This window comes from Symphalangus syndactylus, chromosome X, assembly GCF_028878055.3.
Source record: "Symphalangus syndactylus isolate Jambi chromosome X, NHGRI_mSymSyn1-v2.1_pri, whole genome shotgun sequence".
NCBI lineage: Eukaryota > Metazoa > Chordata > Mammalia > Primates > Hylobatidae > Symphalangus > Symphalangus syndactylus.
In genome coordinates this window covers 6,952,823-7,097,001 of record NC_072447.2, presented here as the reverse complement: position 1 = coordinate 7,097,001, position 144,179 = coordinate 6,952,823, and positions in this window count along the sequence as shown.

Genomic DNA, 144,179 nt, shown 5'->3' with positions numbered 1-144,179 from the left:
AAGGAATATATTCAAATATAAACTACACAGTAGCATTCTGTGAAAATTCTTTCTGTTCTGTGCATTCAACTAACAGAGTTGAACCTTACTTTTGTTTGAGCCGTTCTGAAACACTCTTTCTGTAGAAACTGCAATTGGACATGCTAAGCGCTAAGAGGCCTACATTGGGAAAAAGAATATCTTCAAATAAAAACTACAAGGATGCATTCTGTGAAACTTATTTCTGATCTGTAAATTCAGTTAACAGAGATAAAACATATTTTTGATTGAGCAGTTATGAAACACTCTTTTTGTAGAAAATGCAAGTGGAGATTCGGAGCGCTAAGAGGGTAATAGTGGAAAAAGGAATGTCTTCAAATATAAACTACACAGAATCATTCGGTGAAACTTCTTTCTGATCTGTGCATTCAGCTAACAGAGTTAAACCATACTTTTGATTGAGCAGATCTGAACACTCTTTCTGTAGAAAATGCAACTGGACATTTGGAGCGCTAAGAGCGTAGTAGTGGAAAAAGGAATATATTCAAATATAAACTACACAGAAGCATTCTGTGAAACTTCTTTCTGATCCGAGCATTCAGCTAACAGAGGTAAACCATACTTTTGATTGAGCAGTTTTGAAACACTCTGTCTGTAGAAAATGCAACTGGACATTCGTAGCGTTAAGTGGGTAATAGTGGAAAAAAGAATATGTTCAAATATAAACTACACAGAAGCATTGTATGAAACTTCTTTCTGTTCTGTGCATTCAACTAACAGAGTTGAACCTTACTTTTGATTGAGCCGTTCTGAAACACTCTTTCTGTAGAAACTGCAATTGGACATTCTGAGCGCTAAGAGGCCTATATTGGGAAAAAGAATATCTACAAATAAAAACTACACAGAAGAATTGTGTGAAACATCTTTCTGTTCTGTTTGTTCATCTAAAAGAGTTGAACCTTAGTTTTGATTGAGCCGTTCTGAAACACTCTTTCTGTAGAAAATGCAAGTGGAGATTCGGAGCGCTAAGAGGTTAATAGTGGAAAAAGGAATGTCTCCAAATATAAACTACACAGAATCATTCTGTGAAACTTCTTTCTGATCTGTGCATTCAGCTAACAGAGTTAAACCATACTTTTGATTGAGCAGATCTGAACACTCTTTCTGTAGAAAGTGCAACTGGACATTTGGAGCGCCTAGAGCGTAGTAGTGGAAAAAGGAATATATTCAAATATAAACTACACAGAAGCATTCTGTGAATCTTCTTTCTGATCTGAGCATTCAGCTAACAGAGTTAAACCATACTTTTGATTGAGCAGTTTTGAAACACTCTGTCTGTAGAAAATGCAACTGGACATTCGTAGCGCTAAGTGGGTAATAGTGGAAAAAAGAATATGTTCAAATATAAACTACACAGAATCATTGTATGAAACTACTTTCTGTTCTGTGCATTCAACTAACAGAGTTGAACCTTACTTTTGATTGAGCCTTTCTGAAACACTGTTTCTGTAGAAACTGCAATTGGACATTCTGAGCGCTAAGAGGCCTATATTGGGAAAAAGAATGTCTACAAATAAAAACTACACAGAAGAATTGTGTGAAACTTCTTTCTGTTCTGTTTGTTCAACTAAAAGAGTTGAACCTTAGTTTTGATTGAGCCGTTCTGAAACAATCTTTCTGTAGAAAATGCAAGTGGAGATTCGGAGCGCTAAGAGGGTAATAGTGGAAAAACGAATGTCTCCAAATATAAACTACACAGAATCATTCTGTGAAACTTCTTTCTGATCTGTGCATTCAGCTAACAGAGTTAAACCATACTTTTGATTGAGCAGATCTGAACACTCTTTCTGTAGAAAATGCAACTGGACATTTGGAGCGCTAAGAGAGTAGTAGTGGAAAAAGGAATATAGTCAAATATAAACTACACAGAAGCATTCTGTGAAACTTCTTTCTGATCTGAGCATTCAGCTAACCGAGTTAAACCATACTTTTGATTGAGCAGTTTTGAAACACTCTGTCTGTAGAAAATGCAACTGGACATTCGTAGCGCTAAGTGGGTAATAGTGGAAAAAAGAATAGGTTCAAATATAAACTACACAGAAGCATTGTATGAAACTTCTTTCTGTTCTGTGCATTCAACTAACAGAGTTGAACCTTACTTTTGATTGAGCCTTTCTGAATCACTCTTTCTGTAGAAACTGCAATTGGACATTCTGAGCGCTAAGAGGCCTCTATTGGGAAAAATAATATCTTCAAATAAAAACTACACAGAAGCATTGTGTGAAACTTATTTCTGATATGTTCATTAAGCTAACAGAGTTAAACCATACTTTTGATTGCGCAGTTCTGAACACTCTTTCTGTAGAAAATGCAAGTGGACATTCGGAGCGCTAAGAGGGTAATAGTGGAAAAAGGAATATATTCAAATATAAACTACACAGTACCATTCTGTGAAAATTCTTTCTGTTCTGTGCATTCAACTAACAGAGTTGAACCTTACTTTTGATTGAGCCGTTCTGAAACACTCTTTCTGTAGAAACTGCAATTGGACATGCTAAGCGCTAAGAGGCCTACATTGGGAAAAAGAATATCTTCAAATAAAAACTACACAGATGCATTCTGTGAAACTTATTTCTGATCTGTAAATTCAGTTAACAGAGATAAAACATATTTTTGATTGAGCAGTTATGAAACACTCTTTTTGTAGAAAATGCAAGTGGAGATTCGGAGCGCTAAGAGGGTAATAGTGGAAAAAGGAATGTCTTCAAATATAAACTACACGGAATCATTCGGTGAAACTTCTTTCTGATCTGTGCATTCAGCTAACAGAGTTAAACCATACTTTTGATTGAGCAGATCTGAACACTCTTTCTGTAGAAAATTCAACTGGGCATTTGGAGCGCTAAGAGCGTAGTAGTGGAAAAAGGAATATATTCAAATATAAACTACACAGAAGCATTCTGTGAAATGTCTTTCTGATCTGAGCATTCAGCTAACAGAGTTAAACCATACTTTTGATTGAGCAGTTTTGAAACACTCTGTCTGTAGAAAATGCAACTGGACATTCGTAGCGCTAAGTGGGTAATAGTGGAAAAAAGAATATGTTCAAATATAAACTACACAGAAGCATTGTATGAAACTTCTTTCTGTTCTGTGCATTCAACTAACAGTGTTGAACCTTACTTTTGATTGAGCCGTTCTGAAACACTCTTTCTGTAGAAACTGCAATTGGAGATTCGGAGCGCTAAGAGGGTAATAGTGGAAAAAGGAATGTCTCCAAATATAAACTACACAGAATAATTCTGTGAAACGTCTTTCTGATCTGTGCATTCAGCTAACAGATTTAAACCATACTTTTGATTTAGCAGATCTGAACACTCTTTCTCTAGAGAATGCAACTGGACATTTGGAGCGCTAAGAGAGTAGTAGTGGAAAAAGGAATATATTCAAATATAAACTACACAGAAGCATTCTGTGAAACTTCTTTCTGATCTGAGCATTCAGCTAACAGAGTTAAACCATACTTTTGATTGAGCAGTTTTGAAACACTCTGTCTGTAGAAAATGCAACTGGACATTCGTAGCGCTAAGTGGGTAATAGTGGAAAAAAGAATATGTTCAAATATAAACTACAGAGAAACATTGTATGAAACTACTTTCTGTTCTGTGCATTCAACTAACAGAGTTGAACCTTACTTTTGATTGAGCCGTTCTGAAACACTCTTTCTGTAGTAACTGTATTTGGACATTCTGAGCGCTAAGAGGCCTATATTGGGAAAAAGAAAGTCTACAAATAAAAACTACACAGAAGAATTGTTTGAAACTTCTGTTCTGTTTGTTCAACTAAAAGAGTTGAACCTTAGTTTTGATTGAGCCGTTCTGAAACACTCTTTCTGTAGAAACTGCAATTGGACATTCTGAGCGCTAAGAGGCCTATATTGGGAAAAAGAATGTCTACAAATAAAAACTACACAGAAGAATTGTGTGAAACTTCTTTCTGTTCTGTTCGTTCAACTAAAAGAGTTGAACCTTAGTTTTGATTGAGCCGTTCTGAAACACTCTTTCTGTAGAAAATGCAAGTGGAGTTTCGGAGCGCTAAGAGGGTAATAGTGGAAAAAGGAATGTCTCCAAATATAAACTACACAGAATCATTCTGTGAAACTTCTTTCTGATCTGTGCATTCAGCTAACAGATTTAAACCATACTTTTGATTGAGCAGATCTGAACACCCTTTCTGTAGAAAATGCAACTGGACATTTGGAGCGCTAAGAGAGTAGTAGTGGAAAAAGGAATATATTCAAATATAAACTACACAGAAGCATTCTGTGAAACTTCTTTCTGATCTGAGCATTCAGCTAACAGAGTTAAACCATACTTTTGATTGAGCGGTTATGAAACACTCTGTCTGTAGTAAATGCAACTGGACATTCGTAGCGCTATGTGGGTAATAGTGGAAAAAAGAATATGTTCAAATATAAACTACACAGAAGCATTGTATGAAACTACTTTCTGTTCTGTGCATTCAACTAACAGAGTTGAACCTTACTTTTGATTGAGCCTTTCTGAAACACTCTTTCTGTAGAAACTGCAATTGGACATTCTGAGCGCTAAGAGGCCTATATTGGGAAAAATAATATCTTCAAATAAAAACTACACAGAAGCATTGTGTGAAACTTATTTCTGATATGTTCATTAAGCTAACAGAGTTAAACCATACTTTTGATTGCGCAGTTCTGAGCACTCTTTCTGTAGAAAATGCAAGTGGACATTCGGAGCGCTAAGAGGGTAATAGTGGAAAAAGGAATATATTCAAATATAAACTACACAGTGGCATTCTGTGAAAATTATTTCTGTTCTGTGCATTCAACTAACAGAGTTGAACCTTACTTTTGATTGAGCCGTTCTGAAACACCCTTTCTGTAGAAACTGCAATTGGACATGCTAAGCGCTAAGAGGCCTACATTGGGAAAAAGAATATCTTCAAATAAAAACTACACAGATGCATTCTGTGAAACTTATTTCTGATCTGTAAATTCAGTTAACAGAGATAAAACATATTTTTGATTGAGCAGTTATGAAACACTCTTTTTGTAGAAATTGCAAGTGGAGATTCGGAGCGCTAAGAGGGTAATAGTGGAAAAAGGATTGTCTCCAAATATAAACTACACAGCATCATTCTGTGAAACTTCTTTCTGATCTGTGCATTCAGCTAACAGAGTTAAAACATACTTTTGATTCAGCAGATCTGAACACTCTTTCTGTAGAAAATGCAACTGGACATTTGGAGCGCTAAGAGAGTAGTAGTGGAAAAAGGAATATATTCAAATATAAACTACACAGAAGCATTCTGTGAAACTCCTTTCTGATCTGAGCATTCAGCTAACAGAGTTAAACCATACTTTTGATTGAGCAGTTTTGAAACACTCTGTCTGTAGAAAATGCAACTGGACATTCGTAGCGCTAAGTGGGAAATAGTGGAAAAAAGAATATGTTCAAATATAAACTACACAGAAGCATTGTATGAAACTTCTTCCTGTTCTGTGCATTCAACTAACAGAGTTGAACCTTACTTTTGATTGAGCCTTTCTGAAACACTCTTTCTGTAGAAACTGCAATTGGACATTCTGAGCGCTAAGAGACCTCTATTGGGAAAAATAATATCTTCAAATAAAAACTACACAGAAGCATTGTGTGAAACTTATTTCTGATATGTTCATTAAGCTAAGAGAGTTAAACCATACTTTTGATTGCGCAGTTCTGAACACTCTTTCTGTAGAAAATGCAAGTGGACATTCGGAGCGCTAAGAGGGTAATAGTGGAAAAAGGAATATATTCAAATATAAACTACACAGTAGCATTCTGTGAAAATTCTTTCTGTTCTGTGCATTCAACTAACAGAGTTGAACCTTACTTTTGATTGAGCCGTTCTGAAACACTCTTTCTGTAGAAACTGCAATTGGACATGCTAAGCGCTAAGAGGCCTACATTGGGAAAAAGAATATCTTCAAATAAAAACTACACAGATGCATTCTGTGAAACTTATTTCTGATCTGTAAATTAAGTTAACAGAGATAAAACATATTTTTGATTGAGCAGTTATGAAACACTCTTTTTGTAGAAAATGCAAGTGGAGATTCGGAGCGCTAAGAGGGTAATAGTGGAAAAAGGAATGTCTTCAAATATAAACTACACAGAATCATTCGGTGAAACTTCTTTCTGATCTGTGCATTCAGCTAACAGAGTTAAACCATACTTTTGATTGAGCAGATCTGAACATTCTTTCTGTAGAAAATACAACTGGACATTTGGAGCGCTAAGAGCTTAGTAGTGGAAAAAGGAATATATTCAAATATAAACTACACAGAAGCATTCTGTGAAACTTCTTTCTGATCTGAGCATTCAGCTAACAGAGTTAAACCATACTTTTGATTGAGCAGTTTTGAAACACTCTGTCTGTAGAAAATGCAACTGGACATTCGTAGCGCTAAGTGGGTAATAGTGGAAAAAAGAATATGTTCAAATATGAACTACACAGAAGCATTGTATGAAACTTCTTTCTGTTCTGTGCATTCAACTAACAGAGTTGAACCTTACTTTTGATTGAGCCGTTCTGAAACACTCTTTCTGTAGAAACTGCAATTGGACATTCTGAGCGCTAAGAGGCCTATATTGGGAAAAAGAATGTCTACAAATAAAAGCTACACAGAAGAATTGTGTGAAACTTCTTTCTGTTCTGTTTGTTCAACTAAAAGAGTTGAACCTTAGTTTTGATTGAGCCGTTCTGAAACACTCTTTCTGTAGAAAATGCAAGTGGAGATTCGGAGCGCTAAGAGGGTAATAGTGGAAAAAGGAATGTCTCCAAATATAAACTACACAGAATCATTCTGTGAAACTTCTTTCTGATCTGTGCATTCAGCTAACAGAGTTAAACCATACTTTTGATTGAGCAGATCTGAACACTCTTTCTGTAGAAAATGCAACTGGACATTTGGAGCCCTAAGAAAGTAGTAGTGGAAAAAGGAATATATTCAAATATAAACTACACAGAAGCATTCTGTGAAACTTCTTTCTGATCTGGGCATTCAGCTAACAGAGTTAAACCATACTTTTGATTGAGCAGTTTTGAAACACTCTGTCTGTAGAAAATGCAACTGGACATTCGTAGCGCTAAGTGGGTAATAGTGGAAAAAAGAATATGTTCAAATATAAACTACACAGAAGCATTGTATGAAACTTCTTTCTGTTCTGTGCATTCAACTAACAGAGTTGAACCTTACTTTTGATTGAGCCTTTCTGAAACACTCTTTCTGTAGAAACTGCAATTGGACATTCTGAGCGCTAAGAGACCTCTATTGGGAAAAATAATATCTTCTAATAAAAACTACACAGAAGCATTTTGTGAAACTTATTTCTGATATGTTCATTATGCTAACAGAGTTAAACCATACTTTTGATTGCGCAGTTTTGAACACTCTTTCTGTAGAAAAGGCAAGTGGACATTCGGAGCGCTAAGAGGGTAATAGTGGAAAAAGGAATATATTCAAATATAAACTACACAGTAGCATTCTGTGAAAATTCTTTCTGTTCTGTGCATTCAACTAACAGAGTTGAACTTTACTTTTGATTGAGCCGTTCTGAAACACTCTTTCTGTAGAAACTGCAATTGGACATGCTAAGCGCTAAGAGGCCTACATTGGGACAAAGAATATCTTCAAATAAAAACTACACAGATGCATTCTGTGAAACTTAGTTCTGATCTGTAAATTCAGTTAACAGAGATAAAACATATTTTTGATTGAGCAGTTATGAAACACTCTTTTTGTAGAAAATGCAAGTGGAGATTCGGAGCGCTAAGAGGGTAATAGTGGAAAAAGGAATGTCTTCAAATATAAACTACACAGAATCATTCGGTGAAACTTCTTTCTGATCTGTGCATTCAGCTAACAGAGTTAAACCATACTTTTGATTGAGCAGATCTGAACACTCTTTCTGTAGAAAATGCAACTGGACATTTGGAGCGCTAAGAGCGTAGTAGTGGTAAAAGGAATATATTCAAATATAAACTACACAGAAGCATTCTGTGAAACTTCTTTCTGATCTGAGCATTCAGCTAACAGAGTTAAACCATACTTTTGATTGAGCAGTTTTGAAACACTCTGTCTGTAGAAAATGCAACTGGACATTCGTAGCGCTAAGGGGTAATAGTGGAAAAAAGGATATGTTCAAATATGAACTACACAGAAGCATTGTATGAAACTTCTTTCTGTTCTGTGCATTCAACTAACAGAGTTGAACCTTACTTTTGATTGAGCCGTTCTGAAACACTCTTTCTGTAGAAACTGCAATTGGACATTCTGAGCGCTAAGAGGCCTATATTGGGAAAAAGAATGTCTACAAATAAAAGCTACACAGAAGAATTGTGTGAAACTTCTTTCTGTTCTGTTTGTTCAACTAAAAGAGTTGAACCTTAGTTTTGATTGAGCCGTTCTGAAACACTCTTTCTGTAGAAAATGCAAGTGGAGATTCGGAGTGCTAAGAGGGTAATAGTGGAAAAAGGAATGTCTCCAATTATAAACTAAACAGAATCATTCTGTGAAACTTCTTTCTGATCTGTGCATTCAGCTAACAGAGTTATACCATACTTTTGATTGAGCAGATCTGAACACTCTTTCTGTAGAAAATGCAACTGGACATTTGGAGCGCTAAGAGAGTAGTAGTGGAAAGAGGAATATATTCAAATATAAACTACACAGAAGCATTCTGTGAAACTTCTTTCTGATCTGAGCATTCAGCTAACAGAGTTAAACCATACTTTTGATTGAGCAGTTTTGAAATATTCTGTCTGTAGAAAATGCAACTGGACATTCGTAGCGCTAAGTGGGTAACAGTGGAAAAAAGAATATGTTCAAATATAAACTACACAGAAGCATTGTATGAAACTTCTTTCTGTTCTGTGCATTCAACTAACAGAGTTGAACCTTACTTTTGATTGAGCCTTTCTGAAACACTCTTTCTGTAGAAACTGCAATTGGACATTCTGAGCGCTAAGAGGCCTCTATTGGGAAAAATAATATCTTCAAATAAAAACTACACAGAAGCATTGTGTGAAACTTATTTCTGTTATGTTCATTAAGCTAACAGAGTTAAACCATACTTTTGATTGCGCAGTTCTGAACACTCTTTCTGTAGAAAATGCAAGTGGACATTCGGAGCGCTAAGAGGGTAATAGTGGAACAAGGAATATATTCAAATATAAACTACACAATAGCATTCTGTGAAAATTCTTTCTGTTCTGTGCATTCAACTAACAGAGTTGAACCTTACTTTTGATTGAGCCGTTCTGAAACACTCTTTCTGTAGAAACTGCAATTGGACATGCTAAGCGCTAAGAGGCCTACATTGGGAAAAAGAATATCTTGAAATAAAAACTACACAGATGCATTCTGTGAAACTTATTTCTGATCTGTAATTTCAGTTAACAGAGATAAAACTTATTTTTGATTGAGCAGTTATGAAACACTCTTTTTGTAGAAAATGCAAGTGGAGATTCGGAGTGCTAAGAGGGTAATAGTGGAAAAAGGAATGTCTTCAAATATAAACTACACAGAATCATTCGGTGAAACTTCTTTCTGATCTGTGCATTCAGCTAACAGAGTTAAACCATACTTTTGATTGAGCAGACCTGAACACTCTTTCTGTAGAAAATGCAACTGGACATTTGGAGCGCTAAGAGCGTAGTAGTGGAAAAAGGAATATATTCAAATATAAACTACACAGAAGCATTCTGTGAAACTTCTTTCTGTTCTGAGCATTCAGCTAACAGAGTTAAACCATACTTTTGATTGAGCAGATCTGAACACTCTTTCTGTAGAAAATGCAAGTGGACATTTGGAGCGCTAAGAGCGTAGTAGTGGAAAAAGGAATATATTCAAATATAAACTACACAGAAGCATTCTGTGAAACTTCTTTCTGATCTGTGCATTCAGCTAACAGATTTAAACCATACTTTTGATTGAGCAGATCTGAACACCCTTTCTGTAGAAAATGCAACTGGACATTTGGAGCGCTAAGAGAGTAGTAGTGGAAAAAGGAATATATTCAAATATAAACTACACAGAAGCATTCTGTGAAACTTCTTTCTGATCTGAGCATTCAGCTAACAGAGTTAAACCATACTTTTGATTGAGCGGTTATGAAACACTCTGTCTGTAGTAAATGCAACTGGACATTCGTAGCGCTATGTGGGTAATAGTGGAAAAAAGAATATGTTCAAATATAAACTACACAGAAGCATTGTATGAAACTACTTTCTGTTCTGTGCATTCAACTAACAGAGTTGAACCTTACTTTTGATTGAGCCTTTCTGAAACACTCTTTCTGTAGAAACTGCAATTGGACATTCTGAGCGCTAAGAGGCCTATATTGGGAAAAATAATATCTTCAAATAAAAACTACACAGAAGCATTGTGTGAAACTTATTTCTGATATGTTCATTAAGCTAACAGAGTTAAACCATACTTTTGATTGCGCAGTTCGAAACACTCTTTCTGTAGAAAATGCAAGTGGACATTCGGAGCGCTAAGAGGGTAATAGTGGAAAAAGGAATATATTCAAATATAAACTACACAGTAGCATTCTGTGAAAATTATTTCTGTTCTGTGCATTCAACTAACAGAGTTGCACCTTACTTTTGATTGAGCCGTTCTGAAACACACTTTCTGTAGAAACTGCAATTGGACATGCTAAGCGCTAAGAGGCCTACATTGGGAAAAAGAATATCTTCAAATAAAAACTACACAGATGCATTCTGTGAAACTTATTTCTGATCTGTAAATTCAGTTAACAGAGATAAAACATATTTTTGATTGAGCAGTTATGAAACACTCTTTTTGTAGAAATTGCAAGTGGAGATTCGGAGCGCTAAGAGGGTAATAGTGGAAAAAGGATTGTCTCCAAATATAAACTACACAGCATCATTCTGTGAAACTTCTTTCTGATCTGTGCATTCAGCTAACAGAGTTAAACCATACTTTTGATTCAGCAGATCTGAACACTCTTTCTGTAGAAAATGCAACTGGACATTTGGAGCGCTAAGAGAGTAGTAGTGGAAAAAGGAATATATTCAAATATAAACTACACAGAAGCATTCTGTGAAACTTCTTTCTGATCTGAGCATTCAGCTAACAGAGTTAAACCATACTTTTGATTGAGCAGTTTTGAAACACTCTGTCTGTAGAAAATGCAACTGGACATTCGTAGCGCTAAGTGGGAAATAGTGGAAAAAAGAATATGTTCAAATATAAACTACACAGAAGCATTGTATGAAACTTCTTTCTGTTCTGTGCATTCAACTAACAGAGTTGAACCTTACTTTTGATTGAGCCTTTCTGAAACACTCTTTCTGTAGAAACTGCAATTGGACATTCTGAGCGCTAAGAGACCTCTATTGGGAAAAATAATATCTTCAAATAAAAACTACACAGAAGCATTGTGTGAAACTTATTTCTGATATGTTCATTAAGCTAAGAGAGTTAAACCATACTTTTGATTGCGCAGTTCTGAACACTCTTTCTGTAGAAAATGCAAGTGGACATTCGGAGCGCTAAGAGGGTAATAGTGGAAAAAGGAATATATTCAAATATAAACTACACAGTAGCATTCTGTGAAAATTCTTTCTGTTCTGTGCATTCAACTAACAGAGTTGAACCTTACTTTTGATTGAGCCGTTCTGAAACACTCTTTCTGTAGAAACTGCAATTGGACATGCTAAGCGCTAAGAGGCCTACATTGGGAAAAAGAATATCTTCAAGTAAAAACTACACAGATGCATTCTGTGAAACTTATTTCTGATCTGTAAATTAAGTTAACAGAGATAAAACATATTTTTGATTGAGCAGTTATGAAACACTCTTTTTGTAGAAAATGCAAGTGGAGATTCGGAGCGCTAAGAGGGTAATAGTGGAAAAAGGAATGTCTTCAAATATAAACTACACAGAATCATTCGGTGAAACTTCTTTCTGATCTGTGCATTCAGCTAACAGAGTTAAACCATACTTTTGATTGAGCAGATCTGAACATTCTTTCTGTAGAAAATACAACTGGACATTTGGAGCGCTAAGAGCGTAGTAGTGGAAAAAGGAATATATTCAAATATAAACTACACAGAAGCATTCTGTGAAACTTCTTTCTGATCTGAGCATTCAGCTAACAGAGTTAAACCATACTTTTGATTGAGCAGTTTTGAAACACTCTGTCTGTAGAAAATGCAACTGGACATTCGTAGCGCTAAGTGGGTAATAGTGGAAAAAAGAATATGTTCAAATATGAACTACACAGAAGCATTGTATGAAACTTCTTTCTGTTCTGTGCATTCAACTAACAGAGTTGAACCTTACTTTTGATTGAGCCGTTCTGAAACACTCTTTCTGTAGAAACTGCAATTGGACATTCTGAGCGCTAAGAGGCCTATATTGGGAAAAAGAATGTCTACAAATAAAAGCTACACAGAAGAATTGTGTGAAACTTCTTTCTGTTCTGTTTGTTCAACTAAAAGAGTTGAACCTTAGTTTTGATTGAGCCGTTCTGAAACACTCTTTCTGTAGAAAATGCAAGTGGAGATTCGGAGCGCTAAGAGGGTAATAGTGGAAAAAGGAATGTCTCCAAATATAAACTACACAGAATCATTCTGTGAAACTTCTTTCTGATCTGTGCATTCAGCTAACAGAGTTAAACCATACTTTTGATTGAGCAGATCTGAACACTCTTTCTGTAGAAAATGCAACTGGACATTTGGAGCCCTAAGAAAGTAGTAGTGGAAAAAGGAATATATTCAAATATAAACTACACAGAAGCATTCTGTGAAACTTCTTTCTGATCTGGGCATTCAGCTAACAGAGTTAAACCATACTTTTGATTGAGCAGTTTTGAAACACTCTGTCTGTAGAAAATGCAACTGGACATTCGTAGCGCTAAGTGGGTAATAGTGGAAAAAAGAATATGTTCAAATATAAACTACACAGAAGCATTGTATGAAACTTCTTTCTGTTCTGTGCATTCAACTAACAGAGTTGAACCTTACTTTTGATTGAGCCTTTCTGAAACACTCTTTCTGTAGAAACTGCAATTGGACATTCTGAGCGCTAAGAGACCTCTATTGGGAAAAATAATATCTTCTAATAAAAACTACACAGAAGCATTTTGTGAAACTTATTTCTGATATGTTCATTATGCTAACAGAGTTAAACCATACTTTTGATTGCGCAGTTTTGAACACTCTTTCTGTAGAAAATGCAAGTGGACATTCGGAGCGCTAAGAGGGTAATAGTGGAAAAAGGAATATATTCAAATATAAACTACACAGTAGCATTCTGTGAAAATTATTTCTGTTCTGTGCATTCAACTAACAGAGTTGAACCTTACTTTTGATTGAGCCGTTCTGAAACACTCTTTCTGTAGAAACTGCAATTGGACATGCTAAGCGCTAAGAGGCCTACATTGGGACAAAGAATATCTTCAAATAAAAACTACACAGATGCATTCTGTGAAACTTATTTCTGATCTGTAAATTCAGTTAACAGAGATAAAACATATTTTTGGTTGAGCAGTTATGAAACACTCTTTTTGTAGAAAATGCAAGTGGAGATTCGGAGCGCTAAGGGGGTAATAGTGGAAAAAGGAATGTCTTCAAATATAAACTACACAGAATCATTCGGTGAAACTTCTTTCTGATCTGTGCATTCAGCTAACAGAGTTAAACCATACTTTTGATTGAGCAGATCTGAACACTCTTTCTGTAGAAAATGCAACTGGACATTTGGAGCGCTAAGAGCGTAGTAGTGGAAAAAGGAATATATTCAAATATAAACTACACAGAAGCATTCTGTGAAACTTCTTTCTGATCTGAGCATTCAGCTAACAGAGTTAAACCATACTTTTGATTGAGCAGTTTTGAAACACTCTGTCTGTAGAAAATGCAACTGGACATTCGTAGCGCTAAGGGGGTAATAGTGGAAAAAAGGATATGTTCAAATATGAACTACACAGAAGCATTGTATGAAACTTCTTTCTGTTCTGTGCATTCAACTAACAGAGTTGAACCTTACTTTTGATTGAGCCGTTCTGAAACACTCTTTCTGTAGAAACTGCAATTGGACATTCTGAGCGCTAAGAGGCCTATATTGGGAAAAAGAATGTCTACAAATAAAAGCTACACAGAAGAATTGTGTGAAACTTCTTTCTGTTCTGTTTGTTCAACTAAAAGAGTTGAACCTTAGTTTTGATTGAGCCGTTCTGAAACACTCTTTCTGTAGAAAATGCAAGTGGAGATTCGGAGTGCTAAGAGGGTAATAGTGGAAAAAGGAATGTCTCCAATTATAAACTAAACAGAATCATTCTGTGAAACTTCTTTCTGATCTGTGCATTCAGCTAACAATGTTATACCATACTTTTGATTGAGCAGATCTGAACACTCTTTCTGTAGAAAATGCAACTGGACATTTGGAGCGCTAAGAGAGTAGTAGTGGAAAGAGGAATATATTCAAATATAAACTACACAGAAGCATTCTGTGAAACTTCTTTCTGATCTGAGCATTCAGCTAACAGAGTTAAACCATACTTTTGATTGAGCAATTTTGAAATATTCTGTCTGTAGAAAATGCAACTGGACATTCGTAGCGCTAAGTGGGTAATAGTGGAAAAAAGAATATGTTCAAATATAAACTACACAGAAGCATTGTATGAAACTTCTTTCTGTTCTGTGCATTCAACTAACAGAGTTGAACCTTACTTTTGATTGAGCCTTTCTGAAACACTCTTTCTGTAGAAACTGCAATTGGACCTTCTGAGCGCTAAGAGGCCTCTATTGGGAAAAATAATATCTTCAAATAAAAACTACACAGAAGCATTGTGTGAAACTTATTTCTGTTATGTTCATTAAGCTAACAGAGTTAAACCATACTTTTGATTGCGCAGTTCTGAACACTCTTTCTGTAGAAAATGCAAGTGGACATTCGGAGCGCTAAGAGGGTAATAGTGGAACAAGGAATATATTCAAATATAAACTACACAATAGCATTCTGTGAAAATTCTTTCTGTTCTGTGCATTCAACTAACAGAGTTGAACCTTACTTTTGATTGAGCCGTTCTGAAACACTCTTTCTGTAGAAACTGCAATTGGACATGCTAAGCGCTAAGAGGCCTACATTGGGAAAAAGAATATCTTGAAATAAAAACTACACAGATGCATTCTGTGAAACTTTTTCTGATCTGTAAATTCAGTTAACAGAGATAAAACTTATTTTTGATTGAGCAGTTATGAAACACTCTTTTTGTAGAAAATGCAAGTGGAGATTCGGAGTGCTAAGAGGGTAATAGTGGAAAAAGGAATGTCTTCAAATATAAACTACACAGAATCATTCGGTGAAACTTCTTTCTGATCTGTGCATTCAGCTAACAGAGTTAAACCATACTTTTGATTGAGCAGACCTGAACACTCTTTCTGTAGAAAATGCAACTGGACATTTGGAGCGCTAAGAGCGTAGTAGTGGAAAAAGGAATATATTCAAATATAAACTACACAGAAGCATTCTGTGAAACTTCTTTCTTTTCTGAGCATTCAGCTAACAGAGTTAAACCATACTTTTGATTGAGCAGATCTGAACACTCTTTCTGTAGAAAATGCAACTGGACATTTGGAGCGCTAAGAGCGTAGTAGTGGAAAAAGGAATATATTCAAATATAAACTACACAGAAGCATTCTGTGAAACTTCTTTCTGATCTGTGCATTCAGCTAACAGATTTAAACCATACTTTTGATTGAGCAGATCTGAACACCCTTTCTGTAGAAAATGCAACTGGACATTTGGAGCGCTAAGAGAGTAGTAGTGGAAAAAGGAATATATTCAAATATAAACTACACAGAAGCATTCTGTGAAACTTCTTTCTGATCTGAGCATTCAGCTAACAGAGTTAAACCATACTTTTGATTGAGCGGTTATGAAACACTCTGTCTGTAGTAAATGCAACTGGACATTCGTAGCGCTATGTGGGTAATAGTGGAAAAAAGAATGTGTTCAAATATAAACTAAACAGAAGCATTGTATGAAACTACTTTCTGTTCTGTGCATTCAACTAACAGAGTTGAACCTTACTTTTGATTGAGCCTTTCTGAAACACTCTTTCTGTAGAAACTGCAATTGGACATTCTGAGCGCTAAGAGGCCTATATTGGGAAAAATAATATCTTCAAATAAAAACTACACAGAAGCATTGTGTGAAACTTATTTCTGATATGTTCATTAAGCTAACAGAGTTAAACCATACTTTTGATTGCGCAGTTCTGAATACTCTTTCTGTAGAAAATGCAAGTGGACATTCGGAGCGCTAAGAGGGTAATAGTGGAAAAAGGAATATATTCAAATATAAACTACACAGTAGCATTCTGTGAAAATTATTTCTGTTCTGTGCATTCAACTAACAGAGTTGAACCTTACTTTTGATTGAGCCGTTCTGAAACACTCTTTCTGTAGAAACTGCAATTGGACATGCTAAGCGCTAAGAGGCCTACATTGGGAAAAAGAATATCTTCAAATAAAAACTACACAGATGCATTCTGTGAAACTTATTTCTGATCTGTAAATTCAGTTAACAGAGATAAAACATATTTTTGATTGAGCAGTTATGAAACACTCTTTTTGTAGAAATTGCAAGTGGAGATTCGGAGCGCTAAGAGGGTAATAGTGGAAAAAGGAATGTCTCCAAATATAAACTACACAGCATCATTCTGTGAAACTTCTTTCTGATCTGTGCATTCAGCTAACAGAGTTAAACCATACTTTTGATTCAGCAGATCTGAACACTCTTTCTGTAGAAAATGCAACTGGACATTTGGAGCCCTAAGAGAGTAGTAGTGGAAAAAGGAATATATTCAAATATAAACTACACAGAAGCATTCTGTGAAACTTCTTTCTGATCTGAGCATTCAGCTAACAGAGTTAAACCATACTTTTGATTGAGCAGTTTTGAAACACTCTGTCTGTAGAAAATGCAACTGGACATACGTAGCGCTAAGTGGGAAATAGTGGAAAAAAGAATATGTTCAAATATAAACTACACAGAAGCATTGTATGAAACTTCTTTCTGTTCTGTGCATTCAACTAACAGAGTTGAACCTTACTTTTGATTGAGCCTTTCTGAAACACTCTTTCTGTAGAAACTGCAATTGGACATTCTGAGCGCTAAGAGACCTCTATTGGGAAAAATAATATCTTCAAATAAAAACTACACAGAAGCATTGTGTGAAACTTATTTCTGATATGTTCATTAAGCTAAGAGAGTTAAACCATACTTTTGATTGCGCAGTTCTGAACACTCTTTCTGTAGAAAATGCAAGTGGACATTCGGAGCGCTAAGAGGGTAATAGTGGAAAAAGGAATATATTCAAATATAAACTACACAGTAGCATTCTGTGAAAATTATTTCTGTTCTGGGCATTCAACTAACAGAGTTGAACCTTACTTTTGATTGAGCCGTTCTGAAACACTCTTTCTGTAGAAACTGCAATTGGACATGCTAAGCGCTAAGAGGCCTACATTGGGAAAAAGAATATCTTCAAATAAAAACGACACAGATGCATTCTGTGAAACTTATTTCTGATCTGTAAATTCAGTTAACAGAGATAAAACATATTTTTGATTGAGCAGTTATGAAACACTCTTTTTGTAGAAATTGCAAGTGGAGATTCGGAGCGCTAAGAGGGTAATAGTGGAAAAAGGAATGTCTCCAAATATAAACTACACAGCATCATTCTGTGAAACTTCTTTCTGATCTGTGCATTCAGCTAACAGAGTTAAACCATACTTTTGATTCAGCAGATCTGAACACTCTTTCTGTAGAAAATGCAACTGGACATTTGGAGCCCTAAGAGAGTAGTAGTGGAAAAAGGAATATATTCAAATATAAACTACACAGAAGCATTCTGTGAAACTTCTTTCTGATCTGAGCATTCAGCTAACAGAGTTAAACCATACTTTTGATTGAGCAGTTTTGAAACACTCTGTCTGTAGAAAATGCAACTGGACATACGTAGCGCTAAGTGGGAAATAGTGGAAAAAAGAATATGTTCAAATATAAACTACACAGAAGCATTGTATGAAACTTCTTTCTGTTCTGTGCATTCAACTAACAGAGTTGAACCTTACTTTTGATTGAGCCTTTCTGAAACACTCTTTCTGTAGAAACTGCAATTGGACATTCTGAGCGCTAAGAGACCTCTATTGGGAAAAATAATATCTTCAAATAAAAACTACACAGAAGCATTGTGTGAAACTTATTTCTGATATGTTCATTAAGCTAAGAGAGTTAAACCATACTTTTGATTGCGCAGTTCTGAACACTCTTTCTGTAGAAAATGCAAGTGGACATTCGGAGCGCTAAGAGGGTAATAGTGGAAAAAGGAATATATTCAAATATAAACTACACAGTAGCATTCTGTGAAAATTCTTTCTGTTCTGTGCATTCAACTAACAGAGTTGAACCTTACTTTTGATTGAGCCGTTCTGAAACACTCTTTCTGTAGAAACTGCAATTGGACATGCTAAGCGCTAAGAGGCCTACATTGGGAAAAAGAATATCTTGAAATAAAAACTACACAGATGCATTCTGTGAAACTTATTTCTGATCTGTAAATTCAGTTAACAGAGATAAAACTTATTTTTGATTGAGCAGTTATGAAACACTCTTTTTGTAGAAAATGCAAGTGGAGATTCGGAGTGCTAAGAGGGTAATAGTGGAAAAAGGAATGTCTTCAAATATAAACTACACAGAATCATTCGGTGAAACTTCTTTCTGATCTGTGCATTCAGCTAACAGAGTTAAACCATACTTTTGATTGAGCAGACCTGAACACTCTTTCTGTAGAAAATGCAACTGGACATTTGGAGCGCTAAGAGCGTAGTAGTGGAAAAAGGAATATATTCAAATATAAACTACACAGAAGCATTCTGTGAAACTTCTTTCTGTTCTGAGCATTCAGCTAACAGAGTTAAACCATACTTTTGATTGAGCAGATCTGAACACTCTTTCTGTAGAAAATGCAAGTGGACATTTGGAGCGCTAAGAGCGTAGTAGTGGAAAAAGGAATATATTCAAATATAAACTACACAGAAGCATTCTGTGAAACTTCTTTCTGATCTGTGCATTCAGCTAACAGATTTAAACCATACTTTTGATTGAGCAGATCTGAACACCCTTTCTGTAGAAAATGCAACTGGACATTTGGAGCGCTAAGAGAGTAGTAGTGGAAAAAGGAATATATTCACATATAAACTACACAGAAGCATTCTGTGAAACTTCTTTCTGATCTGTGCATTCAGCTAACAGAGTTAAACCATACTTTTGATTGAGCAGATCTGAACACTCTTTCTGTAGAAAATGCAACTGGACATTTGGAGCGCTAAGAGAGTAGTAGTGGAAAGAGGAATATATTCAAATATAAACTACACAGAAGCATTCTGTGAAACTTCTTTCTGATCTGAGCATTCAGCTAACAGAGTTAAACCATACTTTTGATTGAGCAGTTTTGAAACATTCTGTCTGTAGAAAATGCAACTGGACATTCGTAGCGCTAAGTGGGTAATAGTGGAAAAAAGAATATGTTCAAATATAAACTACACAGAAGGCATTGTATGAAACTTCTTTCTGTTCTGTGCATTCAACTAACAGAGTTGAACCTTACTTTTGATTGAGCCTTTCTGAAACACTCTTTCTGTAGAAACTGCAATTGGACATTCTGAGCGCTAAGAGGCCTCTATTGGGAAAAATAATATCTTCAAATAAAAACTACACAGAAGCATTGTGTGAAACTTATTTCTGATATGTTCATTAAGCTAACAGAGTTAAACCATACTTTTGATTGCGCAGTTCTGAACACTCTTTCTGTAGAAAATGCAAGTGGACATTCGGAGCGCTAAGAGGGTAATAGTGGAACAAGGAATATATTCAAATATAAACTACACAATAGCATTCTGTGAAAATTCTTTCTGTTCTGTGCATTCAACTAACAGAGTTGAACCTTACTTTTGATTGAGCCGTTCTGAAACACTCTTTCTGTAGAAACTGCAATTGGACATGCTAAGCGCTAAGAGACCTACATTGGGAAAAAGAATATCTTGAAATAAAAACTGCACAGATGCATTCTGTGAAACTTATTTCTGATCTGTAAATTCAGTTAACAGAGATAAAACATATTTTTGATTGAGCAGTTATGAAACACTCTTTTTGTAGAAAATGCAAGTGGAGATTCGGAGTGCTAAAAGGGTAATAGTGGAAAAAGGAATGTCTTCAAATATAAACTACACAGAATCATTCGGTGAAACTTCTTTCTGATCTGTGCATTCAGCTAACAGAGTTAAACCATACTTTTGATTGAGCAGACCTGAACACTCTTTCTGTAGAAAATGCAACTGGACATTTGGAGCGCTAAGAGCGTAGTAGTGGAAAAAGGAATATATTCAAATATAAACTACACAGAAGCATTCTGTGAAACTTCTTTCTGTTCTGAGCATTCAGCTAACAGAGTTAAACCATACTTTTGATTGAGCAGATCTGAACACTCTTTCTGTAGAAAATGCAACTGGACATTTGGAGCGCTAAGAGCGTAGTAGTGGAAAAACGAATATATTCAAATATAAACTACACAGAAGCATTCTGTGAAACTTCTTTCTGATCTGAGCATTCAGCTAACAGAGTTAAACCATACTTTTGATTGAGCAGTTTTGAAACACTCTGTCTGTAGAAAATGCAACTGGACATTCGTAGCGCTAAGTGGGTAATAGTGGAAAAAAGAATATGTTCAAATATGAACTACACAGAAGTATTGTATGAAACTTCTTTCTGTTCTGTGCATTCAACTAACAGATTTGAACCTTACTTTTGATTGAGCCGTTCTGAAACACTCTTTCTGTAGAAACTGCAATTGGACATTCAGAGCGCTAAGAGGCCTCTATTGGGAAAAATAATATCTTCAAATAAAAACTACACAGAAGCATTGTGTGAAACTTATTTCTGATATGTTCATTAAGCTAACAGAGTTAAACCATACTTTTGATTGCGCAGTTCTGAACACTCTTTCTGTAGAAAATGCAAGTGGACATTCGGAGCGCTAAGAGGGTAATAGTGGAAAAAGGAATATATTCAAATATAAACTACACAGTAGCATTCTGTGAAAATTCTTTCTGTTCTGTGCATTCAACTAACAGAGTTGAACCTTACTTTTGATTGAGCCGTTCTGAAACACTCTTTCTGTAGAAACTGCAATTGGACATGCTAAGCGATAAGAGGCCTACATTGGGAAAAAGAATATCTTCAAATAAAAACTACACAGATGCATTCTGTGAAACTTATTTCTGATCTGTAAATTCAGTTAACAGAGATAAAACATATTTTTGATTGAGCAGTTATGAAACACTCTTTTTGTAGAAAATGCAAGTGGAGATTCGGAGCGCTAAGAGGGTAATAGTGGAAAAAGTAATGTCTTCAAATATAAACTACACAGAATCATTCCGTGAAACTTCTTTCTGATCTGTGCATTCAGCTAACAGAATTAAACCATACTTTTGCTTGAGCAGATCTGAACACTCTTTCTGTAGAAAATGCAACTGGACATTTGGAGCGCTAAGAGAGTAGTAGTGGAAAAAGGAATATATTCAAATATAAACTACACAGAAGCATTCTGTGAAACTTCTTTCTGATCTGAGCATTCAGCTAACAGAGTTAAACCATACTTTTGATTGAGCAGTTTTGAAACCCTCTGTCTGTAGAAAATGCAACTGGACATTCGTAGCGCTAAGTGGGTAATATTGGAAAAAAGAATATGTTCAAATATAAACTACACAGAAGCATTGTATGAAACTTCTTTCTGTTCTGTGCATTCAACTAACAGAGTTGAACCTTACTTTTGATTGAGCCTTTCTGAAACACTCTTTCTGTAGAAACTGCAATTGGACATTCTGAGCGCTAAGAGGCCTCTATTGGGAAAAATAATATCTTCCAATAAAAACTACACAGAAGCATTGTGTGAGACTTATTTCTGATATGTTCATTAAGCTAAGAGAGTTAAACCATACTTTTGATTGCGCAGTTCTGAACACTCTTTCTGTAGAAAATGCAAGTGGACATTTGGAGCGCTAAGAAGGTAATAGTGGAAAAAGGAATATATTCAAATATAAACTACACAGTAGCATTCTTTGAAAATTCTTTCTGTTCTGTGCATTCAACTAACAGAGTTGAACCTTAATTTTGATTGAGCCGTTCTGAAACACTGTTTCTGTAGAAACTGCAATTGGACATACTAAGCGCTAAGAGGCCTACATTGGGAAAAAGAATATCTTCAAATAAAAACTACACAGATGCATTCTGTGAAACTTATTTCTGATCTGTAAATTCAGTTAACAGAGATAAAACATATTTTTGATTGAGCAGTTATGAAACACTCTTTTTGTAGAAAATGCAAGTGGAGATTCGGAGCGCTAAGAGGGTAATAGTGGAAAAAGGAATGTCTTCAAATATAAACTACACAGAATCATTCGGTGAAACTTCTTTCTGATCTGTGCATTCAGCTAACAGAGTTAAACCATACTTTTGATTGAGCAGATCTGAACACTCTTTCTGTAGAAAATGCAACTGGACATTTGGAGCGCTAAGAGCGTAGTAGTGGAAAAAGGAATATATTCAAATATAAACTACACAGAAGCATTCTGTGAAACTTCTTTCTGATCTGAGCATTCAGCTAACAGAGTTAAACCATACTTTTGATTGAGCAGTTATGAAACACTCTGTCTGTAGAAAATGCAACTGGACATTCGTAGCGCTAAGTGGGTAATAGTGGAAAAAAGAATATGTTCAAATATGAACTACACAGAAGCATTGTATGAAACTTCTTTCTGTTCTGTGCATTCAACTAACAGAGTTGAGCCTTACTTTTGATTGAGCCGTTCTGAAACACTCTTTCTGTAGAAACTGCAATTGTACATTCTGAGCGCTAATAGGCCTATATTGGGAAAAAGAAAGTCTACAATAAAAGCTACACAGAAGAATTGTGTGAAACTTCTTTCTGTTCTGTTTGTTCAACTAAAAGAGTTGAACCTTAGTTTTGATTGAGCCGTTCTGAAACACTCTTTCTGTAGAAAATGCAAGTGGAGATTCGGAGCGATAAGAGGTTAATAGTGGAAAAAGGAATGTCTCCAAATATAAACTACACAGAATCATTCTGTGAAACTTCTTTCTGATCTGTGCATTCAGCTAACACAGTTAAACCATACTTTTGATTGTGCAGATCTGAACACTCTTTCTGTAGAAAATGCAACTGGACATTTGGAGCGCGAAGAGAGTAGTAGTGGAAAAAGGAATATATTCAAATATAAACTACACAGAAGCATTCTGTGAAACTTCTTTCTGATCTGAGCATTCAGCTAACAGAGTTAAACCATACTTTTGATTGAGCAGTTTTGAAACACTCTGTCTGTAGAAAATGCAACTGGACATTCGTAGCGCTAAGTGGGTAATAGTGGAAAAATAATATGTTCAAATATAAACTACACAGAAGCATTGTATGAAACTTCTTTCTGTTCTGTGCATTCAACTAACAGAGTTGAACCTTACTTTTGATTGAGCCTTTCTGAAAAACTCTTTCTGTAGAAACTTCAATTGGACATTCTGAGCGCTAAGAGGCCTCTATTGGGAAAAATAATATCTTCAAATAAAAACTACACAGAAGCATTGTGTGAAACTTATTTCTGATATGTTCATTAAGCTAACAGAGTTAAACCATACTTTTGATTGCGCAGTTCTGAACACTCTTTCTGTAGAAAATGCAAGTGGACATTCGGAGCGCTAAGAGGGTAATAGTGGAAAAAGGAATATATTCAAATATAAACTACACAGTAGCATTCTGTGAAAATTCTTTCTGTTCTGTGCATTCAACTAACAGAGTTGAACCTTACTTTTGATTGAGCCGTTCTGAAACACTCTTTCTGTAGAGACTGCAATTGGACATGCTAAGCGCTAAGAGGCCTACATTGTGAAAAAGAATATCTTGAAATAAAAACTACACAGATGCATTCTGTGAAACTTATTTCTGATCTGTAAATTCAGTTAACAGAGATAAAACATATTTTTGATTGAGCAGTTATGAAACACTCTTTTTGTAGAAAATGCAAGTGGAGATTCGGAGCGCTAAGAGGGTAATAGTGGAAAAAGGAATGTCTTCAAATATAAACTACACAGAATCATTCGGTGAAACTTCTTCCTGATCTGTGCATTCAGCTAACAGAGTTAAACCATACTTTTGAGTGAGCAGATCTGAACATTCTTTCTGTAGAAAATGCAACTGGACATTTGGAGCGCTAAGAGCGTAGTAGTGGAAAAAGGAATATATTCAAATATAAACTACACAGAAGCATTCTGCGAAACTTCTTTCTGATCTGAGCATTCAGCTAACAGAGTTAAACCATACTTTTGATTGAGCAGTTTTGAAACACTCTGTCTGTAGAAAATGCAACTGGACATTCGTAGCGCTAAGTGGGTAATAGTGGAAAAAAGAATATGTTCAAATATGAACTACACAGAAGCATTGTATGAAACTTCTTTCTGTTCTGTGCATTCAACTAACAGAGTTGAACCTTACTTTTGATTGAGCCGTTCTGAAACACTCTTTCTGTAGAAACTGCAATTGGACATTTTGAGCGCTAAGAGGCCTATATTGGGAAAAAGAATGTCTACAAATAAAAGCTACACAGAAGAATTGTGTGAAACTTCTTTCTGTTCTGTTTGTTCAACTAAAGGAGTTGAACCTTAGTTTTGATTGAGCCGTTCTGAAACACTCTTTCTGTAGAAAATGCAAGTGGAGATTCGGAGCGCTAAGAGGGTAATAGTGGAAAAAGGAATGTCTCCAAATATAAACTACACAGAATCATTCTGTGAAACTTCTTTCTGATCTGAGCATTCAGCTAACAGAGTTAAACCATACTTTTGATTGAGCAGTTTTGAAACACTCTGTCTGTAGAAAATGCAACTGGACATTCGTAGCGCTAAGTGGGTAATAGTGGAAAAAATAATATGTTCAAATATAAACTACACAGAAGCATTGTATGAAACTTCTTTCTGTTCTGTGCATTCAACTAACAGAGTTGAACCTTACTTTTGATTGGGCCTTTCTGAAACACTCTTTCTGTAGAAACTGCAATTGGACATTCTGAGCGCTAAGAGGCCTATATTGGGAAAAAGAATGTCTACAAATAAAAGCTACACAGAAGAATTGTGTGAAACTTCTTTCTGTTCTGTTTGTTCAACTAAAAGAGTTGAACCTTAGTTTTGATTGAGCCGTTCTGAAACACTCTTTCTGTAGAAAATGCAAGTGGAGATTCGGAGCGCTAAGAGGGTAATAGTGGAAAAAGGAATGTCTCCAAATATAAACTACACAGAATCATTCTGTGAAACTTCTTTCTGATCTGTGCATTCAGCTAACAGAGTTAAACCATACTTTTGATTGAGCAGATCTGAACACTCTTTCTGTAGAAAATGCAACTGGACATTTGGAGCGCTAAGAGCGTAGTAGTGGAAAAAGGAATATATTCAAATATAAACTACACAGAAGCATTCTGTGAAACTTCTTTCTGATCTGTGCATTCAGCTAACAGATTTAAACCATACTTTTGATTGAGCAGATCTGAACACCCTTTCTGTAGAAAATGCAACTGGACATTTGGAGCGCTAAGAGAGTAGTAGTGGAAAAAGTAATATATTCAAATATAAACTACACAGAAGCATTCTGTGAAACTTCTTTCTGATCTGAGCATTCAGCTAACAGAGTTAAACCATACTTTTGATTGAGCGGTTATGAAACACTCTGTCTGTAGTAAATGCAACTGGACATTCGTAGCGCTATGTGGGTAATAGTGGAAAAAAGAATATGTTCAAATATAAACTAAACAGAAGCATTGTATGAAACTACTTTCTGTTCTGTGCATTCAACTAACGGAGTTGAACCTTACTTTTGATTGAGCCTTTCTGAAACACTCTTTCTGTAGAAACTGCAATTGGACATTCTGAGCGCTAAGAGGCCTATATTGGGAAAAATAATATCTTCAAATAAAAACTACACAGAAGCATTGTGTGAAACTTATTTCTGATATGTTCATTAAGCTAACAGAGTTAAACCATACTTTTGATTGCGCAGTTCTGAATACTCTTTCTGTAGAAAATGCAAGTGGACATTCGGAGCGCTAAGAGGGTAATAGTGGAAAAAGGAATATATTCAAATATAAACTACACAGTAGCATTCTGTGAAAATTATTTCTGTTCTGTGCATTCAACTAACAGAGTTGAACCTTACTTTTGATTGAGCCGTTCTGAAACACTCTTTCTGTAGAAACTGCAATTGGACATGCTAAGCGCTAAGAGGCCTACATTGGGAAAAAGAATATCTTCAAATAAAAACTACACAGATGCATTCTGTGAAACTTATTTCTGATCTGTAAATTCAGTTAACAGAGATAAAACATATTTTTGATTGAGCAGTTATGAAACACTCTTTTTGTAGAAATTGCAAGTGGAGATTCGGAGCGCTAAGAGGGTAATAGTGGAAAAAGGAATGTCTCCAAATATAAACTACACAGCATCATTCTGTGAAACTTCTTTCTGATCTGTGCATTCAGCTAACAGAGTTAAATCATACTTTTGATTCAGCAGATCTGAACACTCTTTCTGTAGAAAATGCAACTGGACATTTGGAGCGCTAAGAGAGTAGTAGTGGAAAAAGGAATATATTCAAATATAAACTACACAGAAGCATTCTGTGAAACTTCTTTCTGATCTGAGCATTCAGCTAACAGAGTTAAACCATACTTTTGATTGAGCAGTTTTGAAACACTCTGTCTGTAGAAAATGCAACTGGACATACGTAGCGCTAAGTGGGAAATAGTGGAAAAAAGAATATGTTCAAATATAAACTACACAGAAGCATTGTATGAAACTTCTTTCTGTTCTGTGCATTCAACTAACAGAGTTGAACCTTACTTTTGATTGAGCCTTTCTGAAACACTCTTTCTGTAGAAACTGCAATTGGACATTCTGAGCGCTAAGAGACCTCTATTGGGAAAAATAATATCTTCAAATAAAAACTACACAGAAGCATTGTGTGAAACTTATTTCTGATATGTTCATTAAGCTAAGAGAGTTAAACCATACTTTTGATTGCGCAGTTCTGAACACTCTTTCTGTAGAAAATGCAAGTGGACATTCGGAGCGCTAAGAGGGTAATAGTGGAAAAAGGAATATATTCAAATATAAACTACACAGTAGCATTCTGTGAAAATTCTTTCTGTTCTGTGCATTCAACTAACAGAGTTGAACCTTACTTTTGATTGAGAAGTTCTGAAACACTCTTTCTGTAGAAACTGCAATTGGACATGCTAAGCGCTAAGAGGCCTACATTGGGAAAAAGAATATCTTGAAATAAAAACTACACAGATGCATTCTGTGAAACTTATTTCTGATCTGTAAATTCAGTTAACAGAGATAAAACTTATTTTTGATTGAGCAGTTATGAAACACTCTTTTTGTAGAAAATGCAAGTGGAGATTCGGAGTGCTAAGAGGGTAATAGTGGAAAAAGGAATGTCTTCAACTATAAACTACACAGAATCATTCGTTGAAACTTCTTTCTGATCTGTGCATTCAGCTAACAGAGTTAAACCATACTTTTGATTGAGCAGACCTGAACACTCTTTCTGTAGAAAATGCAACTGGAAATTTGGAGCGCTAAGAGCGTAGTAGTGGAAAAAGGAATATATTCAAATATAAACTACACAGAAGCATTCTGTGAAACTTCTTTCTGTTCTGAGCATTCAGCTAACAGAGTTAAACCATACTTTTGATTGAGCAGATCTGAACACTCTTTCTGTAGAAAATGCAAGTGGACATTTGGAGCGCTAAGAGCGTAGTAGTGGAAAAAGGAATATATTCAAATATAAACTACACAGAAGCATTCTGTGAAACTTCTTTCTGATCTGTGCATTCAGCTAACAGATTTAAACCATACTTTTGATTGAGCAGATCTGAACACCCTTTCTGTAGAAAATGCAACTGGACATTTGGAGCGCTAAGAGAGTAGTAGTGGAAAAAGGAATATATTCAAATATAAACTACACAGAAGCATTCTGTGAAACTTCTTTCTGATCTGTGCATTCAGCTAACAGAGTTAAACCATACTTTTGATTGAGCAGATCTGAACACTCTTTCTGTAGAAAATGCAACTGGACATTTGGAGCGCTAAGAGAGTAGTAGTGGAAAGAGGAATATATTCAAATATAAACTACACAGAAGCATTCTGAAACTTCTTTCTGATCTGAGCATTCAGCTAACAGAGTTAAACCATACTTTTGATTGAGCAGTTTTGAAACATTCTGTCTGTAGAAAATGCAACTGGACATTCGTAGCGCTAAGTGGGTAATAGTGGAAAAAAGAATATGTTCAAATATAAACTACACAGAAGCATTGTATGAAACTTCTTTCTGTTCTGTGCATTCAACTAACAGAGTTGAACCTTACTTTTGATTGAGCCTTTCTGAAACACTCTTTCTGTAGAAACTGCAATTGGACATTCTGAGCGCTAAGAGGCCTCTATTGGGAAAAATAATATCTTCAAATAAAAACTACACAGAAGCATTGTGTGAAACTTATTTCTGATATGTTCATTAAGCTAACAGAGTTAAACCATACTTTTGATTGCGCAGTTCTGAACACTCTTTCTGTAGAAAATGCAAGTGGACATTCGGAGCGCTAAGAGGGTAATAGTGGAACAAGGAATATATTCAAATATAAACTACACAATAGCATTCTGTGAAAATTCTTTCTGTTCTGTGCATTCAACTAACAGAGTTGAACCTTACTTTTGATTGAGCCGTTCTGAAACACTCTTTCTGTAGAAACTGCAATTGGACATGCTAAGCGCTAAGAGGCCTACATTGGGACAAAGAATATCTTCAAATAAAAACTACACAGATGCATTCTGTGAAACTTATTTCTGATCTGTAAATTCAGTTAACAGAGATAAAACATATTTTTGATTGAGCAGTTATGAAACACTCTTTTTGTAGAAAATGCAAGTGGAGATTCGGAGCGCTAAGAGGGTAATAGTGGAAAAAGGAATGTCTTCAAATATAAACTACACAGAATCATTCGGTGAAACTTCTTTCTGATCTGTGCATTCAGCTAACAGAGTTAAACCATACTTTTGATTGAGCAGATCTGAACACTCTTTCTGTAGAAAATGCAACTGGACATTTGGAGCGCTAAGAGCGTAGTAGTGGAAAAAGGAATATATTCAAATATAAACTACACAGAAGCATTCTGTGAAACTTCTTTCTGATCTGAGCATTCAGCTAACAGAGTTAAACCATACTTTTGATTGAGCAGTTTTGAAACACTCTGTCTGTAGAAAATGCAACTGGACATTCGTAGCGCTAAGGGGGTAATAGTGGAAAAAAGGATATGTTCAAATATGAACTACACAGAAGCATTGTATGAAACTTCTTTCTGTTCTGTGCATTCAACTAACAGAGTTGAACCTTACTTTTGATTGAGCCGTTCTGAAACACTCTTTCTGTAGAAACTGCAATTGGACATTCTGAGCGCTAAGAGGCCTATATTGGGAAAAAGAATGTCTACAAATAAAAGCTACACAGAAGAATTGTGTGAAACTTCTTTCTGTTCTGTTTGTTCAACTAAAAGAGTTGAACCTTAGTTTTGATTGAGCCGTTCTGAAACACTCTTTCTGTAGAAAATGCAAGTGGAGATTCGGAGTGCTAAGAGGGTAATAGTGGAAAAAGGAATGTCTCCAATTATAAACTAAACAGAATCATTCTGTGAAACTTCTTTCTGATCTGTGCATTCAGCTAACAGTGTTATACCATACTTTTGATTGAGCAGATCTGAACACTCTTTCTGTAGAAAATGCAACTGGACATTTGGAGCGCTAAGAGAGTAGTAGTGGAAAGAGGAATATATTCAAATATAAACTACACAGAAGCATTCTGTGAAACTTCTTTCTGATCTGAGCATTCAGCTAACAGAGTTAAACCATACTTTTGATTGAGCAGTTTTGAAATATTCTGTCTGTAGAAAATGCAACTGGACATTCGTAGCGCTAAGTGGGTAATAGTGGAAAAAAGAATATGTTCAAATATAAACTACACAGAAGCATTGTATGAAACTTCTTTCTGTTCTGTGCATTCAACTAACAGAGTTGAACCTTACTTTTGATTGAGCTTTTCTGAAACACTCTTTCTGTAGAAACTGCAATTGGACATTCTGAGCGCTAAGAGGCCTCTATTGGGAAAAATAATATCTTCAAATAAAAACTACACAGAAGCATTGTGTGAAACTTATTTCTGTTATGTTCATTAAGCTAACAGAGTTAAACCATACTTTTGATTGCGCAGTTCTGAACACTCTTTCTGTAGAAAATGCAAGTGGACATTCGGAGCGCTAAGAGGGTAATAGTGGAACAAGGAATATATTCAAATATAAACTACACAATAGCATTCTGTGAAAATTCTTTCTGTTCTGTGCATTCAACTAACAGAGTTGAACCTTACTTTTGATTGAGCCGTTCTGAAACACTCTTTCTGTAGAAACTGCAATTGGACATGCTAAGCGCTAAGAGGCCTACATTGGGAAAAAGAATATCTTGAAATAAAAACTACACAGATGCATTCTGTGAAACTTATTTCTGATCTGTAAATTCAGTTAACAGAGATAAAACTTATTTTTGATTGAGCAGTTATGAAACACTCTTTTTGTAGAAAATGCAAGTGGAGATTCGGAGTGCTAAGAGGGTAATAGTGGAAAAAGGAATGTCTTCAAATATAAACTACACAGAATCATTCGGTGAAACTTCTTTCTGATCTGTGCATTCAGCTAACAGAGTTAAACCATACTTTTGATTGAGCAGACCTGAACACTCTTTCTGCAGAAAATGCAACTGGACATTTGGAGCGCTAAGAGCGTAGTAGTGGAAAAAGGAATATATTCAAATATAAACTACACAGAAGCATTCTGTGAAACTTCTTTCTGTTCTGAGCATTCAGCTAACAGAGTTAAACCATACTTTTGATTGAGCAGATCTGAACACTCTTTCTGTAGAAAATGCAACTGGACATTTGGAGCGCTAAGAGCGTAGTAGTGGAAAAAGGAATATATTCAAATATAAACTACACAGAAGCATTCTGTGAAACTTCTTTCTGATCTGTGCATTCAGCTAACAGATTTAAACCATACTTTTGATTGAGCAGATCTGAACACCCTTTCTGTAGAAAATGCAACTGGACATTTGGAGCGCTAAGAGAGTAGTAGTGGAAAAAGGAATATATTCAAATATAAACTACACAGAAGCATTCTGTGAAACTTCTTTCTGATCTGAGCATTCAGCTAACAGAGTTAAACCATACTTTTGATTGAGCGGTTATGAAACACTCTGTCTGTAGTAAATGCAACTGGACATTCGTAGCGCTATGTGGGTAATAGTGGAAAAAAGAATATGTTCAAATATAAACAAAACAGAAGCATTGTATGAAACTACTTTCTGTTCTGTGCATTCAACTAACAGAGTTGAACCTTACTTTTGATTGAGCCTTTCTGAAACACTCTTTCTGTAGAAACTGCAATTGGACATTCTGAGCGCTAAGAGGCCTATATTGGGAAAAATAATATCTTCAAATAAAAACTACACAGAAGCATTGTGTGAAACTTATTTCTGATATGTTCATTAAGCTAACAGAGTTAAACCATACTTTTGATTGCGCAGTTCTGAATACTCTTTCTGTAGAAAATGCAAGTGGACATTCGGAGCGCTAAGAGGGTAATAGTGGAAAAAGGAATATATTCAAATATAAACTACACAGTAGCATTCTGTGAAAATTATTTCTGTTCTGTGCATTCAACTAACAGAGTTGAACCTTACTTTTGATTGAGCCGTTCTGAAACACTCTTTCTGTAGAAACTGCAATTGGACATGCTAAGCGCTAAGAGGCCTACATTGGGAAAAAGAATATCTTCAAATAAAAACTACACAGATGCATTCTGTGAAACTTATTTCTGATCTGTAAATTCAGTTAACAGAGATAAAACATATTTTTGATTGAGCAGTTATGAAACACTCTTTTTGTAGAAAATGCAAGTGGAGATTCGGAGTGCTAAAAGGGTAATAGTGGAAAAAGGAATGTCTTCAAATATAAACTACACAGAATCATTCGGTGAAACTTCTTTCTGATCTGTGCATTCAGCTAACAGAGTTAAACCATACTTTTGATTGAGCAGACCTGAACACTCTTTCTGTAGAAAATGCAACTGGACATTTGGAGCGCTAAGAGCGTAGTAGTGGAAAAAGGAATATATTCAAATATAAACTACACAGAAGCATTCTGTGAAACTTCTTTCTGTTCTGAGCATTCAGCTAACAGAGTTAAACCATACTTTTGATTGAGCAGATCTGAACACTCTTTCTGTAGAAAATGCAACTGGACATTTGGAGCGCTAAGAGCGTAGTAGTGGAAAAACGAATATATTCAAATATAAACTACACAGAAGCATTCTGTGAAACTTCTTTCTGATCTGAGCATTCAGCTAACAGAGTTAAACCATACTTTTGATTGAGCAGTTTTGAAACACTCTGTCTGTAGAAAATGCAACTGGACATTCGTAGCGCTAAGTGGGTAATAGTGGAAAAAAGAATATGTTCAAATATGAACTACACAGAAGTATTGTATGAAACTTCTTTCTGTTCTGTGCATTCAACTAACAGAGTTGAACCTTACTTTTGATTGAGCCGTTCTGAAACACTCTTTCTGTAGAAACTGCAATTGGACATTCAGAGCGCTAAGAGGCCTCTATTGGGAAAAATAATATCTTCAAATAAAAACTACACAGAAGCATTGTGTGAAACTTATTTCTGATATGTTCATTAAGCTAACAGAGTTAAACCATACTTTTGATTGCGCAGTTCTGAACACTCTTTCTGTAGAAAATGCAAGTGGACATTCGGAGCGCTAAGAGGGTAATAGTGGAAAAAGGAATATATTCAAATATAAACTACACAGTAGCATTCTGTGAAAATTCTTTCTGTTCTGTGCATTCAACTAACAGAGTTGAACCTTACTTTTGATTGAGCCGTTCTGAAACACTCTTTCTGTAGAAACTGCAATTGGACATGCTAAGCGCTAAGAGGCCTACATTGGGAAAAAGAATATCTTCAAATAAAAACTACACAGATGCATTCTGTGAAACTTATTTCTGATCTGTAAATTCAGTTAACAGAGATAAAACATATTTTTGATTGAGCAGTTATGAAACACTCTTTTTGTAGAAAATGCAAGTGGAGATTCGGAGCGCTAAGAGGGTAATAGTGGAAAAAGTAATGTCTTCAAATATAAACTACACAGAATCATTCCGTGAAACTTCTTTCTGATCTGTGCATTCAGCTAACAGAATTAAACCATACTTTTGCTTGAGCAGATCTGAACACTCTTTCTGTAGAAAATGCAACTGGACATTTGGAGCGCTAAGAGAGTAGTAGTGGAAAAAGGAATATATTCAAATATAAACTACACAGAAGCATTCTGTGAAACTTCTTTCTGATCTGAGCATTCAGCTAACAGAGTTAAACCATACTTTTGATTGAGCAGTTTTGAAACCCTCTGTCTGTAGAAAATGCAACTGGACATTCGTAGCGCTAAGTGGGTAATAGTGGAAAAAAAATATGTTCAAATATAAACTACACAGAAGCATTGTATGAATCTTCTTTCTGTTCTGTGCATTCAACTAACAGAGTTGAACCTTACTTTTGATTGAGCCTTTCTGAAACACTCTTTCTGTAGAAACTGCAATTGGACATTCTGAGCGCTAAGAGGCCTCTATTGGGAAAAATAATATCTTCCAATAAAAACTACACAGAAGCATTGTGTGAGACTTATTTCTGATATGTTCATTAAGCTAAGAGAGTTAAACCATACTTTTGATTGCGCAGTTCTGAACACTCTTTCTGTAGAAAATGCAAGTGGACATTCGGAGCGCTAAGAAGGTAATAGTGGAAAAAGGAATATATTCAAATATAAACTACACAGTAGCATTCTTTGAAAATTCTTTCTGTTCTGTGCATTCAACTAACAGAGTTGAACCTTAATTTTGATTGAGCCGTTCTGAAACACTGTTTCTGTAGAAACTGCAATTGGACATACTAAGCGCTAAGAGGCCTACATTGGGAAAAAGAATATCTTCAAATAAAAACTACACAGATGCATTCTGTGTAACTTATTTCTGATCTGTAAATTCAGTTAACAGAGATAAAACATATTTTTGATTGAGCAGTTATGAAACACTCTTTTTGTAGAAAATGCAAGTGGAGATTCGGAGCGCTAAGAGGGTAATAGTGGAAAAAGGAATGTCTTCAAATATAAACTACACAGAATCATTCGGTGAAACTTCTTTCTGATCTGTGCATTCAGCTAACAGAGTTAAACCATACTTTTGATTGAGCAGATCTGAACACTCTTTCTGTAGAAAATGCAACTGGACATTTGGAGCGCTAAGAGCGTAGTAGTGGAAAAAGGAATATATTCAAATATAAACTACACAGAAGCATTCTGTGAAACTTCTTTCTGATCTGAGCATTCAGCTAACAGAGTTAAACCATACTTTTGATTGAGCAGTTATGAAACACTCTGTCTGTAGAAAATGCAACTGGACATTCGTAGCGCTAAGTGGGTAATAGTGGAAAAAAGAATATGTTCAAATATGAACTACACAGAAGCATTGTATGAAACTTCTTTCTGTTCTGTGCATTCAACTAACAGAGTTGAGCCTTACTTTTGATTGAGCCGTTCTGAAACACTCTTTCTGTAGAAACTGCAATTGTACATTCTGAGCGCTAATAGGCCTATATTGGGAAAAAGAAAGTCTACAATAAAAGCTACACAGAAGAATTGTGTGAAACTTCTTTCTGTTCTGTTTGTTCAACTAAAAGAGTTGAACCTTAGTTTTGATTGAGCCGTTCTGAAACACTCTTTCTGTAGAAAATGCAAGTGGAGATTCGGAGCGATAAGAGGTTAATAGTGGAAAAAGGAATGTCTCCAAATATAAACTACACAGAATCATTCTGTGAAACTTCTTTCTGATCTGTGCATTCAGCTAACACAGTTAAACCATACTTTTGATTGTGCAGATCTGAACACTCTTTCTGTAGAAAATGCAACTGGACATTTGGAGCGCGAAGAGAGTAGTAGTGGAAAAAGGAATATATTCAAATATAAACTACACAGAAGCATTCTGTGAAACTTCTTTCTGATCTGAGCATTCAGCTAACAGAGTTAAACCATACTTTTGATTGAGCAGTTTTGAAACACTCTGTCTGTAGAAAATGCAACTGGACATTCGTAGCGCTAAGTGGGTAATAGTGGAAAAATAATATGTTCAAATATAAACTACACAGAAGCATTGTATGAAACTTCTTTCTGTTCTGTGCATTCAACTAACAGAGTTGAACCTTACTTTTGATTGAGCCTTTCTGAAAAACTCTTTCTGTAGAAACTGCAATTGGACATTCTGAGCGCTAAGAGGCCTCTATTGGGAAAAATAATATCTTCAAATAAAAACTACACAGAAGCATTGTGTGAAACTTATTTCTGATATGTTCATTAAGCTAACAGAGTTAAACCATACTTTTGATTGCGCAGTTCTGAACACTCTTTCTGTAGAAAATGCAAGTGGACATTCGGAGCGCTAAGAGGGTAATAGTGGAAAAAGGAATATATTCAAATATAAACTACACAGTAGCATTCTGTGAAAATTCTTTCTGTTCTGTGCATTCAACTAACAGAGTTGAACCTTACTTTTGATTGAGCCGTTCTGAAACACTCTTTCTGTAGAGACTGCAATTGGACATGCTAAGCGCTAAGAGGCCTACATTGTGAAAAAGAATATCTTGAAATAAAAACTACACAGATGCATTCTGTGAAACTTATTTCTGATCTGTAAATTCAGTTAACAGAGATAAAACATATTTTTGATTGAGCAGTTATGAAACACTCTTTTTGTAGAAAATGCAAGTGGAGATTCGGAGCGCTAAGAGGGTAATAGTGGAAAAAGGAATGTCTTCAAATATAAACAACACAGAATCATTCGGTGAAACTTCTTCCTGATCTGTGCATTCAGCTAACAGAGTTAAACCATACTTTTGAGTGAGCAGATCTGAACATTCTTTCTGTAGAAAATGCAACTGGACATTTGGAGCGCTAAGAGCGTAGTAGTGGAAAAAGGAATATATTCAAATATAAACTACACAGAAGCATTCTGTGAAACTTCTTTCTGATCTGAGCATTCAGCTAACAGAGTTAAACCATACTTTTGATTGAGCAGTTTTGAAACACTCTGTCTGTAGAAAATGCAACTGGACATTCGTAGCGCTAAGTGGGTAATAGTGGAAAAAAGAATATGTTCAAATATGAACTACACAGAAGCATTGTATGAAACTTCTTTCTGTTCTGTGCATTCAACTAACAGAGTTGAACCTTACTTTTGATTGAGCCGTTCTGAAACACTCTTTCTGTAGAAACTGCAATTGGACATTCTGAGCGCTAAGAGGCCTATATTGGGAAAAAGAATGTCTACAAATAAAAGCTACACAGAAGAATTGTGTGAAACTTCTTTCTGTTCTGTTTGTTCAACTAAAGGAGTTGAACCTTAGTTTTGATTGAGCCGTTCTGAAACACTCTTTCTGTAGAAAATGCAAGTGGAGATTCGGAGCGCTAAGAGGGTAATAGTGGAAAAAGGAATGTCTCCAAATATAAACTACACAGAATCATTCTGTGAAACTTCTTTCTGATCTGAGCATTCAGCTAACAGAGTTAAACCATACTTTTGATTGAGCAGTTTTGAAACACTCTGTCTGTAGAAAATGCAACTGGACATTCGTAGCGCTAAGTGGGTAATAGTGGAAAAAATAATATGTTCAAATATAAACTACACAGAAGCATTGTATGAAACTTCTTTCTGTTCTGTGCATTCAACTAACAGAGTTGAACCTTACTTTTGATTGGGCCTTTCTGAAACACTCTTTCTGTAGAAACTGCAATTGGACATTCTGAGCGCTAAGAGGCCTATATTGGGAAAAAGAATGTCTACAAATAAAAGCTACACAGAAGAATTGTGTGAAACTTCTTTCTGTTCTGTTTGTTCAACTAAAAGAGTTGAACCTTAGTTTTGATTGAGCCGTTCTGAAACACTCTTTCTGTAGAAAATGCAAGTGGAGATTCGGAGCGCTAAGAGGGTAATAGTGGAAAAAGGAATGTCTCCAAATATAAACTACACAGAATCATTCTGTGAAACTTCTTTCTGATCTGTGCATTCAGCTAACAGAGTTAAACCATACTTTTGATTGAGCAGATCTGAACACTCTTTCTGTAGAAAATGCAACTGGACATTTGGAGCGCTAAGAGCGTAGTAGTGGAAAAAGGAATATATTCAAATATAAACTACACAGAAGCATTCTGTGAAACTTCTTTCTGATCTGTGCATTCAGCTAACAGATTTAAACCATACTTTTGATTGAGCAGATCTGAACACCCTTTCTGTAGAAAATGCAACTGGACATTTGGAGCGCTAAGAGAGTAGTAGTGGAAAAAGGAATATATTCAAATATAAACTACACAGAAGCATTCTGTGAAACTTCTTTCTGATCTGAGCATTCAGCTAACAGAGTTAAACCATACTTTTGATTGAGCGGTTATGAAACACTCTGTCTGTAGTAAATGCAACTGGACATTCGTAGCGCTATGTGGGTAATAGTGGAAAAAAGAATATGTTCAAATATAAACTAAACAGAAGCATTGTATGAAACTACTTTCTGTTCTGTGCATTCAACTAACCGAGTTGAACCTTACTTTTGATTGAGCCTTTCTGAAACACTCTTTCTGTAGAAACTGCAATTGGACATTCTGAGCGCTAAGAGGCCTATATTGGGAAAAATAATATCTTCAAATAAAAACTACACAGAAGCATTGTGTGAAACTTATTTCTGATATGTTCATTAAGCTAACAGAGTTAAACCATACTTTTGATTGCGCAGTTCTGAATACTCTTTCTGTAGAAAATGCAAGTGGACATTCGGAGCGCTAAGAGGGTAATAGTGGAAAAAGGAATATATTCAAATATAAACTACACAGTAGCATTCTGTGAAAATTATTTCTGTTCTGTGCATTCAACTAACAGAGTTGAACCTTACTTTTGATTGAGCCGTTCTGAAACACTCTTTCTGTAGAAACTGCAATTGGACATGCTAAGCGCTAAGAGGCCTACATTGGGAAAAAGAATATCTTCAAATAAAAACTACACAGATGCATTCTGTGAAACGTATTTCTGATCTGTAAATTCAGTTAACAGAGATAAAACATATTTTTGATTGAGCAGTTATGAAACACTCTTTTTGTAGAAATTGCAAGTGGAGATTCGGAGCGCTAAGAGGGTAATAGTGGAAAAAGGAATGTCTCCAAATATAAACTACACAGCATCATTCTGTGAAACTTCTTTCTGATCTGTGCATTCAGCTAACAGAGTTAAACCATACTTTTGAGTGAGCAGATCTGAACATTCTTTCTGTAGAAAATGCAACTGGACATTTGGAGCGCTAAGAGCGTAGTAGTGGAAAAAGGAATATATTCAAATATAAACTACACAGAAGCATTCTGTGAAACTTCTTTCTGATCTGAGCATTCAGCTAACAGAGTTAAACCATACTTTTGATTGAGCAGTTTTGAAACACTCTGTCTGTAGAAAATGCAACTGGACATTCGTAGCGCTAAGTGGGTAATAGTGGAAAAAAGAATATGTTCAAATATGAACTACACAGAAGCATTGTATGAAACTTCTTTCTGTTCTGTGCATTCAACTAACAGAGTTGAACCTTACTTTTGATTGAGCCGTTCTGAAACACTCTTTCTGTAGAAACTGCAATTGGACATTCTGAGCGCTAAGAGGCCTATATTGGGAAAAAGAATGTCTACAAATAAAAGCTACACAGAAGAATTGTGTGAAACTTCTTTCTGTTCTGTTTGTTCAACTAAAAGAGTTGAACCTTAGTTTTGATTGAGCCGTTCTGAAACACTCTTTCTGTAGAAAATGCAAGTGGAGATTCGGAGCGCTAAGAGGGTAATAGTGGAAAAAGGAATGTCTCCAAATATAAACTACACAGAATCATTCTGTGAAACTTCTTTCTGATCTGAGCATTCAGCTAACAGAGTTAAACCATACTTTTGATTGAGCAGTTTTGAAACACTCTGTCTGTAGAAAATGCAACTGGACATTCGTAGCGCTAAGTGGGTAATAGTGGAAAAAATAATATGTTCAAATATAAACTACACAGAACATTGTATGAAACTTCTTTCTGTTCTGTGCATTCAACTAACAGAGTTGAACCTTACTATTGATTGGGCCTTTCTGAAACACTCTTTCTGTAGAAACTGCAATTGGACATTCTGAGCGCTAAGAGACCTCTATTGGGAAAAATAATATCTTCAAATAAAAACTACACAGAAGCATTGTGTGAAACTTATTTCTGATATGTTCATTAAGCTAACAGAGTTAAACCATACTTTTGATTGCGCAGTTTTGAACACTCTTTCTGTAGAAAATGCAAGTGGACATTCGGAGCGCTAAGAGGGTAATAGTGGAAAAAGGAATATATTCAAATATAAACTACACAGTAGCATTCTGTGAAAATTCTTTCTGTTCTGTGCATTCAACTAACTGAGTTGAACCTTACTTTTGATGCAGCCGTTCTGAAACACTCTTTCTGTAGAAACTGCAATTGGACATTCTGAGCGCTAAGAGGCCTATATTGGGAAAAATAATATCTTCAAATAAAAACAACACAGAAGCATTCTGTGAAACTTATTTCTGATATGGGCATTCAACTAATAGAGTAAAACCATACTTTTGATTGAGCCGTTCTGAACACTCTTTCTGTAGAAAATGCAAGTGGACATTCGGAGCGCTAAGAGGGTAATACTAGAAAAAGTAATATCTTCAAATATAAACTACACAGAATCATTCTGTGAAACTTCTTTCTGATCTGTGCATTCAGCTAACAGAATTAAACCATACTTTTCATTGAGCAGTTCTGAACACTCTTTCTGTAGAAAATGCAACTGGACATTTGGAGCGCTAAGAGGGTAGTAGTGGAAAAAGGATTATATTCAAATATAAACTACACAGTAGCATTCTGTGAAAATTCTTTCTGTTCTGTGCATTCAACTAACAGAGTTGAACCTTACTTTGATTGAGCCGTTCTGAAACACTCTTTCTGTAGAAACTGCAATTGGACATTCAGAGCGCTAAGAGGCCTATATTGGGAAAAAGAATGTCTACAAATAAAAGCTACACAGAAGAATTGTGTGAAACTTCTTTCTGTTCTGTTTGTTCAACTAAAAGAGTTGAACCTTAGTTTTGATTGAGCCGTTCTGAAACACTCTTTCTGTAGAAAATGCAAGTGGAGATTCGGAGCGCTAAGAGGGTAATAGTGGAAAAAGGAATGTCTCCAAATATAAACTACACAGAATCATTCTGTGAAACTTCTTTCTGATCTGTGCATTCAGCTAACAGAGTTAAACCATACTTTTGATTGAGCAGATCTGAACACTCTTTCTGTAGAAAATGCAACTGGACATTTTGAGCGCTAAGAGAGTAGTAGTGGAAAAAGGAATATATTCAAATATAAACTACACAGAAGCATTCTGTGAAACTTCTTTCTGATCTGAGCATTCAGCTAACAGAGTTAAACCATACTTTTGATTGAGCAGTTTTGAAACACTGTGTCTGTAGAAAATGCAACTGGACATTCGTAGCGCTAAGTGGGTAATAGTGGAAAAAAGAATATGTTCAAATATAAACTACACAGAAGCATTGTATGAAACTACTTTCTGTTCTGTGCATTCAACTAACAGAGTTGAACCTTACTTTTGATTGAGCCTTTCTGAAACACTCTTTCTGTAGAAACTGCAATTGGACATTGTGAGCGCTAAGAGGCCTCTATTGGGAAAAATAATATCTTCAAATAAAAACTACACAGAAGCATTGTGTGAAACTTATTTCTGATATGTTCATTAAGCTAAGAGAGTTAAACCATACTTTTCATTGCGCAGTTCTGAACACTCTTTCTGTAGAAAATGCAAGTGGACATTCGGAGCGCTAAGAGGGTAATAGTGGAAAAAGGAATATATTCATATATAAACTACACAGTAGCATTCTGTGAAAATTCTTTCTGTTCTGTGCATTCAACTAACAGAGTTGAACCTTACTTTTGATTGAGCCGTTCTGAAACACTCTTTCTGTAGTAACTGCAATTGGACATGCTAAGCGCTAAGAGGCCTACATTGGGAAAAAGAATATCTTCAAATAAAAACTACACAGATGCATTCTGTGAAACTTATTTCTGATCTGTAAATTCAGTTAACAGAGATAAAACATATTTTTGATTGAGCAGTTATGAAACACTCTTTTTGTAGAAAATGCAAGTGGAGATTCGGAGCGCTAAGAGGGTAATAGTGGAAAAAGGAATGTCTTCAAATATAAACTACACAGAATCATTCGGTGAAACTTCTTTCTGATCTGTGCATTCAGCTAACAGAGTTAAACCATACTTTTGAGTGAGCAGATCTGAACATTCTTTCTGTAGAAAATGCAACTGGACATTTGGAGCGCTAAGAGCGTAGTAGTGGAAAAAGGAATATATTCAAATATAAACTACACAGAAGCATTCTGTGAAACTTCTTTCTGATCTGAGCATTCAGCTAACAGAGTTAAACCATACTTTTGATTGAGCAGTTTTGAAACACTCTGTCTGTAGAAAATGCAACTGGACATTCGTAGCGCTAAGTGGGTAATAGTGGAAAAAAGAATATGTTCAAATATGAACTACACAGAAGCATTGTATGAAACTTCTTTCTGTTCTGTGCATTCAACTAACAGAGTTGAAGCTTACTTTTGATTGAGCCGTTCTGAAACACTCTTTCTGTAGAAACTGCAATTGGACATTCTGAGCGCTAAGAGGCCAATATTGGGAAAAAGAATATCTACAAATAAAAGCTACACAGAAGAATTGTGTGAAACTTCTTTCTGTTCTGTTTGTTGAACTAAAAGAGTTGAACCTTAGTTTTGATTGAGCCGTTCTGAAACACTCTTTCTGTAGAAAATGCAAGTGGAGATTCGGAGCGCTAAGAGGGTAATAGTGGAAAAAGGAATGTCTCCAAATATAAACTACACAGAATCATTCTGTGAAACTTCTTTCTGATCTGAGCATTCAGCTAACAGAGTTAAACCATACTTTTGATTGAGCAGTTTTGAAACACTCTGTCTGTAGAAAATGCAACTGGACATTCGTAGCGCTAAGTGGGTAATAGTGGAAAAAATAATATGTTCAAATATAAACTACACAGAAGCATTGTATGAAACTTCTTTCTGTTCTGTGCATTCAACTAACAGAGTTGAACCTTACTTTTGATTGGGCCTTTCTGAAACACTCTTTCTGTAGAAACTGCAATTGGACATTCTGAGCGCTAAGAGACCTCTATTTGGAAAAATAATATCTTCAAATAAAAACTACACAGAAGCATTGTGTGAAACTTATTTCTGATATGTTCATTAAGCTAACAGAGTTAAACCATACTTTTGATTGCGCAGTTTTGAACACTCTTTCTGTAGAAAATGCAAGTGGACATTCGGAGCGCTAAGAGGGTAATAGTGGAAAAAGGAATATATTCAAATATAAACTACACAGTAGAATTCTGTGAAAATTCTTTCTGTTCTGTGCATTCAACTAACAGAGTTGAACCTTACTTTTGATTGAGCCGTTCTGAAACACTCTTTCTGTAGAAACTGCAATTGGACATGCTAAGCGCTAAGAGGCCTACATTGGGAAAAAGAATATCTTGAAATAAAAACTACACAGATGCATTCTGTGAAACTTATTTCTGATCTGTAAATTCAGTTAACAGAGATAAAACATATTTTTGATTGAGCAGTTATGAAACACTCTTTTTGTAGAAAATGCAAGTGGAGATTCGGAGTGCTAAGAGGGTAATAGTGGAAAAAGGAATGTCTTCAAATATAAACTACACAGAATCATTCGGTGAAACTTCTTTCTGATCTGTGCATTCAGCTAACAGAGTTAAACCATACTTTTGATTGAGCAGACCTGAACACTCTTTCTGTAGAAAATGCAACTGGACATTTGGAGCGCTAAGAGCGTAGTAGTGGAAAAAGGAATATATTCAAATATAAACTACACAGAAGCATTCTGTGAAATTTCTTTCTGTTCTGAGCATTCAGCTAACAGAGTTAAACCATACTTTTGATTGAGCAGATCTGAACACTCTTTCTGTAGAAAATGCAACTGGACATTTGGAGCGCTAAGAGCGTAGTAGTGGAAAAAGGAATATATTCAAATATAAACTACACAGAAGCATTCTGTGAAACTTCTTTCTGATCTGAGCATTCAGCTAACAGAGTTAAACCATACTTTTGATTGAGCAGTTTTGAAACACTCTGTCTGTAGAAAATGCAACTGGACATTCGTAGCGCTAAGTGGGTAATAGTGGAAAAAAGAATATGTTCAAATATGAACTACACAGAAGTATTGTATGAAACTTCTTTCTGTTCTGTGCATTCAACTAACAGAGTTGAACCTTACTTTTGATTGAGCCGTTCTGAAACACTCTTTCTGTAGAAACTGCAATTGGACATTCAGAGCGCTAAGAGGCCTCTATTGGGAAAAATAATATCTTCAAATAAAAACTACACAGAAGCATTGTGTGAAACTTATTTCTGATATGTTCATTAAGCTAACAGAGTTAAACCATACTTTTGATTGCGCAGTTCTGAACACTCTTTCTGTAGAAAATGCAAGTGTACATTCGGAGCGCTAAGAAGGTAATAGTGGAAAAAGGAATATATTCAAATATAAACTACACAGTAGCATTCTGTGAAAATTCTTTCTGTTCTGTGCATTCAACTAACAGAGTTGAACCTTAATTTTGATTGAACCGTTCTGAAACACTGTTTCTGTAGAAACTGCAATTGGACATACTAAGCGCTAAGAGGCCTACATTGGGAAAAAGAATATCTTCAAATAAAAACTACACAGATGCATTCTGTGAAACTTATTTCTGATCTGCAAATTCAGTTAACAGAGATAAAACATATTTTTGATTGAGCAGTTATGAAACACTCTTTTTGTAGAAAATGCAAGTGGAGATTCGGAGCGCTAAGAGGGTAATAGTGGAAAAAGGAATGTCTTCATATATAAACTACACAGAATCATTCGGTGAAACTTCTTTCTGATCTGTGCATTCAGCTAACAGAGTTAAACCATACTTTTGATTGAGCAGATCTGAACACTCTTTCTGTAGAAAATGCAACTGGACATTTGGAGCGCTAAGAGCGTAGTAGTGGAAAAATTAATATATTCAAATATAAACTACACAGAAGCATTCTGTGAAACGTCTTTCTGATCTGAGCATTCAGCTAACAGAGTTAAACCATACTTTTGATTGAGCAGTTATGAAACACTCTGTCTGTAGAAAATGCAACTGGACATTCGTAGCGCTAAGTGGGTAATAGTGGAAAAAAGAATATGTTCAAATATGAACTACACAGAAGCATTGTATGAAACTTCTTTCTGTTCTGTGCATTCAACTAACAGAGTTGAGCCTTACTTTTGATTGAGCCGTTCTGAAACACTCTTTCTGTAGAAACTGCAATTGGACATTCTGAGCGCTAGGAGGCCTATATTGGGAAAAAGAATGTCTACAAATAAAAACTACACAGAAGCATTGTGTGAATCTTATTTCTGATATGTTCATTAAGCTAACAGAGTTAAACCATAATTTTGATTGCGCAGTTCTGAACACTCTTTCTGTAGAAAATGCAAGTGGACATTCGGAGCGCTAAGAGGGTAATAGTGGAAAAAGGAATATATTCAAATATAAACTACACAGTAGCATTGTGTGAAAATTCTTTCTGTTCTGTGCATTCAACTAACAGAGTTGAACCTTACTTTTGATTGAGCCGTTCTGAAACACTCTTTCTGTAGAAACTGCAATTGGACATTCTGAGCGCTAAGAGGCCTATATTGGGAAAAAGAATGTCTACAAATAAAAGCTACACAGAAGAATTGTGTGAAACTTCTTTCTGTTCTGTTTGTTCAACTAAAAGAGTTGAACCTTAGTTTTGATTGAGCCGTTCTGAAACACTCTTTCTGTAGAAAATGCAAGTGGAGATTCGGAGCGCTAAGAGGTTAATAGTGGAAAAAGGAATGTCTCCAAATATAAACTACACAGAATCATTCTGTGAAACTTCTTTCTGATCTGTGCATTCAGCTAACACAGTTAAACCATACTTTTGATTGTGCAGATCTGAACACTCTTTCTGTAGAAAATGCAACTGGACATTTGGAGCGCGAAGAGAGTAGTAGTGGAAAAAGGAATATATTCAAATATAAACTACACAGAAGCATTCTGTGAAACTTCTTTCTGATCTGAGCATTCAGCTAACAGATTTAAACCATACTTTAGATTGAGCAGTTTTGAAACACTCTGTCTGTAGAAAATGCAACTGGACATTCGTAGCGCTAAGTGGGTAATAGTGGAAAAATAATATGTTCAAATATAAACTACACAGAAGCATTGTAAGAAACTTCTTTCTGTTCTGTGCATTCAACTAACAGAGTTGAACCTTACTTTTGATTGAGCCTTTCTGAAAAACTCTTTCTGTAGAAACTGCAATTGGACATTCTGAGCGCTAAGAGGCCTCTATTGGGAAAAATAATATCTTCAAATAAAAACTACACAGAAGCATTGTGTGAAACTTATTTCTGATATGTTCATTAAGCTAACAGAGTTAAACCATACTTTTGATTGCGCAGTTCTGAACACTATTTCTGTTGAAAATGCAAGTGGACATTCGGAGCGCTAAGAGGGTAATAGTGGAAAAAGGAATATATTCAAATATAAACTACACAGTAGCATTCTGTGAAAATTCTTTCTGTTCTGTGCATTCAACTAACAGAGTTGAACCTTACTTTTGATTGAGCCGTTCTGAAACACTCTTTCTGTAGAAACTGCAATTGGACATTCTGAGCGCTAAGAGGCCTATATTGGGAAAAAGAATGTCTACAAATAAAAGCTACACAGAAGAATTGTGTGAAACTTCTTTCTGTTCAGTTTGTTCAACTAAAAGAGTTGAACCTTAGTTTTGATTGAGCCGTTCTGAAACACTCTTTCTGTAGAAAATGCAAGTGGAGATTCGGAGCGCTAAGAGGGTAATAGTGGAAAAAGGAATGTCTTCAAATATAAACTACACAGAATCATTCGGTGAAACTACTTTCTGATCTGTGCATTCAGCTAACAGAGTTAAACCATACTTTTGAGTGAGCAGATCTGAACATTCTTTCTGTAGAAAATGCAACTGGACATTTGGAGCGTTAAGAGCGTAGTAGTGGAAAAAGGAATATATTCAAATATAATCTACACAGAAGCATTCTGTGAAACTTCTTTCTGATCTGAGCATTCAGCTAACAGAGTTAAACCATACTTTTGATTGAGCAGTTTTGAAACACTCTGTCTGTAGAAAATGCAACTGGACATTCGTAGCGCTAAGTGGGTAATAGTGGAAAAAAGAATATGTTCAAATATGAACTACACAGAAGCATTGTATGAAACTTCTTTCTGTTCTGTGCATTCAACTAACAGAGTTGAACCTTACTTTTGATTGAGCCGTTCTGAAACACTCTTTCTGTAGAAACTGCAATTGGACATTCTGAGCGCTAAGAGGCCTATATTGGGAAAAAGAATGTCTACAAATAAAAGCTACACAGAAGAATTGTGTGAAACTTCTTTCTGTTCTGTTTGTTCAACTAAAAGAGTTGAACCTTAGTTTTGATTGAGCCGTTCTGAAACACTCTTTCTGTAGAAAATGCAAGTGGAGATTCGGTGCGCTAAGAGGATAATAGTGGAAAAAGGAATGTCTCCAAATATAAACTACACAGAATCATTCTGTGAAACTTCTTTCTGATCTGAGCATTCAGCTAACAGAGTTAAACCATACTTTTGATTGAGCAGTTTTGAAACACTCTGTCTGTAGAAAATGCAACTGGACATTCGTAGCGCTAAGTGGGTAATAGTGGAAAAAATAATATGTTCAAATATAAACTACACAGAAGCATTGTATGAAACTTCTTTCTGTTCTGTGCATTCAACTAACAGAGTTGAACCTTACTTTTGATTGGGCCTTTCTGAAACACTCTTTCTGTAGAAACTGCAATTGGACATTCTGAGCGCTAAGAGACCTCTATTGGGAAAAATAATATCTTCAAATAAAAACTACACAGAAGCATTGTGTGAAACATATTTCTGATATGTTCATTAAGCTAACAGAGTTAAACCATACTTTTGATTGCGAAGTTTTGAACACTCTTTCTGTAGAAAATGCAAGTGGACATTCGGAGCGCTAAGAGGGTAATAGTGGAAAAAGGAATATATTCAAATATAAACTACACAGTAGCATTCTGTGAAAATTCTTTCTGTTCTGTGCATTCAACTAACTGAGTTGAACCTTACTTTTGATGCAGCCGTTCTGAAACACTCTTTCGGTAGAAACTGCAATTGGACATTCTGAGCGCTAAGAGGCCTATATTGGGAAAAAGAATATCTTCAAATAAAAACTACACAGAAGCATTCTATTAAACTTATTTCTGATATTGGCATTCAGCTAATAGAGTTAAACCACAGTTTGATTGAGCAGTTCTGAACACTCTTTCTGTAGAAAATGCAAGTGGACATTCGGAGCGCTAAGAGGGTAATAGTGGAAAAAGGAATATATTCAAATATAAACTACACAGAAGCATTCTGTGAAACTTCTTTCTGTTCTTTGCATTCAACTAACTGAGTTGAACCTTACTTTTGATGCAGCCGTTCTGAAAAACTCTTTCTGTAGAAACTGCAATTGGACATTCTGAGCGCTAAGAGGCCTATATTGGGAAAAAGAATATCTTCAAATAAAAACTACACAGAAGCATTCTGTGAAACTTATTTCTGATATGGGCATTCAACTAATAGAGTAAACCATACTTTTGATTGAGCCGTTCTGAACACTCTTTCTGTAGAAAATGCAAGTGGACATTCGGAGCGCTAAGAGGGTAATACTAGAAAAAGTAATATCTTCAAATATAAACTACACAGAATCATTCTGTGAAACTTCTTTCTGATCTGTGCATTCAGCTAACAGAATTAAACCATACTTTTCATTGAGCAGTTCTGAACACTCTTTCTGTAGAAAATGCAACTGGACATTTGGAGCGCTAAGAGGGTAGTAGTGGAAAAAGGATTATATTCAAATATAAACTACACAGTAGCATTCTGTGAAAATTCTTTCTGTTCTGTGCATTCAACTAACAGAGTTGAACCTTACTTTGATTGAGCCGTTCTGAAACACTCTTTCTGTAGAAACTGCAATTGGACATTCTGAGCGCTAAGAGGCCTATATTGGGAAAAAGAATGTCTAAAAATAAAAGCTACACAGAAGAATTGTGTGAAACTTCTTTCTGTTCTGTTTGTTCAACTAAAAGAGTTGAACCTTAGTTTTGATTGAGCCGTTCTGAAACACTCTTTCTGTAGAAAATGCAAGTGGAGATTCGGAGCGCTAAGAGGGTAATAGTGGAAAAAGGAATGTCTCCAAATATAAACTACACAGAATCATTCTGTGAAACTTCTTTCTGATCTGTGCATTCAGCTAACAGAGTTAAACCATACTTTTGATTGAGCAGATCTGAACACTCTTTCTGTAGAAAATGCAACTGGACATTTGGAGCGCTAAGAGTGTAGTAGTGGAAAAAGGAATATATTCAAATATAAACTACACAGAAGCATTCTGTGAAACTTCTTTCTGATCTGAGCATTCAGCTAACAGAGTTAAACCATACTTTTGATTGAGCAGCTTTGAAACACTCTGTCTGTAGAAAATGCAACTGGACATTCGTAGCGCTAAGTGGGTAATAGTGAAAAAAGAATATGTTCAAATATAAACTACACAGAAGCATTGTATGAAACTTCTTTCTGTTCTGTGCATTCAACTAACAGAGTTGAACCTTACTTTTGATTGAGCCTTTCTGAAACACTCTTTCTGTAGAAACTGCAATTGGACATTCTGAGCGCTAAGAGGCCTCTATTGGGAAAAATAATATCTTCAAATAAAAACTACACAGAAGCATTGTGTGAAACTTATTTCTGATATGTTCATTAAGCTAAGAGAGTTAAACCATACTTTTCATTGCGCAGTTCTGAACACTCTTTCTGTAGAAAATGCAAGTGGACATTCGGAGCGCTAAGAGGGTAATAGTGGAAAAAGGAATATATTCAAATATAAACTACACAGTAGCATTCTGTGAAAATTCTTTCTGTTCTGTGCATTCAACTAACAGAGTTGAACCTTATTTTGATTGAGCCGTTCTGAAACACTCTTTCTGTAGAAACTGCAATTGGACATGCTAAGCGCTTAGAGGCCTACATTGGGAAAAAGAATATCTTCAAATAAAAACTACACAGATGCATTCTGTGAAACTTTTTTCTGATCTGTAAATTCAGTTAACAGAGATAAAACATATTTTTGATTGAGCAGTTATGAAACACTCTTTTTGTAGAAAATGCAAGTGGAGATTCGGAGCGCTAAGAGGGTAATAGTGGAAAAAGGAATGTCTTCAAATATAAACTACACAGAATCATTCGGTGAAACTTCTTTCTGATCTGTGCATTCAGCTAACAGAGTTAAACCATACTTTTGAGTGAGCAGATCTGAACATTCTTTCTGTAGAAAATGCAACTGGACATTTGGAGCGCTAAGAGCGTAGTAGTGGAAAAAGGAATATATTCAAATATAAACTACACAGAAGCATTCTGTGAAACTTCTTTCTGATCTGAGCATTCAGCTAACAGAGTTAAACCATACTTTTGATTGAGCAGTTTGGAAACACTCTGTCTGTAGAAAATGCAACTGGACATTCGTAGCGCTAAGTGGGTAATAGTGGAAAAAAGAATATGTTCAAATATGAACTACACAGAAGCATTGTATGAAACTTCTTTCTGTTCTGTGCATTCAACTAACAGAGTTGAAGCTTACTTTTGATTGAGCCGTTCTGAAACACTCTTTCTGTAGAAACTGCAATTGGACATTCTGAGCGCTAAGAGGCCAATATTGGGAAAAAGAATATCTACAAATAAAAGCTACACAGAAGAATTGTGTGAAACTTCTTTCTGTTCTGTTTGTTCAACTAAAAGAGTTGAACCTTAGTTTTGATTGAGCCGTTCTGAAACACTCTTTCTGTAGAAAATGCAAGTGGAGATTCGGAGCGCTAAGAGGGTAATAGTGGAAAAAGGAATGTCTCCAAATATAAACTACACAGAATCATTCTGTGAAACATCTTTCTGATCTGAGCATTCAGCTAACAGAGTTAAACCATACTTTTGATTGAGCAGTTTTGAAACACTCTGTCTGTAGAAAATGCAACTGGACATTCGTAGCGCTAAGTGGGTAATAGTGGAAAAAATAATATGTTCAAATATAAACTACACAGAAGCATTGTATGAAACTTCTTTCTGTTCTGTGCATTCAACTAACAGAGTTGAACCTTACTTTTGATTGGGCCTTTCTGAAACACTCTTTCTGTAGAAACTGCAATTGGACATTCTGAGCGCTAAGAGACCTCTATTGGGAAAAATAATATCTTCAAATAAAAACTACACAGAAGCATTGTGTGAAACTTATTTCTGATATGTTCATTAAGCTAACAGAGTTAAACCATACTTTTGAATGCGCAGTTTTGAACACTCTTTCTGTAGAAAATGCAAGTGGACATTCGGAGCGCTAAGAGGGTAATAGTGGAAAAAGGAATATATTCAAATATAAACTACACAGTAGAATTCTGTGAAAATTCTTTCTGTTCTGTGCATTCAACTAACAGAGTTGAACCTTACTTTTGATTGAGCCGTTCTGAAACACTCTTTCTGTAGAAACTGCAATTGGACATGCTAAGCGCTAAGAGGCCTACATTGGGACAAAGAATATCTTCAAATAAAAACTACACAGATGCATTCTGTGAAACTTATTTCTGATCTGTAAATTCAGTTAACAGAGATAAAACATATTTTTGATTGAGCAGTTATGAAACACTCTTTTTGTAGAAAATGCAAGTGGAGATTCGGAGCGCTAAGAGGGTAATAGTGGAAAAAGGAATGTCTTCAAATATAAACTACACAGAATCATTCGGTGAAACATCTTTCTGATCTGTGCATTCAGCTAACAGAGTTAAACCATACTTTTGATTGAGCAGATCTGAACACTCTTTCTGTAGAAAATGCAACTGGACATTTGGAGCGCTAAGAGCGTAGTAGTGGAAAAAGGAATATATTCAAATATAAACTACACAGAAGCATTCTGTGAAACTTCTTTCTGATCTGAGCATTCAGCTAACAGAGTTAAACCATACTTTTGATTGAGCAGTTTTGAAACACTCTGTCTGTAAAAAATGCAACTGGACATTCGTAGCGCTAAGTGGGTAATAGTGGAAAAAAGAATATGTTCAAATATGAACTACACAGAAGCATTGTATGAAACTTCTTTCTGTTCTGTGCATTCAACTAACAGAGTTGAACCTTACTTTTGATTGAGCCGTTCTGAAACACTCTTTCTGTAGAAACTGCAATTGGACATTCTGAGCGCTAAGAGGCCTATATTGGGTAAAAGAATGTCTACAAATAAAAACTACACAGAAGAATTGTGTGAAACTTCTTTCTGTTCTGTTTGTTCAACTAAAAGAGTTGAACCTTAGGTTCGATTGAGCCGTTCTGAAACACTCTTTCTGTAGAAAATGCAAGTGGAGATTCGGAGCGCTAAGAGGGTAATAGTGGAAAAAGGAATGTCTCCAAATATAAACTACACAGAATCATTCTGTGAAACTTCTTTCTGATCTGTGCATTCAGCTAACAGAGTTAAACCATACTTTTGATTGAGCAGATCTGAACACTCTTTCTGTGGAAAATGCAACTGCACATTTGGAGCGCTAAGAGAGTAGTAGTGGAAAAAGGAATATATTCAAATATAAACTACACAGAAGCATTCTGTGAAACTTCTTTCTGATCTGGGCATTCAGCTAACAGAGTTAAACCATACTTTTGATTGAGCAGTTTTGAAACACTCTGTCTGTAGAAAATGCAACTGGACATTCGTAGCGCTAAGTGGGTAATAGTGGAAAAAAGAATATGTTCAAATATAAACTACACAGAAGCATTGTATGAAACTTCTTTCTGTTCTGTGCATTCAACTAACAGAGTTGAACCTTACTTTTGATTGAGCCTTTCTGAAACACTCTTTCTGTAGAAACTGCAATTGGACATTCTGAGCGCTAAGAGGCCTCTATTGGGAAAAATAATATCTTCAAATAAAAACTACACAGAAGCATTTTGTGAAACTTATTTCTGATATGTTCATTAAGCTAACAGAGTTAAACCATACTTTTGATTGCGCAGTTCTGAACACTCTTTCTGTAGAGAATGCAAGTGGACATTCGCAGCGCTAAGAGGGTAATAGTGGAAAAAGGAATATATTCAAATATAAACTACACAGTAGCATTCTGTGAAAATTCTTCCTGTTCTGTGCATTCAACTAACAGAGTTGAACCTTACTTTTGATTGAGCCGTTCTGAAACACTCTTTCTGTAGAAACTGCAATTGGACATGCTAAGCGCTAAGAGTCCTACATTGGGAAAAACAATATCTTCAAATAAAAACTACACAGATGCATTCTGTGAAACTTATTTCTGATCTGTAAATTCAGTTAACAGAGATAAAACATATTTTTGATTGAGCAGTTATGAAACACTCTTTTTGTAGAAAATGCAAGTGGAGATTCGGAGCGCTAAGGGGGTAATAGTGGAAAAAGGAATGTCTTCAAATATATACTACACAGAATCATTCGGTGAAACTTCTTTCTGATCTGTGCATTCAGCTAACTGAGTTAAACCATACTTTTGATTGAGCAGATCTGAACACTCTTTCTGTAGAAAATGCAACTGGACATTTGGAGCGCTCAGAGCGTAGTAGTGGAAAAAGGAATATATTCAGATATAAACTACACAGAAGAATTGTATGAAACTCCTTTCTCTTCTGTGCATTTAACTAACAGAGTTGAACCTTATTTTTGATTGAGCCGTTCTGAAACACTCTTTCTTTAGAAAATGCAAGTGGATATTCGCAGCGCTAAGACGGTAATACTGGAAAAGGAATATATTCAAATATAAACTACACAGAAGCATTCTGTGAAACTTATTTCTGTTCTGTGCATTCAACTAACTGAGTTGAACCTTACTTTTGATGGAGCCGTTCTGAAAAGCTCTTTCTGTAGAAACTGCAATTGGACATTCTGAGCGCTAAGAGGCCTATATTTTGAAAAAGAATATCTTCAAATAAAAAGTACACAGAAGCATTCTGTGAAACTTATTTCGGATATGGGCATTCAACTAATAGAATAAAACCATATTTTTGATTGAGCCGTTCTGAACACTCTTTCTGTAGAAAATGCAAGTGGACATTCTGAGCGCTAAGAGGGTAATACTAGAAAAAGTAATATCTTCAAATATAAACTACACAGAATCATTCTGTGAAACTTCTTTCTGATCTGTGCATTCAGCTAACAGAATTAAACCATACTTTTCATTGAGCAGTTCTGAACACTCTTTCTGTAGAAAATGCAACTAGACATTTGGAGCGACAAGAGGGTAGTAGTGGAAAAAGGAATATATTCAAATATAAACTACACGGAAGAATTCTGTGAAACTTCTTTCTGATCTGAGAATTCAGCTAACAGAGTTAAACCATACTTTTGACTGAGCAGTTTTGAAACTCTCTGTCTGTAGAAAATGCAACTGGACATTCGTAGCGCTAAGTGGGTAATAGTGGAAAAAAGAATATGTTCAAATATAAACTACACAGAAGCATTGTATGAAACTTCTTTCTGTTCTGTGCATTCAACTAACAGAGTTGAACCTTACTTTTGATTGAGCCGTTCTGAAACACTCTTTCTGTAGAAACTGCAATTGGACATTCTGAGCGCTAAGAGGCCTATATTGGGAAAAAGAATGTCTACAAATAAAAGCTACACAGAAGAATTGTGTGAAACTTCTTTCTGTTCTGTTTGTTCAACTAAAAGAGTTGAACCTTAGTTTTGATTGAGCCGTTCTGAAACACTCTTTCTGTAGAAAATGCAAGTGGAGATTCGGAGCGCTAAGAGGGTAATAGTGGAAAAAGGAATGTCTCCAAATATAAACTACACAGAATCATTCTGTGAAACTTCTTTCTGATCTGTGCATTCAGCTAACAGAGTTAAACCATACTTTTGATTGAGCAGATCTGAACACTCTTTCTGTAGAAAATGCAACTGGACATTTGGAGCCCTAAGAGAGTAGTAGTGGAAAAAGGAATATATTCAAATATAAACTACACAGAAGCATTCTGTGAAACTTATTTCTGATCTGAGCATTCAGCTAACAGAGTTAAACCATACTTTTGATTGAGCAGTTTTGAAACACTCTGTCTGTAGAAAATGCAACTGGACATTCGTAGCGCTAAGTGGGTAATAGTGGAAAAAATAATATGTTCAAATATAAACTACACAGAAGCATTGTATGAAACTTCTTTCTGTTCTGTGCATTCAACTAACAGAGTTGAACCTTACTTTTGATTGAGCCTTTCTGAAACACTCTTTCTGTAGAAACTGCAATTGGACATTCTGAGCGCTAAGAAACCTCTATTGGGAAAAATAATATCTTCAAATAAAAACTACACAGAAGCATTGTGTGAAACTTATTTCTGATATGTTCATTAAGCTAACAGAGTTAAACCATACTTTTGATTGCGCAGTTTTGAACACTCTTTCTGTAGAAAATGCAAGTGGACATTCGGAGCGCTAAGAGGGTAATAGTGGAAAAAGGAATATATTCAAATATAAACTACACAGAAGCATTCTGTGAAACTTCTTTCGGATCTGTGCATTGAACTAACAGAGTAAAACCATACTTTTGATTGAGCCGTTCTGAACACTCTTTCTGTAGAAAATGTAAGTGGACATTCAGAGCGCTAAGAGGGTAATAGTTGAAAAAGGAATATATTCAAATTAAAAGTACACAGAAGCATTCTGTGAAACGTCTTTCTGTTCTGTGCATTCAACTAACAGAGTTGAACCTTACATTTGATTGAGCCGTTCTGAAACACTCTTTCTGTAGAAACTGCAATTGGACTTTCTAAGCGCTAAGAGGCCTACATTGTTAAAAAGAATATCTTCAAATAAAAACTACACAGAAGCATTCTGTGAAACTTAATTCTGATCAGTGCATTCAGTTAACAGAGCTAAACCATACTTTTGATTGAGCAGTTATGAAACACTCGTTCTGTAGAAAATGCAAGTGGACATTCGGAGCGCTAAGATTGTAATAGAGGAAAAGGGAATATCTCCAAATAAAAACTACACAGAAGCATTCTCTGAGACTCCTTTCTGTTCTCTGCATTCAACTAACAGAGTTTAGCCTTACTTTTGAAGGAGCAGTTCTGAAACACTCTTTGTGTAGAAACTGCCAGTGGACATTCGGAGCGCTAAGTGGGTAATAGTCAAAAAAGGAATATCTTCAACTAAATACTACACAGAAGCATTCTGTGAAACTTCTTTCTGTTCTGTGCATTCAACTAAAAGAGGTGAACCTTATTTTTATTGAGCCGTTCTGAAACACTCTTTCTATAGAGACTGCAATTGGACATTCTGAGCGCTAAGGGGCCTATATTGGTAAAAAGAATATCTTCATATAAACACTACACAGAAGCATTCTGTGAAACTTCTTTCTGATCTCTGCATTCAACTAACAGAGTTAAACCATACTTTTGATTGAGCAGTTCTGAAACACTCTTTCTGTAGAAAATGCAACTGGACATTTGGAGCGGTAAGTGGGTAATAGTGGAAAAAGTAATATCTTCAAATATCAACTACACAGAATCATTCTGTGAAACTTCTTTCTGATCTGTGCATTCAGCTAACAGAATTAAACCATACTTTTGATTGAGCAGCTCTGAACACTCTTTCTGTAGAAAATGCAACTGGACATTTGGAGCGCTAAGAGGGTAGTAGTGGAAAAAGGGATATATTCAAATACAAACTACACAGAAGCATTCTGTGAAACTTCTTTCTGTTCTTTGCATTCAACTAACTGAGTTGAACCTTACTTTTGATGCAGCCGTTCTGAAACACTCTTTCTGTAGAAACTGCAATTGGACATTCTGAGCGCTAAGAGGCCTATATTGGGAAAAAGAATATCTTCAAATAAAAACTACACAGAAGCATTCTGTTAAACTTATTTCTGATATTGGCATTCAGCTAATAGAGTTAAACCACAGTTTGATTGAGCAGTTCTGAACACTCTTTCTGTAGAAAACGCAAGTGGACATTCGGAGCGCTAAGAGGGTAATAGTGGAAAAAGGAATATATTCAAATAAAAACTACACAGAAGCATTCTGTGAAACTTCTTTCTGTTCTTTGCATTCAACTAACTGAGTTGAACCTTACTTTTGATGCAGCCATTCTGAAAAACTCTTTCTGTAGAAACTGCAATTGGACATTCTGAGCGCTAAGAGGCCTATATTGGGAAAAAGAATATCTTCAAATAAAAACTACACAGAAGCATTCTGTGAAACTTATTTCTGATATGGGCATTCAACTAATAGAGTAAAACCATACTTTTGATTGAGCCGTTCTGAACACTCTTTCTTTAGAAAATGCAAGTGGACATTCGGAGCGCTAAGAGGGTAATACTAGAAAAAGTAATATCTTCAAATATAAACTACACAGAATCATTCTGTGAAACTTCTTTCTGATCTGTGCATTCAGCTAACAGAATTAAACCATACTTTTCATTGAGCAGTTCTGAACACTCTTTCTGTAGAAAATGCAACTGGACATTTGGAGCGCTAAGAGGGTAGTAGTGGAAAAAGGATTATATTCAAATATAAACTACACAGAAGCATTCTGTGAAACTTCTTTCTGATCTGAGCATTCAGCTAACAGAGTTAAACCATACTTTTGACTGAGCAGTTTTGAAACACTCTGTCTGTAGAAAATGCAACTGGACATTCGGAGCGCTACGTGCGTAATAGTGGAAAAAGGAATATGTTCAAATATAAACTACACAGAAGCATTGTATGAAACAACTTTCTGTTCTGTACATTCAACTAACAGAGTTGAAACTTACTTTTGATTGAGCCGTTCTGAAACACTCTTTCTGTAGAAACTGAAATTGGACATTCTGAGCCCTAAGAGGCCTATATTGGGAAAAAATAATATATTCAAATAAAAACTACACAGAGGCATTTTGTGAAACTTCTTCCTGATCTGTGCATTCAGCTAACAGAGTTAAACAATACTTTTGATTAAGCAGATCTGAACATTCTTTCTGTAGAAAATGCAACTGGACATTTGGAGCGCTAAGAGCGTAGTAGTGCAAAAAGGAATATATTCAAATATAAACTACACAGAAGCATTCTGTGAAACTTCTTTCTGATCTGAGCATTCAGCTAACAGAGTTAAACCATACTTTTGATTGAGCAGTTTTGAAACTCTCTGTCTGTAGAAAATGCAACTGGACATTCGTTGCGCTAAGTGGGTAATAGTGGAAAAAAGAATATGTTCAAATATGAACTACACAGAAGCATTGTATGAAACTTCTTTCTGTTCTGTGCATTCAACTAACAGAGTTGAACCTTACTTTTGATTGAGCCGTTCTGAAACACTCTTTCTGTAGAAACTGCAATTGGACATTCTGAGCGCTAAGAGGCCTATATTGGGAAAAAGAATGTCTACAAATAAAAGCTACACAGAAGAATTGTGTGAAACTTCTTTCTGTTCTGTTTGTTCAACTAAAAGAGTTGAACCTTAGTTTTGATTGAGCCGTTCTGAAACACTCTTTCTGTAGAAAATGCAAGTGGAGATTCGGAGCGCTAAGAGGGTAATAGTGGAAAAAGGAATGTCTCCAAATATAAACTACATAGAATCATTCTGTGAAACTTCTTTCTGATCTGTGCATTCAGCTAACAGAGTTAAACCATACTTTTGATTGAGCAGATCTGAACACTCTTTCTGTAGAAAATGCAACTGGACATTTGGAGCCCTAAGAGTGTAGTAGTGGAAAAAGGAATATATTCAAATATAAACTACACAGAAGCATTCTGTGAAACTTATTTCTGATCTGAGCATTCAGCTAACAGAGTTAAACCATACTTTTGATTGAGCAGTTTTGAAACACTCTGTCTGTAGAAAATGCAACTGGACATTCGTAGCGCTAAGTGGGTAATAGTGGAAAAAATAATATGTTCAAATATAAACTACACAGAAGCATTGTATGAAACTTCTTTCTGTTCTGTGCATTCAACTAACAGAGTTGAACCTTACTTTTGATTGAGCCTTTCTGAAACACTCTTTCTGTAGAAACTGCAATTGGACATTCTGAGCGCTAAGAGACCTCTATTGGGAAAAATAATATCTTCAAATAAAAACTACACAGAAGCATTGTGTGAAACTTATTTCTGATATGTTCATTAAGCTAACAGAGTTAAACCATACTTTTGATTGCGCAGTTTTGAACACTCTTTCTGTAGAAAATGCAAGTGGACATTCAGAGCGCTAAGAGGGTAATAGTGGAAAAAGGAATATATTCAAATATAAACTACACAGAAGCATTCTGTGAAACTTCTTTCGGATCTGTGCATTGAACTAACAGAGTAAAACCATACTTTTGATTGAGCCGTTCTGAACACTCTTTCTGTAGAAAATGTAAGTGGACATTCAGAGCGCTAAGAGGGTAATAGTTGAAAAAGGAATATATTCAAATTAAAAGTACACAGAAGCATTCTGTGAAACTTCTTTCTGTTCTGTGCATTCAACTAACAGAGTTGAACCTTACATTTGATTGAGCCGTTCTGAAACACTCTTTCTGTAGAAACTGCAATTGGACTTTCTAAGCGCTAAGAGGCCTACATTGTTAAAAAGAATATCTTCAAATAAAAACTACACAGAAGCATTCTGTGAAACTTATTTCTGATCAGTGCATTCAGTTAACAGAGCTAAACCATACTTTTGATTGAGCAGTTATGAAACACTCGTTCTGTAGAAAATGCAAGTGGACATTCGGAGCGCTAAGATTGTAATAGAGGAAAAGGGAATATCTCCAAATAAAAACTACACAGAAGCATTCTCTGAGACTCCTTTCTGTTCTCTGCATTCAACTAACAGAGTTTAGCCTTACTTTTGAAGGAGCAGTTCTGCAACACTCTTTGTGTAGAAACTGCCAGTGGACATTCGGAGCGCTAAGTGGGTAATAGTCAAAAATGGAATATCTTCAACTAAATACTACACAGAAGCATTCTGTGAAACTTCTTTCTGTTCTGTGCATTCAACTAAAAGAGGTGAACCTTATTTTTATTGAGCCGTTCTGAAACACTCTTTCTATAGAGACTGCAATTGGACATTCTGAGCGCTAAGAGGCCTATATTGGTAAAAAGAATATCTTCATATAAACACTACACAGAAGCATTCTGTGAAACTTCTTTCTGATCTCTGCATTCAACTAACAGAGTTAAACCATACTTTTGATTGAGCAGTTCTGAAACACTCTTTCTGTAGAAAATGCAACTGGACATTTGGAGCGGTAAGTGGGTAATAGTGGAAAAAGTAATATCTTCAAATATCAACTACACAGAATCATTCTGTGAAACTTCTTTCTGATCTGTGCATTCAGCTAACAGAATTAAACCATACTTTTGATTGAGCAGCTCTGAACACTCTTTCTGTAGAAAATGCAACTGGACATTTGGAGCGCTAAGAGGGTAGTAGTGGAAAAAGGGATATATTCAAATACAAACTACACAGAAGCATTCTGTGAAACTTCTTTCTGTTCTTTGCATTCAACTAACTGAGTTGAACCTTACTTTTGATGCAGCCGTTCTGAAACACTCTTTCTGTAGAAACTGCAATTGGACATTCTGAGCGCTAAGAGGCCTATATTGGGAAAAAGAATATCTTCAAATAAAAACTACACAGAAGCATTCTGTTAAACTTATTTCTGATATTGGCATTCAGCTAATAGAGTTAAACCACAGTTTGATTGAGCAGTTCTGAACACTCTTTCTGTAGAAAATGCAAGTGGACATTCGGAGCACTAAGAGGGTAATAGTGGAAAAAGGAATATATTCAAATATAAACTACACAGAAGCATTCTGTGAAACTTCTTTCTGTTCTTTGCATTCAACTAACTGAGTTGAACCTTACTTTTGATGCAGCCGTTCTGAAAAACTCTTTCTGTAGAAACTGCAATTGGACATTCTGAGCGCTAAGAGGCCTATATTGGGAAAAAGAATATCTTCAAATAAAAACTACACAGAAGCATTCTGTGAAACTTATTTCTGATATGGGCATTCAACTAATAGAGTAAAACCATACTTTTGATTGAGCCGTTCTGAACACTCTTTCTTTAGAAAATGCAAGTGGACATTCGGAGCGCTAAGAGGGTAATACTAGAAAAAGTAATATCTTCAAATATAAACTACACAGAATCATTCTGTGAAACTTCTTTCTGATCTGTGCATTCAGCTAACAGAATTAAACCATACTTTTCATTGAGCAGTTCTGAACACTCTTTCTGTAGAAAATGCAACTGGACATTTGGAGCGCTAAGAGGGTAGTAGTGGAAAAAGGATTATATTCAAATATAAACTACACAGAAGCATTCTGTGAAACTTCTTTCTGATCTGAGCATTCAGCTAACAGAGTTAAACCATACTTTTGACTGAGCAGTTTTGAAACACTCTGTCTGTAGAAAATGCAACTGGACATTCGGAGCGCTAAGTGGGTAATAGTGGAAAAAGGAATATGTTCAAATATAAACTACACAGAAGCATTGTATGAAACATCTTTCTGTTCTGTACATTCAAATAACAGAGTTGAAACTTACTTTTGATTTAGCCTTTCTGAAACACTCTTTCTGTAGAAACTGCAATTGGACATTCTGAGCCCTAAGAGGCCTATACTGGGAAAAATAATATATCCAAATAAAAACTACACAGAAGCATTGTGTGAAACTTATTTCTCATATGTGCGTTCAGCTAACAGAGTTAAACCATACTTTTGATTGCGCAGTTCTGAACCCTCTTTCTGTAGAAAATGCAAGTGGACATTCGGAGCGCTAAGAGGGTAATAGTGGAAAAAGCAATATATTCAAATATAAACTACACAGAAGCATTCTGTGAAACTTCTTTCTGTTCTTTGCATTCAACTAACTGAGTTGAACCTTGCTTTTGATTGAGCCGTTCTGGAACACTCTTTCTGTAGAAAATGCAATTGGACATTCTGAGCGCTAAGAGGCCTATATTGGGAAAAAGAATATCTACAAATAAAAACTACAGAGAAGCATTCTGTGAAACTTGTTTCTGTTCTGTGCATTCAACTAAAAGAGTTGAACCTTAGTTTTGATTGAGCCGTTCTGAAACACTCTTTCTGTAGAAAATGCAAGTGGACATTTGGAGCGCTAAGATAGTAATAGTGGAAAAAAGAATATCTCCAAATAAAAACTACACAGAAGCATTCTCTGAAACTCCTTTCTGTTCTCTGCATTCAACTAACAGAGCTGAGCCTTACTTTTGAAGGAGCAGTTCTGAAACACTCTTTGTGTAGAAACTGCCAGTGGAAATTCAGAGCGCTAATAGGGTAATAGTCGAAAAAGGAATATCTTCAACTAAATACTACACAGAAGCATTCTGTTAAACTTCTTTCGGATCTGTGCATTGAACTAACAGAGTAAAACCATACTTTTGATTGAGCCGTTCTGAACACTCTTTCTGTAGAAAATGTAAGTGGACATTCAGAGCGCTAAAAGGGTAATAGATGAAAAAGGAATATATTCAACTAAAAAGTACACAGAAGCATTCTTTGAAACTTCTTTCTGTTCTGTGCATTCAACTAACAGAGTTGAACCTTACTTTTGATTGAGCCGTTCTGAAACACTCTATCTGTAGAAACTGCAATTGGACTTTCTAAGCGCTAAGAGGCCAACATTGTTAAAAAGCATATCTTCAAATAAAAACTACACAGAAGCATTCTGTGAAACTTATTTCTGATCAGTGCTTTCAGTTAACAGAGCTAAACCATACTTTTGATTGAGCAGTTATGAAACACTCGTTCTGTAGAAAATGCAAGTGGACATTCGGAGCGCTAAGATTGTAATAGAGGAAAAGGGAATATCTCCAAATAAAAACTACACAGAAGCATTCTCTGAGACTCCTTTCTGTTCTCTGCATTCAACTAACAGAGTTTAGCCTTACTTTTGAAGGAGCAGTTCTGAAACACTCTTTGTGTAGAAACTGCCAGTGGATATTCGGAGCGCTAAGTGGGTAATAGTAAAAAAGGAATATCTTCAACTAAATACTACACAGAATCATTCTGTGAAACTTACTTCTGATATGTGCATTCAGCTAACAGAGTTAAACCATAGTTTTGATAGAGCAGTTCTGAACACTCTTTCTGTAGAAAATGCAACTGGACATTTTGAGCGCTAAGAGTTTAGTAGTGGAAAAAGGAATATATTCAAATATAAGCTACACAGAAGCATTCCGTGAAACTTCATTCTGATCTGAGCATTCAGCTAACAGAGTTAAAGCATACTTTTGATTGTGCAGATTTGAAACACTCTGTCTGTAGAAAATGCAACTGGACATTCGGAGTGCTAAGTGGGTAATAATGGAAAAAGGAATATGTTCAAATATAAACTACACAGAAGCATTGTATGAAACTTCCTTCTGTTCTGTGCATTCAGGTAACAGTGTTGAACCTTACTTTTGATTGAGCCGTTCTGAAACACTCTTTCTGTAGAAACTGCAATTGGACATTCAGAGCGCTGAGGCCTATATTGGGAAAAATAATATCTTCAAATAAAAACTACACAGCAGCATTGTGTGAAACTTATTTCTGATATGTGCATTCAGCTAACAGAGCTAAACCATACTTTTGATTGCGCAGTTCTGAACACTCTTTCTGTAGAAAATGCAAGTGGACATTCGGAGCGCTAATACGGTAATAGTGGGAAAAGGAATATATGAAATTATAAACTACACAGAAGCATTCTGTGAAACTTCTTTCAGTTCTGTGCATTCAACTAACTGATTTGAACCTTACTTTTGATGGAGCCGTTGTGAAACACTCTTTCTGTAGAAACTACAAACGGACATTCTGACCGCTAAAAGTCCTATATTGGGAAAAAGAATATCTACAAATAAAAACTACACAGAAGCATTCTGTGAAACTTCTTTCGGATCTGTGCATTGAACTAACAGAGTAAAACCATACTTTTGATTGAGCCGTTCTGAACACTCTTTCTGTAGAAAATGTAAGTGGACATTCAGAGCGCTAAGAGGGTAATAGTTGAAAAAGGAATATATTCAAATTAAAAGTACACAGAAGCATTCTGTGAAACTTCTTTCTGTTCTGTGCATTCAACTAACAGAGTTGAACCTTACTTTTGATTGAGCCGTTCTGAAACACTCTATCTGTAGAAACTGCAATTGGACTTTCTATGCGCTAAGAGGCCTACATTGTTAAAAAGAATATCTTCAAATAAAAACTACACAGAAGCATTCTGTGAAACTTATTTCTGATCAGTTCATTCAGATAACAGAGCTAAACCATACTTTTGATTGAGCAGTTATGAAACACTCGTTCTGTAGAAAATGCAAGTGGACATTCGGAGCGCTAAGATTGTAATAGAGGAAAAGGGAATATCTCCAAATAAAAACTACACAGAAGCATTCTCTGAGACTCCTTTCTGTTCTCTGCATTCAACTAACAGAGTTTAGCCTTACTTTTGAAGGAGCAGTTCTGAAACACTCTTTGTGTAGAAACTGCCAGTGGACATTCGGAGCGCTAAGTGGGTAATAGTCAAAAAAGGAATATCTTCAACTAAATACTACACAGAAGCATTCTGTGAAATATCTTTCTGTTCTGTGCATTCAACTAAAAGAGGTGAACCTTATTTTTATTGAGCCGTTCTGAAACACTCTTTCTATAGAAACTGCAATTGGACATTCTGAGCGCTAAGAGGCCTATATTGGTAAAAAGAATATCTACATATAAACACTACACGGAAGCATTCTGTGAAACTTCTTTCTGATCTCTGCATTAAACTAACAGAGTTACACCATACTTTTGATTGAGCAGTTCTGAAACACTCTTTCTGTAGCAAATGCAACTGGACATTTGGAGCGGTAAGTGGGTAATAGTGGAAAAAGTAATATCTTCAAATATCAACTACACAGAATCATTCTGTGAAACTTCTTTCTGATCTGTGCATTCAGCTAACAGAAGTAAACCATACTTTTGATTGAGCAGCTCTGAACACTCTTTCTGTAGAAAATGCAACTGGACATTTGGAGCGCTAAGAGGGTAGTAGTGGAAAAAGTGATATATTCAAATACAAACTACACAGAAGCATTCTGTGAAACTTCTTTCTGTTCTTTGCATTCAACTAACTGAGTTGAAACTTACATTTGATGCAGCCGTTCTGAAACACTCTTTCTGTAGAAACTGCAATTGGACATTCTGAGCGCTAAGAGGCCTATATTGGGAAAAAGAATATCTTCAAATAAAAACTACACAGAAGCATTCTGTTAAACTTATTTCTGATATTGGCATTCAGCTAATAGAGTTAAACCACAGTTTGATTGAGCAGTTCTGAACACTCTGTAGAAAACGCAAGTGGACATTCGGAGCGCTAAGAGGGTAATAGTGGAAAAAGGAATATATTCAAATATAAACTACACAGAAGCATTCTGTGAAACTTCTTTCTGTTCTTTGCATTCAACTAACTGAGTTGAACCTTACTTTTGATGCAGCCGTTCTGAAAAACTCTTTCTGTAGAAACTGCAATTGGACATTCTGAGCGCTAAGAGGCCTATATTGGGAAAAAGAATATCTTCAAATAAAAACTACACAGAAGCATTCTGTGAAACTTATTTCTGATATGGGCATTCAACTAATAGAGTAAAACCATACTTTTGATTGAGCCGTTCTGAACACTCTTTCTTTAGAAAATGCAAGTGGACATTCGGAGCGCTAAGAGGGTAATACTAGAAAAAGTAATATCTTCAAATATAAACTACACAGAATCATTCTGTGAAACTTCTTTCTGATCTGTGCATTCAGCTAACAGAATTAAACCATACTTTTCATTGAGCAGTTCTGAACACTCTTTCTGTAGAAAATGCAACTGGACATTTGGAGCGCTAAGAGGGTAGTAGTGGAAAAAGGATTATATTCAAATATAAACTACACAGAAGCATTCTGTGAAACTTCTTTCTGATCTGAGCATTCAGCTAACAGAGTTAAACCATACTTTAGACTGAGCAGTTTTGAAACACTCTGTCTGTAGAAAATGCAACTGGACATTCGGAGCGCTACGTGGGTAATAGTGGAAAAAGGAATATGTTCAAATATAAACTACACAGAAGCATTGTATGAAACACCTTTCTGTTCTGTACATTCAACTAACAGAGTTGAAACTTACTTTTGATTGAGCCGTTCTGAAACACTCTTTCTGTAGAAACTGAAATTGGACATTCTGAGCCCTAAGAGGCCTATATTGGGAAAAAATAATATATTCAAATAAAAACTACACAGAGGCATTGTGTGAAACTTCTTTCTGATCTGTGCATTCAGCTAACAGAGTTAAACCATACTTTTGATTAAGCAGATCTGAACATTCTTTCTGTAGAAAATGCAACTGGACATTTGGAGCGCTAAGAGCGTAGTAGTGGAAAAAGGAATATATTCAAATATAAACTACACAGAAGCATTCTGTGAAACTTCTTTCTGATCTGAGCATTCAGCTAACAGAGTTAAACCATACTTTTGATTGAGCAGTTTTGAAACACTCTGTCTGTAGAAAATGCAACTGGACATTCGTAGCGCTAAGTGGGTAATAGTGGAAAAAAGAATATGTTCAAATATGAACTACACAGAAGCATTGTATGAAACTTCTTTCTGTTCTGTGCATTCAACTAACAGAGTTGAACCTTACTTTTGATTGAGCCGTTCTGAAACACTCTTTCTGTAGAAACTGCAATTGGACATTCTGAGCGCTAAGAGGCCTATATTGGGAAAAAGAATGTCTACAAATAAAAGCTACACAGAAGAATTGTGTGAAACTTCTTTCTGTTCTGTTTGTTCAACTAAAAGAGTTGAACCTTAGTTTTGATTGAGCCGTTCTGAAACACTCTTTCTGTAGAAAATGCAAGTGGAGATTCGGAGCGCTAAGAGGGTAATAGTGGAAAAAGGAATGTCTCCAAATATAAACTACACAGAATCATTCTGTGAAACTTCTTTCTGATCTGTGCATTCAGCTAACAGAGTTAAACCATACTTTTGATTGAGCAGATCTGAACACTCTTTCTGTAGAAAATGCAACTGGACATTTGGAGCCCTAAGAGAGTAGTAGTGGAAAAAGGAATATATTCAAATATAAACTACACAGAAGCATTCTGTGAAACTTATTTCTGATCTGAGCATTCAGCTAACAGAGTTAAACCATACTTTTGATTGAGCAGTTTTGAAACACTCTGTCTGTAGAAAATGCAACTGGACATTCGTAGCGCTAAGTGGGTAATAGTGGAAAAAATAATATGTTCAAATATAAACTACACAGAAGCATTGTATGAAACTTCTTTCTGTTCTGTGCATTCAACTAACAGAGTTGAACCTTACTTTTGATTGAGCCTTTCTGAAACACTCTTTCTGTAGAAACTGCAATTGGACATTCTGAGCGCTAAGAGACCTCTATTGGGAAAAATAATATCTTCAAATAAAAACTACACAGAAGCATTGTGTGAAACTTATTTCTGATATGTTCATTAAGCTAACAGAGTTAAACCATACTTTTGATTGCGCAGTTTTGAACTCTCTTTCTGTAGAAAATGCAAGTGGACATTCGGAGCGCTAAGAGGGTAATAGTGGAAAAAGGAATATATTCAAATATAAACTACACAGAAGCATTCTGTGAAACTTCTTTCGGATCTGTGCATTGAACTAACAGAGTAAAACCATACTTTTGATGGAGCCGTTCTGAACACTCTTTCTGTAGAAAATGTAAGTGGACATTCAGAGCGCTAAGAGGGTAATAGTTGAAAAAGGAATATATTCAAATTAAAAGTACACAGAAGCATTCTGTGAAACTTCTTTCTGTTCTGTGCATTCAACTAACAGAGTTGAACCTTACATTTGATTGAGCCGTTCTGAAACACTCTTTCTGTAGAAACTGCAATTGGACTTTCTAAGCGCTAAGAGGCCTACATTGTTAAAAAGAATATCTTCAAATAAAAACTACACAGAAGCATTCTGTGAAACTTATTTCTGATCAGTGCATTCAGTTAACAGAGCTAAACCATACTTTTGATTGAGCAGTTATGAAACACTCGTTCTGTAGAAAATGCAAGTGGACATTCGGAGCGCTAAGATTGTAATAGAGGAAAAGGGAATATCTCCAAATAAAAACTACACAGAAGCATTCTCTGAGACTCCTTTCTGTTCTCTGCATTCAACTAACAGAGTTTAGCCTTACTTTTGAAGGAGCAGTTCTGAAACACTCTTTGTGTAGAAACTGCCAGTGGACATTCGGAGCGCTAAGTGGGTAATAGTCAAAAAAGGAATATCTTCAACTAAATACTACACAGAAGCATTCTGTGAAACTTCTTTCTGTTCTGTGCATTCAACTAAAAGAGGTGAACCTTATTTTTATTGAGCCGTTCTGAAACACTCTTTCTATAGAGACTGCAATTGGACATTCTGAGCGCTAAGAGGCCTATATTGGTAAAAAGAATATCTTCATATAAACACTACACAGAAGCATTCTGTGAAACTTCTTTCTGATCTCTGCATTCAACTAACAGAGTTAAACCATACTTTTGATTGAGCAGTTCTGAAACACTCTTTCTGTAGAAAATGCAACTGGACATTTGGAGCGGTAAGTGGGTAATAGTGGAAAAAGTAATATCTTCAAATATCAACTACACAGAATCATTCTGTGAAACTTCTTTCTGATCTGTGCATTCAGCTAACAGAATTAAACCATACTTTTGATTGAGCAGCTCTGAACACTCTTTCTGTAGAAAATGCAACTGGACATTTGGAGCGCTAAGAGGGTAGTAGTGGAAAAAGGGATATATTCAAATACAAACTACACAGAAGCATTCTGTGAAACTTCTTTCTGTTCTTTGCATTCAACTAACTGAGTTGAACCTTACTTTTGATGCAGCCGTTCTGAAACACTCTTTCTGTAGAAACTGCAATTGGACATTCTGAGCGCTAAGAGGCCTATATTGGGAAAAAGAATATCTTCAAATAAAAACTACACAGAAGCATTCTGTTAAACTTATTTCTGATATTGGCATTCAGCTAATAGAGTTAAACCACAGTTTGATTGAGCAGTTCTGAACACTCTTTCTGTAGAAAACGCAAGTGGACATTCGGAGCGCTAAGAGGGTAATAGTGGAAAAAGGAATATATTCAAATATAAACTACACAGAAGCATTCTGTGAAACTTCTTTCTGTTCTTTGCATTCAACTAACTGAGTTGAACCTTACTTTTGATGCAGCCGTTCTGAAAAACTCTTTCTGTAGAAACTGCAATTGGACATTCTGAGCGCTAAGAGGCCTATATTGGGAAAAAGAATATCTTCAAATAAAAACTACACAGAAGCATTCTGTGAAACTTATTTCTGATATGGGCATTCAACTAATAGAGTAAAACCATACTTTTGATTGAGCCGTTCTGAACACTCTTTCTTTAGAAAATGCAAGTGGACATTCGGAGCGCTAAGAGGGTAATACTAGAAAAAGTAATATCTTCAAATATAAACTACACAGAATCATTCTGTGAAACTTCTTTCTGATCTGTGCATTCAGCTAACAGAATTAAACCATACTTTTCATTGAGCAGTTCTGAACACTCTTTCTGTAGAAAATGCAACTGGACATTTGGAGCGCTAAGAGGGTAGTAGTGGAAAAAGGATTATATTCAAATATAAACTACACAGAAGCATTCTGTGAAACTTCTTTCTGATCTGAGCATTCAGCTAACAGAGTTAAACCATACTTTTGACTGAGCAGTTTTGAAACACTCTGTCTGTAGAAAATGCAACTGGACATTCGGAGCGCTACGTGGGTAATAGTGGAAAAAGGAATATGTTCAAATATAAACTACACAGAAGCATTGTATGAAACAACTTTCTGTTCTGTACATTCAACTAACAGAGTTGAAACTTACTTTTGATTGAGCCGTTCTGAAACACTCTTTCTGTAGAAACTGAAATTGGACATTCTGAGCCCTAAGAGGCCTATATTGGGAAAAAATAATATATTCAAATAAAAACTACACAGAGGCATTGTGTGAAACTTCTTTCTGATCTGTGCATTCAGCTAACAGAGTTAAACAATACTTTTGATTAAGCAGATCTGAACATTCTTTCTGTAGAAAATGCAACTGGACTTTTGGAGCGCTAAGAGCGTAGTAGTGGAAAAAGGAATATATTCAAATATAAACTACACAGAAGCATTCTGTGAAACTTCTTTCTGATCTGAGCATTCAGCTAACAGAGTTAAACCATACTTTTGATTGAGCAGTTTTGAAACACTCTGTCTGTAGAAAATGCAACTGGACATTCGTTGCGCTAAGTGGGTAATAGTGGAAAAAAGAATATGTTCAAATATGAACTACACAGAAGCATTGTATGAAACTTCTTTCTGTTCTGTGCATTCAACTAACAGAGTTGAACCTTACTTTTGATTGAGCCGTTCTGAAACACTCTTTCTGTAGAAACTGCAATTGGACATTCTGAGCGCTAAGAGGCCTATATTGGGAAAAAGAATGTCTACAAATAAAAGCTACACAGAAGAATTGTGTGAAACTTCTTTCTGTTCTGTTTGTTCAACTAAAAGAGTTGAACCTTAGTTTTGATAGAGCCGTTCTGAAACACTCTTTCTGTAGAAAATGCAAGTGGAGATTCGGAGCGCTAAGAGGGTAATAGTGGAAAAAGGAATGTCTCCAAATATAAACTACACAGAATCATTCTGTGAAACTTCTTTCTGATCTGTGCATTCAGCTAACAGAATTAAACCATACTTTTCATTGAGCAGTTCTGAACACTCTTTCTGTAGAAAATGCAACTGGACATTTGGAGCGCTAAGAGGGTAGTAGTGGAAAAAGGATTATATTCAAATATAAACTACACAGAAGCATTCTGTGAAACTTCTTTCTGATCTGAGCATTCAGCTAACAGAGTTAAACCATACTTTTGACTGAGCAGTTTTGAAACACTCTGTCTGTAGAAAATGCAACTGGACATTCGGAGCGCTAAGTGGGTAATAGTGGAAAAAGGAATATGTTCAAATATAAACTACACAGAAGCATTGTATGAAACATCTTTCTGTTCTGTACATTCAAATAACAGAGTTGAAACTTACTTTTGATTTAGCCTTTCTGAAACACTCTTTCTGTAGAAACTGCAATTGGACATTCTGAGCCCTAAGAGGCCTATACTGGGAAAAATAATATATCCAAATAAAAACTACACAGAAGCATTGTGTGAAACTTATTTCTCATATGTGCGTTCAGCTAACAGAGTTAAACCATACTTTTGATTGCGCAGTTCTGAACCCTCTTTCTGTAGAAAATGCAAGTGGACATTCGGAGCGCTAAGAGGGTAATAGTGGAAAAAGCAATATATTCAAATATAAACTACACAGAAGCATTCTGTGAAACTTCTTTCTGTTCTTTGCATTCAACTAACTGAGTTGAACCTTGCTTTTGATTGAGCCGTTCTGGAACACTCTTTCTGTAGAAAATGCAATTGGACATTCTGAGCGCTAAGAGGCCTATATTGGGAAAAAGAATATCTACAAATAAAAACTACAGAGAAGCATTCTGTGAAACTTGTTTCTGTTCTGTGCATTCAACTAAAAGTGTTGAACCTTAGTTTTGATTGAGCCGTTCTGAAACACTCTTTCTGTAGAAAATGCAAGTGGGCATTTGGAGCGCTAAGATAGTAATAGTGGAAAAAAGAATATCTCCAAATAAAAACTACACAGAAGCATTCTCTGAAACTCCTTTCTGTTCTCTGCATTCAACTAACAGAGCTGAGCCTTACTTTTGAAGGAGCAGTTCTGAAACACTCTTTGTGTAGAAACTGCCAGTGGAAATTCAGAGCGCTAATAGGGTAATAGTCGAAAAAGGAATATCTTCAACTAAATACTACACAGAAGCATTCTGTGAAACTTCTTTCGGATCTGTGCATTGAACTAACAGAGTAAAACCATACTTTTGATTGAGCCGTTCTGAACACTCTTTCTGTAGAAAATGTAAGTGGACATTCAGAGCGCTAAAAGGGTAATAGTTGAAAAAGGAATATATTCAACTAAAAAGTACACAGAAGCATTCTTTGAAACTTCTTTCTGTTCTGTGCATTCAACTAACAGAGTTGAACCTTACTTTTGATTGAGCCGTTCTGAAACACTCTATCTGTAGAAACTGCAATTGGACTTTCTAAGCGCTAAGAGGCCAACATTGTTAAAAAGCATATCTTCAAATAAAAACTACACAGAAGCATTCTGTGAAACTTATTTCTGATCAGTGCTTTCAGTTAACAGAGCTAAACCATACTTTTGATTGAGCAGTTATGAAACACTCGTTCTGTAGAAAATGCAAGTGGACATTCGGAGCGCTAAGATTGTAATAGAGGAAAAGGGAATATCTCCAAATAAAAACTACACAGAAGCATTCTCTGAGACTCCTTTCTGTTCTCTGCATTCAACTAACAGAGTTTAGCCTTACTTTTGAAGGAGCAGTTCTGAAACACTCTTTGTGTAGAAACTGCCAGTGGATATTCGGAGCGCTAAGTGGGTAATAGTAAAAAAGGAATATCTTCAACTAAATACTACACAGAATCATTCTGTGAAACTTATTTCTGATATGTGCATTCAGCTAACAGAGTTAAACCATAGTTTTGATAGAGCAGTTCTGAACACTCTTTCTGTAGAAAATGCAACTGGACATTTTGAGCGCTAAGAGTTTAGTAGTGGAAAAAGGAATATATTCAAATATAAGCTACACAGAAGCATTCCGTGAAACTTCATTCTGATCTGAGCATTCAGCTAACAGAGTTAAAGCATACTTTTGATTGTGCAGATTTGAAACACTCTGTCTGTAGAAAATGCAACTGGACATTCGGAGCGCTAAGTGGGTAATAATGGAAAAAGGAATATGTTCAAATATAAACTACACAGAAGCATTGTATGAAACTTCCTTCTGTTCTGTGCATTCAAGTAACAGAGTTGAGCCTTACTTTTGATTGAGCCGTTCTGAAACACTCTTTCTGTAGAAACTGCAATTGGACATTCAGAGCGCTAAGAGGCCTATATTGGGAAAAAAAATACCTTCAAATAAAAACTACACAGCAGCATTGTGTGAAACTTATTTCTGATATGTACATTCAGCTAACAGAGCTAAACCATACTTTTGATTGCGCAGTTCTGAACACCCTTTCTGTAGAAAATGCAAGTGGACATTCGGAGCGCTAATACGGTAATATTGGGAAAAGGAATATATGAAATTATAAACTACACAGAAGCATTCTGTGAAACTTCTTTCAGTTCTGTGCATTCAACTAACTGATTTGAACCTTACTTTTGATGGAGCCGTTGTGAAACACTCTTTCTGTAGAAACTACAAACGGACATTCTGACCGCTAAAAGTCCTATATTGGGAAAAAGAATATCTACAAATAAAAACTACACAGAAGCATTCTGTGAAACTTCTTTCGGATCTGTGCATTGAACTAACAGAGTAAAACCATACTTTTGATTGAGCCGTTCTGAACACTCTTTCTGTAGAAAATGTAAGTGGACATTCAGAGCGCTAAGAGGGTAATAGTTGAAAAAGGAATATATTCAAATAAAAAGTACACAGAAGCATTCTGTGAAACTTCTTTCTGTTCTGTGCATTCAACTAACAGAGTTGAACCTTACTTTTGATTGAGCCGTTCTGAAACACTCTATCTGTAGAAACTGCAATTGGACTTTCTACGCGCTAAGAGGCCTACATTGTTAAAAAGAATATCTTCAAATAAAAACTACACAGAAGCATTCTGTGAAACTTATTTCTGATAAGTTCATTCAGTTAACAGAGCTAAACCATACTTTTGATTGAGCAGTTATGAAACACTCGTTCTGTAGAAAATGCAAGTGGACATTCGGAGCGCTAAGATTGTAATAGAGGAAAAGGGAATATCTCCAAATAAAAACTACACAGAAGCATTCTCTGAGACTCCTTTCTGTTCTCTGCATTCAACTAACAGAGTTTAGCCTTACTTTTGAAGGAGCAGTTCTGAAACACTCTTTGTGTAGAAACTGCCAGTGGACATTCGGAGCGCTAAGTGGGTAATAGTCAAAAAAGGAATATCTTCAACTAAATACTACACAGAAGCATTCTGTGAAACATCTTTCTGTTCTGTGCATTCAACTAAAAGAGGTGAACCTTATTTTTATTGAGCCGTTCTGAAACACTCTTTCTATAGAAACTGCAATTGGACATTCTGAGCGCTAAGAGGCCTATATTGGTAAAAAGAATATCTACATATAAACACTACACAGAAGCATTCTGTGAAACTTCTTTCTGATCTCTGCATTCAACTAACAGAGTTAAACCATACTTTTGATTGAGCAGTTCTGAAACACTCTTTCTGTAGCAAATGCAACTGGACATTTGGAGCGGTAAGTGGGTAATAGTGGAAAAAGTAATATCTTCAAATATCAACTACACAGAATCATTCTGTGAAACTTCTTTCTGATCTGTGCATTCAGCTAACAGAATTAAACCATACTTTTGATTTAGCAGCTCTGAACACTCTTTCTGTAGAAAATGCAACTGGACATTTGGAGCGCTAAGAGGGTAGTAGTGGAAAAAGTGATATATTCAAATACAAACTACACAGAAGCATTCTGTGAAACTTCTTTCTGTTCTTTGCATTCAACTAACTGAGTTGAACCTTACTTTTGATGCAGCCGTTCTGAAACACTCTTTCTGTAGAAACTGCAATTGGACATTCTGAGCGCTAAGAGGCCTATATTGGGAAAAAGAATATCTTCAAATAAAAACTACACAGAAGCATTCTATTAAACTTATTTCTGATATTGGCATTCAGCTAATAGAGTTAAACCACAGTTTGATTGAGCAGTTCTGAACACTCTTTCTGTAGAAAATGCAAGTGGACATTCGGAGCGCTAAGAGGGTAATAGTGGAAAAAGGAATATATTCAAATATAACCTACACAGAAGCATTCTGTGAAACTTCTTTCTGTTCTTTGCATTCAACTAACTGAGTTGAACCTTACTTTTGATGCAGCCGTTCTGAAAAACTCTTTCTGTAGAAACTGCAATTGGACATTCTGAGCGCTAAGAGGCCTATATTGGGAAAAAGAATATCTTCAAATAAAAACTACACAGAAGCATTCTGTGAAACTTATTTCTGATATGGGCATTCAACTAATAGAGTAAAACCATACTTTTGATTGAGCCGTTCTGAACACTCTTTCTGTAGAAAATGCAAGTGGACATTCGGAGCGCTAAGAGGGTAATACTAGAAAAAGTAATATCTTCAAATATAAACTACACAGAATCATTCTGTGAAACTTCTTTCTGATCTGTGCATTCAGCTAACAGAATTAAACCATACTTTTCATTGAGCAGTTCTGAACACTCTTTCTGTAGAAAATGCAACTGGATATTTGGAGCGCTAAGAGGGTAGTAGTGGAAAAAGGATTTTATTCAAATATAAACTACACAGAAGCATTCTGTGAAACTTCTTTCTGATCTGAGCATTCAGCTAACAGAGTTAAACCATACTTTTGACTGAGCAGTTTTGAAACACTCTGTCTGTAGAAAATGCAACTGGACATTCGGAGCGCTAAGTGGGTAATAGTGGAAAAAGGAATATGTTCAAATATAAACTACACCGAAGCATTGTATGAAACATCTTTCTGTTCTGTACATTCAACTAACAGAGTTGAAACTTACTTTTGATTGAGCCGTTCAGAAACACTCTTTCTGTAGAAACTGCAATTGGACATTCTGAGCCCTAAGAGGCCTATATTGGGAAAAATAATATATCCAAATAAAAACTACACAGAAGCATTGTGTGAAACTTATTTTTCATATGTGCGTTCAGCTAACAGAGTTAAACCATACTTTTGATTGCGCAGTTCTGAACCCTCTTTCTGTAGAAAATGCAAGTGGACATTCGGAGCGCTAAGAGGGTAATAGTGGAAAAAGCAATATATTCAAATATAAACTACACAGAAGCATTCTGTGAAACTTCTTTCTGTTCTTTGCATTCAACTAACTGATTTGAACCTTGCTTTTGATTGAGCCGTTCTGGAACATTCTTTCTGTAGAAAATGCAATTGGACATTCTGAGCGCTAAGAGGCCTATATTGGGAAAAAGAATATCTACAAATAAAAACTACAGAGAAGCATTCTGTGAAACTTGTTTCTGTTCTGTGCATTCAACTAAAAGTGTTGAACCTTAGTTTTGATTGAGCCGTTCTGAAACACTCTTTCTGTAGAAAATGCAAGTGGACATTTGGAGCGCTAAGATAGTAATAGTGGAAAAAAGAATATCTCCAAATAAAAACTACACAGAAGCATTCTCTGAAACTCCTTTCTGTTCTCTGCATTCAACTAACAGAGCTGAGCCTTACTTTTGAAGGAGCAGTTCTGAAACACTCTTTGTGTAGAAACTGCCAGTGGAAATTCAGAGCGCTAATAGGGTAATAGTCGAAAAAGGAATATCTTCAACTAAATACTACACAGAAGCATTCTGTGAAACTTCTTTCGGATCTGTGCATTGAACTAACAGAGTAAAACCATACTTTTGATTGAGCCGTTCTGAACACTCTTTCTGTAGAAAATGTAAGTGGACATTCAGAGCGCTAAAAGGGTAATAGTTGAAAAAGGAATATATTCAACTAAAAAGTACACAGAAGCATTCTTTGAAACTTCTTTCTGTTCTGTGCATTCAACTAACAGAGTTGAACCTTACTTTTGATTGAGCCGTTCTGAAACACTCTATCTGTAGAAACTGCAATTGGACTTTCTAAGCGCTAAGAGGCCAACATTGTTAAAAAGCATATCTTCAAATAAAAACTACACAGAAGCATTCTGTGAAACTTATTTCTGATCAGTGCATTCAGTTAACAGAGCTAAACCATACTTTTGATTGAGCAGTTATGAAACACTCGTTCTGTAGAAAATGCAAGTGGACATTCGGAGCGCTAAGATTGTAATAGAGGAAAAGGGAATATCTCCAAATAAAAACTACACAGAAGCATTCTCTGAGACTCCTTTCTGTTCTCTGCATTCAACTAACAGAGTTTAGCCTTACTTTTGAAGGAGCAGTTCTGAAACACTCTTTGTGTAGAAACTGCCAGTGGATATTCGGAGCGCTAAGTGGGTAATAGTAAAAAAGGAATATCTTCAACTAAATACTACACAGAATCATTCTGTGAAACTTATTTCTGATATGTGCATTCAGCTAACAGAGTTAAACCATAGTTTTGATAGAGCAGTTCTGAACACTCTTTCTGTAGAAAATGCAACTGGACATTTTGAGCGCTAAGAGTTTGGTAGTGGAAAAAGGAATATATTCAAATATAAGCTACACAGAAGCATTCCGTGAAACTTCATTCTGATCTGAGCATTCAGCTAACAGAGTTAAAGCACACTTTTGATTGTGCAGATTTGAAACACTCTGTCTGTAGAAAATGCAACTGGACATTCGGAGCGCTAAGTGGGTAATAATGGAAAAAGGAATATGTTCAAATATAAACTACACAGAAGCATTGTATGAAACTTCCTTCTGTTCTGTGCATTCAAGTAACAGATTTGAGCCTTACTTTTGATTGAGCCGTTCTGAAACACTCTTTCTGTAGAAACTGCAATTGGACATTCTGAGCGCTAAGAGGCCTATATTGGGAAAAATAATATCTTCAAATAAAAACTACACAGCAGCATTGTGTGAAACTTATTTCTGATATGTGCATTCAGCTAACAGAGCTAAACCATACTTTTGATTGCGCAGTTCTGAACACTCTTTCTGTAGAAAATGCAAGTGGACATTCGGAGCGCTAATACGGTAATAGTGGGAAAAGGAATATATGAAATTATAAACTACACAGAAGCATTCTGTGAAACTTCTTTCAGTTCTGTGCATTCAACTAACTGATTTGAACCTTACTTTTGATGGAGCCGTTGTGAAACACTCTTTCTGTAGAAACAGCAAACGGACATTCTGAGCGCTAAAAGTCCTATATTGGGAAAAAGAATATCTACAAATAAAAACTACACAGAAGCATTCTGTGAAACTTCTTTCGGATCTGTGCATTGAACTAACAGAGTAAAACCATACTTTTGATTGAGCCGTTCTGAACACTCTTTCTGTAGAAAACGTAAGTGGACATTCAGAGCGCTAAGAGGGTAATAGTTGAAAAAGGAATATATTCAAATAAAAAGTACACAGAAGCATTCTGTGAAACTTCTTTCTGTTCTGTGCATTCAACTAACAGAGTTGAACCTTACATTTGATTGAGCCGTTCTGAAACACTCTTTCTGTAGAAACTGCAATTGGACTTTCTATGCGCTAAGAGGCCTACATTGTTAAAAAGAATATCTTCAAATAAAAACTACACAGAAGCATTCTGTGAAACTTATTTCTGATCAGTGCATTCAGTTAACAGAGCTAAACCATACTTTTGATTGAGCAGTTATGAAACACTCGTTCTGTAGAAAATGCAAGTGGACATTCGGAGCGCTAAGATTGTAATAGAGGAAAAGGGAATATCTCCAAATAAAAACTACACAGAAGCATTCTCTGAGACTCCTTTCTGTTCTCTGCATTCAACTAACAGAGTTTAGCCTTACTTTTGAAGGAGCAGTTCTGAAACACTCTTTGTGTAGAAACTGCCAGTGGACATTCGGAGCGCTAAGTGGGTAATAGTCAAAAAAGGAATATCTTCAACTAAATACTACACAGAAGCATTCTGTGAAACTTCTTTCTGTTCTGTGCATTCAACTAAAAGAGGTGAACCTTATTTTTATTGAGCCGTTCTGAAACACTCTTTCTATAGAAACTGCAATTGGACATTCTGAGCGCTAAGAGGCCTATATTGGTAAAAAGAATATCTTCATATAAACACTACACAGAAGCATTCTGTGAAACTTCTTTCTGATCTCTGCATTCAACTAACAGAGTTAAACCATACTTTTGATTGAGCAGTTCTGAAACACTCTTTCTGTAGAAAATGCAACTGGACATTTGGAGCGGTAAGTGGGTAATAGTGGAAAAAGTAATATCTTCAAATATCAACTACACAGAATCATTCTGTGAAACATCTTTCTGATCTGTGCATTCAGCTAACAGAATTAAACCATACTTTTGATTGAGCAGCTCTGAACACTCTTTCTGTAGAAAATGCAACTGGACATTTGGAGCGCTAAGAGGGTAGTAGTGGAAAAAGGGATATATTCAAATACAAACTACACAGAAGCATTCTGTGAAACTTCTTTCTGTTCTTTGCATTCAACTAACTGAGTTGAACCTTACTTTTGATGCAGCCGTTCTGAAACACTCTTTCTGTAGAAACTGCAATTGGACATTCTGAGCGCTAAGAGGCCTATATTGGGAAAAAGAATATCTTCAAATAAAAACTACACAGAAGCATTCTGTTAAACTTATTTCTGATATTGGCATTCAGCTAATAGAGTTAAACCACAGTTTGATTGAGCAGTTCTGAACACTCTTTCTGTAGAAAATGCAAGTGGACATTCGGAGCGCTAAGAGGGTAATAGTGGAAAAAGGAATATATTCAAATATAAACTACACAGAAGCATTCTGTGAAATTTCTTTCTGTTCTGTGCATTCAACTAAAAGAGTTGAACCTTACTTTTGATTGAGCAGTTCTGAAACACTCTTTCGGTAGATAATGCAACTGGACATTTGGAGCGCTAAGTGGGTAATAGTGGAAAAAGGAATATCTTCAAATATAAACTACACAGAAGCATTGTATGAAACTTCTTTCTGTTCTGTGCATTCAACTAACACTATTGAACCTTATTTTTGATTGAACAGTTCTGTAACACTCTTTCTGTAGATACTGCAATTGGACGTTCAGAGCGCTAAGTGGCCTATATTGGGAAAAAAAATTTCTTCAAATAAAAACTACATAGAAGCATTCTGTGAAACTTCTTTCTGATCTGTTCATACAGCTAACAGAGTTAAACCATTCTTTTGATTGAGCAGTTCTGACCACTCTTTCTGTAGAAAATGCAAGTGGACATTCGGAGCGCTAAGATTGTAATAGTGGAAAATGGAATATCTCCAAATAAAAACTACACAGAAGCATTCTCTGAAACTCCTTTCTGTTCTCTGCATTCAACTAACAGAGCTGAGCCTTACTTTTGAAGTAGCAGTTCTGAAACACTCTTTGTGTAGAAACTGCCAGTGGACATTCGGAGCGCTAAGACGGTAATAGTCGAAAAAGGAATATCTTCAACTAAATACTACACTGAAGCATTCTGTGAAACTTCTTTCTGTTCTGTGCATTCAACTAAAAGAGTTGAACCTTAGTTTTGATTGAGCCGTTCTGAAACACTCTTTCTGTAGAAAATGCAAGTGGAGATTCGGAGCGCTAAGAGGGTAATAGTGGAAAAAGTAATATCTTCAAATATCAACTACACAGAATCATTCTGTGAAACTTCTTTCTGATCTGTGCATTCAGCTAACTGAGTTAAACCATACTTTTGATTGAGCAGTTCTGAACACTCTTTCTGTAGAAAATGCAACTGGACATTTGGAGCGCTAAGAGGGTAGTAGTGGAAAAAGGAATATATTCAAATATAAACTACACGGAAGCATTCTGTGAAACTTCTTTCTGATCTGAGCATTGAGCTAACAGAGTTAAACCATACTTTTGATTGAGCAGTTTTGAAACACTCTGTCTGTAGAAAATGCAACTGGACATTCGGAGCGCTAAGTGGGTAACAATGGAAAAAGGAATATGTTCAAATATAAACTACACAGAAGCATTGTATGAAACTTCTTTCTGTTCTGTGCATTCAACTAACAGTGTTGAACCTTACTTTTGATTGAGCCTTTCTGAAACACTCTTTCTGTAGAAACTGCAATTGGACATTCTGAGCGCTAAGAGGCCTATATTGGGAAAAATAATATCTTCAAATAAAAACTACACAGAAGCATTGTGTGAAACTTATTTCTGATATGTGCATTCAGCTAACAGAATTAAACCATACTTTTGATTGCGCAGTTCTGAACACTCTTTCTGTAGAAAATGCAAGTGGACATTCGGAGCGCTAAGAGGGTAATAGTGAAAAAGGAATATATTCAAATCTAAACTACACAGAAGCATTCTGTGAAACTTCGTTCTGTTCTTTGCATTCAACTAACAGAGTTGAACTATATTTTTGATTGAGCCTTTCTGAAACACTCTTCCTGTAGAAACATTCAGGCTGTAGATATCACCAGTGTACCTTGCCTTCCTGGTAATAATGACATAATCTTTCTTCCTCCCCTGGCCACTCTCAGCCTTGGAAGTTACTGGCTAGTGGATAGTAGATACTGGATGAGCCATCACACGGTGGCCCTGGCACAGAAAGCCTGGGTGACACGGCTCCACACAGCATAATTCAGACGGGCTGTGGGAAATATCATGTGGGGAAGCAATGTCGTTTCAACAAAGAACTCAGCAGGATAAATACGACCAATCTCATGTCTCACAAATGATCACTTGTGTCTGAATGTCTTCCATTTCTGTTCGTATTCATGCCTTATGGGTTAAGTCTCATCCCCAAGTATGTTTCTAGTGAATATGAAAGACCCTATTGTCACATATTTCTTTCTTTATATGCAACTACCACCATTTCATTAACTTTTGCTTAAAGGAACAATTTTTAAAAGTAATCTGACATGTTACTTTACCATTTTTTGATCAATTTATTTTGTGTCTTCTTTACATATATTTTGAAGGGCCATATCTGAAACAGAACTTTCCTTTTTCATTAAAAAACTAGCATATGTGGGCTATGTGCCTTTATATTCATTTTATTGACTATTTTACAATGAACAGTCTTATATTTTACTTTATACTAATTCCTCCAGATTAATGACAAGTATTTAACCTAACATATTGATCCATCTCACTTAATATTAGTTTAACTTCATTTAATTCCTTCCTTTTTACTCATAATCAACATTTTTCCTGATGAGAAATTAAGAAAGAAGATATGTTTGGCACCTCTGTCCATATCTTTGCCCATTTCTTACTCCTCTAAGAAGGCAAGAGATTCTAATCTGATTACACATTACCAATTAATTGGGCCACATTTACTTGTGGGCCATCTGGCTGAATATTTTTTAATCATGAGCAAACCATGGTGCTCTTCTTCTCTCTTGCCCCTGCCTTAACGCAGTAAGGCATTTTCCTTGGCTTATTTCCTTCTCATTGCAGCAGAGTTGAAATGTGAGACGGGGTGTAGCTTCTCCTAACCCCTGGCACATCATCTGATGGAACTGAAGAGTGAGAAATGACCTCCACGCACCTGGAGCCTCAGCTTCAGGTCTCCACCGAGATGCCACATTGGAGGCAAGCTCAACGCAATGCCTTTATTAGAAACGTTTTTAAAAGGGAATCCGTATTCACGTTTGTCAGGACACTGCTTATCTCTCTAGTTGAACCCGTATAACTTACTTTATAAGATGGTAAGATACAAAGACTCTTAATCTTCCATCTACCAGGACTCTTGACATAAATTGAAAGCTCACTTATAACAGCTCTAGCATCCCAAGTGCCTTTGACTACACTCCAATTTAACTTATTGTTCAGTTTTTATATAAATGTCTTCCTTATATTGTGCTTAATTTTCTTATTAATTTAACATTTTCAGAAGAATACTCATTCTGAGAAGTTCACAAATCAGTTAGGCTTAAGTTTTTAAATAAATGTTTTAAAAATATTAAAGGCACACGTATGAAACAATGATACTAGACTTAATTATGGAGAGCAGCCTCCCCTACAAATTTCAGCCACAACACAAGAGCAGTAAGCAGATCAGTCCCCTCACCTTCATTCCAACATTTCAAGTGACTGGGGAAAGAATAGGGACAAAATAAAATAAATCAAAATAAAGGTTTCTTGTGGAACACTGAAAAATTATTATGTGCTAAAGTGTAAGAATGCTTTATATCCATCCCATCGTTTGTCCTGGGAGGTACTTTCTATTATTGATTTCATTTGACAAATGAGGAAACAGAGGTCTGAATAGGTAGAGAAACAATTGTCAACTTTCTACTTCTTAGTATAACTTTACTACCTCTGAGGCCTGCCTGCATTCCTGCACTGGGGTTTCATGGACATTGCTCGAGACCACTGGCCCTATGTCTGTCATCTTTTATGTTTCATTTATAAACACCCTCAGCTCTTGATCTGTGAGGGTCTTAATAAATAGAGCTGTATTAAATTTTTGCGCTTTAAAAATAATATATGATATTAAGAAATAGTATTTCTGATAACAGCTTAAGCCATAATATGAAGTGTGCTGATACAAGAGGAGTTTGTAGGTCTTAAAAAAAAAAACAAAAAAAAAACTAAGCTTTAATTTAGTACAAGTTTCTGACTTTCCTGCTAAAATTTATCTAGGAGTATATATAAAGAAAAGGCCTTATTGAATAAACTGGTAAATGCATCTCTCAAGTTTTATTTTACATTCAACATAATATGAAGTAAAAATAAAAATAAAATACAACTAAGAAATATAGCATTGGCTACTTTTCGAAACATTTCTCCACAAAATAGGGGGTAAAATATGAAAAAGTTTTGACACAATGTTTTGAGTCTCTATTTATTTATAACCTAAAGGAAATAAGAATTTGATATGCCTCAAGGAAAAAAAATCCAACGAAGAGTTTTTTTGTGGGGGAAAGAAAGTCTACTATCCAGCCTCAGAGATTAGATTTAAAAGCCAAAGAAAACTTTGTTAGATTATAGTGTGACAGAGCAAACCAATCTTTAAATCTACCAAAACACTTCTAGAATGCTAGAACACAGTATGTGTGAGAAAATAACAAGTGTTTTGAGAAACATCATTTTTTAATGTCCTAAACCACTGACTTACAACATATGAAAAGATGTGGCATGACACGAATTTGAGAATATATACTGTAGAACAGCTATTAACAAGCTTTTCTTGGTACTGAAGTGTGTTCCACAAAACAGTTTTTACTCTTACATGAAGAAGACAGTGAACCAAAGTAAATTAAACTACCAGAAACAGGTGTTAGCTTGACATTAAGTACCCACAAATCTACATTTGTTTCCATTCCTAAAAATCAGCTTTCAATTAATAATAATATAATCATTAAAAAATATATATTTTTAAAGCGTCTGTTTACTTTCCTTAACTTGTAAATCACTACTGGTGTTTCCAACTCTCTTAGTGAATTTAAATGACAATATCATTCCTTAATTTTTCTATGACCTGAAAACGTCCGATTAGAAAATGAGCAAATTGCTCACAATGCTGATAAAAATCAAAGTAAAAGCTTGTATTTAAGAACATCAGTCTCTACTAAAACGAGAAATACCTAAAAATACGAATATATCCGAAATGTCGCAAAGCACATAAACCAGGTTGAAATAAAAATTTGAATGGGCAATTATGTAACATAAAGCCAGATAACCCAACCAGTTCATACATTTTATACTCAATATAGGATATTATAAATTAGATAGTTACTGATGAGATAATAGCTTTTATAGTTAACTCTGTAGTAATTAAGCAGGATGGCAAGGCAGCAAAGAGGTCAAATTAATTTCTGAGTTCTTCCATTTATCTTTAGAAATGATAGGGAAAATTCTAACTCCAAAAGTGTTTTGTGGGAATCTAAAGAACAGTTTTGACAAAGAGGGGGTCTCAAGAAAGCATTTATGATTAAGCAACCTGACATAAACAGTAACTGCAAATTATTAGAACCAGTTGATGTTTATCTAAATGGATAAATCATTCATCTGAATAATTATCAACCCAGACAAACTATAGGCCCTGAAATTGCAATTATGAAAGAGAACCAATCAAATGTTAAGACCAAATTTAAAATTTTAGCAATGGTAGAAACTATGAATCATAAAATGCTACCTTTGACTCAAGAAATGCAACCCTTGGTTAGACAGCATATTAAAAACTAGATGGCTAATGAGGTATTTGTATGGTTTCTTTTTATACTTGTTTTTGTGACATTAAGAATCTCAAAGAATCACAAATTCAAATAAAGCAATAGGCCTCTTCTCTCTGAGTTTAGCTTAGACCTTCCCTTACCTAACACGTCTGAACGTGTTCTTTGTTCTTGAACAAGATTTCGCCATTAAAACTCACACAGAAAGAACTTGTCAAGACTTTACTAAACAAAGTTTAGGATGTTTCTAATTTTCATTAAAAAATAGTGTAGGAATTTTAATGAGATTACATAATTTCTAAGTCAGTTATTTAAGACCCACCAAATTACAATAATTTATTTCTTTCAGGAAAAAAAAAAAACTAGCCATCAGCCTGCTGTCCGGCTTTATCAGCTCTAGACGCAAACAGGAAACTAAGGCAATATTCCATTGAGAGCTGATGGTGGTTTATACCAAGTAGTGTCAGTGCAAATTACCTCAACAGGCATTCAGTTTAAAAGTAGACTTGCAGGATTTCCTGATGGATTGAATCTGGGAAAACTAGAAATAGCAGGTAAGGATAACTTCATAGAGTTTGGTTTAAATTATCGAAGAATAAAACTGTCATTTATTGAGCTGGCCAAGTTGCGGCAGAACCAGGTTTAGGGAGAAAATCAGAGGGTCAATTTTGCAAATAATAACCTTGAGTTACTTATTAGATTTCAAGAAGTGATATCAACTAGGTGGCTCAATGTACAATTCTAGAGTTCTACAGCACAATGAAGGCTGGGGATTAAACACTTGAAAATCGGCAGTATACGCATAGGAGTTAAAGCATGACACCATCTGAGATAAAAAAGAAAATGCATTTAAATAAAGTAAATAAATGCCAGAATCATCCCTTCTGTGCTGTAACTGAGAAATCAGGAAGATGGTGGTGAACGAAGGAACGCAGGAAGCAGCAGCTCTAACAAGGTGAATGGAACTGACAATACTGTGACCTGGAACCCAGGTGACAAACATGTTTCAAGGAGAAGTCAGTGATTACCTGTGTCAAATTCTGTGAAAAGGACTAAAAGTTGAAGAATATGGAGATCAATGTTGTCCTTGGCAACAACAAATTTTGGACAGTAGAAAAGGAGAAGGCAGATTGGGGTGGAATCTTTAAAAACCAAGATGAAAGGATTTGGGTATAATGGGTGCATGGAGTTTTGCTCTGAGGATCAGAGAACGGAGGCAGTATCTTGAGAGATTTGTAGAATGTGGAAAGGTATTTTAAAATAAGAATAATTGTAGCATGTTTGCATATGAAGAATATTATTAATTAGCAAGAGGAGAATTGATGATGCAGAAGAAAGGGAAAAGTTGGGGGAATGATGTTCCTGCATTAGGTGAGAGGTGACAGTGTCTGGCACACAGGTAGAAGGCTTAGCATTTCCTATGAACACACTGTGGCCTCTTAGGGCACCTTCTCCATGGCACCCACAGTGACAGTTTCTCGTATTAAACCAGACCATAAGGTATGGCTGGTTACAAACTCCTCAGTGGCTTTCCATCTCATTCAAAGTAAAAGCCTGAGGTGTTACGGAGGCCTACAAGGAACTATGTAATTTGGCTCCATTACCCCGCTGTCCCCTTCTGCTCTCACTGTCCTTTTGCTGACTACAGCCCAGTCAGACAGAACTCCTTACCCTCCCTCAAACACACCAGACACCTGCACGCCTCTGTACCTGCAAAGTCTGTGCTCTTAACAACTAGGCTATTCTGCAGGGCTTGCCTTCTCTTTTCATTTGTGCCTTTGCTCACATTTCACCTGCTTAATGAAGTCTTTCCTGACCTTGTAACCCTCCACCCTCCACGTGTACTTCTTCTCCTTAGCACTCACCAATACACGACATATTAAGAGTTTTAAATATTTTCTTTGATAATTGTCTTACCCCTGTAGATTTTAAGAGAACACAAATTTTTACCCGTCGTTCACTGCTATATATCCAGCAGCTAAATTACTATCCATCACATATTACATGTTCAGTAAGTTTGCCAGATAAATGAATAAAATGATATTTTAGGGCTTAACCTCAAATTTTTACTACTTTGCATAAAAATCCTAAAACAACAATGTTTAAACTATATGCAATCATGTACACTAGAGGGTATTGTAGTTTTCAGTGAGATTTCTCGTAAGACTAGAAGGCAAAAATAAATACTGGTAACTAGAGCACTGGTGAAAGTTTACAAAATAAATACATTTCCTACTTTGTAATTGGAAGAAACCAGGCCCTCTCGCAAAGGTTTTTGATATGACACCAAGTACAGATAAATGCTACAGGATAATAATAATATAAAAAAGATTCTTTTTCTACTTAATTGTGCGGAGCCTGATATATTTATGGATCTTTAGGTAAACAATAGTTTTTTTTAAAAAAAACATTTCCAAGGCTCTGGTATCTATTGTAAAGAAAAGCAGTGAATCGCAGGAATTCTGTAAACTATTTGACTAAATTTGGCTGCCAATCTCTACCATGTTTTCCAAACATTTGTTCAGAAAGATTCCTCTTAGTCCCTGTTACTAGTATACACAATAGCTGTTATTTGCTGATTATTATGCAGATATTGTCCTCCTTTGATCTTGATATACAATAATTAATCATACAACAGATGTGAGCTGTGTTGTATTCTTTATTATCCCCATTTTTAACAGAAGGGAACTGGGGCTTAGAAAAATCAGATAACTGGCCTGTGATCACATTTCTGATTTGTGTCTAATCTGGGATTCAAACCAAAAAAGCCGACTCCAGAATTCACAACCTGAACCACTTTGCTCAGCTATTGCCTCGGGCTTCCTGTGTCAGCCACACAACCTCAGGCACCCTACAGTCATCGAGCTGGAGACTCGTATTTGTCCATGGAAAGTGTCTTTGTTTCGAAAGAGCTAATAAAGAATTCACATTAAGGCAAAAGACAATTGAAAAGAAATTGCTGGCTTCAAACACGCAGCCAAGAAGATAACACCCGGATTCCAAAAGATTCTGATGCAATCTAAGCTAACTTGATTGATTATATCTATCAGCTTAATTATCTTTTAATATTTATATATTATTTCTTAAATTCTTAAAACTCAACATGAAATTTTAAAGAGAACAGAAAAGAACTTATTATAAAGTACCACTAAGATAAATGTCTGAAAACCTAATTTCTAATTTCATTTCTTTGTCAGTCTAACTGATTGCATTCCTTAACATAGGTGAGCCTATGTTTTTTCACATATAAAATTGGCAGACTAAATCATATTTCTCTATTCCTTTCTTCTCTGTGGATTCTAATATCCTTAAAATAAAGTTTTCTCTTAAATTTATTCTTGCTAATTTGAAAAATGTTCAACAAACATCTCAATTTTTGCAAAGTCTTATTAGACTTATGTCTATTGTATTATTCTTAAGAAAATGGTTCATTATAAAAAATATTTGGTTCCGTAATTTAGTATTTTGTACAACTAAAGAAGTTAACTTATATAAAATATTAGCAAATAATTAAATAATTTTGAGTATTCATTTGCATTATCCATTCTAAGTTATAAATTGGTGTAAGACTACAGATTTAATGCAGAGACTGGATGCTGACTAATCATTTTGATGTAAGCTTACAAAGAATAATTTCAACACTCTCCAAACTGGAATGATTTATTAGCATGTCATGCTATTTATTGTGTGATATGATAAATATAATATGATTCATCATGACATTCTATAAATATTGCAAAGGATTATTAAAGCGATAAAATCCATTGGCAGAAATATAATGAGACCATGTCACATTTGTACGAAAGCTACATGATAAGAGGCTGTTGTAACCTTAGACGGATTTAAAGTGAGAATTCTTAGAACAACAAAGCAAAAGAAAACAATCCTAAATCGTACCTAGGGTTCAATTAAGAGCAGCTGTTGAGAGCAGGGAATAATACAGAAGTACAGAAAGCTTATCATCTGCACTGCCATGGGATGGACAATTTTTCAATACAGGGACTATTCTTTAAATAGTTAATCTAAAATATTTCAGACAAAATTTGGAATAACCACTGCACTGAATCAACATGTCTAAGTAAAACTACAAATGGCAGCATATATGTGAGTGTATATATATATACACATGCTTATATTTAGTTTAAAAATTGGTATGAATGTGAAAACTCATATCAGGCTGTATTTTTAGGCATTTAAAATTTTACTTTGTCAAATAATTTTTATTTCTTTCATAACATTACAAAAATATAACCCTTTGGAGGAAAGGTTATTATAAGGGAAATTTCATTTTCTAAGTAGAGGCTTTTTAGGTTTCTGATGCTTTTACAGACAGAATTTGCCAAAGATTTTGTTTCTTATAGTTCAAAATATGGTTAACTAGTGGCCAACAATCTTTGGCATCGATTTGGAAGTAAGTATTCAACACAACACGATTGTTATGTCTTTACCAATGATTTTTGAATCATATACACAGTGTTTTAAAAGCCGCTTTGCAGTCATCTTCCTTGAGATTGTAAATTGTTCTCGCACATTATTTAAAATATCCTGAGAATAAGCACTAATTACTACTTTACAATTGAGCAAAGAAAAACATATTCTATAATTCTAGGATAAGCAACCACAATGATTGTTGAAAGCACTTTTTTGTGAGGAAATCAAGTTAACTCTGACAACAGAGAGATACGGAGCCTGTGTCTCTCACCACATTAATGAAATCTTTACGGGCTACAAATCTTTCGGTTTCTAACAATAATTTTTATGCTATTATATTTATTAACCACTTTTGCTTCATTTCTTTCTGAAAGTTGTTTCAACTTATCTATTTCCCTATATATGGACAATCTGGAATGCAAATATATATATAATAACAATCTGGAATGCAAATTGATTAATGACTATACATATAATCTTTGTTATACTCCTGTGATAAAGATATACAAGTCAAACACAAACAAACAAAGAAAAAAAACTTACCTTTATTTTATGGCAGCATGGCACATTTGAAATAAAATTGGAAAAGATAGGTATTATTAGGTACATACACCCTTTAAAATATTTAGATCTTTCTCTTTTTTATTTTTAAAATGTTATTTCCAGGAGCATAGATTCAAGCTGCCCTGAATAGACACTTCCTCAAATATCTTAGCTCTATTGTGCTTTTACATTGTATGTATTCTTTCAGGCCCCCAACTTTTATTTTCATTAAAAGAAAATCAGTTTAAAAGACCTGATTCAGATGTACTTATATTTGCTAAAGGAATAAAAGTAATTATTAGAAAATCTTTCTTTCTTTTTAAGGATTGTTAGAGCTAATCATATATTAGCATTCAGATAAATTTCAAGTCACCAATAATTTGTCTTTAAATTTGGTCATCAGAGGACCAAACCGTAATTCTCTAATGAGAGTGGAACTACCTAGGAGCTTGGCCCAGAGGACAAGGGTTGTGCTAGTTCCCTGGACTGGTTCACGGCTGAGTCCTCGAATTTGAAGGCAACCATCTATAATGGGAGAGGCCAGAGGATTTGCAGCTGAGCTTCCTCAGCAAAATACTTAACTCCTCATCAGCTGTGTAACCTTCATAATATGTCAGTTTCCTCTTGCTGCATAACAGATTACAACAAAATTAGAAGTGTAACACAACACAAGTGTATTATTTCACATTTTCCATGGGTCAGGAATCTGAGTGTGTGACTCAACTGCATCCTCTGCTCTGGGTCTCACAAGTCTGAAATCAAGGTGTCAACCGGTCTGCAATTCTCACATGAAACTCGGAGGTCTTTTTCCAGTCTCATTCTGATTGATGGCAGAACTCAGCTTCTTGCAGTTAGAGGACTGACGTCCCTGTTTCTCTGCTGGTTGTCAACGAGAGTTGCTTTCAGCTCTTGGAGGCCACCTTCAGATCCAAGCCATATGGCCCTCTCAACACATAGCAGCTTACTTCTCTAAAGCTAGAGGAAACTCTCCAGCCTGCTATAAGGGAGGCTTATGTAACAAGAAATAATCCCAAGAGGATCACTCTTGTGGTATAATTTGCTTAGTTATATTCACACACACCAATTCCACTTAAAGGTAGGGTATTAAACAAAGCACATGTACACAGGAGACAAAACAGATGTACAGAGATTTTACTCTGCCATAAGTCTGCTGAGTGACCTTTGTCAAGTTACATCTCAGTATATGAATAAGCTTAGCACCTATCTCAAAAGTTTGGTAGAAAGAAAAGTTAACACAGGCTGGGTACAGTGGCTTATGCCTGTATTGCCAGCACTTTGGGAGGTCGAAATGGGAGGATAGCTTGAGGCCAGGAGTTCAAGACAAGCCTGGATCGCAGAGTGAGGTCTCATCTCTACAAAAAAAATAATAAAATTGGTCACGTGTGGTGGCAACACCTGCAGTCTCAGCTACCTGGGGGTCTGAGGTGGGAGGATTGCTTGAGCCCAAAGGGAGTCAAGACTGCAGTCAGCCACCGTTGCACCACTGCACTCCAGCCTGGGCAGCAAAGTGAGACTCTGTCTCAAAAAAAAAAAAAAAAAAAGGCCGGGCGCGGTGGCTCACGCTTGTAATCCCAGCACTTTGGGAGGCTGAGGCGAGCGGATCACGAGGTCAGGAGATCGAGACCACGGTGAAACCCCGTCTCTACTAAAAATACAAAAAAATTAGCCGGGCGTGGTGGTGGCGCCTGTAGTCCCAGCTACTTGGAGGCTGAGGCAGGAGAATGGCGTGAACCCGGGAGGTGGAGTTTGCAGTGAGCCAAGATTGTGCCACTGCACTCCAACCTGGGTGACAGAGTGAGACTCCGCCTCAAAAAAAAAAAAAGGGGGGGAGGAGGGCAGCATAAAAAAATTCTCAGAGCAACGTCTATGGTCTGGACTCAGTGAATGGCAGCTATTTTTAGACTTCGCCCAGTAACTCAAAAGGCCCCATGCCCTCTGCCACATTACATTACGCTCATGATTAACAATGCAAAACTTTTGCATAGCTGCCAAGTATGGTGACTCATTCCCTCTTTAAAGACTATAGTTAGTGTTACCTTGCATAAACATAGGTTAAGTATTTGAGTATCAGTTGTTTAAATGAGCTGATATGTGACAAAATGTAACCAGGCTTTTAGAATGAATGAATCTAATAAGCTTAATCAAGAACTTACAGTAATAGATTTCTTACTTATGAATAGAAAATCACTTAAATGAACTCTGATTGTTAAAAATGACATAGACAAATATTAGTATCAGTAGGCATAATTTTCTCCTATATTAACTCCAACATATATGATTTTAACAATTTTGAAATCTCCCCAAATGTTTTCTGTGATTTCTCACCATTATCTGGGGGAAAACAGAACAAAGCTATGATTTGCTAGGGTCAAGCAACGATTCCGTTCTGACAGCCCTATAGCTAACACTGTTCATGCTTTTTGATCTGCATTTCTTTGAATACTGTGCCTGTGTCTGGGAAAATTTCACCTTATAAATTCTTCTCTAAGATGAAAGCAAAAACCCAATTTCCTTTGCATCTAGAACACAGGCCTATAACCCAAGTAAGAAGAAGAATGCCAGGTAAGACTGAGTATTGACTTCACTTTTTATCAATGAAGGAGGGAGAAACTTGGATTTGAAATTTCGCGTTTTGTGACTGACAAAACCTGGTACAAAGTTTTGCTAATGTCGTAAAACTACAGTGACTCGTACACCTGTAATTGTTTGGGGATCACATTAGTGAAGTAGTCGGACAGCATATAACTCTGCTAGGATTTCTGATAAAAAAAAATATGTTTCAATTGAAATTTGTAAGTTAACTTTTAAAACAAATTATTTTAGACGTGCTGTTTTGATTATCTTATTAATATTTAAATTTTACTGTTGCACCCAAAAATCAGTTATGCCTTTCAAAGATTGTTTTAAGAGTTGGCTCCATCTTTGTGGTGGGCAGAACTAGGCCATATCCCCCAAGAATGTCCGCATTCTAATCTCTGTACACCTGTGAATATGTTAGGTTACATGGCACAGGGAAAGTTAAGATTGCTAGCCAATTGGCCTCAAAATAGGTAGATTATTTAGAGTCATCCCAGCAAGCCCAGTGACATCAGAATGGTCTTTAAAATGGGAAAGAGAAGCTGAAGAGCGAGAGTCAGAGGGAGATGTGACTATGGAAGAAAGAAACAGAGAGAGCAGTGTTGCTGGCTTTGAGGATGCTGTGGGACCAAAGGAATGCGGGTGGCCCCTGCCGGATAGAAAAAGAAAGGAAATGGACCCTGTAGAACCTCCAGAAAGGAATTCAGTCCTGCTGATACCTCGATTTCAGCCCACTGAGACCCTTGTTGAATTTCTAAGATACATAATTTAAGATAATGGATTTCTGGGGTTTTAGCCACCAAGCCATTAGAGGTAATTTGTTACAGCAGCTGCATAGAACTAACACAATTAAAAAGTGTGACTTTACTTTCTCCAGGAGGGAAATTTCTGGTGCTTCCAGCTGTATATCCAAAAAGTATTTGGTAAACAGGTTCATCTAGATAAAATATGTTTTTTTCACAAATTTCAACAGAACATGTCTCTACTATCAAACAACTCTGTTAATAACTCCTGGTCAAATATAGAAAATACAGGCAAGCAATATTTTATATCTGTGTCCACCTTTAGTTACAGAGTAAACAATGACTACAGGTTCCTTTAAAAGTAAAAAATACATCTTACCAAAAAAAGAAAAAAACAATCTGAATAATGAGACTATACTTAAACACAGAGAGCTCAAACAACTCAGCTGAAATGCGATGTGTTTCCTAATTATTAACTTGGTTGCTGACCATGAGATGCAGGATGCAGGTGTTCAAAGGAAGCATGCACTTTACCTGAATTTATTCAGTAAAACAATTCCAGCTTCTAAAATTGGTTTTAGGAATGATAACGACATTTTTTTTAAACTTTGACATTAAATTAACTTGTTGCTGAGAATTTGCACATGTGAATTCACCTTGACATTGATTTTTCGCAATCTTTATAAAGAAGAATAACATAAATAAACATGGCATTTTCCAGGTGGCTGCAAATCATACCAGGGAAAATAAAATCCTCAAATCGAGTGGAGTTTTGCAATAATCTTGTCCTTGGGGTGAAACTATAGCAAGAACATGCTTCTAGGATTTCTAATGTTGAAACACTGACCGCTGTCCAAGGTGAAAGAACATTAAATCAAATTCCAAGGTGGGAACAGGGATGATCATGAGATGGCGAAGTTTGAGATTTCTTATTCTCTGTTATTTCTCTGCCCATAACAAATCATTTTTCCAAGTTAAGAGTCACAGACAAGATCTATTAATTATCTTTCACACAGCAGTAAGAAGGAGATGTCTATTCCTGACTTGAAAAAATTCAAAAGAGTTGTAACATTGGTGTGACACCTTAAGCAAAAACCTTGGACTAGTTATTTACAGTTGTAAAGGGACCCAAATTAGCCACAGCAGTCAGATTATATTTACACTTCCCATTGTTAGGGATGAAAATCCTCGGTGACAGTCACCAGCAGAAATCGCTGCCAGCCTTCGAAACGACCACCTTCTGTGGAAGCCAATGTTTTCCCAGAAGACAACAGATCCGGGGCCAAAATGTCCTGTGCTGATTAAAATAACTAACCCTAGCATAATTTTATAAACCTCAGAGAGATGCAACAGCAGATGGGTTTTATTATTTACTAAAAGGTAAGATATTTCTCAAGATTATGGTTACAGATATAGTTAATCGTTCCTTCACCACATGGGATTATTAATACAATACCCATATTAGGTTTTATTCTATTTCTGATGTACACAAAAATCAGGTCTCTGTGTGAAAATGCTTTTTAATTTATGTATGAATGAACATTCAGCATAGATGTGATTGCTAATAATTTTCCCACAGGTAGTTTTTGGATTATAAGAGCATGGAAATGATTTATAGTTATAGTCAGTGATGATAATCAAATACTCAAATCACATTTTCTTTTTTTAAAAAAAAACATTTTCTAGCCGATTCTGCTGGAAATCACACCAAAATACCTTGATGTGATAATGTCTTAAAAATATATAACAGAATTTCTCTGGTACCAAAACAGAGATATAGACCAATGGAACAGAACAGAGCCCTCAGAAATAACACCACACATCTACAACCATCTGATCTTTGACAAACCTGACAAAAACAAGAAATGGGGAAAGGATTCCCTATTTAATAAATGGTGCTGGGAAAACTGGCTAGCCATATGGAGAAAGCTGAAACTGGATCCCTTCCTTACACCTTATACAAAAACTAATTCAAGATGGATTAAAGACTTACATGTTAGACCTAAAACCATACAAACCCTAGAAGAAAACCTAGGTAATACCATTCAGGACATAGGCATGGGCAAGGATTTCATGTCTAAAATACCAAAAGCAATGGCAACAAAAGCCAAAATTGACAAATGGGATCTAATTAAACTCAAGAGCTTCTGCACAGCAAAAGAAACCACCATCAGAGTGAACAGGCAACCTACAGAAAGGGAGAAAATTTTCACAACCTACTCATCTGACAAAGGGCTAATATCCAGAATCTACAATGAACTCAAACAAATTTACAAGAAAAAAACAAACAACCCCATCAGAAAGTGGGTGAAGGACATGAAAAGACACTTCTCAAAAGAAGACATTTATGCAGCCAAAAAACACATGAAAAAATGCTCATCATCACTGGCCATCAGAGAAATGCAAATCAAAACCACAGTGAGATACCATCTCACACCAGTTAGAATGGCCATCATTAAAAAGTCAGGAAACAACAGGTGCTGGAGAGGATGTGGATAAATGGAGAAATAGGAACACTTTTACACTGTTGGTGGGACTGTAAACTAGTTCAACCATTGTGGAAGTCAGTGTGGCGATTTCTCAGGGATCTAGAACTAGAAATACCATTTGACCCAGCCATCCCATTACTGGGCATATACCCAAAGGATTATAAATCGTTGCTACTATAAAGACACATGCACACATATGTTTACTGAGGCACTATTCACAATAGCAAAGACTTGGAACCAACCCAAATGTCCATCAGTGATAGACTGGATTAAGAAAATGTGGCACATATACACCATGGAATACTATGCAGCCATAAAAAAGGATGAGTTCATGTCCTTTGTAGGGACATGGATGAAGCTGGAAACCATCATTCTCAGTAAACTGTCACAAGGACAAAAACCAAACACCACATGTTCTCACTCATAGGTGGGAATTGAACAATGAGAACACATGGACACAGGAAGGGGAACATCACACTCCGGGGACTGTTGTGGGGTGGGGAGAGGGACAGCATTAGGAGATATACCTAATGTTAAATGACGAGTTAATGGGTGCAGCAAACCAACACGGCACATGGATACATATGTAACAAACCTGCACGTTGTGCACATGGACCCTAAAACCTAAAGTATAATAATAATTAAAAGAAAAAGGCAAAGAAACCATCTTGCAACCAAATAGCAAAAAAAAAAAAAAAGAGTTTCTGCTGTTTCGACATGTGATAGTTCATGTGTAACGTTCATCAACAAGTGGAAATTGTCACTCTACCTATTTAATCAATTAGGTCGCAATGAGTTTTATAATTACCCACTAGGTGCTTCAGGCAAAAGGCAGTATTACATTCATAATATGAACTTATTAGAACTTCTAAATACATTCAGTAGTAATAACTATAGTATCTGTTTTCCTTTTAAAAATATTCTCTACAGAAAACCAAACACCGCGTGTTCTCACTCCTAAGTGGGAGTTGAACAATTAGAACACGTGGACACAGGGAGGGGACATCACACACTGGGGCCTGTCAGGGGTGGGAGTTATGGGAGGGAGAGCATTAGGAGAAATGCCTAATGGAGGTGATGGGTTGATGGGTGCAGCTATCCACCATGGCACGTGTAGACCTACGTAACAAACCTTCACATTCTGCACATGTGTCCCAGAAGTGAATGTATAGTTTAAAAAAGGGGAAAAAAAAAGCTCTTTATAATGATTACAATTCTGAAAGTTACAACACTATCCTCCTAAAATAACATTATTGGATTTCTTTTATCTACCTCACTCAGGTTCCATTTTTAATCATAACCCTTCACAAACACATGGTAAAAGCAGTGATTTACTGTACTGGATTTTTAACTACCTATCTACATTTATGCTTTGCTGTTAAATCTGTCATTCCTGACAAACACAGCTAAACAAAAACATTTGTTTATGGTATGAGATTAGGAACAAAAATCAAGAAAAATGATTTAGAACAGGGAATGATTTTATTTTTCAGACCAAAAAACTAATTGAATTGTTACTTCAACAAGGAAAGATAAAACAAAGGACATTTGGTGAATATTTGCAAAAAGGGAAAAAAAAGCTGGTCTCATTGGTCAGCAGCAGTGATCTACAGCTCTGTATAATACGGTTCCAGCTCTATAAATCTGTTCTACTCCACAATACTTTCCCGAGAAAGTGATATATCTCTAAAAAAGTTCCATCTACGTGTCACCCTGAAAGCTTACTATGCTGAGGATAATTCCAAATGCAGAAGTGTGCAGCACAACCCCTTTTTGTGACCCAAAACTGACTTATTTATCAACCATGAACATGTTTATAAAGGAAATATGGAAATATTCTAGCTTTTTAAGAGAATGCTTGTCTCCTTTAAAGTATTTCGAACCTTCCAAAGCTTCTAAATATTAACATCTCTAAGCATAAGAGCTTTGTTCCTCCTGAGGTACTGAGGATCATTCATACTGAATTACTGAAGTAACAAATGTGTCGTATAAACCCAAGGATGGAGAGTCTAAATGACTTTAAGAAACTCCTTCAATGTCATAGGCACTGCAGGCTGTGAGTGGCACACATTTGAATAAGCCTGCATACGCCTAGTATCAGATTGAAGCACGTATAAATAAAAGGCCCTAGAAGGTGAGAGATGATGGTAACTTAAAATATTACACACAAAGGAACGGAATCCAGATGATCATGATAAAATATTTTAAGATCTCATTTTGTTTCTAACTGGTCTTTAGAAAATTTGGGGAACTCCAAAATTAAGTAGACAGAATATTTAGGTAAATAACATATTTTAAATACATACACATGCATACACAACATAATTATTTTTTTTTAAAAAAGACCATAATTTTTAGCTGTTTTGTTTTGTTTTAATGAAGGATTGAAACTGCATACTATTAACATATGCCCCAAAATTGCAATTTGCTACATCTGACATTACACTTTCCTCTATTATAGGGTAGACTTTAGCAAATCAATTTGCAGATTATAAAGTGCTACCAATCACCACTTCTGAATTCATAATCTACTGATGTATGTTTAAGATGTGTACCTCCTTAAATTGCCATAAACATCTGCAACCCTCCCATCATAAATGTTCCTCAGAATGTTACAAGACTCAAATTTAAGTCTATGCTAAGTATTCTGAAGGCAATTGCTTCAGTGTAGTGATACATGTAAGATCCTTTTTCTTTTCTTTTTTTTTGGTAACCTCCTCTATAAACAGGCAACAAAACCTCAGTATTTTAAAAGTGAATGGGTTATTTTTTTTCGATTTTATTTTGGAGACCCTTTTAGAACATGTAGTTAAAATTAAATACAACCAACATGATCGTGCCTTTTAAAAAGTCACCATTTTTTAAAGAAAATATCATGTAATTTAAAGGTTTTAAAAGCAGGGTTAGTATTAGAACTATATTATATGGGCCAATGGCTTCTGTTTAAGAATATTTTGTTTCAGTCTGAATACAGTCATCCCTTGGTACCTGTGGGGCGCTTGTTCCAGAACGGACCCTCCTCAGAATCTGCAGATACTCAAGTCCTTTACATAAAATGGTGTAATATGTGTATATAATCTATGCACATCCTCCCGTATACTTTAAATTATCTACAGAGTTGTTATAATACTTAATACAATATGAATGCTATGTAGTTGTTATACTGTATTGTTTTTAATTTGTGTTATTTGTATCTTTTTTTGTTTTTCATTTTTTCAAATATTTTCAATTAGCACTTGGTTGAATCCATGGATGCAAAACCAGAGGATGTATTTTTAATCTCCAAAGTGTTGAATGAGTCGTGAGTCACAAAAACTAGTAAAATTAGTCAATCAAGTTTGTTTTTAAAAGCTGGTGGTCCAGCCGGGTGTGGTGGTGGTGCCTGTAGTCCCAGCTACTTGGGAGGCTGAAGCAGGAAAATCGCTTGAACCCAGGAGGTGGAGGTTGCAGCTAGCCGAGATGGCACCACTGCACTCCAGCCTGGCAACAGAGTGAGACTCCATCTCAAAAAATGAAATTAAAAAAATAAATAAATAAAATAAAAGCTGGTAGTCAACAGTTGATTAGATTTAAAAAATGTATATATACACCATGGAATACCATACAGTCATAAAAATAATAAAATCATGCCCTTTGCAGCAATGTGGATGGAGCTAGAGGCTATTATTCTAAGTGAACAAACCCAGAAGCAGGAAATCAAATCATTTCATATTCTCACAAGTAGGAGCTAAATAATGGGGACACATGGACATAAAGATGGAGATAACAGACACTGAAAACTCCAAAAGCGGGGAGGGCGATGGGAATGAGGGTTCATAAACTGCCTATTGTGTATAATGTTCACCATTTGGGTGACAGGTGTACTAGAAGCACATTCCCTACCATCACGCATGGAATAGCCATGTAACAAATAATCTATGTATCTAAAATTAGACATAAGATAAATACAATAAAAAGATGGTGGTGACAATTAGTAAGGTCTGCCTGATATGGTTTGGCTTTGTGTCCCCACCCAAATCTCATCTTGAATTGTAGCTCCCAGAATCCCCACAGGTTGTGGGAGGGACCCCGTGCGAGATACTGAATCATGGAGGTGGTTATTTTCCATGCTGTTCTCGTGATGTTGAATAAGTCTCATGAGAGCTGATGGTTTTATAAAGCACATGCCCTCTTCCCTGCTGCCATGTAAGATGTGACTTTGCTCCTCATTCACCTTCAGCCATGATTGTGAGGCCTCTCCAGCAATGTAGAACTGTGAGTCCATTAAACCTCTTTCCTTCATAAATGACCCAGTCTCGGGTGTGTCTTTATTAGCAGCATGAGAACAGACTAGTACACTGCACTTTCAAACTGATAATCAATCAACTCAAGGATATGTCCAGAGATTCCTCACCTCCCCAAACTCCAGCTTAAGGGTTTCAGGGCTGACACGGGATGTGTCAGTTTATGCAAGCTAATGCATAAGCAAGCATACCAAGAGGACAGCTAGAAAATCTCTGCTCTTCTCTCCAACTTTCCCTGATAAACTATGCCAAAAATGCGTTTCAAACTTCCATGTTTAAAATTATTTTTGAAATAATTATTATGCACCTCCACTGATAGGCTCATAGGACTTAATGTGAATAATATAATACATAATCCAAATCCTGTTGGAATTCCCAGTGTCTGTTATCTCTGTTTATGTCCATGTGTCCTTACTCTTCAGCTCCTACTTATAAGTGACAACATGCAATAGGCATGTAAACAAGAAGGCATTAAACTTGGAGGGAATAAAACTAGAAGTATTTTTGGCCGGATAGAAAAATGAAAGTCATGATAACAGTGAACAACAGGGGTATAGTTAACTTTAGTTGACGTTTCTGAATTTCTGTCTAAACTCACTCTATGACTACTACTTTTAGAAGTTTATTCCTCAAGAGAAGTGACTTGACATGTCAGTAAGTAGATTTTCCAATTATTGGAGGTAGGGCTAGGCAGGAGAGGTTTTTCAATCTGAACTAAAGAACTAAATTCAGATAAAATATTTTATACAAATTACACAATACTGTATACAATTTATACAAACATAAACTAAGACATTTCACCTCACCAAATCAGGATTCATTCATGATAGGGGTTGCCTTATGATTGTAATTACTTATAACATTTAAATATTCGAGTAAAAATATAACTCTCAATTACAAAAAGGCAGGACTTAAAACATATTTCCATAAAGACATAAAACTTAAATTTCCCTATATGTTTGTTAATGTCTTTGGTCAATTTAGTTTCAAATAGATAAATTACATTGTTAGACAATGGTAATAGATATATAAAGTACGGATTATTGACTTAAATTTAGTATGTTTGCACGATATTTTTGGGAAATAGGCAAATGTTTATTAAACTATAAAAAGCTCTGAAAAACTATTTTATGAGTACTACTGTATCTGCTAGCCCACTTAATCTACATCAACAAGAGTTCATACAAGAAGATATATCATCAGGAAGCCAGGATTTCAATTTGCCTCTTATCACAGTAATATGAAGTCAATCTCCAAAATAAAAAAGGTGGGTGGAAGAAGTTAATGAACGCATTTATCTTAATGTATGGAAAATCTAATGCCAAAACAGCACATGATATTGTATTCACTATTTTCCTAGTGCATCCTACATTATGGAAGAGTTATTTTATAGCATCTGATAACATTTCTTTTGACTTCTATTTGTATGAAATAATAGTTTAAATATAAAGAAATGTTTTCATGTAGAATGTATTCAAATGCTAAAATATACATACATGTTATTCTCATCACAGTTGTAACAAATCTTTGCTTATTAATGAACTACCTTTAAATAATAGAACATTGTTTAGGTTTTGAAATGAAAGGAAAAGAACATCTACAATGCAGTTTTAACCTTTTTACAACTAGAAAATAGTCTCAGACTTTAAGTGTTTTATTTAAATTTAACTCTAGAAATAACAGTGCACTTCTCAAAGCTCTGTAAGTCTCAGTAACTTTGTATTAGTTGTAAAATTTAAAGAACTAAGTCAGCAGACTTGGCCCTCAGATATTTTATTTTAAAAACAAAAACTAAATGAATCATGTACTTTAACGTAAAAAGTAAAACTGACCCTGAATAAGTTCAGTGGATTATATCAATGTCAGCATCTTTGTTACGATACTGTCCTATAGTTTGGCCTACATGACCACTGCGGGAAGCTAGGCAAGTGGCAATAAAATATCTCTGTATTATTTCTTATAACTGCCTATGAACATATAATTATCTCAGAATTAAAGCTTAATTCATAAAACTAGCTTCTTTCAAATATAAATAACCAAAGGTTATATTTCCTGAGGAAAAATCCAGACTTGAACACTTTCAATGTTTAGAATTTCCCCAGTCAATTTAACATGTGATATGACCATTAGCTATTTTGAAGGTGACAACTTTGTGTTCCCTTGTCCGAAACACAGAATGAGTTTTACAAAATATCACTTACAAAGAGATTGGTCAGTTTATCACATCAGATCTGAAGATATGAATGTTAGATTATGCAGGGAAAATTTCAATTTGGAACCACAAACAATAATTCCTGAGAAATCTGCTGTAAAAAGACATCAACATAGTGAAGGATTACAAAGATTTCTGGTTCTTATATTTTGCTTTATAAAGCAGAAAGAGTATTTGCCAAAGTCCTTACAGAAACACTGAGAAATTTTACTTTAATCAGAAAATAAGGAGATACCCTAAGTTTTAAAAATACTTCACGCAAAATGTGTATCATGCAGTTTAACAAAAAGAATCTCAAGGACAGCATCTGAAATAATTGGGGTAGGAAATTCCATAAGCAAACATTACTAATTTAGATTAACCAAGCATTTCTTTGCTAGAAATTAAACCCATTATTTTATTTCACCAATTAACTTTATTATGGAACACAAACCATCTATGCGTGCATGTGTCAGTCCCAGCATACACATTTGATGCTAGATGATAAATGTTGCAATTTGCAGGGTAAAGTTAGTATTTGCATTACTCCGTTGTCTCTTAATTTTAAACAGAATTGGCACCTCTTCCTGGAAGACATCCTGTCCTTTCCTGTGCCATTTCAAGGGTTGTTAACTTTTTCTGACTGCTGTAGTTCTTAACACATCCTATGACACTGTTGTTTACATATGGGTTTTTAAAATAGATTGAGAACTTTTTAATTTATGAAGTGTGTGTAAAAGAATGTATGATCATTCATATTCCCATTTCATGAAAAAATAAATCATATTTTGGACGTAAAAATTGTTAAAGGAAAGCTTTTCTATAAATATTTTCTTTTAATAGTACTTTTAATCATTGAAATTTAGATCATTCAATTATGGAGATTTCTTCATTGAAGAGAAAATATCTCTTCAAAACTCTAAATAAGCTGAGCTTTATCAACTAAATTTATAGGAATACAGGCTTCAGAGGTATTAATTTTTCTTACAATATTTTCCCTTCTAAAATTTGTCATGTTTTGTCACAGGTTTAAAGTGCAAGGCAACTATTGACATGAAAGATAATGTGGTATATGTAGTATAAGTGAACCTGATCTTTTCTCAAATATTTATTATTTTTATTTTCTTTGCTGTCAAGAAGAGTGGTAACAAATACGTATTATTTGTAAAGCCCCACAAAATTTGCATGAAAATAATTGTTGCATGAACTAGACATGCTTTCTGTGATATTAATCTGCAATATTCTGCAAGCCCCCCAAAAAATTCACATTCATTACAAGAAGCTTATTTCAGCATTTTACCTGTCAGAAACAGTGATTAATGTAGTTCAAATTATTTCATCAGCTAAATTCCCTTGAGATGTGTAAGATAAGGTGGTTCTTCAGAGGAACTTTGGACGGGAACTTATGACTGTAGTGACATGAATACATATGAAAGTACTTCATTTTTAAAATATAGAAAACAGACATGAAGAAAATGTACTTTAGAGTTTCATATCACTGAAATCATTTTTTTCAAATGAGGCACTAAGTAAGTGCATACGTCAATTTTTTTCCCAGCCTAGGCAATATGGCAATATATATAAGAACAAGTAAATATAACAAACAGTACAAGATTCATCTGGAGAAAAATAATTATACACGTGATAAAATACGAAAGAACAGAAGAAAACTCAATTGTTGATGTGGGATAAACTCATCACAGGATATCAATATATCACCAAGGTTTGCACATTTAAAACATGGGCAGGCCACAAGGAGGAGCTCTTGTGCAGGGATAGTGGCCTTTAATCTTCTATCTTCACTGTTTAATGAAAACGATAGGAATGTTAGTAATTTCAAAAAGCATCACAGCAGTATTCATTAGAGAAGAATTGTGTGAACTGCCTTTCACCTGCTGAGCCCTGTTGGAAGGAATCAGCTGTAGGAGGGAAGAAGGCATTTATAAAGGCAAAAGATCTGGAAACAGCTCTGGCCATCAGGTACTGAGAGAGAAGAGGGAGAGCACAGCAAGCACACAGCCGTTGCGAACTCGATGGAGAAATAAACACTGTAAGAGGCAGTGGCCACAAGAACCAGCCTGTGGGTGGTATTTACAACTTAACTGTACCTCCTAGCTGGGTGTATTAGTCAGGGTTCTCTAGGGCGACAGGACTAATAGGATAGATGTATGCATGAAAGGGAGTTTATTAGGAGAATTGACTCACATGATCTTAAGGTGAAGCCCCCAATACGCCATCTGCAAGCTGAGGACCCAGGAAGCCAGTCTGAGTCCCAAACTGCAAAAGCAGGGAAGCCAGCAGTGTCCCCTTCAGTGTGTGGCCGAAGACGCGAGAGCCCCTGGCAAATCACTGGTGTAATCCAAGAGTCTGAAAGCTGAAGAACTCAGAGTCCGATGTTCGAGGGCAGAAAGCACCCAGCACGGGAGAAAGATGGAGACCTGAGGACTTAGCCAGTCTGGTCCTTCTGCGTTCTCCTGCCTGCTTTTATCTTAGCCACAATGGCAGCTGCTTAGACAGCGCCCACTCAGATTGACGGTGGGTCTGTGTCTCTTAGTCCACTGACTCAAATGCTAATGTCCTTTGGCAATACCCTCAAAGACACACCCAGGAACAGTTATTTGCATCTTTCAACCCAATCAAGTTGACACTCGTTATTAACCATCACACTGGGGAAGAGCAAGCATCAGCTACCAACTATTCTCTACTCATTTAATCAAAGCTTTGCTATGCTTGGGTTGTATTACAACACGAAGAAGAAGAGGCCTATCTTTTTATCATTTTTAATACACTGGGGCAGGAGGCAGAAATACAGAGGACTCTACCAATTGACCTGATTTCCAGAGAGGGACTATGCACTACCAGGAGTGAAAAATTTGCAACATGCCACCCAGGGTACGAGGACACACACATATCTTCCTCGTTTGATGAAAAAGTGGCACAAATTAGAGGACACTGGACAATAACTTTTATGAATTAAATTCAGAGAAGAATATGTGTAAATAATAAAGTAAGAGGAGGTGCTTCTCTAAAGAGCGTGATATAAATAACTTTACTTAGAAAATATTTAAGGTCTAAATATTTTCTCATTGTTTGTCCTTGTTGGAATATTGAATACATAGACACTAAAGGAACGCTTGTGGCCAGGCTCTGTGGCTCTCGCCTGTAATCCCAGCACTTTGGGAGACTGAGGGAGATGGATCACTTGAGTCCAGGAGTTTGAGATCAGCCTGGGCAATATGGAAAACTCTGTCTCTACACACACAAAATATATATATATATACACGTAAATTAGCCAGGGGTGGTGGCATGCGCCTGTGGTCTCAGCTACTCCAGAGGCTGAGGTGACAGGACTGCTTGAGCCCAAGAGGTCGTGGCTGAAGCAGTGAGCTGTGGTCACATCATTGCACTCCAGCCTGGGCAGCACAGCAAAACCCTGTCTCAAAAAAACAAAAGCAAAAACAAAAAATGCTTGTGATAAACGTGAGACACTGAGATTAAATGTAAAAGGGTGTTCCTTACACCCACCGCCTAGCTACCCAGCTCAAAATAAGAAGTTGCTGAGGCTGGGCACGGTGGCTCACGCTTGTAATCCCAGCACTTTGGGAGGCCGAGGCGGGCGGATCACGAGGTCAGGAGATCGAGACCACGGTGAAACCCCGTCTCTACTAAAAATACAAAAAATTAGCCGGGCGTGGTGGCGGCGCCTGTAGTCCCAGCTACTCGGAGAGGCTGAGGCAGGAGAATGGCGGGAACCCGGGAGGCGGAGCTTGAAGTGAGCCGAGATCGCGCCACTACACTCCAGCCTGGGTGACAGAGCGGGACTCCGTCTCAAAAAAAAATAAAAAAAAAAAGAAGTTGCCGAAACCCTTAGGGTCCCTGAGGGTCCCTCAACCTGACAACTCTCTCCCCCAAAGAGATTACCATTATCCTGTATCTTGTGTGGTTTTTAATTCCTCTTTATTTTTATTAATAGTTGTACCATCATATGTGCCTCTAATATGTTGTTTAGTGTTGCATGCTTTGAACTTTATTCAGGTATACTCAAGAAGTATGTATCTTTCTGTGGTGTGCTATTTTCATTCAACATTGTGTTCCTGAGATTAATCTTGTTAACATTTACAGTTCCGGTCCCTCATTCACACTGCTGTGTAGTATTCCATTTGTAAACATGCTATGATTTGTTAACTTGCTCTCCTGCTAATCTTCAGTGCCCCGTTACCGTAGACAGAGCTGCCATGGATGCTCTTGTGTGTCCTTATGCACATGTGTCTGAGCTTCCTTGCTAGCTTTTTAGGGGTTGTGAGCATCTTAAAACATATTGTATAATTTCATATTGTTTTTTCAACCAGTGTGACAATCCATAATCTCATCTGCAGTGCATAAGGGCTGCAATATTCCCATGTTCAAATTGTCATTCATATGATCAAAAACATTGACTAATTATTTACTGCTTACTATATTAAGTAAAAATATTTGCAGTTTACGTACAAACTCATTTTTCTGGCTTATCACTGTCTGTTTGCTACTCTAAAACATAAACCTGAGTGCCAATCATGATGTGTGCCTCCCTGTCATTGCAGGAAAAATTCACAATTTTCAAGTTATACAAATACAAGTTTAATTTTTAATTTTATCTAAAATGGTATGATTTCAATCAGAATTGCCCTATCACTAGCAGAAGATAGAGCTTTGCCAAACCCCACCGTGCAAAGGAAGTGTGCATATAGGTTAAGAGATGTGAATGCAACTATTTTCTTTTTTTTTTAGCATAAAATACCTGCCCACCTAAGGGAATGCAAACAATTTACTCCACTTATCATTCTCAAAATGTTGACAATGCATTCCATAAAATGTTTTACGATGACTAAATGAGATAATATATGAAAAGCCGCTAATACAACGCTCAGTATCAAGCAGACATTCAATAAAGCTATTGTTATTCAGCAACAACGCATTGATAAATCACCAACTTTGAGGGCTACTCTAATAACGAACAGGTATAATATAACCATATTCATTAAAAATATAATTTCTCCAAAGTTGTAACTTCAATAATATTTAATATTCCAGGTAAGATAACCTTACTATATTTTAAAAGCCCAGGTGTTCTTTATCGTAATAAAAATGTAGTAATCTGCAGATGAGACTATTAGATCAGAGACTAACACACTTCTTCGTAGAAATTAACTGGGGTCAAAGAATGTACATGCTTTCCAGACATACACCATGCACACAGGCATATTGTCTCTGGTCTCAAGACTGAATTCAAGGCTAGCCTTTTGAACATCTACATCTTATTAAATTATGTTTACACTAAGTTAAAAGCATTTTAATATAATTATCGCTGAGGCTTGTCGTCACTTACAAATCCCAGAAGGATTGTGTTGCATGACAAAGCAGACCAGAGATCCAGATCCTAAGTGGTAAACAAGACTCCTTCTCACCTCCACACAGTGCTGTCAATCTGCACTGAGGGCAATCTCTGTATCACTAACATCTATTAATGTCACACACATGTTGAGGGCAGGCTAGGTCTTTTCATAGAACCAGACGGACAGAGAGAAATGGAGAATGAATATTAGCTTTAATGAATGGATGCAGAGGATCAAATATTATCCTTAAAAGAATATTTTTGGTTCTTTTCATCTCTTTCTCCCTATTTAGCTATATTTTTCATGAGGAATATTAATGCATTATTAGTCCACAAGTTCAACCTCTGTGCACTGAGAAATAGGATTAGCATGGCTTATAAAATTTATCTGGGGGGAGGTTTCAGCTATCGAGGAATTATAGGGTGTATTAATTCTTACTTATTTAGGTTACAGACGGTTAAGCCAGGAATTATGTACTTATAATTAGGTACAGAATCGATAGCGATCCCATGGTTGCTACTTATCTATCACTTCTGTTCCCAATGCATTTAAGTTGCTTGCAAATGCATACAATATAGCAATATAAAATACTTAAACTCTTTAGAAAGAACCTTTAGAAAATACAAAAAATAGGGAAGCAAGATGGTGTCAGAAACGTGGTCAGTGAACAAATGGACACTTTGACGAATCATGCACTGAGTCAGGGCAGAGCACAAATTTGACTTTGAGTTTTCTAATTAACATGCAGAAAGGAGAAAATATAACCAGTAACAAGACCGTGCATGATATATTCTAGTTATTTGGGAGAACACCAATATGAAATAAGAGAAAATATTTCCTACGGCCCCTCAAGAAGAGAAGGTTTTATGATGGCTAAAGCAGTTCAGTAAGAAGCGACTGTGTTGGGCCCAGTATGATGTGGTCCAGTTAGGCTTCTTTTTCTTTTTTCTTTTTTTTTTTTTTTGAGACAGAGTCTCACTCTGTCGCCCAGGCTGGAGTGCAGTGGTGCAATCTCGGCTCACTGCAAGCTCCGCCTCCCGGGTTCACACCATTCTCCCACCTCAGCCTCCCAAGTAGCTGGGACTACAGGCGCCGCCACCACGCCTGGCTAATTTTTTGTGTTTTTAGTAGAGACGGGGTTTCACCGTGTTAGCCAGGATGGTCTCGATCTCCTCATCTCATGATCCGCCCGCCTCAGCCTCCCAAAGTGCTGGGATTACAGGGGTGAGCCACCGCACCCGGCCAGTTAGGCATTTTTGATGGTCTCACTTCATCTTGAAACAGATTTTAGATAACAATGCAGAATAGATGGCTTCGTTTCCTCCAGGCCATCTTTCATAAATATTATTTATCTTATCCACGTGTCTGAAAAGTATCCAGCTGCAGTGAATTCGTGATTATAGTCCCTGACAAGTAGCGTGAAAGCTGTAATTCTATGTTTTCATTTGCAAACAAAGCATTACACTCCAAAAGTCAACAAAATTGCATGTAGCACAAACATCCTCATGTGAAAAGCAGGAGCTGGATAAAGATGGGCCTGAACAGACCGCTCAATTTCTGACTTGAAAGGTACACAAGCAGCGCTGGCAGTCAAAGTGAAGAGTTCCTCAGAAAACAATTTTGGGACTACTTTAATGCAAAGAAAAGCAGGAAATAAAGTTCAACAGCTGCATTCCATAAAGCATACTGGCAGTCATTTGTCAAAAAAAATAAATAAAAATAAAATTAAAAATAAAACTCTTCTAGTGAAAAATGGCTCAAGCCTTAGGAAGGAAGAAGGAAGAGAGAGGAAGGGAGAGGAGGAAAGAAACCAGCTCCAGCTACAGTGCTTGGTTTTGAGCAACAAAGATTCCTGAAATACTTTCCAAAATAAACCTGTGGCAAAATGCTGAACTTGGAAACAGAAATAGACAACTTGATGCACAAAATAATCAGTTCTAAAATAGTCAAAATGTACAAAAGGATACAAAGCATTTGTGGTGTTGACTGAGAAATTAACCATGTACATTTGCTAAACGTAGAAATCTGGGGACAGAGACTGAAAAATACAATGATCCCCAAGGCTATTTATTTTGGCATTACTTATTTATAAAGTAAATACATAAAATTGAAAGTCTTTCCTATAACCTGCTTCTCCAAATCTCTCGGAGTCTTTGTTTCAGGTCTAGTCTGGCCTCCCTCATTTTTGTTCTCAGTCTGCCTGGATCCTGAGGTCACTGGAGTCTGTGCTCCCAGCGCGTGTCCATTCCACAGTGGAATGTGAGAAAGTAGTAAAACACAAAAATACAAATAAATAAGATTCTATGTTTGAGTCTGAGTGAGAGCAGCTAGAGGTGACTTAGATTAACTGAAAAAGGTGTAAAAGAATTTTGCTAAAATCATGCCTCAAAGAGTCTACAGTATTAATCGTGTAATACAGCACTACGCCACACGAGGGCACTATATGGTCAGCTTACTCAGATGAAAGCAAAATGTAAACGGAGTTTATAAGAACAAGATTTGATGAAAATAAAATTACATTCTCTCCCAGGTAATAAAAAAAATCAAAATTCTGGAACATTTAAAGACCCTATGTGTGGTTTGTAATAAAATGGTAATAGCTTGACTTGCTCTCATCCATTTCACCTGCAACTTGGCCGCTATCAGTTTTTCAAACAGCTTAGGAATTTTTCAACGTAAAGTCATTTACACATTCTATTTATCTCTGCCTAGGACACTCTCCGACCTCATTGTAATCTTTTAGGTCTCAGCTGAAATGCAATATCCTCAGAGACAGCTAACCTAGACACCTTACCTAACGCAAGTCTCTCTTACGCAACATGCAACTGTATGTCAGCCCTCGGTGTATTTTAGTCATGGCACTTACCGAAAGTATTTTATTTATGCACATCGCACATTCCTATGTGAGTTTTGTCTGTTCCCTTCAATATGCTTTAAGCTCCATGAGGCTAAATACCTGTCAGTTTTGGTCACTGTCTAATCCCCAGAGCCTAGGACACTGGGGCATAATAGAAACAAAGCTATGTGTTGAATGAATGAATGAATCTCTGTGACTGTGGCTTATTTCTCCCTACAAAGTTTGACTGAGCCCCACACTCTCACAGAAATCTTTAAAATAATAACAAAAAAGTAGTGAATGTCACCATGTGTTTTCTGACCAATAAACCTGAGAGCTTGTCTGGAGGTTATATGAATTATGGAGCGTCATGATATACTCTTTATTCAACATTGCTTCTCTTCTATTTAAAAACCTGCCCTTCTTTGGAAAGGGTGAAGTGGGACAGGCTGAAGAACACAGATGTTTGAGGGAAGAATGCTTACATTCACCTACTTTGTGATAACTTTACCCTTGTTAAAACGGAAATACAGAAAAGAGGTTACGGAGGAGTTTAATGCTGCCCTTTCTTAGAACGAGAACAACACAATTCTCTTTTCTTTGTCTCCAACTTTACAGGTACTTACTGTGGCGTATAAAATGGTCACTTACAAATTAGACCAACAAAAGGGTATTAAAAGTATTTGTTTATGGGACATCGGGGTGTAAAACACACCACTCAACATCGTGATGTAACTTTACACGACAATAGGGAAGGAGATAGAAAAGACAAAATGCACGGGGTGGGGGGACAACAGCAGGGCAAAGTGATCCGAAGACAATCTCCACAGAGTTCCAAGATCATGTGGATTCCAAAAGGCCAGAGGCCATTTGCTCCTTGATATTAACTCCAGGCTTAGCGTGATACTACAATGTAATTGTGGATGAAGTAGATAAGTGCGTCTTGAAGGCTTAAACCAAAACTATGGTTGGTCATAAAGAGGTGGCCGTGTTTTTTTGTTTTGTTTTGTTTGGTTTTTGGTTGTTTTTTTTTTTTTTGGCCGAGGAAGAATTGGTTAGGGTATAAGGTCTGCATTTCAGGCTTCCATCATCAAAGACTGACAAATTCAGGCGAGCTGGAGTGAAGGTTAGGTCTTCCCCAGCCGTGGTCTTCACAGAGTGGGGGATCAGACCAGCAGGATTAAGGGGAATTCGGTGACCTTGTTACTCATAGGTCAGTAGCTTGGGGTTGCACTTTCTCCTTTTTTCAACCTGTAGTCGACACAGCAAAAAGGCCCAGAACTGGCGAAGGAACAAAGCAGCAAAAAGTGAGGCCCAATAAAAGCTTCAGGCTCAAGAAGACCCCTGAGAAACGAAAGGGAGAGACTATTCCAGGGGACAGTAGGTGAAAAGGAGATAACTAAAAGCGCAGTGGCAAAATGTTCTTACACGTAAGGGATGTTCGTTAATGGACAAATATTCATGGCACTATGATCTGTTAGGACAAATGTAGAATCATCTGTATGCTTTAAATACCGTGTGTGTAAGATTTTAACTGTTTATTAGAAGTCCGAGAACCCCGTTTAAGGTATCTGGATATTCCCTCCCCTTCCTTTCCAAGATTCAGACACTACTAAGTGTGTAGCAGGATGAGCCGCAGACAAAACCCCTCAGACGCCGAGTTGTAGAAGGAAGGGCTTTATTCAGTTGGGAGCATCAGCAAGCTACTGCCTCAAAACCCGAGCTCCCCAAGTGCACAATTTCTGTCCCTTTTAAGGGCTCACAACACTAAGGATTTCACAAGAAAGGGTCGTGATTGATTTGAGCAAGCAAGGGGTACGTGGCAGGGGCTGCATGCACCGGTGGTCAGAGTGAAACGGAACAGGGCAGGGAGTTTCACAATGTTCTTCCATACAATGCCTGAAATCTATGGGTAACATCGGGTTCTAAGTCATGAGTTGATTTTTAGCTACTAGGTTTAGGCCAGGCAGGCCCAGGCCTGGTTTTGGGTCTGGCGCTGGGCTGCCTGTCTTTGATTTCACTTCCTTGTTTTTTTCTTAAAACAGGTACTGAGTATAAAACAGTATAAAACAATATGAGAGGGTCTCTCTCTTCCCTCAAGGGTAAAAATAAGATTGCGACAAATCTAAACTTTATGGAAGTCAAATAAAAAACACTTAAACATATGTAAATAATTGCATACATAAAATATTGCATTAAAATGCCTCCTAAGTGTCACGTAGTCTTTAAACAAATACATTTTCAATGATGGCACAGCTTTTTGGTTCCATTTCTATTTTAATCTCTGATATTCGCACATACCTGTGCACACGTGGAAACATCTATTACTGTTTCAAAAAGACAACTATTAGCAAAGTTCTTACATACACCTGCATATCATGCATTAGAATCAAGTACTTTATTCATTTCATGTCTTCAAAATTACGTTAATGTACTAATCAGGTATTCCATCCTTTCTACAGTATGGTCTTCCTAGAATAAGCTACCCAACTTTCTCAAAGGTGCAAAATGACCATATTTAAAGTTTGGATGAAATTTAATTCATCTTTAATTTGTTTCTGTCACTTTACTATGTTCTGGGGTGTTTTTTAATCTCTCTCTCTCTCGCTCTCTCTCTCCCTCTCTCACTGTCACACACACACAAACACACATGCCTGGTGCTGTCAGCTCTGAGATTTCTGATGATCAAGAGAAACAGGACATCTTTTAAACTTGAAGTACATTCATATGTCAATGAATGACAATGTGTTTGCGCCATTACAGACAAAATCACAGCAGTCTTTATTTCCAAAAGCCAAAAATGTAGGGCTCAATCAACATAAAATGTCATAAGCAATAATTAAATAAATGCCAATAGAATGACCTTATAATTTTCAAACCCATGTCAGATAAAGCTATAAGAGATATCCAAATGCCAATACATATGATATTAATACCTGTGTTTTGTGGTATTAAGAACACGAAAAAATAGAAAATTCTATGAAGTTCAAAGTTCTTTAAAGTTAGATGGAAAAGGCATTCATTGGTATTCCCACGAAGTTTTACGGTTTAGTTGGAAAATACACATATGTTTCTTAAGAGCTAAAATAATGCATTCGACATACAGACAAATGACCAATGTAGGTGGGAGGGCAGAGTTCTGTGATTAGACAGGAGAATTAGAAAATCTGTTCCAAGTAACTCCAGGGAATGGGTGGTATAACTTCCTCCTTGAGGTCCGAGGGTCACCAACATAAAAGCTCTACATAAGTTTTTATTAGTAGCTCAGAAAAAAAAATAGAATCTAAAAAGATCAAAATCCTGGCAAAGATTTCCGGTCATAATAAATCATAGTCGCACAGGATGACATGATCTCCCACAGCATAAGATTTAGAATTAAGTGTTTGGTACTGTGAGTATCTTCAGTTACCAGATAGTCGTTGCTTTCATGATGTGTACACGTCTCCTTAGCCTCGGCAGGGTTTCCAATTAAGCATAGAAATACTTTAAAAATTTGAAATCCTAGTAAAGATAGTTTGGCATTGGAAAGGATCCAATCTGTGTTGGAAATCTACATACGTGTAATGTTTAAGAGAACTTCGCTTATGAGAGAAAGCTTCGTTTTGTTTTTTGAGAGAGAGTCTCACTCTGTCACCCAGGCTGGAGGGCAGTGGTGGGATCTCAGCTCACTGCAACCTCCCCTCCCAGTTCAAGCAATTCTCCTGCCTCAGCCTCCTGAGTAACTGGCACTACAGATGCACCCCACCACGCCCGGCTAATTTTTGTATTTTTAGTAGAGACAAGGTTTCTCCAGGTTGGCCAGGCTGGTCTTGAACTCCTGACCTCAGGTGATCTGCCCTCCTTTGCCTTCCAAAGTGCTGGGATTACAGGCATGAGCCCCCATGCCCAGCAGAGAGTGAGTTTTAAAGGTACAATATCTAATATGCAGTTGAGTACTTGAAACAGATATTTGATTTTAAATTTCTTACTAATATAAACAATATTGGAACATTTGGCAAAGCGTTTGGATTCACCATATTGATTGTTCTTACAAAAATAAAATTATCGGGGAAATTTTGTTTGTAGATGCAGACACTAAAGAACTTAAGTGAAATAAAATATATTACATTTGGAATTCCTAGTGAATTGGAATGATGGTTTCATAATTTCAAACTTAAAATATGTAATTATTTGCTTGATTTTGACATGGTATTTTAAATTGATATTTTAGTATTTATATATTATTTTGGAACAACTAGATGCATTTTAGGGTCACTATTTTTATTAATTAGATTTATAAAAGTTATTTAGATATGCAGAAAAAATTTACTGTCCTAAATTTGAAGCACTCAAAAAATAAGTTATAAAGGTTTATAAATAAATTTAAAAATATTTGAAAATGTTTTACATTTGTAAACAAGATTAAAAAAATTCATAAGCCCTTAAAATAATTGCTGCAATTTCCCATTTTAAAAATAAAATAATCTCAGTAATGAAAGAGACCTAGAGAAGAACTAGGCTTATAAATCTATAAATTGAACAGCAAATGTTAAAAATGAGCTTTAGAAGTTTTCTCTGCACAAAAAAGAAGACAAAAGAAGTCATTAAACCCTACATTCATTTTTAATTACAAGTCGGATATTATTTAAGAGAGCAATAATATGTCCCCTTTCATGTAATGTCCAGAATTCAAAGGAACCACAGGATGTCATGTCGTTTATTCTCCGAAGTGGAATGCCATCACTTCCGCAGATAATACTGATTAATTTGAGCCAGCCTTCCACCTACATCCCCTATGCAAATAAACTTTACAAAGCCTTTCATTACATTATATACAAATATTTCTTCTCTTCATCAGTCATATTCTAATTATAGAGGCTCAACCAGGTAAGTTTAGCCTGACAAATATCTATGCTTATTATTATAGATTCACAAAGAGCTCCTTCTTCCTTATTAGTCAGATAATGTTCTTTCCTTTTACCCTATAGACAAAGGATGCGATTCATTAGGAAGTATTCCCCAACAGAGAAAATGTTTATATAAGCTTATTGATGTGTTCTTTTCAAATGCAAGGTAATTTAAATTTTCTTTAAATGGTATTTTTCTTAAGAGAGTAAAAAAAAAGGGAAACAGATGTTTTCATCACAAACACCATTTACCAACCAACCCAAAATGCATGGCCATTTATATTAAACAAGAAAACAAGTAGAACATGTGATTGCCTACATTTGTGCCGTATAAATTCATTGTCATTACTCTCAACTGAACTCCTGATGCTGCCTAAAAAAAAAGAGACCACGTTTATTTTCTCAATTCAACCCATCACCCTTCAGAATGACTATTTTAATCTTTCACCACAAACACAACCTGTATTTCCCTCTGCTGTCCTTAATCTTTGTCTCTTTCTTCCCTGAAACAAACAAAAGCCAAGACAGGAAACTGTGCTGCATCCTCCTCTAGTCAACCTAACGCCAGTCTTTCCTATGGCCCCTCCGCCACCTGTGGAGGAACATTCCAAAGTCAATGTCATTTCTTCCACCTGAAACAAATTTTACATGTGTTACCACTGTCCTGATTTTGTGTTTCCTCCTAAGCTCTTCAGGAAGATTGTCAACATTACCCATCCTAAGTCTCCCTCTCTTATTCCTCTACACGGTCCAATTCCATTGCTGCTGGCATGACTTGACCAATTTAGCTGCATTCACTACTGAAACAAAAGGGCGAATCACTACTTTGTTCCTATTGCAGACATTATTTATTGACTGTGCAAGATTACTAGACACAATCTAGCACACTCTTTTAACACACACATACACACACACACATAAACACACATACACACACATACACACACACATACATACACACACATACACACACATACATACACACACATACACACACACATACACACACATACATAAACACACATACACACACATACATACACATACACACACACATACATACACACACATACACACACAGATACACACACACACACATACACACACACATGCAGTTTTCCATGTGCTACCAGTTGTGTTCCCAGGGAAGGAGAATGTCAGATGGATACTAACAAGAAGGATGTCTTTTATGGAATTCTCTTGGGATCAATACCTAGGAAAGCAGAGAGAAGCATGGTAGGACAAGGAGAGAAAGTGGGCTGGACGCAGCTTCAGCCTATGGGGACACTGGTAAAATAACACTTCAGAGTTGTATAAAGGCCAAGTTCTAGTTGGAATGGGTAGACTGTGCCTTCATATCCGTCTATTGATCAGTCATTGGTTGCAGGCAGTTGAGACCACCCTTAAAGAGGGCTGTGATCACAGCACCCATCATACAATGTAACCTCATTCTGAGGATGTTCCTCACACCTCTATCATTCTTGCATCTTGATTGTTCCTTACCAGGTCCTACTTTTCTACTTAATTTTAAAGTGTTGAAGTTCCTCATAATTTCTTTTCCCCACTCTTCATGCAATATACACTCAATGCAATCTCACCTACTCCCATTCTTTCCTTTAATAATGATAGACTGAAGGGACCCAAATTTATATCTGTACCAGATATTTCTTCTAGCTCTACACATATATTTGCAAAACCTACTTGTAGAATTCTACTCACCATCTTCCCCCACTTCCTGTTCTTTCCCAAACAATCTTTCTTTTTTCTTGATCCACAAACAGAAACTAGAATGATTTCTTTAAAAATACAAATGAGGTCAAGTTACCCTTCTGCTGAAACTTTTCGGTATCTTCCCTGTACCCTTCAGAAAAGGTAAGAACATTCTTAAAATGACTCTTTCAAAGCTCTGCACATTCTGATCTACGTTTCTTCCTTAAGTTCCTCTCTAGGTTAATTTTACTTATTCATACGTGCTCCTTGATCCCTGTCATTCGGTGAATCTTTCTTTATTTTTAAAGTATCTGTTTAAATGGCATTTCTTTAAAAACTCTTACTCATTGTCCAAAAGTAGTTAAGGATTTTGTTCTATAATATCACTCTATCTTTGTGTTTATTCAAATGACAAAATTATTTACTTTATTCTTTTGTTTCATATATTTTTCTTCTGTTTGACCGTGAGTTTCAAGGGGGCAGGGGAACAGATTATCCTATTTTGTTTGTTTTTAGTCTATCCCCAGTGCCTAGAATAAGGCTTGATGCACAGAAAACATTTTATGTATGTATACGCTGAGAAAAGCAGTATGATTGAAGAATGCGTAAATAGTGACTGGAAAATGAACATGTGAATCCCAGCACTTTGGGAGTCCGAGGAGGGCAGATCACGAGGTCAGGAGTTTGAGAACAGCCCAGCCCACAGGTGAAACCCCGTCTCTAGTAAAAATACAAAAATTAGCCAGGCATGGTGGTGGACACCTGTAATCCCAGCTACTTGGGAGGCTGAGGCAGCAGAATCGCTTGAAGCCAGGAGGCAGAGGTTGCAGTGAGCCAAGATCGTGCCAGTGCACTCCAGCCTGGGCAACAGAGTGATACTCTGTCTAAAAAAGAAAAGAAAAAAGAAAATGTACATGCATAATTTAGCATGTGTTTCTACCACTGAACACAGTGTGGGAAACATAGGAATATAAATCAGGATGATGCAGATGAGTAAATAATTCTGAATTATTTAATAGTCAGGATTTATAGCTAGGATTATTTTCAAAGGCCTATTGATATGCAATGGAGATGGATGAGCATGTACTACTTGAGGGCAGAAGAAAATCTCAATGAAAAATAGGGAGTAGAAATCTGAAGACAACAAAGAGGATGGCAAGATAATTGCTTTTCCAAAGTAATACAAATGAACACACTTAAAAACAGGCATGGGTAAGTTCACTATGGCAAAATGTCCAAATATATACTGGGAAGCAAACGGAAAGTTTTATCTTGACTTTCGAGGTGAACAGAGATCTACAGGGATAAATATTTTATAGCTGAGAAAACATGTGAAAAAGGGGAGAAATGGCTGGGCACGGTGGCTCATGCCTGTAATCCCAGCACTTTGGGAGGCCGAGGCTGGCGGATCACCTGAGGGCGGGAGTCTGAGACCAGCCTCACCAACATGGAGAAACCCCGTCTCTACTAAAAACATGAAATTAGCTGGGCATGGTGGCGCATGCCTGTAATCCCAGCTACTAGGGAAGCTGAGGCAGGAGAGTCGCTTGACCCTGGGAGGCAGAGGTTGTGGTGAGCTGAGATTGCGCCATTGAACTCCAGCCTGGGCAACAAGAATGAAACTCTATTTCAAAAAAAAAAAAGAAAAACAGGAGAAACTTGCCCCAAATCATTTGGTTAAAAAGTTGCATATTTAAAATGTGAACCAGCCAGGCGCGTTGGCTCACACCTGTAATACCAGCACTTTGGGAGGCCGAGGCAGGCAGATCACCTGAGTTCAGGAGTTTGAGACCAGCCTGGCCAACATGGTGAAACCCCATTTCTACTAAAAATACAAAAATTAACTGGGCGTGGTGGCGGGTGCCTGTAATCCCAGCTACTTGGGAGCCTGAGGCAGGAGAATCACTTGAACCCGGGAGGCGGTGGTTGCAGTGAGCCGGGATCGCACCACTGCACTCCACCCTGGGCAAGAGTGAGATCCTGCCTCAAAAAAAAAAGAAGTGAAACAGTTTCTTTCTAACCTCCAAATGCACAATATTCCACGACACCAACCCTACACCAAAGAAATGTGTAGAAGTTTATAAAAATGCTTATTAACTGATTTTTTTCAGCACCAGAATCAACTATCCTGACTCTAGCTTTAGAAACGTAAGTTAAAAAAAGAGGAAAATAACTTCGAAGGAAGTAATTCTTTGAAAGCCGTTAGGACAACACAATGATTTGAGGGTCTTGTGCTTTTCCATGAAAAGGTGGGGCTAAGTCTGTTGTAGAGGGTGAAGGAGACACAGGAGTTAAAAATGTGCCAACACCGTGGCCCTTGGAAATAACTTGTAAGATCAAATGAAAATCGCAATCGAGACTGTCACTTTTCGATCAGATTGTTTTCAATCGATAATGAGTGCAGGCCCGCAAACGTGTATGGGTGTTATGTGGCATATCAAGGTACATTTCTGCAGAACATACTCAGTGCAATATGGCTTGTGGGTACAACATTCCTTTATATAATTGCACTCAACTAATGTATGCCTTGGAAAGCAAGCACATCAAACATTATGTCTTAACAGACTTCTGAAAGAAAAACTGGAGTTCCTGGTGGCTCTTAAACAGTCTGCTGGTTATTTTATGGCATAGAGGAGAAAATTTACCCTGCAGAAATCTAGCCGAGCACATCCTCAGACTGATCACATTCACCTTCTCATCATGGTTCCAGTCTCAATTAAAAAAAAAAAAAACAACAAAGAATCATATTTGAGTAATCTGTTCTGAATCATACAGGGAAAGTCCATGCTGAGATAATACTTATGCATCTGTCTTAGAACATGTCTAGAATATTTACTAGGAAGACTCACTATCAAAAGGGATTTTGGCATATGTGCATTAATTCAGCAAGCCTCATTTCTTCAATACCAAACATGCGCCAGACATTGTCCTAGGAAGAGAGGATTTAGAAAAAAAAAAAATAAAGATATATTTACCGCAGTCCAGCCATAGAAAAAGATAAGTAAGTAATTAAATGCAGGAGTATACTATAGCTTCAAAGATAAAACTTATGAAGGTCTGGAAATTAGCACACATGGGATAAAACAGTCACTTCTACATAAGAGGAGGCGATTATAAAGAAGATTCACTTAAGATTCAGTATTGAGCTAAGGTTAAAGAGAGAAGTATTGTTCTTGGACCAAGTTTTCTGGGAGGTGGGAGAGTAAAAGAAGTCCGGGACCAAAGGAAGCTACAACAGAGAGCACTGAACGAGCAGCCTTGCAGGTCTGACCCAGACTGCCATCTGAGAAAATTACAGGCAGTTTGATTGGCTGGGGCACAGGCCGTGAGGTGGGGCATGATGAGTGACAGCTGGAACCAGGCAAGGCTCATAAATGTCACACTAAGGAATTTTCACTGTTTTCTACCAGCCACTGGAAGAAACTGAAGAGCTTAAAGCAAGATAATGGCACATCACAAAACACATGGATTCGAGGTGGTAAGACAAAAAGAAGTTACTGTAGCAGAAGCATCAGGAAGTAGACTTGTATTAATTTAACTGCAAAATAATTACTTCTCCTACCCCCACAACAACATTCCAACACACAGAACTAATGTGGGTTATTAATTATTTCCCACTGTTCCCTACTGAAACAACATACTTTCAACTTTATTCTTTCAGTTCTGAGCGTGCTTATCTGCAAAGATATATAACCTAGTCTCCACGTCTTATCATAGAAAATTAGTACAGGTGACTTGTCTATTTTCAAACAGGGAGAAAAATAGAAATAGATGCATTTAGTCCTTCTGAATTAACCAGCTAAGCTACTTGAGGAGGAAGAGATTATATCAAAATTGTAAACTTTTAAAACTAATTTAACATTATAACCACAAATGGATATATAAATTTTTTTCCTTCAGGGAATACTTGGGAGAAAAATTAGAATCCATGCTCCTGCCTTATTCAAAGCAAAATGATATTGGGTACAGCTGTTCATTTCAAAGGCCACTGCACATCTCCCATAAAAGCAGTGTGCTACAGTGATAAAAACTGCCCACCAATGGTCATGCCTATGCGCGTTTTCTAAGGTGTTTGCCACCCTCCTGTCAAGAGGTGAAGTCTGTTTCTTTAACTCCTGAATCTGGGTTGCCCACGTGGCTTGCTTTGATCAATGAAATGTCACAGAAGTTATGTTCTAGGACTTTTGAGCTCAGGTCTTCAGTTTCTACTTTCCCTTTCGGAACTCAGCTCTGAATAAAGAATTCCAGAATCTCCTATTAAGGAGGGTAACCACACAGAGAGACGGGAGAGTGACAGGCCACAGGCAGAAACACAATCTACATGGAAGAGACCCATGGCATTCCAGCCAACAGCAAGTACCAGGCCCCACGTGCAAATGAGGCCAATGGGTTCCACTATGTCCAGCTGAGCTGTCCCAGCCAAAACCATGTCAATCATGGACGAGTTCTCTCTTCTTCATCCTGCCCATATTGCTGTCTCATGACATCATACCCAATAAAATGGCTGTGATTTGAAGTCATTAAGCTTTGCGGTGCTTTATTACATAGCAACATATAAATAATAATGAGTAGTGAAATGCTTATTGCTAACTTTTCAGTGTAAAATTCCAGTGGCAGACCATGATGCCATGTAGAAAATATCTGGCTCGGCCGGGCGCGGTGGCTCACGCTTGTAATCCCAGCACTTTGGGAGGCCGAGGCGGGCGGATCACGAGGTCAGGAGATCGAGACCACGGTGAAACCCCGTCTCTACTAAAAATATAAAAAATTAGCCGGGCGTGGTGGCGGGCGCCTGTAGTCCCAGCTACTCGGAGAGGCTGAGGCAGGAGAATGGCGTGAACCCGGGAGGCGGAGCTTGCAGTGAGCCGAGATTGCGCCACTGCACTCCAGCCTGGGCGACAGAACGAGACTCCGTCTCAAAAAAAAAAAAAAAAAAAAAAAAAAAAAAAAAAAAAAAAAAAAAAAAGAAAATATCTGGCTCAATTCGTACAAAAATGGCACAGCGTGTGGGACTCAGAGGAAACACCACGGTAGCAGGCCCTATATGCACAGCAGGACACACAGAAAGCCAGTGTCCAAGGAGCTGAAGGTGACCCTGTGGCCTTTCAATATTCACACGAAGAAGCAAAAGCAATAGCACAGCATATCCTGGTCGGTGATGTGTGTGTATGTGTATGTGTCACAGCTGCATTAGACCAGACCACGTGGTAATATTGTCTAAAGAAAGAAATAGAAAATACATAGAAAGCTCTAAACTTGTTTTTCTTTAGAAGTTATGTCCCAACCATGATAAAAGTGTTATTTTTCCTCCTTGAGGAAACAAAGAAAAATCAACGATAACATTTCTACCCATTTTTTTTTTTTTTTTTTTGCTGTTATATCCATTTTATGATGCTTTGCAAGTACTATTTATTCTTACTTTTACAGCCAGTCAGAATGTGTTTGGGTTTCTCTTATTTCTGTCTTTTTAAAGCTTCAACATTAAAGTTCTTTAGTACATCACACATTGCAATATTAAAAGAAAACACTATCTTGCCTAAATAAGCAGTATCGTATAATATCCAGTCGAAACTAACTTCAATGTACGTGATATGAATATTGCTTTCTGAAAACTTTACGGTCTGTTTGGACCACTCAATATGTAATTTTTAAACTAGGATGCCATAGTGTTTAAACAGTTTTCACATCAGAAATGTAAGAAGTGCTTCTCCTCAGCAAATGTAAAAGAACACACATCACAACAAACTATCTCTCAGACCACAGTGCAATCAAATTAGAACTCAGGATTAAGAAACTCACTCAAAACTGCACAACTACATGGAAACTGAACAACCTGCTCCTGAATGACTACTGGGTACATAACGAAATGAAGGCAGAAATAAAGATGTTCTTTGAAACCAATGAGAAAAAAGACACAACATACCAGAATCTCTGGGAGACATTCAAAGCAGTATGTAGAGGGAAATTTATAGCACTAAATGCCCACAAGAGAAAGCAGGAAAGATCTAAAATCAACACCCTAACATGACTATTAAAAGAACAAGAGAAGCAAGAGCAAACACATCCCAAAGCTAGCAGAAGTCAGGAAATAACTAAGATCAGAGCAGAACTGAAGGAAATAGAGACACAAAACACCCTTCAAAAAAACCAATGAATCCAGGAGCTGGTTTTTTTTAAAAGATCAACAAAATTGATAGACCGCTAGCAAGACAAATAAAGAAGAAAAGAGAGAAGAATCAAATAGACGCAATAAAAAATGATAAAGGGGATATCACCACCGATCCCACAGAAATACAAACTACCATCAGAGAATACTATAAATGCCTCTATGCAAATAAATTAGAAAATCTAGAAGAAATGGATAGCTTCCTGGACACATACATCCTCCCAAGACTAAACCAGAAAGATGCTGAATCCCTGAATAGACCAACAACAGACTCTGAAATTGAGGCAATAATTAATAGCCTACCAACCAAAAAAAGGCCAGGATTCACAACTGAATTCTACTAGAGGTACAAAGAGGAACTGGTACCATGCCTTCTGAAACTATTCCAAACAATAGTAAAACAGGGAATCCTCCCTAACTCATTTTATGAGGCCAGCTTCATCCTGATACCAAAGCCTGTCAGAGACACAACAAAAAAAGAGAATTTGAGACCAATATCCCTGATGAACATCGATGCGAAAATCCTCAATAAAATACTGGCAAACCGAATCCAGCAGCACATCAAAAAGCTTATCCACCAAGATCAAGTTGGCTTCATCCCTGGAATGCAATGCTGGTTTAACATACGCAAATCAATAAATATAATCCATCACATAAACAGAACCAAAGACAAAAACCACATGATTATCTCAATAGATTTAGAAAAGGCCCTTGACAAAATTCAACAGCGCTTCGTGCTAAAAACTCTCAATAAATTTGGTATTGATGGGACGTATCTCAAAATAATAAGAGCTATTTATGACAAACGCACAGCCAATATCTTACTGAATGTGCAAAAACTGGAAGCATTCCCTTTGAAAACTGGCACAAGACAGGGATGCCCTCTCTCACCACTCCTATTCAACATAGTGCTGGAAGTTCTGGCCAGGGCAATCAGGCAAGAGAAAGAAATAAAGAAATAAAGAGAAATAAATATTCAATTAGGAAAAGAGAAAGTCAAATTGTCCCTGTTTGCAGACGACATGATTTATATTTAGAAAACCCCATCATCTCAGCCCAAAATCTCCTTAAGCTGATAAGTAACTTCAGCAAAGTCTCAGGATACAAAATCAATGTGCAAAAATCACAAGCATTCCTATACACCAGTAACAGAGAGCTAAAAATCATGAGTGAACTCCCATTCACAATTGCCACAAAGAGAATAAAATACCTAAGAATCCAATTCACAAGGGATGTGAAGGACCTCTTTAAGAAGAACTACAAACCACTGCTCAATGAAATAAAAGAGGATACAAACAAATGGAAGAACATTCCATGCTCATGGATAGGAAGAATCACTATTGTGAAAATGGCCATACTCCCCAAGGTAATTTATAGATTCAATGCCATCCCCATCAAACTACCAATGACTTTCTTCACAGAATTGGAAAAAAACTACTTTAAAACTCATATGGAACCAAAAAAGAGCCTGTATTGCCAAGCCAATCCTAAGCAAAAACAACAAAGCTGGAGGAATCATGTTACCTGACTTCCAACTATACTACAAGGCTACAGTAACCAAAACAGCATGGTACTGGTACCAAAACAGATACATACACAAATGGAACAGAACAGAGGCCTCAGAAATACCACCACACATCTAAAACCATCTGATCTTTGACAAACCTGACTAAAACAAGAAATGGGGAAATGATTTCCTATTTAATAAATGGTGCTGGGAAAACTGGCTAGCCATAGGTAGAAAGCTGAAACTGGATCCCTTCCTTACACCTTATACAAAAATTAATTCAAGATGGATTAAAGACTTAAATGTTATATGTAAAACCATGACAACCCAGAAGAAAACCTATGCAAAGCCATTCAGATCATAGGCATGGGCAAGGACTTCATGACTAAAACACCAAAAGCAGTGGCAACAAAAGCCAAGATAGACAAATGGGATCTAATTAAACTAAAGAGCTTCTGCACAGCAAAAGAAACTACCATCAGAGTGAACAGGCAACCTACAGAATGGGAGGAAATTTTTGCAATCTACCCATCTGACAAAGGGCTAATATCCAGAATCAACGAAGACTTTAACAAATTTACAAGAAAAAATCGAACAGCCCCATCAAAACATGGGCAAAGGATATGAACAGACACTTTTCAAAAGAAGACCTTTATTCAGCCAACACACACATGAAAAAAGGCTCATCATCACTGGTCATCAGAGAAATGCAAATCAAAACCACAATGAGATACCATCTCACATCAGTTAGAATGGCCATCATTAAAAAGTCAGGAAACAACAGGTGCTGGAGAGGATGTGGAGAAATAGGAAGGATTTACACTGTTGGTGGGACTGTAAAGTAGTTCAACCATTGTGGAAGACAGTGTGGTGATTCCTCAAGGATCTCGAACTAGAAATACCATTTGACCCAGCAATTCCATTACTGGGTATATACCCAAAGGATTATAAATCATGGTACTATAAAGACATGCACACATATGTTTATTGTGGCACTATTCACAATAGCAAAGACTTGCAACCAACCCAAGTGTCCATCAATGATAGATTAGATTAAGAAAATGTGGCACATATACACCATGGAATACTATGCAGCTGTAAAAAAGGATGAGTTCATGTCCTTTGTAGGGACATGGATGAAGTTGGAAACCATCATTCTGAGCAAACTATCGCAAGGACAGAAAACCAAACACTGCATGTTCTCACTCACAGGTGGGAATTGAACAATGAGAACATTTGAACACTGGGTTGGGAAAATCACACACCAGAGCCTGTCATGGGGCGGGGGGTTGGGGGAGGGATAGCATTAGGAGAAATACCTAATGTAAATGAGGAGTTAACGGGTACAGCACACCAACATGGCACATGTATACAAACCTGCACATTGTGCACATGTACCCTAGAACTTAAAGTATAATAATAATAATAAAGAAATGTAAGAAGTGCTAAATTATACATTTTCAAATATTTACGAGACATTAATATAATACCATGCTTTTTCTGAACACTTATTAAGCACAGTTAACAAAAACAAATAGAAATGATTAAGTTTTGTTAATTTTTCATGTTAACTTCCATTTTTATTTTAATTCATTTCTGGCTTGGTACCATTGGAAATTTGTTTTTAACAAACAAAACTGAATATATTAGGTCCTTGATAGAATTCTTTTCCTCCAAAGTATATCCCCATCCCCCACTTTTAGCTAAGTGTCATAATATGTTCTTTTTTTTTCAGATGCTTCTTGTTCCAGAACTGTATACACAAGTTGGATGACTAAACTGATATTTGCATAACAAGAAAAGTGGTCTTTAGACAATTTGGCAAATATGCTCATAGCATCATTGCCAGGAACTAGCCCCCAAAATAGGATCACAGCAGAGTTGGAACGCCAGTGATAGGGCTTTAATTCCAAGCACACAACCAGAGTTAGAGAACACATTCAAATAACCCAGGCCTTTTTTTATGTAGAAATTTTTAATAATCATGGCATTTTCAATGCAAATTTAAAATCTAGTCAGTAGCTTATTTTATTAAGAGACTTCATGGTTTTGACAGGTAATGATCTTTGCTAGAAAGGTCCCCCTCCTCCTCCTCCTCCTCTTCCTTCTCAGGTCTATTCTTGATTCTGAAATTCACACCACTGGAATTTTATACCACACCACAGTTAAACATTTTTTTCTGAATTTTACTATATTGCATTTTCCTGAAGATTTCTTTAATGCATGCCTTAGTTCTTTGGAGATTTTCAATGCCTGTTTAACAGCTTTCCTTATTCATTAGCAACTTCCTTTAGAATCTAACAAGTCTCTTATGATCCTGGAGTTCTGTCAATTGTAGTAATTTTTTAATGTTTTTATCACACGGTTGGGAATATTTCTGTTACTTTTTAACCTCACTTAGAAGCTTAGTATAACTACTAAAAATGTTATATAACTCTTATTAGTGTCTTCATCTTTTGTCATTATGAGTGGCCTAGCCCCTCCATAGACAATTTGAGCCTATGATTTTTCATGGAAGAGGGCCTAGTGTAGCTTCATGTCTTATTATCCTCTCTCATATTTGCTCTATCAGTATATATTTGAATATGGTTGAATTCTATAGCATGTATTTTATTGCTTTCACACGTTTTATTGTGCTTATGTTTGGATTTCTTCTCATCTGAGAAAGGATTGATTTTCTCATCTCAGTATATTTTAAATAAAATCATAGCTAAGAAAGAACATTTCATCCATCTCAAAGCTAACGTCCTTTCTTTTGTCTTGAAAAATACTACACCCACACTTTTTGCCAATAGACTAAGGCATTTAGCTGTACTAATCTATCTTATTGGCTCCTTGGCTTTGATTGATGGACTAACAAAAATAGGTTGCTTGATGTTTCCAGAAAATGTATCTTACCCTCATCTGTCTAAAGTATTCCTAACATAGGATTGTCAGATTTAGCAAATAAAAATAGAGGATTTCTACTTATATTTCAATTTCATGTAAAAAACAAATCACTTTTTAGTATAAGAACATCTTAAATACTTACAAGCTTATCTGAAGTTCACATTTAAATGGGTGTCCTGTAAGTTACCAGGCAATCCTGTCCTAATGGAATAATATTCAAATCTCTCTTTAGCTTTTCCTCCAAATGGTGCTTAAAAATTTTCTGGGAAAATCATTACTTGTATCTCCAGAAGCAGGACACTGTTGTCAGAAAAGGATGGGTTTCATTTTCTATTATTTTCATGTACTTGATTATTTATGATATTAGAACTGGGATCTCAGGAGTGGCCATGCGCAGCAATCAATCGTGGCTGACCATTGGTTGCTCTTTAGGAAAAAGGGTCATAAGCCCCCTTTTGCTCACTTCCCTGCCCCTTGAAATTACCTTATTGATTTAAATTAAAAGCATTGCATGCCTACTCTACGAAGAATATTGTGATGTCAAGAATCCCACACAAGCAGCAAGATTCTGTCCACCAGAAATGTTAAGCATATGAAAACCGGGGGCGGGCGACTGGAAGGTACCAGAATATGCTCTTTGTATTGATTTTAGTACCTGAACTTATGTGCTTTAATTGAGTTATACTTACCTGTAAATTGATGCTCCCATCATTGAAAACAGCTTATGCTGTTACAGAATACATTGCGTAAGTGTATGGATTTCTTTACAGTCAACAAAAGGGTAAACGTGACATGAAGAAGAAAAAATACGCTAACTAAATGAAAATTGGGAGTCATAAAAATATTTTTATAGAACTGTAGAAATGATCTAAATCTCTTTTGGTGGGCTTTCTTTGCATCAGTACTACAAATGTTGGATTGTCCCAGCTCTGTCCTCAGACATCTCTGTAATCAGTATCTTGTCAGAGATCCCTGAAGAGGGGTTCTGGAGAGCCCTGGAAGGTTCTTGAGACCTCTCGAGGCAATCCAAAATGTCTTCCCCAAGTGACTTGGCCCATCATTTCACTCAGATATCTATATAAAGTCTCCCCTTAGACAGATCTTCTCTGACAACCCATTAGAAAATAGCAGCCTCTGTTACTTCATCACCTTCCCTACTTCACATTTTGTATAGTTCAAATAAAATAAGTTAAACCAAAATATAAATAGCACATTTGTTTATATTGGGTTTCCCACACAAGCTCAAAGAATGTAAGAACACGTACTTTTGTTTATTACTTTATCCCCAACACATTCAATAGTACATACCATATTGCATGTCTACAGAAATCGTTCATAATTTTTTTGTACAATGAATGTATTTTATCTGATAGTTTTTCTTGGCAGTGAAAATATGCTTTTTCCTTACAGATGCTCTTATTGAAAGACATTCCTCTTAAGTGAGTTTCCTCACTCCCGTAATTCAAGAAGAAAAAGTGTATATAGAGAAAAAGCATTAATAGTATTTTATAACTTATTCCTAAAAAAGAGTTGATTAAATTTTTATCATTAGTGCAGCAATGAAATTTCTTTTAAACTCTGAAAATGAGGGCACATTCAGTGCCTTATATTTTCAATGCCTTGTGTGGACCAAAAATAGATAAAAACAAGAATCAGTAGGAAAGTAATATTGTATAAGCCAATCTCTAACAGAGTCACAATAAAACAAATTAATGTTTGAAATTATCACCATTAGGTCAAATCTATGTCTTGAGCTTCAAAATACTTCATTCATTCAATGGTTAATCGGTCTCTGACTACTGCAGGCTGGGTACTGGAGAGCCAAAAGAGAAATTAATCACGGTCATCAATTTAAAAACCAAAAACTCTGTCAGCCAAGTGTATGCAACAGTTTTGCAGAATAAACACAGTGAGATTGGTTTAAGACAAAGAGAAATTTAAGTTTCCAGAATATTGGGGAGAAAGTGTCTAATAGGATGGTGGAGTTCATGTAGAGATTCTGGACTGGAAAAATGATTTGGCCACCATTAGCACAGGACTAGATGCCACTGAAGTGGCAGAGATCACTTAGAATAAATGGCAAACAAAAAAGAGGCCTTACTTCCTTCGGATTCCTGTGACTAGGAGCCAGACACTACAGAGCATGGAAAATATTTTGTAAGGTAGAGTTACCGAAGACGGCCTTTTTCTCCGAGATATGCTGACATGCTTAATGTGGGCTTTCTTTACAACAATGTGATCATTCCAACAACTACTAGTTCCACGATGTTTTTAGAGTTTACAAATGTATTACTATAGTGAGTTTTATTGTATCTGAGCCTCATGAGAGATTTACGATTATTCCTATTTTATGCAAAACTTCAGAAAGTTTAAATGAAAGGTCACAAATAGATGATTGATACCTAATCCACAGCTCTTGGATGACCTATAGCGTGAATGTTTTCAATGAAGAGAAGGCGATTTTCACCCCGTCCTTCACTTCTAGTTTTTCCTAATTGCTCTATATGACTTTATTGAAAGGTTCACTTCAAAATCAATCTCTCACCTTCTCAAGCTATCTTTCTTAATAACGATAATTGTTAGGAAGTTCCCACAGCTACCTACCACCCTCTAATTCCCAAGACCTTGTGAATGCTTCTGACTATTAATTTTGAAGGCATCCCAGAAATAGAGTTTCAGTTTGATTATAAAGAAAATAACATCTTCGATATTATTATATTTAAATATTTAGAATTATTTAAAATTAATTTTCTGCAAAAAATTCTTGGAGGGAAATGAGAACAAGAGCTTATTTAAGAAGTAGTATTTTATTTCTTTTCTACAGATCGACTTACTAACACTGTGGTTCTCCATAGAAATAAATAAAATTCACATACATTAAAAACGGTAGGGAATACTAAATATGCCAAATAACGAATTCCTTTAAGCATACATATATATATATATATACACATATATACACACACGTATACATATATATATACACACACATATATATACATATATATACACACACACATACATACATATGTATATATACACACACACATATATATATATACTTTTATACCTGCCCAGAAAGGTAAGTTTGTCACTGCTTAGAGATTGCTGAAAGCGAAATGAAAGAGTTCCATCAAGTGGTCATATCAAGACACAGCAGTTAGTATTTCACCAATACAAAGAGGAAAACAATTTCTCTGAAATCTAGTTCAGACATACATTTCCAACCGAGCTATCAAAATTTTATGCCATGCAACATTAAAAAACACAATTAAATGCATTTTAAACATTATTACTAATTCATTTTCCAATTCATTTTTAAACTGCAAAGAAAATAGAAACTATGTAATTTTTATTTTTTGTCTTTTTCATATCGAGTACTCTCTCCATATAGTTTGCAGTGGAAAATGCGTGGTTATAATCTTAATTTGCATGTTATAGTCATCTGTTTAAATTAGCAGGTAAACCACAGGTAATACTAAACTAAGTATTTGGATTGCACCGAAAATTCAGAAACTAACTACTTGCAAATGACCTACACATCTTAAAATAGTACAAAATAAATACAAAGAAAACTCAACTCAAGGTTGTTTTAAAAAATAAGTTATAAAACATAAACATGAGTTAACTTGCTTCTTTTAACAACCTCAAGTTTTTGCCTTCCCAAATTTCATCTCCTTCATAAAGATAGACAAAACAGGCATCTTTCTTTTTAAAGTATAATTGATTTAAGGGGTCATTTTCTCGTTATTTTGGAAAAACCATCATGGCTTATTTTAATGTTATAAATGCTACTTCTAAATATATATTACAGATTAAGATTTGTTTCTTGCTTAATAAAGCAGTAGTTCATTTAAGCAACCATTGTTTAAACTTTCTGAATATAATATAATATATATATAACTAATGAGATGATGTTAAACAATAGATTTTTATATAAAACCTATGAAATATATATTATCTAGACATAAAATTGGAAGCAATGTATTTAATGATTAAGATCATGGATTTTGGCATCAGAGAGATGTGATTTGAATCTAATCTCTTCCACTTTTCTTCTCTGTAACGTGCAGCAATGGCAAGCGTACTTTGTTTTATTGCACTTTTCTTGTAGATACTGTGTTTTTTACAAATTGAAGGTTTGTGGCCAGCCTGCCTTGAGCAATTCTATCCACACCATTTTTTCCAACAGCATGTGCTCACTTTTGGTTTCTGTGTCATATTCCAGTAATTCTCACAATATTTCAGATTTTTTCATTGTCGTTATATTACTTATGGTTATCTGTGATCAATGATCTTTTATGTCACTATTGTAATTGTGGGACACCATACACTGCACATATAAGACAGTGAACTTAATTAATATCATGTGTGTTCTCACTTCTTCAGCAACTAGCTGTTCTTCTATCTCTCTTCTTCTCCTCAAGCCTCACTATTCCCTGAGACACAACAATATTAAAATTAGACCAAGTAATAACCCTACAATGGCCTGTAAGTGTTCAAGTGAGAAGAAAAGCATCATACATCTCTCACTTTAAGTCAAAAGCTGGAAATGATTAAACTTAATGAAGAAGGCATGTTGAAAGCTGAGAGAGGCTAAAAGCTAGGTCTCTTATAACAAACAGCCAACTTAGGAAGACAAAGGGAAAGTTCTGGAAGGTAATTGAAAGTGCTACTACAGTGAACAAACGAACGATAAAGAATGTAAAACAGACTTGTTGCTGATATGAAGAACGTTGTATTAGTCTGGATAGAAAATCAAACCAACTACAACAAGGCCCAAATTATCTTCAATTCTCTTCAGGCTGAGAGAAATGAAGAAGAAAAGTGAGAAGCTAGAAGAAGTTGGCTGATAATTTTTAAGGAAAGAAGCCATCCCTAAATAAAAGAAAAAGTGCAAGGTGAAGTACTAGCATGTGCTGATGTAGAAGCTTTAGCACATAATCTGGAAAATCTAGCTAACATAATAGATGAAGGTTGTTACACTAAACAAGAGATTTTCAGTGTAGATGAAACAGACTTATATTGAAAGAAGATGCTGTCTAGGACATTCATGGCTAGAAAATAAGTCAATGACTGTCTTTAAAGCTTCAGTGCACAGGGTGACACTCTTGGTAGGGGCTATTGCAGCTGGTAAATTGAAGTTGAGGCCAATACTGATTTACGATTCTTAAAATAGTAAAAATTATGCTAAATCTACTGTGCCTGTACTCTATAAATGGAGCAAAGTCTGAATGACAGCATATCTGTTAACAGTATGGTCTACTGGATATTTTTATCCCACTCTTGAGACCTACTTCTCAGAAATAAAAGAGTCCTTTCAAACTATTGCTGTTCATTGACAATGTACCAGAACACCCAAGAGTTCTGATGGAGATGAACAAGGATAGTCGTGTTTTTAAGCTCGTTAACACAACATCCATTCTGTAGCCTCTGAATCAAGGAGTAATCACAACTTTCAAGTTTTATTACATAAGAACTAAACATGGTAAGGTTATTGCTGCCATAATGGCTCCTCTGATGAATCTGGGTAAAATAAATTGAAAATCTTCAGGAAAGGATTCACCACTCTAGATGACACTAAGGACATTTGTGATTTCTGGGAGGAGCCCAAAATATCACTAATAACAGGAGTTTATAAGAAGTTGACTCCAACTCTCACAGATGACTTTGAGGGGTTTAACTCTTCAGTGGAAGTAAATGCGGATGTGGTGGAAACAGCAAGACAACTAGAATTAGAAGTGGAGCCTGAAGATGTGACTGAGTTGCTGCAGTTTCAAGATACAACTTTAATGCACTAGGAGTTGTTTCTTACAGATGAGCAAAGAAAGTTGTTCCTTGAGATAGAATCTACTCCTGGTAATGATGCTGTGAACATTCCTGAAATAACAACAAAGAATTTAGAATATTACAGAAACTTAGTTGATAAAGCAGTGGCAGAATTTGGGTTTGAAAGAAGTTCTACTGTGGGGAAAAAGCTATCAAACAGCATCACATGTTACAAAAAAAAAAGAAATCTTTCACGAAAGGAAAAGTCAACCAATGTGGCAAACTTCATTGCTACCTTGTTAGAAGAAATTGCCACAGCCACATTAACCTTAAGAAACCACCACCCTGATTGGTCAGCTGCTACCAACACTGGGACCAAACCTTTTACCTGTGAAAAATCACAACTTGATGAAGGAACAGATAATCATTAGCATTTTAGCAATAAAGTATTTGAAAATTAAAGTATGCATTGTTTTTTAAACATACTTCTATTGCACACTCAGCTGGTTATATTGTAATGTAAACATGACTTTTTTATGCATTGGAAAACCAACAAATTTGTATGACTCATTTTATTGCAATGTTTGCTTTACTGCAGTGGTCTGGAACTGAATCTGCAATATCTCCAAGGTATGCCTGTATATCTTCACGTATAATAGGGAAGTAATTCTACTGATATAGGTATGGTAGAGCTTAGATAATGTCTCTTATATCAAGCATCTAGATTAGTAGCTGACTATCATCAAAATGAAAACACATGTTTGGGAAATAATATTTCCATTGTTCTATCTTGTTATTGATAGGTGAGAGTGGTGGTGAACTTTCACCTCAAATTGTTTGATTTAAATAGTTGAAAAAATATAAACAAGTAAGGAGACAAAAGACAAATGTATTGCTTCTATGATGGCAATGCGATCATATTTCTTCTGAGTGCTCTATGACCTTCCTCCAATCTAAGCAATATTTCCATTTCTACTAGAAGCCATAGAGAGATTCACACTGTTACCCTTCTTTCTCTCTTTTGGAAATTTGCAGTGATAATAAGCTGATTTAAAATCCTTACTTAATATCAAGAACAACTCTTCCTGTCAACATGGTAATAAAATGAACACTGAGGATGAAGAAAGAGAGAGAGAGAATGATAAAGTGCATTCAGTAAAACATAAACAAGTAAAGGATGTGGGCGCAAGGTATATAGGAATTATTAATATTTGTACTCCTCTCACATATTTTGTCATGTTTGAAATAATTCAAAAGTAAGATGTAAGTAAACCTAAAAGAAAAACGAAAACTCCCTTTAGGAAATCTAAAAGTGAATAGATTCACACTTCAACAAACTTTTGAAGATATGTCAGCAAGATGGAAAATAACCACAAAAGGAAAGCTGGAGATACAAGAAGAAATGTTGAGTGAAGAACGTGGAAAGCATGTAGATAAACCACAGAGTCTGCGTGAAATAACAAAAATATTAAATTTGGGAGTAAAGAAAGGATATAATTAAAATATGGGACAATAAGTAAGACTAAATAGCAGGTGATTTGATTTTTATAATTCTAAGGTCCCTATGTTATATAAAGAAGGAATAGAGAAAATGATTAATGTAGACTTTAAGTAAATAAATTTGTTAAAATTTCATGGTAGCTATTAAAAGAATAAAGAGGGAAATAGAATTTAAATAAAAACTTCATGTAAAGGATGCAGAAAATGTGATAAAAAGTAAAAGCGATGAAGCAAAAGAGGAATATACAAAACAAGAAATAAGATGGTAGTGAATCCAAATATAACAGCAATTCTAATAAATGTAAATTAATTAACTTACTAGTTAAAGGTTAAATTCAATAAAAGATAAGATCCAGGATTATACTATCGAAGAATCACACATGAAAATAAAAACATGGGAAAACTGATACACAAAGGATAAGAAATTAGGCAGCTTAAATATTAGTCAAAGGAAAGCTGGTGTATCTATATTAATATTATAGAGTGAAGTCTTTAAGGCACAAAGCATCACATAGAATGGAAAACATCATAAAACAATGATGATTATACACTCATTTCAACTTTGATGCCTCTAATAACTTGCCTCAAAACATATAAAGAAGTCAACAAACCCATCATACCAAGGAATACACAGTGTTCTCAGGTACGCACAGAGCTTCAGAGAAAGCCGAACCACGTGGGAAAGACATAATGCACATATCAGCCAATTCCAAGGAATTATCAGACAGATATATTTATCTAAGCACAAAGAAGTTCAAAGTCAGAAATAAACAATTTTTTTTGAAAAATTTGTAGATTTGGAAATAGGAAAGCATATTTAAAACATACAAGAAAGCAATAAAGTCTGAAAACAGATAAATTCAACAGTTAACTTATTAGGGAAAAAATAAGAAACCCAAGCAGAAGAAATGCAATTATAAAAACCAACAATAATAATGAATGAAATAGTAAATAGAGATACAGCAGATTAAAACAAAAAGATTAACAAATCCAAAGGCTAATTCTTATATACTTAATATATGTGTGTGTCTAATCTACTCTCAATATTAAACTATTAATCCTTTCTTTCCTAAATATATATCAACAATGATTGTTATATTTTTTCTATTTTTATATTTGCACAGGGAAATGTGATATTCACCATGTTTCACTTAGTGTTTTTTAACTCAGTATCATTTTTGAGGCCAATTTTGAGACCCATGTATATAGAGATACTTTATTCCCTTTAACTATTGTCCTGTAATATATAGATTAAATTTTTATCCATCTATCCCCCATTTGCTATCTACTAATAGTATTTCAAAGCACATCCCTGAATTTTCCTATGCATGTCTGTTACACGTTACCCTAAAGAGAAATCACAAGTTTTTAGAGAAGTGGCATACTCGATTTCCCTAAATGTTGGCAAATTGATTATTTAAATGGCATTTAGCAGAAAATCTAACAAAAAGTTTTTCTTCACATTAAAAAAGAAATCCTTAAATTGCTTCTTAGTTTCTATAAAAATGGAAGAGTGGAGAAGTATTCAGGGCTTTATGTTTTATTCAATTGGATCAATATCCTCCATAATCCTGTGAATCATCTTTTTAAAAAATTTATAAAACTTAAGACAATATTTTATAGTTTTGCTCCACATTATTTGATTAGAAACTTTTATTTCTAATTAGTTTGCTATGACATTGAGTGTGTGTGTGTGTGTGTGTGATTGGTATGTATATAAATTATCTACTACATGCAAGATATAAAAAGATGATAAAGTGTTTGGACCTTACCCTTAGAAAACAATATCTCAATAACTGTGGTGTGGCTGAGATGATGTTCAGGTATCATCTCATATTTGCCTACATTTCTAAGTTTATTTCTACATTGCCAAGTTTGTCACTATAACATGGCCATTTCTTGTATAGGAGACAGATGCTCTTTAGGTGTGCCCATCATAAAACTAGTTTAATAAATCAGGACACATTGAAAATAAAATAAGCCTCAAGCATAAAGCAGGACCAATCCTTGAACAACGTGTATATTCAATATATACTCCATTGGCTTCAATAGTGAAAATATACTGTGAGCTGTCACAAAGTTGGTAGGCTCTGATCCCCAGCGGGTACTGTGCCTGTCCTTTGCATAACTAGAGGGATTGTTAGTCCTCTTTGCATACATCACGACTGTTAATAAAGTGACATTTGTCAAAATGAGTAAGCACCTGTTGCCATGGAAGGTGCCATAAGCAAGATTATAAAACAAATTGTTGTAGTTGGCTAGGAACCAGGAGGAAGATGAACACCAGAAGAAAAGGCATTCTTTCCTTAATTCCTCATACCCATTTTACAATACATTGCATACAGTTGTTTATGCAGAACACAGGCTGTTTTCTTTTTTTCTGAAACCTCATGTAACCGATGGTATTTTAAATGAGCTCTAATACAAAATGCCTCACACACTGCTATCCTGTGCCTCATTTAGCCAATTATATGGGTTCCCTCTTGAAACATTTAGTCTTCATTTGTCTATTTTTCCTGTAACTTATTTTTAGGAATAGAAAAATCATGTCCTGAGAAGCACTGTCTTCTGGCACATATTTAAAATACCTAAGGGGGCTCAGGTAACATCAAGACCCTAGTAGGTGCAGACGGGTCCCCACCAATATCTCGGCATTTTATTTCAATTATTTACTATCTTTCAATATGGCCCACAGCATGAAGACTTTGCATATACCAGTTTATTTTTTTAATTGAAAATTGAAATAATACCAATACTCATAAAAAAATCCATTCAATTATATTCAGTAAACAGTCTTCCTCTTCATGCCAGTAGATATCTGTAACTCTTTCCCCAGGTTCCTTATTTAAAGTATCTTTACCAAAAAAAGCAGACAGGCTTCAAATAACTGTCTGACATTGGAGAATGACAATATTTTTTCTTGTGAATTAGCATCCTAGCTAGGCACTGACATGAGATATACTGACATAGCTTTCATGCCAAATCTCATTCTTGTATTGTTCATGAATAGATTCATTATTTTGGTATAAAGACTTTAAATATCAAGTTTAATTGAGCTTTGATATCACACTTCTCCAGAATTTTTTACTGAAGGGTAAAGTTGTTCCTCTAAAAAGCACAGCCTGTCCCGAGCAGATGCATGCCATTAAAAAAAAAATCACATAAATGTCTTCTTTTGGTTCTATCAAAGCCTAACATATGAATCCATGTTTATTGTGGTAATGATTCAAACTAGTAAAATGGGGTATAATTTTTGTTTGTATTATAATTGCAATGGTCCTCATTTCTAGGTACCCCATACTGGCTATTCTGTTTTATGTGAATCACATGGTGTATTGACTAGCTCTGTGATCTTGGAAAAAATCACTAACTGCAAAACGTTCTCTCATTTTTTCTGCCAATCCCATTCTGTGAAGAGTAAAATGTAAGACTATGTGTGCAAAAATTCTAAGACACTGAGAGTCCAAAGAAAATAGAGAATAGATTTTTAAGCTTGAGAACAGAAAGCATTTGTGATTGTTAAGACTGAATTCTTGTGACTTTGAGTCAGAATAGCTTGTTTTAGTTGGAAGTTACCTTCTAGATCCTTATTCTCTGATTATATGCAATTTGGAAATGTCCTACATAAAAACTGCTGCCTAACTTGTCACCTGGTTTTCTTCCAATGCATGGAAAGAACTAGAAGCCCTGCAACAAATGGATTGTGTGCACCATCTGGCCATTTTTTGTCACATACTAAATTTTAAACTAAAAATGCCTTTCTTCTTCCCATACCAGAACATAAGAAATTTGCTATCTTTTCTGGCTTGATGTATAACTTAATTTAGTTGTTAATATAAGTTGTTGATGGCTAAAATTGTGTAAAATGCAGTTATGCATAATTTTTAGCTTCAAAGTCACAAATTCTGTCACTTTATTATGGAGGAATTGCAAATATCTCTAGGGTATAAACTCAGCCTGATTTCTGGATATCTGTTTTTTTCTATTTGCAACTTCAAATATGTGTGTAACACCATTGCGAACTCTCCATTTTGTTAGGTATATTTCAAGTATATATGACAAGTTAACATATGCATATTTTATATAATTTTTACATGTAAGTGCATATGAGTTCCTCTGAACTTTGAGAAACTAAACTGTCCAGAAAGCTATGTTTTTACATGTAGCCATTTGTAATTTGGTAACCACAGGAAATGTAAATCTGAAAATAACTATAAAACAGTTAAGGATAAGTATATAGTGTGATTCTTTTCCTTATCTAATATAAATTTTTAAAGCCACAGGAAAAGGAGCCGAGGACTGGACTATAACAGGTTTGGAGGCTATGGATACATAGAATGATACCAATTTATGGAAATACAGATTGATATTAGCTCGTGTTATTGAGGGCCTACTCTTTGCCTTATTTTTTATGTATGTTTGTATGTATGGCTTTATTTATGTATTTATTTATTTTTAGAGACAGGGTCTCACTCTGTGGTTCAGATTGGAGTGCAGTAGCGTGATCACAGCTCACTGCAACCTCAACCTCCCAGGCCAAAGCAATCCTTCTGCTACAGCCTCCCAAGTAGCTGAGACTACAGGCACGTGCCACTGAACCCAGCTAACTTTAAAAATACTTTGTAGAAACTGGGTCTTTCCCTGTTGCCCAGGCTGATCTTGAACTCCCGGGCTAAAGAGATCGTCCCACCTGGGACTCCCAAAGTGCGGGGATTACACGCACAAGCCACCGTGCCCAGCCGCCATTGCCTTTATACATATTACCTCATTTAAATATGCATTTTTCCAATGGAAGGAACTGGAGCTTAGATAAAGTCTATGCCTCTCAAAATAACACCACGTGGATTTTTTAAAAAATCTAAGCACTTAACTACTTATTTATTTGGCTAATGGGAAAAAAAAGCTTCCAGTCACAAACATCCCCTCTTCACAAACATCACGATCCATGATGATAGAGCAAAATCAGATATGCTAAATTTAGCCAAATATATTGCATACAGTAGGTCATCAATACATGGTTATTGAATTAATTAAAATCCAACTTGAAAAGGAAATTGACCCTGTCAAATATTTGTATATTTTATCTCATCAAATTTAGTTGTGAGCCAAAGAAAACCTATAAAAAGTATTTTGCAGGGACAGATGTATAAAATATTATCTAATTTTAATATGCTAAAGGCATAGTTATAGTTTTCCTTTAAATATCATTTTGATCTTAATGATATGACTTACTATTTTACCCTCCAAAAACAGTACACTTTATAATTATAATTGCTGGAACATGCCACTTTCTAGAATTATGAAAAATAATTCATTACACATAAAGGCTTTATTTTGGAATGAAGAAATGAATTTTGGCTGTCGTCCTAATTTGTGCCTCCCGAAAGATTGTTTTCCTACCTCTAGATAGAGATAAAATAAAATTTAATCTTTAAGCATTCACATTTCTTGTTTGGCAAGAGTTTGTATTGCTACTAATTAGCTGAAATAGAAATTAAAGAATCTCGGCTACATTGAACAACTGGGCTTTGAATGTCTAAAACTGTTTCCTCAGAAGAGAACTGGTGACGTCATTGCATCAAGTCACTGGGCTGAATTGCTGAAAGGAAGATGCATGGAAACAATATTGTACCCTCAAAATTTCCATTGAGGAGCACAATGTCTCCATATACACTATTACCAGTTTCCCTTCAGAATTTTCTCTACGTCTGCTTTTAATTATCCCAAATTCATTTATCCCCAATATTTAAGTTCCCCCTCCCTCTTCCCCAATATTTCCCTTTGAACCTATCTTTTCTGTATCCATTGCAGAGAGATCACTTCGCTGTAACTGAATACAGATCTGAATGCTTACCACTTGCAGAGTCCAATTCACAAGAGTGAGGTCTGGTAGAAAGAAAGGGATTTTACTAACCAAAACTAGTAAAGGGGATGTGGCCGGATTCCCATCCAAACCAACCACTTCAATTTTGGGGGTGAGGGTAGGGGTTTAAGTGTGCAAAAGTTGATATGGAAGGCGCGCAAGAATTGTGCTGAGTACAATGTCTGTGTGTCTTGCTCTGGTGGCTATTTTGTGTCTCAGTCCTCCTGAATCACGAGCTGGCAGCATCTCAACAATGGCGGGGTTGTTGACTAGCCAGCCACCTTGCAGTAATCTTGGGAATTTTGCAGCTGAGTCTCCAAGCTTCCTTTGTCAGACTCAAGATTAGCCCCTGCAACTTCTAAGAAGGCATATAGATGACAGCATAGAATTAGATAAATGTGAAGGGAGTATACATGGTAGGAAAGGGAGGGATATGGAGTCTATTTTATGGCTAAGAGAAAAGGCTTCTGCAGTTTTCTTCAAGGTTTTATCTTGAAACCCAAGATTAAAAAAAAAATGCATTTTGAAGTTAAACTGTCTGGTTTTTTAATGACTTATAGCTCTGGGGGTCTTCTCTTTTCTAAATATCCCCAAGCCCTAGGATGTATTTTGGGTAACATTTTGTACTAAATATGTGAGTTCAAAATGAGATATTTATTTACCTTGTACTTTATGTTGCAAATTTCCTAAAACTGCAATTTTAACAATCTACACGTTTATATTTATATGATGGTTTTGTTAATTTCATTTCAACACTTTTCTCCAACAAGTGGATTTATACAAAACTGACAATGTGAATCTTCTTCAGCATCCCCCTTCAACATCTTAATAGGAAAAAATGAATCATAATTTTAAACTACATTTCTTAATTTAAAGAAAAAAATTATGTGGACATATTCACATTCAAGGTGAGCATCCAGCAAACAGTAAATCAGGCAGGTGGTTATGTTGGGAAATGGTAGCAAAACATTTACAATTGATGCCATATGGCTTTCAGCCTAGTAGGGCCAACTAGCTGTGTTCAATGACTCTGGGGAAATTAAGCTGTTTGAAGGTCATGAATGCTAATTCTAAACCTCTGGGGCAGTGACAGGAAGTTGGCAGCAATATGCAGGGAAACCGTACTTCCAACTGAGTGGATAAGCCTCCTTCATAAGTGGACCGAGGATTGTTCTTGTTGGGCCTGTGCTCTGATTTGGAGACAAAGAACCAGGTATAACCACTATTGCTGCATATACACAGCAGGCAGTAACGTATATTCTAATCCTGTCATTGTCTTTCTGAAACTGACCAGGAGTCCTTATCATAAAGTTCAAATCCCCTTCCATTATCTTCCTGTTTGTGCTGATACCACTGTCCTCTGGACTAAGCCCCAGGCACATTAAGTTTCTAAGTTGATATTTTTAATTAAGATTTAAAGACATATTTGGAGAATTTTTTAATGCACAAGTATACAGCAAAAGCTAAAGCTTTGCAGCAATTAAGTTCACCAATTTTCAGTAAATAACTCAAGTGAAAAAAATTAATTTATCTACTTGAAAATGGCTAATGCAGAGTCAAAGATTAAAATGTTGGAAATAAATTTTCTTCTTACACGCCAACCTTTAAGGAAAATATTATTGAACTCTTCTGGAACACAAAAACTTTGCAACCAGCATTATTATGTATCTTATCCACTTACATTAAACTAAAACTATATATGCATGAGGGAATGTTTCTTCAAATACTAACCATAAATAGAAATTAGAAAAATGTATAAAATTAGGTTGTATATTTCATTCCTAAGATTTTCTAGACTGGGTTTTCTGAAAGATGCAACACCATTCTCTGGATATTCTACAAATAAAAACACGTTACCCCAGAGCATTGGGTTCAGAATGTGCTACCCCAGAAGATGGCACCTTCGCATTTGAGAAAATCACATAGGACAAAGGTCTCTGACCTTCTCCAATCCTTCTTCTCTGAAGCAAGCTGTAAAAGAATCTGATCTTCAGCTGGGTGCCGTGGCTCACGCCTGTAATCCCAGCACTTTGGGAGGCCGAGGTGGGTGGATCACGAGGTCAGGAGATCAAGACCATCCTGGCTAACAGGGTGAAACCCCGTCTCTACTAAAAATACAAAAAATTATCCGGGTGTGGTGGCGGCGCCTGTAGTCCCAGCTACTCGGGAGGCTGAGGCAGGAAAACGGTGTGAACCCAGGAGGTGGAGCTTGCAGTGAGTCGAGATCACACCACTGCACTCCAGCCTGGGAGAGAGAGCGAGACTCTGTCTCAAAAAAATAAAAAATAAAAAGAATCTGATCTTCCTCTGAAGTATGTGATAAGAGCCTCATGTCCCTCATATCTGGAGACAAGGAATGTCACACTGGGACACAGAAAGTAATATGAACAAACAGGCCTTGCTAAGTTCCCCCAGCTCATTACCATTAGATCATACTCCCTCTGTTCAATCATGCTTCCTCATGACTGTCTACTCCCCATCCAACCTAAGCACAAATATACATAGATTTCCCCATTTCTTTGGGTCTTCATTTCTGAAGGTCCACATGTCACATAAAATTTACATTAAATAAATGTGTATGCTTTTCTGTTGTTAAACTGTCTTTTGTTATAGGTGCTTCAGCCATGAACCTAGTGATGGATGAGAAAAAAAAATCCCTTCTACCCTACACTAACAAGGAAGGAGGAGAGAGAGAATTCTAATTTCTTACCATAGGTATTCAATGTGATGAGAGGGTGGTCATTTGATGTATCAAATTAGGAATTCATTCTAAAACATGTTTGAAACTTTTGTGTTTAGGTTATTGCAGAGGAAGGGGCAAGTTTGGTGCTCCAAATTCCTGTTTTATTTGCCATCATACAAAGGATTTGAATTTGCAAGACACTTCACAAAAGTCTGATTTTTTTTTCACTTTAAATGTGGTATTGTGGTTACTGTAATGAGGTGGCATCGACACTGCTAATACTTACCCTTTGGAGTTTACCCCAAGGCTTTACCATAAGACATCATCCAGATCACTGTGCTTTCTTTTAAAAAACAAGTCTTTATTAAAAAGAAAAGCACAAATTAGACCATCACAAATAGAAATTAGTAATAGCAAGAAATGTATTTAGCAGCGATTTTTTTTTCTTTTTTGTTTTAACAGAGTCTTGCTCTGTCTCTCAGGCTGGAGTGCAGTGGCGCGATCTCGCCTCACTGTAACCTCCACCTCCCAGGTTCAAGCAATTCTCTTGCCTCAGCCTCCCAGAGTAGTTGTAACTAGAGGTATCCACCACCACACACAGGTAATTTGCATATTTTTAGTAGAGTTGGGGTATCACCATGTTGGCCAGGCTGGTCTTGAACTCCTGACCTCAGGTGACCCGCCTACTAAAGTGCCGTGATTACAGGAGTGAGGCACTGCGCCCAGACTATTTAACATCAGTTCTAAACATTGTTGACACATTGCAGTATCTTTCTAATTTTCTCTAATATCCTTAATTATATAATGTGATTTTTGAAGAATTCTTATATACATTAAGATAAAGTTCAAGAAGGCCATTAGCAAAGGATTTTAAAAAGAGTAGATTTTTTACAAAGATTTTCCATTTTAAATAGATTTTGCTTATGAAATTAATTTCTCCATGTCTTTTAAAAATATGAAACTTGGCTTCCATTAAATATGCTCATTTTTAGTTACCCATGGGATACCCTTATTTATCTATGAAAACAGACACTTCTCATAATTTCCTGTATACTCCTAATGTCAGAGGTATGTTTACAAGTGGTATCATTTAGTTCTGGATTTCATTTCCAGCTATTTAATCTCCAGATTCATGAGAAAGCATTTTTAAGATTATCTCTGAAAAAAATACCTGCTTTTTATCTA